The 116,153-nt window shown below is 49.9% G+C and overlaps 3 protein-coding genes and 1 pseudogene across 3 annotated transcripts; 3 read left to right on the top strand and 1 right to left on the bottom strand.

Annotated features, from left to right (window-relative positions):
- The first annotated feature begins 3,208 nt into the window (after positions 1–3,208).
- Positions 3,209–91,065, top strand: Armc9 (armadillo repeat containing 9). Its single transcript, XM_048344540.1, has 21 exons — positions 3,209–3,308; positions 5,670–5,756; positions 8,624–8,749; positions 9,822–9,992; positions 11,393–11,548; positions 18,946–19,038; positions 20,372–20,396; positions 23,293–23,450; positions 24,792–24,890; positions 32,546–32,580; positions 35,907–36,018; positions 38,724–38,816; positions 40,417–40,507; positions 42,635–42,758; positions 44,831–44,970; positions 46,495–46,571; positions 48,246–48,320; positions 54,396–54,486; positions 58,993–59,048; positions 87,034–87,138; positions 90,844–91,065. The coding sequence occupies exons 2-21, from the start codon at positions 5,706–5,708 to the stop codon at positions 90,961–90,963; spliced, it is 1,998 nt and encodes a 665-aa protein (XP_048200497.1). The 5' UTR covers positions 3,209–3,308; positions 5,670–5,705; the 3' UTR covers positions 90,964–91,065.
- Positions 15,088–15,601, top strand: LOC125350207 (adenosine 5'-monophosphoramidase HINT1-like). Its single transcript, XM_048344541.1, has one exon. The coding sequence runs from the start codon at positions 15,088–15,090 to the stop codon at positions 15,451–15,453; it is 366 nt and encodes a 121-aa protein (XP_048200498.1). The 3' UTR covers positions 15,454–15,601.
- LOC125350208 (alpha-ketoglutarate dehydrogenase component 4-like) lies at positions 28,491–28,845 on the bottom strand. Its single transcript, XM_048344542.1, has one exon. It carries the CDS (start codon positions 28,809–28,811, stop codon positions 28,506–28,508), a length of 306 nt encoding a protein of 101 aa, XP_048200499.1. The 5' UTR covers positions 28,812–28,845; the 3' UTR covers positions 28,491–28,505.
- Positions 76,043–78,004, top strand: LOC125350066 (annotated as a pseudogene).
- Positions 91,066–116,153: the final 25,088 nt, after the last annotated feature.

The following is a 116,153-nucleotide window of genomic DNA, read 5'->3' as shown; positions in this document are numbered from 1 at the left end:
TTAACCACTAAAAAACCAGAAGTGGAGCCGTGGCTTAAAGTGGTAGAGTGCTAAACTTGAGCAAAAGAGCTTAGGGACAGTGCTCAGGCCCTGAGTTCATGCCCTTATGACTGAAAATAAAAAAATAAGTCTGGGTCTGGCTTTGTCCACAGATTCAGGCAAAAAGGAAAAGGTTTCCACTTGTCCTTGTGGCAGGAAAATAAGAGGTTAGTTCATCTGCAAGTCTTCTGGGCTTTGTGAGGAGAGCAGGCAATGCAGTCCGAGGGTTTCTCAGGACACAGAGTGGGGGTTTGGAAAACAAGAGTGTGCGGACTTCGTTAACATGGCTGCTTTGCAGGAGCACAAGGTTCAGGTAAAGTGGAACACCGTCAGTCTGTAAAATGCTGGAGTTATTATCCATCCCATAGAGGTGAGGTGAGAATTCAAAACCATGATCGTGAGTTACTCAACATGATACTGGGTACAAATAAGGTTGCCTGTTTAGCAGATAAAAATATACAACGATATAATGGTTTTGTATATACAATAAAATGAGGCAATGTTTTGGGTATACCAAAAAGTCATCTAAATTATTTTTGTTTGCTTGGTTTTGTTGTTGTTTGTTTGGGTTTTGGTTTTTTTGGAGACGAAGTGGCTACTGGATCAGTGACTCGTGATACTCCGGGGAGAGGATCTTCAAAAGAGAGGAGACCTCAGGCCCTTGGGAACTGAGTTCTTAATGTTCTTGCCAAAAAGAATTTTGAGGACACTGAGGTAGAAACCAAGAAAGCTTATAAGTAGAGCAAAGTGAAGGAAAGACAGATCGTGTACAACGCAGACATCGTGGGGCACATGTTAGAATAGGTGTTATGAGGTTGTTTTTTGTTGTTGTTGTTGGCTTGAACTCAGAGCCTGGGCACTGTCCCTGAGCTCTTTTACTCAAGGCTAGCTCTCTACCACCTGAGCCACAGCTCCACTTCTGGCTCTTTTGGTAGTTAATTGGAGCTAAAAGTCCCACAGTTGTCCTGCCCAGGCAGGCTTTGAACTGCTATCTTCAGATCTCAGCCTCCTGAGTAGTTAGGATTGTATGTGTGAGCCACCTGTGCCTAGCTGCAATGAGTGTGTTAACATCACAGGTATTTATGCTGAAGAAAGTTGGTGCAGGGTGCTCATGGTTCAAACCTGTAATCCTAGCTACCGAGAAGGCTGAGATCAGAGGATCAGTTAGAAGTCAGACTGGGCAGAAAAACCTGTGAGACTCTTATGTCCTATTAGCCAGCAAAAAGCTATAAATGGAGCTATAGATCAAATGGTAGAGCGACAGCCTTGAGCAAAAAAGCTACGGTTGAGCACAAAACTCTATGATCAAGCTCCAGAGAAAAAAGAGACAGAAACACAGAGACATAGAGAAAGAGACAGGGAGAGAATGAATAGGTTGGAGGTTGGCTCAAATTTACTTTAGAGCCAGTGTTTATCAGTTGGCTAAATTTGAAGTTTAGCCTGCTAATCTTTGGCCACTGATACAGTTGGAATTCCCTCCCCCCCAAACTTGAGTCATTGATGCCTGAACTTTTCTCTAGACAAAGGTGGATTCTGTCACACACTGCTTTCAAGACATGTGTCCATCCCAGAAATAAATATTTCTCTTAGCAAATACCTTTTATGACCAAAGGAGTCATTTGCCCAGAATGTGTCTCTTTTTTTAAAATTTGTTTTGTCATGGGACTTGAACTCAGGGCCTAGGCACTGTCCCTGAGCTTTTGTGCTCTACCACTTTGAGCTACAGCACCACGTCCAGTTTTCTGGTGGTTAATTGGAGAGAAGAGTCTCATGGACTTTGCTGCACAGGTTGGCTTTGAACCATGATCCTCAGATCTCAGCCTCCTGAGTAGCTAGGATTATAGGTGTCAGTCACTGGTATACACTGTCTCTTTTCTTTACTCAGTCTTAGAGCATGCTAATCAACTGGATATTCAAGCAGATCAATGGATCTGTTCTATTTATTTTTCTTTTTACTAAATATGGAAGTTTATGAGAGAAGGCAAGACTTACGACAAAAATAGACCTTTTGTACCTTAAAGTTATTCAGTAATACAGTGTTTGTCTCTGAATCTCTGGCTGCTGTTTCCCATAACTCATTCTCCCTGATCTATTGTGCATCAGGGTCTTGCTATGTAGCCCAGGCAGGTCTTGAACTGGCAGTCCTGAGTGCCATGTAAACACTGGCCATAGTGTTTGGTACCACATGCAGTTGAAATTTAAATCTAACTGGGTTTCCTGTATTTTATCTCCCATCCCCTGCACACAGTTGTACTGACAGTGTCAACTAATATTATTATGCACAGAAAATTTAATTTTAAGCTCTATTTACTAGACAGGATGAGGTTTCTCTTTCCGCTAAATACAGCCTTCCTTTGAAGACAATCCCACTTGTCATAAAAGCACTAGCAGGGGAGTGGGTGTTGGTGGCTCACTCCTGTAATCTTCGCTACTCAAGAGGCTGAGATCTGAGAATCTCAGCCCAAAGCCAGCCCAGGCAGACAGATCCATGAGACTCGTGTCTTCAATGAACCAGCAAAAGGCTGAAGGGAAGATGTGGCTCACGCGTTAGAGCGCCAGCCTTGTGCAGAAAAAGACAAGGAATAGCCCTGAGGCCCTGAGTTCTAGCCTCCATGCTGGAACAACAACAACAAAAAGCACCAGCAGGGCAGAGGCCCAGAGAATGGTGGCCCTCGCCCATCTAAGGCAAGGTCACTGGTCCCTTCGCCCTGGAGTGGAAAACAGGGAGACTCCCATTGCAGAGCCTCAACCTCTGCAGGGGGAAGAAGGGTTTTCTCGCCCCCTCTCATGTCCCAATCTGAATGGGGCCCCCACTGCAGGTGCCTAGAGTGCTGTTTAATTGCAGTGTAAAGGCAAAATAAAAAGTTCAAAGAGCAGGCGCCACGTGGCCACCCAGGTCAGAGGCGGGCCTCGGCCTGCACGGAGGGTGGAGCCGCCCCAAGCCCCGCCCAGGGGCGGGCCCGACGCCGTGAGCGACGTGCGCGGGAACAAATGAAGGATTCGGAAGTCAGGGCGAGGGTGTCCAGACTCACCGAGGTCCCGCGCCCACCCGCATAGGAGCGCCGGGACAGGAAGCCTCACTTCCGCCGCTAGGGCCCGGCCGCCCTCCCTCCCAGGATGCTCCGCGCCCGGCCGCGCCGCGCGCTATTGGCCGCGCCGCCCCACGTGACCAGGGATGGCGGCTGCAGCGGTTGCCCCGGTGACCAGGCGAGAGGCGGCATCCCGACCGGGCGGGCGAGCGCGGCGGCGTCCGCGGGTGAGCGGAACGGGTAAGCGCTTCCGGGAACCGCGGTCCCGGAGCGGAGAGGCTGACTCCCACCCCCCCCCCGGACTCGAGAGAAACCACCACGGGGGCGTCCCCGCGTCACGTGTGTGGTCAGGGCCCGCGGCGCCGCCGGGACCCCGAGGCTGGTCCCCCGCTACTTACCTCATTACCTCAGTGGGTGACGTCCGGCTGCAGGGTGGACCGGAGCCGGTGGGCCCGACTTCTAGACTCCCCCGCGCCCCCCCCCCACGTCCTTCATCAGCGCCCCCCACCTCCTCGGGCCCCAGAGCAAGCCTAGACCCAATAAAGCTAAGGCGCCGGCGGTGCCAATTTGTTTACAGTCCAGATTCCTTATCCAGCCCCCTTGTGGGCCCTACATCTCTTCCCACCTAGAAATTCCCAAGTTGCCATCACAATCCGAAGCGTGTCTGAAAATTTCCCTACTTTCTACACATAGAAACCCTCCCCCCCACTCCCCCCCCCCCCCCGCCCAGGTTCTCAAACTGGAGTGTGGGTACACATTCAGAAAGCCCTTTGGATTTTACATTTCCGAACATCACCTCACCTTTGGTGCTCCCAAGTGGTGGTAAGGCGTTTCCGTTTGCTTCAGGCATCCCAGGTTAATTGTGAGTTGGGCGGTGTAAACTTTGTGTGTGTAGTCGTATGAACTCCTGCTTCTTCCCTAGCAGTGGCCGTGAGAGCCACTACATCTGTAGGGGAATGTAAATGACACTCGCCGCTCGGCTTTTAAAGAAAAAATGCGAAGCATCTTGGCACGTTGCTTGGCATAGAGAAAAATCCTCAATAAACTATTGCTTCATAATGGTTCAGAGACAGTTTTGTAATTTCTAAAAATGTGAGAAGTAATAGATTACCCAACAGTGGCCCATACTCATTGACAGTTGGTCATAACCAAATCTTATTTATGCTAGTCATGGAAGACTTCCCCAGAGAAGTGGCATGTATTCTACAGAGGGGTTAGCCAAGTGAAAAAGGGGAGAAGAAGTGTTCCAGGCAGAGAGAACAGTATGTACCAGGAGCCCTCCTTGGCATGGTCACCAGTTGGGTTCCCAGCTTCTCCTCAAACTGTCCACATGCTACATGTACATGTGCTTTCGCCTATGACCTTGATTCTTGCTTGACAAGCCTGGTACTTGATTTGACTTCTAATCCAGGCTCTGTCACAGGTACAAGCTGGAATCAGCTCATTAATATCAGTGTGATAGGTATGCTGTGGGTATCCTGTGTCCATGTTCGACTGGACTGCATGGTGATCAGCATGCTCAGGTCTGCAGAACAGATGGGAGAGGGTAGGAAGCCAAGCTGTGAAGGGCTTCGAGAACTGGGACCAAGGAGTCTGCCTTCACGTGGAGGGTCCTAAGCAAGAGGCAAGGAGGGTCAGTGTTCCTGGGGTAAATATCAGATTGAAGTGGAGGAGCAGGGGGTTGCTATTTCTGTGCCTTGGGAGAGATGAAGCCCCAAGACAGTGACAGTGAGCCAGAACATCAGGGATATTGTTGAGTTTAATCTTCTGACCTGTGTTCAGGTAATTCAAACTACATGTACTCTATGGTTCCAGACCTATATGCATCCTTAGAGGATCTGATCAGTTTTGTTTTATCTTTTTTTTCTTTTCTTCTTTTTTTTTTTTGCCAGTCCTGGGGCTTGAACTCAGGGCCTGGACACTGTCCTGAGCTTCTTTTGCTCAAAGGTAGCATTCTGCCATTTGAGTCACAGTGCCACTTCCAGCTTTTTCTGTTTATGTGGTTCTGAGGAATCGAACCCAGGGCTTCATATATGCTAGGCAAGCACTCTACCACTAAGCCACATTCCCAGCCCCTTCCTTTATCTTGTATATAAGATTACTCTGCATTCCAGATTTGCTCTGGGACTATGGGCAGCCAGTGGGGAGAGAACCACGGGCACGACTTGCTACACCCATGGATGCATCCTCGAATCTGGTCACTGTGGAGCAGATGCTAATGTTATGGTGTGCGGCTGGTCTGTTCCTAGCCTTTCCTCAATGTGGAGGCCATCTTCTCTTGCTCCATGACCCTTCTTCCGTTCAAAACCTGCTTAGTCTTTCTCGCATCCCCCAGCTCTGTCCCTGGCTCTCCCACCCTCTGTGATTGCCTGAGACCCACCTGCATAATCTGGGCTTACTTCTTGATTGAAAGCCAGCTGATCAACTATTGTAGAGCCAGCTGCCACCTAATTCCCCTCGCATGCAACACCCCCACACTCATAAGTTCTGGGATTAGCAAGGGGATGTCTTTGGAGGCCATTCTACTCACCATAGACTCCCTTTTGTAATTCCTCAAGTGACTGAAGTGAAATCTTTGTCTTGTGCTTTTGCTTTGTACAGATTTTTTGCTGTGAGAATTGCTGGAAGCAGTTCAGGATGGGAGATATTCTAGCCCATGAATCTGAATTACTTGGACTAGTGAAGGAGGTAGGTGTGTTGTACAAAACACACGTCACAGAAAATTCCATTTTTAAAAAACGGCAACAAGCTGAACATGGTGATACATGTAATACCAGCAGTTGGAGGCTGAGGCAGGAGGATCTTGATTTTGAAGCTAGGCTGTGCTATGCATCAAGATCCATAAATGAATGATGGGGCTGGGGATATAGCCTAGTGGCAAGAGTGCCTGCCTCGGATACACGAGGCCCTAGGTTCGATTCCCCAGCACCACATATACAGAAAACGGCCAGAAGCGGCGCTGTGGCTCAAGTGGCAGAGTGCTAGCCTTGAGCGGGAAGAAGCCAGGGACAGTGCTCAGGCCCTGAGTCCAAGGCCCAGGACTGGCCAAAAAAAAAAAAAAAAAAGATCCATAAATGAATGAAATGAATTCTCTTCTGTCTTCTATCATTTTATCATTTCTGTCATTTCTATCATTCTATCATTGCATCTTCTATCATTTTATCGGTTCTGTTAATATGTTTTCCACTATAATATTCCATGCTTCATACTTTATATAACTAAACTGAAATCTTACAGCCACTTATTTTTCTCTTTATTTTTTGTTATGCTTGTATTGGGGTTTGAACCTAGGGCATAGGTACTGTCCCTTAGCTTTTTTGTTGGAGATGGGTGCTCTACTACTTGAGCCACAGCTCTGCTTCCAGCTGTTGGTGGTTAGTTGGAGATAAGATTCTCATGGAATTTCCTTCCTGGACCTGCTTTGAACTGTGATCCTCAGATCTAAGCTTTCAAAGTAGCTAGGATTACAGGTGTGAGCCACTGTTGCCTGGCAATTAAAATTTTTTTAAAAAAGAAAATTATAGGGTTGGCATGTGGTTCAGTAGGAGAGTACTGGTCTATCATATGAGAGGTCCTGGTGCCACCCCCAACTCTACAGAAAGAAAATTATAAAGGCAACCCATATTCATGGTAGAGTCAAGCAAAACAGAGCTGTATCAAAAGATTTTTCCCATTTTCCTCCTACAGAGAGTATGGTTAATGGCTTAACATTTTATCTTTCCAGCCCTCATTTCTGAATGGTTGAAGTACTCTCACATTTATAGTTTCTTTGAGGCTATACCATAATAACACCTTTTGCACATTAACAAGACTGTAGCATGAATATCTTCCACTGGCCTGGGTACTGTAGATAGTTCACGCGAGGCTGTACTTTCACTCATTGCTTGTTAATAGACATCTAAGTTTCCTGAATCCAAAGCTATTTTTTTTTGAGAAGTTGAATGATTTTTTATTGTTTATTGAGATTAAGTACATATATTTCACAGTACACATTGTAACCTTCACAATGATGAAAATCATTCTAATCTACAAAGCTTATGAATTCTATGAACTTTAACAATAAAACGATTTCTTCCAGATCACGTGATAAGTACATTTCTTTCCTTTTGCTTAGTATCATCTGTTCCCTCTTTCTCTCTCATTCCCTCCCTCCCATCACCGCCCTTGGGTTTCTTTTTTTTTTTTTTGGCCAGTCCTGGGCCTTGGACTCAGGGCCTGAGCACTGTCCCTGGCTTCTTCCCGCTCAAGGCTAGCACTCTGCCACTTGAGCCACAGCGCCGCTTCTGGCCGTTTTCTGTATATGTGGTGCTGGGGAATCGAACCTAGGGCCTCGTGTATCCGAGGCAGGCACTCTTGCCACTAGGCTATATCCCCAGCCCAACCCTTGGGTTTCTTAATTCACTTTCATCAATGTCCAGTGTAGCTGGTGGGCCCCTCTGCTGTATTTTTTTACCTGCTTCACCCAAAGCTTTTGAGGAGTAGGACCCTCGGCCTGTGCATGTCAGTGCTGGCTAGCTGGTTGGCCCCAAGGGAGCAGGAGGAAGGAGGCTCCTGGCTTGGAAGTGCAGCTTTAGCATCTGTTGGCAAGATGGCAAATACATTTCTAGCACTGTCACAGCAGGGGCTTCTTCAGGCTCAAGGGGACATTTTTCATATTTGAATGGCTTTAGCAACAGGCCAACTTGTGATCCTCTGTTCAAGAGACACTAAAAGGTAAGCCTCAGGCCTTCAGACTGCTGTACGCGTCATTTTACTATTAATAATGATAATGTTACCACTCACATTTTTCTTTCTGAAATAACTACTTTATGAAAATAAGCATTTTCTATGATACTGTCTCTCTTGGCATTTAAAATACCTGTTAATAAATAAAATTTAAACTGGATTCCAAACTATTTCCTCCAGGCTTTTTTAAAAAACTGGTATCAGGGCCTTATGTTCTTACTTGGATTTCTTGTTCATGACTGATACTCTGTCATTGAGACACGCCTCCAGTCTGGTATTTTTACCCGTTAATTATATCTGTAGTCTCATGGATTTTTCTACTCAAGCTGGCTTTGAACAGCTACTTCCAAGTGTCGTCCTCCTTAGTAGCTGGGATTGTAGGTGTGAACCACCTACATTTAGATTCATTTTGTCTTGGTTTGTTGTTGTTGTTGTTGCCAGTCCTGGAGCTTTAACTCAAGGCCTGAGCGCTGTCCCTGGCTTCTTTTTGCTCAAGTCTGGCACTCTACCACTTGAGCCACAGTGCCACTTTCAGCTTTTTCTGTTCATGTGGTGCTGAGGAATCGAACCAGGGATTCATGCATGCTAGGCAAGCACTCTACCGCTGTGCCGTATTCCCAGCCCCTCATTTGTCTTTTTAATTATAGTAGTTTGATTTGAATTTCCCTAAGGACTTAATGGTTAGTGGTAATGAATACCTTTAAGTGTCCATGTAAATCTTTCATAAGTCTTTATTGGAGAAATGATTGTTTAGCACCTTTGCCCATTTACTGGATTGTTTTATTTTTGTTTGGATTTTTACTGCGGTTTAATTATGCTGTCTTTTATAGTATTTAGATTTTGCTGAATTTGAGGATACTCTGAAGACCTTTTCAAAGGAATGCAAAATGAAAGGAAAGCCACTATGCAAAACAACAGGTGGATCTTTAAAGGACTCCAAGGCCCTGTCAATTCAGGTTTTTGCTATTTTTCTTTCTGTGGGTAATCCAAGTGTTCCCAGTAGCACATGTTGCCATTGTAGAACACTGGGATCATTTCCAAGGACCTGCTCAGAGTTCCTTTAGACTGTGCCAGTGTTTATGGGTGATTTGAAAGGTGTGATCTTTAAATCTCTGCACCCTACCTTGGAGAAATGGTGACCACATAAGAGCTGTTATACTTTTGGAGGAGAAGAAAAAGAGGAAAACATGCAGTGTTTAAGAACTGAGACAGCTATGATCCTCATCCTAAGAGATCTGGGATTATTGATTCTAGGCAGTGGGGCTAGAGCAATAGACAGGTAAAACCAAAAGTCAGACCACGTCCCTCAGGGCACTTGCATTCATTTGGCAGGTGAGAGGGGCTGGGAGCATATGAGACATCATCCCTGACAGAGGAAGGGACCTAAGTCTTCAGTTCAGCCTTCTTTGGATGCTAGAGGCCCATTGGCAAGATTCTGAGCAGGTGATGGGTTCAGGGCATGCCATTTCCCAAGGAGGCAAACGTCTCCTTTGAGAGAGTCTATTACATTAGCACACTCATTTCTATATGTCTACTCCTGGAAGTAGACACTTGGTTTGGAATCCAAGCCTGAAGGCTGAGCTGGAGTTCAGGCTGCTTCTTACCCATCTTCTTTTAGTCCCTGACTGCCCCATGACCAGGTGTGGGCACTGTTGTGAAGGCCTCTGTTCCCATGAGTCGAGGTCAGTCTCCCAAGTTGTTTTCAGTGCATGCACGTGTCTGTGTCTGACTTCTCTGGCCTCCACTTTCTGTCTTCTGGATGATTCTAGCCATTTCAGAGATCTGAGTGTGTCGTCTGCTCCTAGTGGGTCTGGATTTGGTATGGCAAAATCTGGAAAATGGGCAGTAGTCACAGTAATCCCAGCGATCTCAGCCTAAGGAGCTGAGGCACTCGAGCCTCCACGATTCTCCCCTGCCTCTGGAAAGGAGTGCGTGCGTCTGGTGGTGGTGGGTGGTGGGAATTGTGGGTGTTGGTTTTAGAAGGAGCACCCTCGACAACTGCGGCTCAGTCCGATATCTTCTTGACAGAAGGATCTCCTGGCTGCCTTTGACAATGGGGACCAGAAGGTATTCTTTGATTTGTGGGAGGAGCATGTCCCCAGCACCATCCGAGAGAGTGACTCTCTTGCGCAGAAGCTGGAGTTCTACACTCACATCCACTTCGCCATCTTTCTCTTCAAGCACTCCTCCGGGAGGCCGGTAGGTGGATTTGGGGCATGGCCAGGTCCTCTTCCAAGAACTCTGATTCTGTGATGTGTTAGCTTACTGCTTTCAGGATGCAGGTATGCTGTGACCGGAGGAATGCTTTTGCATTTATTCCTGGGTCTTAGTTTTCTTATTTATGGGGAGATTTAATTATTTCTGAAGTTGAAGCTACATTAATTTTAAGTACATTTTCTACATAAAAAAATGTATTTGGAAACTTTGTATATACATTACCTATACATGTGTACATGTATATGTATACACACATATGTATATGTAAACACACACATATATATACACACATGGGTATGTTGGAACGTATAGGACTGAGAGAACACATTTTGGGTTGCACTGTAGACCACTTACTACCCATGAATGAAAGGGAAATAAAGGGAAATCGTATGGTATTTGGGAGAGCCCATGATTGCACAGTCTTCTTCCGCCTTTCCCCTGGTGGCGCACTGATCACGTGCTCCTGTGTGAACTGCTAGAAATGCCAGGGACCCCCGCGGGGAGCCGCCTAAGCTGTGACTGCCTCCAAATCTGACTAATGTGGGGAAAAGACAGGAGAGATTTTCTTTTTTCTTTTTGTTTTTTTCTTTGTGCTAGTCCTGGTGCTTGAACTCAGGGCCTGGGCTCTCTATCCCTGAGCTTTTTTTTTTTTTTCTTTACATTTTTTTCCCTGTTATTGTCAAAGTGGAGAAGGGTTACAGGTTCCTATGTAAGGCAGTGAGTACATTTCTTGTTCAACTTGTTACCTCCTCCCTCATGTTTCCCCTGCCTCCCCCCCTCCCTGAGCTTTTTTTGCTCAAGGCTAGTGCTCTTGAGCCACTTGAGCCACAACTCTATTTCTGGCTTTTTTTGTGTGTGTTTGTACTTCATTGGAGATGAGAGTCTCACAGTCTTTCCAGCCCAGGCTGGCCTTAGAGCTGAGCTTCCTGAGTAGGTAGGATTACAAGTGTGAGCCCCCCATAGCTGTTTTGTTTCTGTTTTGAGGTAAGATGAAAGTCAGGTAAGGTTAAATGAAGTTCACTGTTCTTTGGGGCGGTGCTCAGAAGAGGCCTCCTGGCCCAGGGGGAGAGGCGTGCTGGTGTGAGGGAGGCTGTGGGGGCTGCCCTCGCAGGCCTGGTGGTCAGGGAGGAGAGCAGGGAGCCCAGTGCCTCACTGGGCCCAGGAGAGAGGAGCGGGAGGCGGGAGCTGACCGGCGCTGGCTCCCAGTGCAGCAGTGGCTCCTTAGGGAGTAAGTCTGACCGATGGTAGATGCCCTGGGCACAGTGCTCCTGCCAGGCCACATGCTGCCACTGACAGCAGCGTGGCTGGGACCTACAGAGCCTCATGGGGTGGGTGACCGAGCATTGAAACTGAGCCCCAACCAAACGCCTGCCTTTCTCTAGGACAAGCAGGAGCTGGATGAGAGGATTTCTTACTTCAAAACCTACCTGGAGACGAAAGGGGCTGCGCTGAGCCAGACCACTGAGTTTCTTCAGTACTACGCCCTCCCCTTTGTGCTCAATCCGATGGTGCACCCCTCATTTAAAGAACTCTTCCAGGTAGGTGGTGATCTTTGACTCTAGTGTTAGTGTCTGGACAGCATTGTGCCTTTACCTTGTATGCACTGGTAGTTTCTGAAAAATGCCTTACAAAACTAAAATTTGCCCTCATTTTTTTATTTAATTGTAGACATAGTTTACTTGGTCATTCTCTTATTGGGTAGTGTTTGTGTTACTTTTTGGCTACCCTTTGCTAGCTATGGCTTGTGGGTGTTTTTTTTGCCAGTCCTGGGGCTTGAACTCAAGGCCTGGGCAACTGTCCATGAGCTTCTTTTGCTCAAGGCTAGCACTTTACCATTTGAGCCACAGTGCTAATTCTGGCCTTTTCTGTTTATGAGGTACTGAAGAATCGAACTAGGGCTTCGTGCATGCTAGGCAAACACTCTACCACTAAGCCACATTCCCAGCCCCTCATTTGTTTTCTTGAACACATAGATAAACCTGCAAGAGATAAGGAATTACTCATGTAGCAAAAGCAAGATGCAATCCAGTTATAAATCAGTAGGAACATGCATAAATAAGTTTTCTCAGTAGACACACAATGGAATACAATATGTCTATGAAAGTGTATGAACAGAACCATGCACCGACATAATTTTGATCATAGTGTAAGAGAGGACACACTTTATGTCTAGATTTTTGTATAATTTAGTTTGTCTAGGGATGATTTCTGTTTTTACTTGGCAGTGCTGGGATTTGAGCTCAAAGCTTTGTGCTTGTTAGGCCGGTACTCACCCACACCTCCAGCCTCTGTGAGTTCAGTTTACTTGGATCTAGAAGGGATTTTCTTGGTCTGGATGTAGTTTTGTTCTTCGGAGATGGTCTGCATTTGTATCACCCAATCACCTAGAGCATTATGTACTGGTCCTGGGGTTTGAACCCAGGGCTTGAGCACTGTCCCTGAGCATTTTTGCTCAAGGCTAGCACTCTTAACACTGAACTACAGCTCCATTTCCAGGTGTTTTTACTAGGTAATTGGAAATAAGAGTCTGGCTTCGCTTTGAACTGTGATCCTCAGATCTCAGCCTTTTGAGTAGCTAGAATCACAGGTGTGAGCCACTGGTACCCAGCTGATTTTTTAAAAATTGTATTGTATTTTGCTCTCAGGGTCTTGAGCTGTCCATCCCTGCCGGGCTCGGCTCGCCTCCCCTGGCGCGGGGCTTCAGGCTCTGCTATGCTTTAACAGCTCCCTTTCTCACCCTCTCCCCTGGTCACCCGACCCGCAGGTAAGGCCAGGGTGGAGTGGGGGGCTCAGGAAATACCTCAGGTGCACGGGGCCGTACGAGATCGCTTTACCCCCCTCCTTACCCGTGAAGAAAGCCAGGCGTACGTGGATCTCGGAGACGCTTCAAGAGCAAATCTGATTTAATGAGGGAGGGGCTAAGGCTGATATGGTAGGAGGTGACGAGAGAAGGGGTCATCGACCAGAGAGCTGACGATAGGCTGGGAGCTTGTCATAGGACCCCCTCATGAGCTAAAATCACTTGGATAGCGCCACGCCAGGGACGAAAACCCACGAGACTGGGGGGCACATGGGCTGGCGAGAAAGTTTGGGGGCTGTTCGCAAAGCAGGTTCTTCTGGTTCCGGACCCAGAGAATTGTGGCCTGCTTCCACATTCCCCCAGGGCTGGGGGAAGGGCGGCGTCTCAGGCGCGCTTTCCAATGCCCTTCCCCCTCAAGGCCAAAGCTGAACCCCAACACATCCCAACCCAGGACTATGCAACTCTTGGCTGCCGTTTCATCTTGGGATGATGACCCTCAAGTCTTTCCTCCTCTCACCTAGTGTGGAGGTCAGGACAGGTGCATTTTCTTTTCTTTTATTATTATTTTTTTTGCCAGTGGTGGAGCTTGAACTCAAGGCCTGAGTACTGTCCCTGTCTTCTCTTGGCTCGAGGCTAGCACTCTACCTCTTGAGCCACAGCGCCACTTCCTGCTTTTTCCATATATGTGGTGCTAAAGAATAGAACACCCAGGGCTTCATGTGTATGAGGCAAGCACTACCACTAGGCCACATTCTCAGCCCTGACAGGTGCATTTTCTTTTTCTTTTTTGCCAGTCCTGGGCCTTAGACTCAGGGCCTGCGCACTGTCCCTAGCTTCTGTTTTGCTCAAGGCTAGCACTCTGCCACTTGAGCCACAGTGCCACCTCTGGCCATTTTCTATCTATGTGGTGCTGGGCAATCGAACCTAGGACTTCATGTATAGGAGGCAAGCACTCTTGCCACTAGGCCATATTCCCAGCCCAGGTGCATATTCCTACTGTTCCTTTATGTACATTGGATTATTTGTCCTTAACCTTGAGCTGTTGGTGCAGCCCTTTGGAGTCCCAGGTTTGTTCTGGGATCTCCTGTTAGCTTGTGTAATGTGGATAGATCTCACTCTCTTCCATCATGTCTGTTCTTCACAGCCCCCAAAACTGAAGTTCGAGCTTTTTTTTTTTTTTGGCCAGTCCTGGGCCTTGGACTCAGGGCCCAAGCACCATCCCTGGCTTCTTCCCGCTCAAGGCTAGCACTCTGCCACTTGAGCCACAGCGCCGCTTCTGGCCGTTTTCTGTATATGTGGTGCTGGAGAATCGAACCTAGGGCCTCGTGTATCTGAGGCAGGCACTCTTGCCACTAGGCTATATCCCCAGCCCCAGAAGTTCGAGCTTTTAAAAAAGATTCTAAAGTTAGCACCAGGCACTGGTGGCTCATGCCTGTAATCCTAACTACTCAGGAGGCTGAGATCTGAGAATCACAGAAGCCAGCCGAGTGGGAAAGTCTGTTAAGCTAGTATTTCCAGGTAATAACCAAAAAGCTGAAAGTGGAGCTGTGGCTCAAGTGGTATAGCTGCAGCCTTGAGTGAAGAAAGGTAAGAGACGAAGCCCAGGCCCTGAGTTCAAGACCTAGTACTGGCATAAAACCCCAAAACAGTCTATAGTTATCTTGTTTATTTGAGAGAGACAGGGTCTTACTGTGTATCCTAGGCTGAACTGGAACTTGTTATGTGGACCAGGCTGGCCTTGAATTCGAAATTCCTTTGCCTTATCCTTCCAGTGCTAGGATTACAGGTGTCTGCCCCCATGCCTGTCCCACTAGATCCTATAGTGACCTTTAAGGCACTAGCTGTCTTTCGTGCTCCTGAACTGTTAGGGTTACTGCTTTTACTTCATAGTTGGTCTCTGCATTTCCTCTCAGGCTACTTGAATGAGTTTATTTTTTATTTTCTTATTTGTTTATGTATTTATTTTGCCAGTCCTGAGGCTTCAATTCATGGCCTGGCATTTGTCCTTGAGCTTCTTTTTGCTAGCATTCTACTACTTGAGCCACAGTGCCATTTCCAGCCTTTTCTGTTTCTGTGGCCTGAGGACTCAAACGCAGGGCTTCATGGATGCTAGGCAAGCACTCTACCACTAAGCCACATTCCCAGCCCTTGAGTAAGTTTATTAAGAAGAATAACTTGGTGCTCCCGCTCCCGCCGCGGCCGCCCGGGAATCCTCCGGGCTCTCAGCTTCCCCTCTGGCCGGCGTGCAGAGGGAAGGAGGGAAGGAGGGAGGCCGAGATGGCCAATGAGATCGCCAAGGCTCAGGTCGCCCGGCCTGGTGGCGACACGATCTTCGGGAAGATCATCCCCGCCAAAATCATTTTCGAGGATGACCGGTGTCTTGCTTTCCATGACATTTCCCCTCAAGCACCAACCCATTTTCTGGTGATCCCCAAGAAACATATATCCCAGATTTCTGTAGCTGAAGACGATGATGAAAGTCTTCTTGGACATTTGATGATTGTTGGCAAGAAATGTGCTGCCGATCTGGGCCTAAAGAAGGGCTACCGGATGGTGGTGAATGAAGGTGCAGATGGCGGGCAGTCCGTCTACCACGTTCATCTCCACGTTCTTGGGGGTCGGCAGATGCACTGGCCTGGGTAGGCAGGCTCCAGGGTAATTTTCCTTCCCTAGATGAACATTAGGCTTGCAAGTTCCAACATGTTAAATGCCAGGTATTTTTTTCCCTATATATGGAACCACTGAAGACATTTAAAAACCCATGCCTAATGAAAGACTTTGTTGCATGGTTGTTAAAAAAAAAAAAGAAGAAGAATAACTTGCATTTTACCCAGGTCTTTTAGTTGTCTTATTGCTTTTTCAGACTGTTCTATAATGTAATCAGAAAAGGAAATTATAGACTGTAATGAGTTCTTTTCTGCAGAAATACTTACGTATCCTGCAAAGTTATTTTATTTATTTGGTCATGAGACTTGAATTTAGGGCTTAGGTGCTGTCCCTGAGCTTTATTGCTTAAGGCTATTGTTCTACCACTTTGAGTTCTACTTTTGTGTTTGTTTGTTTGTTTGTTTCTAGTGGTCATTTGGAGATGCGTATCAGGAACTTTCATGTCTGGGCTGGCTTTGAACCATGATCCTCAGATCTCAGCCTTCTGAGTTGCTAGGATTACAGGCCTGAATCACCAGCAACTAGTTTTACAATTGATTATTTTTTGGAAAACTTTTGAACAGAACTGATGTGGCAAGAACTGAGAAAAGCTTAACTAGCGAAGAGCTGAAGACACTGAAGGGATTGTGGCATGCTCTGCTCTGCAGAAGAGAGGAGGCCCCAGGGAAGGCAAGGGAGGTGAGCCCTGGGCCTGCCCAGTGCCACAGAAATCCACCATCATTGTTCATGCATTGGGTTTCAAATGCAAGTTTGAATGATGGAAAGGAGCAGCCACTCATCTGCTTTAGAATCAGTGTTCCACAGGGAAGAAAGAGAAAGAGAGCAGTTCTTTCCTGACCATTCAGCAGAGCCAGCCCTGGACTTCTAGCTCTTCCACTTCCTCTCTGGGACCATTACACATCAGACATGGGACATGTTCTCAAAGCCAAAAGCACAGAAGAAATCAGAACACTTAAGGGAAAAATGGGGGATTCATGCCCAGAGAGGTTGTATTTCAGTTCTGTCCCTGTCATTAGCTGAGTCTCTTCATAGAAGCAATTAATTTGAAAAGATGTATTTATTTATTTTTTATTGTCAAGGTTTTGTACAGGGGGGTTACAGTTACATACATAAGGTAGTACATTTCTTTTGTTTGTTTTGTTTTGTTTTTGTTTTTGTTTTGCCAGTCCTGGGGCGTAGACTCAGGGCCTAAGCACTGTCCCTGGCTTCTTTTTGCTCAAGGCCAGCACTCTGCCTCTTGAGCCACAGCGCCACTTCTGGCTTTTTCTATATATGTGGTGCTGAGGAATCGAACCCAGGGCTTTATGTATACGAGGCGAGCACTTTACCACCAGGCCATATTCCCAGCCCAAGATGCATTTATTTTATTTATTTATTTATCTATTTTTTGGCCAGTCCTGGGCCTTGGACTCAGGGCCTGAGCACTGTCCCTGGCTTCTTTTTGCTCAAGGCTAGCACTCTGCCACTTGAGCCACAGCGCCCCTTCTGGCCGTTTTCTGTATATGTGGTGCTGGGGAATCGAACCCAGGGCCTCATGTATACGAGGCAAGCTCTCTCGCCACTAGGCCATATCCCCAGCCCACCAAGATGCATTTATTGATTAAACAAAATGATAACCAATATTAGAGCACTCTAATTGGAGATCCTTAGGTCCTACATGCATTATTTTTACTTTGAGGGTGTAGGGAAAGCCACACTTGCTTGGATTGTTTGCTCAGGTGGTCTCTAATACTTGATCCATGTCTCCAACCTGACTTTTTTTTTTGGCCAGTCCTGGGGCTTGGGTTCAGGGCCTGAGCACTGTCCCTGGCTTCTTCCCGCTCAAGGCTAGCACTCTGCCACTTGAGCCACAGCGCCGCTTCTGGCCATTTTCTGTATATGTGGTGCTGGGGAATTGAACCCAGGGCCTCATGTATACGAGGCAAGCACTCTTGCCACTAGGCCATATCCCCAGCCCCAACCTGACTTTTTGCTAGTTATTTTGGAGACAGAGGCTCACAGACTTTTCTGCCTAGGCTGGCCTCGAACTGTGGTTCTCTAGACATCAGCCTCCTTGATAGGTTAGGGTTACAGACGTGAACCACTGATGCCAGCATTTTTGCTGTTTTAAAGATGTCTTGCTTTCCATGGCCAGTTTAAGCAGAGCTCTCCTGAAGTTGTTTTCTAGATGGTAGAGTAGAGAGCCCTGGGCTCTGGCACACTGTGCTGCTGCCCCAACAGAACCACAGCTCTGCCAGCTGCAACAAGGGGTATTTGGTATGTCTTGTTTCAGGAGTCAGGTGCTTGAGACCAAGATGTGGGTGGGCCGCACGCCCTAGGAATGTGCCAGAGCTGTGTCCTTCCTTCCAGTTTCTAATGGCGCCACGTGGTCCTTGCATGTGGTGAATCACTCTGCCTCTTTTCCCAGGCCATCTTGTCTGTGTCTGAATTTCTTGTTTAAGGACACAGTGGCGTTGGCCTCAGGCTCACCCCCCTCAGGTGTGACCTCCTCTGTACGGCGGTCACATCTCCAATCACCTCACATCCTGTGCTTGGGAGTTAAAAAGTCTTTTAATCTGCTCATCTGGCAGCACCATTTCCAAACGCCAGGTAATGTGAAGGACACGGCGAGGGGGGAGTGGGAGGCGTGCACAGGGATCCGCAGCTGAGAGAGGAGGGAGTGCGGGAGGACGGGCTGGAAGGGAACTGCAACTTTTAGTAGGTTATCTGCTTTTGTAGAAGTCCATAGTTCAGATGGAAGGTGGTTATATGGCAAGTAGACAGGAAGTTGTCTTGAGAAAGATTGCACTAGGCCAGGCATGGGTGCTCCCAACTGTAATCCCACTCTCAGGAGGCTAAGGCAGAAGGACCTTGAGTTCAAAGTCAGCCTGGGTTCATAGTGAAAAGAAAAAAATCATCACTTCCCTCGCTTCTTTAGTTATTTCTGTCGTGTTTTTTTTCCTTCGTTATGAACATTATTTATGATAATTTATTTTCAAGGGACAAACCAAACTAAAACTATCATAAAGCTATCATAATCCACGAGGTACTTGTGACAGGTAGCAGCACCTGTCCTTTCTTCCTGTGTAGATAAAGTCTGTGGACACAACTCCCTTTCTTTGGGGTCTGTTGGTAACTTAGCAATAACTATGTTATGTCTGCCAGTGTTGTGCATGCTTAAACCATACTGAGTTATTTTGGTATTCAGCCTAATAGAGTGACTTGCCATGCTTGTTTAAATCCATGAAATAGTCAAATCATGTACCAGTTTCTTTCTCCACGCAGTGGGCACTTGGATCTAGAAATGGGTTCATTCAGTACGTGAATTGATCCTCTGTCCTGAAACCCGTCTCCGTGTATTGCAGCCTAGCCCGCCATCTTGCTTTGTTCTCAGCGAGTGGCAGGTCTGTTTCCCTACCAGCTGGACCTGGATGAGGGTGATGTTTAGGGAGTGTTTTCATTCATTCATTCATTCATTTTTTTTTTCAGGATTCCTGGACTCCAGAGTTAAAGATGAAACTGGAAAAGTTTCTAGCTTTAATTTTTAAAGCCAGTAACACACCCAGGCTTCTAACCATCTATGTATCCTTTTGAGGCACTCAGAGCCCACCTGGTATTGGGCAGTTCACTGGTCAGGGCGGCTCCAGGCCGGGTCACTGCTCTTGTGCTTACAGCGGGAAAGATGACCCAGTGGTGGTCATGCTAAGGCTGAGAGGGGCAGTGTCTGGGCTGTGGGCTCTCAGAGATGTGGCCAGGGTCTTACTTTCATGTCACAGGCCTGGAGCTGTCTTCTTAGAAAAGAACATGGGAGAATTTTTCCCTTGCAGAGGATCAGTCAATCAGTTTGGAGACTGAGAGCCATGGTATGTGGATTTAACTTGTGGATTTAACTTGTCATTCAGGTAGAGATTCCCCCTCCACCCCCCTTTTTTTCTTTTTTAGTGCTGAGGATCAACTTCCTTTTCCCTCAAATAGAAAAAAAGATATAAAGATAAAATTTGCTCTTAGTAATAGCTGTATAGTTCTGAATATAGCGAAAAATCACTGAACTATATACATTAAAAAAAAAAATGCCAGTCCTGGGACTTGAGCTCAAGTTCTGGACACTATCTCTGAGCTTTTTAGCTTCTGACTAGCACCCTACCACTTGAACCACAGCTCCATTTCTGGCTCTTTGGTGTTTAGTTGGAGTTAAGAGTCTTACAAACTTTCCTGCTTGGCTTGGCTTTGAACTGTGATCCTCAGATCCCAGCCTCTGAGTAGCTAGGATTACAAAGCCTAAACTCCCTTCACCCAGCCAATATACCATTTTTTAAATAATTTTTAAAACATCTATAAATTGTTGTACAAGGGTTAATGTATCCATTTATGTGCCCATTGCATGTTGATCTGAGTTGCCCCTTCCCACGTCCCCTCCCCCATTGAGCCGCATATTGTTTAATTAGGAGAATCATGCAGCATGTCAATAAAGCTGTCCCCAGAAAATTAAGAGAATAGTTAAGATGTGCTTTTGGCTAAGCATCCAGACGCATGAGAGCTGAGGATTGAAGCCATGCAGCTGGCTCCAGAGGCTGCGGCCTTAACCAATGGGCCTCGCTCAGCCCCAGTGACGCTTGAGTGCAGTTGCCGTGTTGGCAGGTAGGAGTTCAAATGGGCGTATTCAGAGTATTTGGAGGCAGGGGGAGGCCTTTGGAAACGGCTATGGGGATAATGAAGACCGATGCACACAAGTGACTGAGGTGGAAAAGGAGGGACGTCACCAGCTTCTGAGGAAATCCCTGTCCTGGCTGTCACAGCAGCTGTGGGAACTGTCCTGAGCGGCCTGCCTTTAATCAAGCTGCAGGGCCTTTGCTCTGGCCACACAATGTCTTGGTATCCTGAACACCTGTTTTTCTGAACTTCTTTCTCATCCCAGAAGGAGAATGGACAAAATAACAAAGGTAAGTCACTTATGCAACTTCTGTAGGAACAACTTTGCCAATTCAGGCTTTCCACTGTGAGGAAGGACAGAGAGAATTTTTGCACTTGGCAAAGGAAGTCTTTAGTAAGTCTGTGTATCACTTGGTGCCAGTGGTTCATGGCTTTAATCCTAAAGTAGGTGAGGAGCTGAGATCTGGAGGATCCTGGTTTGAGACCAATCCATGCAGAGAAGCTAATAGCATAGCTGGGCACAGTGGCACATGCTTGTTATCCTAAGCCATGTGGAAGGCTGAGATTGGACGGATCACAGCTCTAGGCCAGCTCAGGTAGAAAAATCCATGAGATTTCATCTTAACAGAGGAAAGCTGGACATGGCGGTGCATGCTTGCCATCCCAGCAATGACTGGAGCCCAAACCAGGTGGGTGGAAGTCTAGTATACCTCAGTATACACAGGCAGGAGATGGGACCTCCCCCCCATATCAAAAACCAGTGAAGCCTGGTAATGGGGGCTCAGGCCTGTAATCTTGTCTACTTAAGGGGCTGAGATCCAGATGATTTGAAGCCAGGCTGGGCAGTAAAATCCACGAGATGCCATTTGCAAAATAACCAGCAAAAATCTGGCTGGAGGTATGGCTTAAGTGGTAAAGGGCCACTGAGCACCAAGTTCAAAACTTTAGTACCAGCAAAACCAACCCACCAACCAAACAATGAAAAATAAGCTGGAAACATGGCTCCATGGTAAGAATACCTACCCAGAAAGTGATTTCAAACCCAGATAACAGCACCACCAACAAAAAAGCCTCAGGTATTTAGTTTTGCAGTCATGTTATCTGCATATCCGGGAGGCCCACTTTTCAGGACCATCAGTGTCACCTGGCAGATAGCGGAGGCGTGGAGCAGGAGATTCTGAGTAATGGCCCTGCATGCCATGACCCTGCAGCTCAGTGTCCTGACACCGGCGGCGAAGGGTCTACCTCCATTGTATACTCAAGTAGGAATTCCACTTTGGAGGTTTGTATTAAATGTTTTTTTCATGGCCAATGGTTTTTGCCAGAACTGCCCACTGTTTCGTAAAGAGAAAAAGGAGAAAAACTAATGACCACCTACTTGTACCCTCATTTGGGGCACTTTACTTCTGCTCTGTCCTTGATACTGCATTTTGAAAACCGCTTTGATTATTCTGTTAGAAGGGATATATGGGGTGCTTCATAATTTCATTTACATTTTTTTGTTACTGAGAACTGAAGTCAGGGTCTCTAGGTTGCTGAGCAAGTGCTCTAACACTCAAGCCACACCCATGGTCCTTTGGCTTTATAGTTTGTTTTTCAGATAGGATCTCACACCAAGTTTTTCTGGGTTTGCTTCAAACTTCGATCGTCACACTGCTTCCTCCTGATAGCTGAGGTTACAGGAATGCACCACCTGCTCGTTCTTCTTGCAAAAGCAAGAAGGACTAATGGCATAGTCCTCAGTTCTTCCCAGCAGTGAAAATTTTAGTCTGTGAAGTGCCCTATTTGCCCTTTCTAAAGAACAACATCAGAAATGATTTCAGAATTGCCTGTAGTAGTTTTTTTGCACTTCTTTTTAGAAAAGTAAACTTTGTGTGTCTGTATACCAGTCCTAGGGCTCTGTCCCTGAGCTGCTTTTGCTCAAGGCTAGTGCTCTACCACTTGAGTCATAGCCCCACTTCCAGTTTTTCTGGAGGTAGTTCAGTAGAGGTAAGAGTCTCACAGACTTTCCTGCCTAGGCTGCTGGGCTGTCTTGGAAGCACAGTTCTCTGATCTCAGTCTCCTGAGTGGCTAGGATTGCAGGCATAAACCATCAGCACCCACTGGATTTTTTTTCTTTTTTAAGAATTAGTAAGTTATTTAGCTCTGCTTATCAGGGATTGATAGATGAGTAGTAGTTTAGATTTGTCACTAAAGAGAGTTGGTTTGTAATGTCAGACAAAAAGGCTTGGATATTTGTTTTTACTCTTGGTGCCCTCATGCGTTAGTCAGCTTCCCATCACCATAATGAAATACCCCCGGCAGTTAATGTGGAAAGCAAAGATGTTTATTGAGCTCCCTGTTCCGGAGGTTCCAGTCCCAGATCTGCAGTCTCAGTGCTTTGGGCCCTGTGAGGGCCTCTGGTGGTGATGTTGGGAAGCACATGGCAGAGTAAACTGTATATCATGGTCCAGGAAACAGAAGAAAGACGGCTAGATGGACAGTTTTGAGCCAGCTCCGTTTGCTCCACCCTTGAGACCAAGCTTTTAGCATATGAATCTTTGGGGCCCATCATCCTAACCATGCTGCAGACAGGTGTGGATTTGCCCTCTTCTGTGACCAGTGGTTCAGCCACAGTGTCCAGGGCTGCTGTGCAGAGAACCCGCAACCTTCTAGTTGCTCCCTCCCCGGCCTGGCTGGAGTGGTTTCCTGCATCAACTAAATTGACCACGGAACCTCCTCCCACCCTGGATTCTTACCTTGCCCAGTACACCTTTCATTTTCTTTAAAATGAAGAAGTGCCTTGAAGACAGGGATTGTCCCAGACAACTTCAGTGCCAAATCAGAGGCAGACACAGACCTGGTTCCTGTGAGCTGAAAGTAGAAAGAAATAGCGATATCGTGTCTTAGCCATAGAAGATCTAAACAGAATTGTCTGTGGCTCCACCAAGGGAGGCAACCTTGTTAGGAAAGCCAGTGATGATGCAGCTGACCTAAGCCTGGGAAAAGGTTGTCCAGTGACTACAGGGCACTCTGTAAGTACATGCCGTATACTCAGAAGGGAAGAATTCAAACCTGGAGTGCCAAGTTCATTGTTACCACAGACTGCTTTGTGGTCTGTATGGAGCTTTGGGGATCTGCTGTTGTTGCATGGGTTTGCTGCTGCTGCTGCTCTTCTCACCCAGGGCTCTCGTGTAACCATCCCAGAAATGCTGCAGCAGCTGCACCAGCATCTGGTGGAAGCCGAGCGCCGGTCCATGACGTACCTGAAGCGGTACAATAAGATTCAGGCTGACTACCACAACCTCATCGGAGTCACAGCCGAGCTGGTGGACTCACTAGAAGCCACAGTTAGTGGCAAGATGGTAAGGAGCACCCCACTTGTTTATGTTTCTGTTGGAAGAAAGAAGTGCCAGGGGATGTCTGGCACTGCCCCACATTTCACAAAGCCAGTGTGCACAGAACGCCATATTGACTGACAGCTCGTGACCTCACTGTGCTGCTTGTAGCACTTTATCCACGGTCCTAACTCATCATCTACCATATGTGTGTCTTGTCTGCTTCACTGCCAGCTGGGAAATTATCTGGCAACAGGAATAAACATTTCATATCTGGGCGGCTCACACCTGTAATCCCAGCTACTCAGGAGACTAAGATCTGAAGATTGTAGTTCGAAGCCAACCCTGGCAGGAAAGCTTGTGAGATTCTTATCTCCATTCGACCAGCAAAAGGACAGAAGTGGAGGTGTGGTTTAAGTGGTAGAGTGACAGCCTTGAGCAAAAAACGCCAAATGAGAGTAAAAGGCCCAAATGAGAGTATTAAGCCCCATTACTGGCCCCCCCAAGAGAAAACAAGTTGTGGTGAACATTTCTGTATGTCACATACCTGTGAACGTACACCAGAAGTCAGGTTTGGACACCCAACATTTTGGTAAATGTTACCAAATTATTTTCCTAAACATCTTAATGTGTATCAGAGTGCCCATTTTCTCTACACAGCTAGCAACACTGGCCAGACTTTGAAGCTGGGCATGAGGGTGCACATGTGTAAACTCAGCGCTTGGAGAGGTGAGGCTGGAGACTTTGTGCTAGAGAGAGGACAGGAGGCATAAAGGAGAACGCCACGATGGATGGCCTTGATGGAGACACTCATCAAGCGCCTGACAGTGTTGATGTGACGGCTCTCATTTATTTGACAACATTTACAGCTGCCCCTTAGGTAATAGGCGTACTTGTGGTTTCATTCCCCCTCACTGTGACCCAGGCAGGTGGACAGCCAGGATCTCAGCAGGTCAGGAATGCAAGTGGCAAAAGTTTTGCCAGGACCCCTTTAGACCTTCAGATTTGAAGCCTGAGGTGCTTGGCTCTGTTCATCGTGCGATGGCCATCCGTGGACTTTATTTATTCCTCCACTTACAGAAGTGGTTTAAAATGTGTTACTCTCCTGACAGCACAGGTGTCCTCAAGTGGAGAGTGTTGTCTGAGGTACGATGATGGCCTGTGAGCACCCCTCTAGTAGGTTACAGATTTTCCCTGTCAGGTCAGTGTATTAATTCCTTGCCTGAGCTTCGAGGCCAAAGTCGAATGATGTCCAGCTCAGTCACCACCTGACCCCCCCATGCAGCAGGGCAGAGGCGCCAGCGGGCCTCAGAGCTAGCTCAGGAGCAGGTGCGCATGCCTCACCGCATGTCCTCCTTCTTCCTGCAGATCACTCCTGAGTACCTGCAGAGTGTCTGTGTCCGCCTCTTCAGCAACCAGATGCGGCAGAGCCTGGCACACAGCGTGGACTTCACCAGGCCTGGGACAGTAAGGCTCTGCTTGAACGGGGGGTGGGGGGGGCGGGGGGCAGGGTCTGTCCCCCCAAGTTTAATGTGCATAGCACTAAGGAAAGGGAAATTGCAAGAGAAAAATCACACTTGCGGCTGTTCTTCAGCTGGGCCTGGAGGTCTAGGAAATTAAGGGAGAGCAGGCTGTGTCAGGAGGGGCGCTGAGGACGGCCTCTTGGGGCGGTGGGGGTGTATGGCTGTGTGAGCTGCCAGGGACGGCCTGGGAAGCAGAAAGACAGAAGGAAGCCCTATTCTGGTGAGGGTGTGGCCTAAGATAGCCACTCTGACTTGTTTGGTCAGTTTGGTTTTTTTCCTTAACTTGAAATATTGGCAAACTCAGAAAAGTTACTAAAATAGCATGAGACACTGGTATTCCCTTCTTCCCTTTACTCAGACTCATAAACAGATACTTTTTAATGGGTACAAAAATTACATTTATACATATGGCTATCGTGTATTTCTTTGTCTATTTTTGCTCACCCTGGGGTTTGGATTCTGGGCCTAGACATTGTCCCTGGGCTTCTTTTACTTAAGGCCAGTGCTCTACTATTTGAGCCACAGCACCACTTCTGGCTTTCTTGAGTAGTTTGTTGGAGACTTTCCTGCCTGGGCTGGCTTCAGACTTCATTTCTCATATCTCAGCCTCCTGGGTAGCTAGGATTTCAGGCATGAGCCACTGGCCCCTGGCATGTATTTTTTTCTGATTAATAAGCATTTTCTCTGCAAGCTGTCAGTGGTTCTTGTCTACAATCCTGACACTTTAGAAGGCTGAGATCTGGAGGATTTCTATTTGAGCCTAGCTTGGGCAAAAAAGTTTGCTATCTCCCCAAATAACCAGCACAAAAGCAGGCCTGGAAGCATGGCTCAGATAGTAAAGTGCTTGCCTAGCAAGCTTGAACTCAAAGGAGTATTCTCTCATAAAGCATGTAATTAATTATCTGTGTTAGTAAATGTCACTTTGTGTCTTATCTAATCTCCTATCCATTTTCTGTCATTTGAACCACTAACTCCGGTTAGTACTTCCTGGTTCAGTGGCCTGGGGTTTGGTGCCACACTGAGAATCAGGGCTCATTTATTTATTTATTTATCAATCTATTTAAACTTTAATTTTTGCATTTGTGGTAATTTATGAATGCAAAATACTTTTTCTTAGAATGACATAAAGGTACATTTCATCTGGCTGCATAGTGTACCAATATAAAATATCCTAGTATCCTTTCAAAGTGCCAAGCAGTCACATACATGTATAGTAATGTCAAAATACATTTACATTCTTAAAAGTTTTTCAGTCTCACTAAAATATATATATATTTTTTAAAACTACAGAAAAATTAGTGCTTTCTTTAGCTTAATTGTGTGAATATCCCACCTTCTAATTTTTTTAGTGATTGACTTCAATTAAAAAATTTCTGGGGGCTGGGGATATGGCCTAGTGGCAAGAGAGCCTGCCTCATATACATGAGGCCCTGGGTTCGATTCCCCAGCACCACATATACAGAAAACGGCCGGAAGTGGCGATGTGGCTCAAGTGGCAGAGTGCTAGCCTTGAGCAAAAGGAAGCCAGGGACAGTGCTCAGGCCTTGAGTCCAAGGCCCAGGACTGGCCAAAAAAAAAAAAAATTTCTGTACATTGTGTAGTTACAAAATGCTGTCGGTTTTTAATGTTAAAAGTCCACATTAGAGGGGCTGGAGATATGGCATAATGGCAAGAGTGCCTGCCTCATATACATGAGGCCCTGGGTTCGATTCCCCAGCACCACATATACAGAAAACGGCCAGAAGTGGCGCTGTGGCTTAAGTGGCAGAGTGCTAGCCTTGAGCAAAAAGAAGCCAGGGACAGTGCTCAGACCCTGAGTCCAAGGTCCAGGACTGGTCCAAAAAAAAAAAGTCCACTTTAGACATTGCCTTGTATGCATATTTCAGAACCTGCAAGGTGAACAGACTGTACCTCAAAAGTATTTACTTAGTGTTTCATTTTAATTTGTATTAACACTGTTTAAATTAAAGCCAGATAATTACACTAAATTCCTTATTTATTATCTTTTCCAAGGAAATTAGCTGGCATTTAAAAATAACTTTAAACAACATATATTTTTATAAATTTGTCTCCCAAAGGATCTTAGATAATAATTTAGAAGGCAATATTTAGAAGGCAATTTTAATTGTTCTCGGAGCAGAGTAAAAACATGCCAATACAACCTAGAAAGATCAGGGCTCCTTTAATCTTGAGTGTTGCCCTAGTCTTCTCTTGACTTCCCTGACACTGTCATTTTGGACGAATATAATTTTTTTTTTTTTTTTTGCCAGTCCTGGGGTTTAACTCAGGGTCTGAGCACTGTCCCTGGCTTCATTTTGCTTGAGGCTAGCACTCTACCACTTGAGCCACAGCGCCACTTCTGGCTTTTTCTGTATATGTGGTGCTGAAGAATCGAACCCAGGGCCTCATGTATACGAGGCAAGCACTCTACCACTAGGCCATATTCCCAGCACCTCGAATATAATTTTTTAAAAACTATATTCCTTACGCCATTCCCTAGGGGCTGGTGGCACTGACCTCTGTGTGCCCTGGACAGCCAGCTGCCAGACAGGTGTGGGACAGTGTTTACCAGAAACGATGACTTCCCAGTGGCTACTCCCTTCTGTCCTTTCTGGACTTCATTAATTCCTCTTCTACTTCATGGTTTTCAAGTTTGTTGTAGAGCCCCATTAACCTTACACCCACAGGTGTCCTTTGTCTTCCATATTTTCTCTGTGTGTTGGAGGTTAAGGGACAGTTTCAAGGAGCCAGGGGTGCATTGCAGCCAAGGTTTTGTTCCATAGGCATTACTAGGATCATGGTCATGAGACTAGTCCAGCCATCCTTGCCTTTTTGCTGGCATTGAGATGCAGATTGTCTAAGCATTAGAAATAAAAACTTCAGCCAGCCAAAGCCATTGCTTTGCTTTTTTGTACTAGACTTGGGTCTAAACCCAAGGTTTGGGCACTGTCCTTGGCTTCTTTTGCTCAAGGCCAGCACTCTACCACTTGAGCCACAGCTCCACTTCTGGCTTTTTTTGAGTAGTTTATTGGAGATAAGAGTCTCACGGACTTTCCTGCCTGGGCTGGTCTTTTAACTGTGATCCTCAGCCTCTTTGAGTAACAAGGATTACAGGCATGAGCCACCAGCACCCAGCTTCCACAGCCATTTTCTTTCTACTGAGTCAGTGCCCAGGACTAGGCAGTAAAAGCTGCAAGTATTCTCTTATAATTGGTAGTGGACTTTTCTAGAAGCTGAGAAGGGGAGGAGCTGTCATGGTTAAAGTATAAGGCAGTAATGTTGCCAATCAAGCATGCCTAAAGCAGGTTTTCTACTCTTTTTTTTTAAACATTTTTAAATGTGTACTTTAATAAGTATGAAATACATAAACAAGTTGGTAAGCTTGTGGAGGAGCTGACCAAGTTACATAAATTAGGAGATAGAAGTATCCATCTATATTTTCTATATTTCATTCTCTCAGGATATTTATTAAGGTTGTTTAAATACAATTTGTATTTGTCATTTTGGAAGTTTTTTATTGTAAAGATAATTCTTTGATGTTAAGCAGCAGCCTCAATGATTATTCTGGCCCTCCACGCTGGATAAATTCCATTTCTTTCTGAGATATGAGTTTCCTTCTGTATTTCTGAGGTAATGTTTTTAATATTGCTGCCATGTCTGGTGGACCTTGGTGTATCGCGTCTGGTGATTTACTTCCCTTAGCATGCTGGGAGATCAAGGAAGAGTGAGGGGGGAGCCCTGCCGACCTCAAAGCTTCCGATGCACTAAGTTTAGGATTGTCTCTTCTGTTAGGGAATCTTATTAATGGAGCATGTGGCTTGACTACCTGGACGACCCTGCTGGCGGACGCCATCTTGCTGCCCATCCTGACCCCAGGCCGGCGGGGCTGCTTCTGGGCCCGAGCGAGCCGAGCTGCGGCACTCGGGCCTACTCTTTTTTTTAATCTGTTGTGGGGCTTGAACTCAGGGTCTGGGCGCTGTCCCTCTTTGTGCGCAAAGCTAGCCCTCTACCACTTGAGCCACAGTGTCACTTCAGATTTTTGAGTGGTTAACTCGAGATAAGAGTCTCATGGGGACTTTTCTACCCGGGCTGGGAGATGCTCAGGTTTCAGCCTCCTGAGTCGCTGGAATTACAGGCGTGAGCCACTGACGCCCAGTAGGTTCTCTACTCTAAACTAGAATTCCTGAAGCAAGCCCACCAGGCCTGGACCACTGCCACCACCACTGTGCCATGCATCACCTTTCCTCCAGAAACACTAGCAGAGGGAAGGAGGCACTCCCTATCCTTCCTTGTTTCCTGTGCCCTGGTGGAGCTGTTAGCAAGGGCTGCCAGCCTTATCAGAGCTGGTGGCCAGCCAGGGGCTGCCAGAAGGATTAGTCCTGCCGGGATTCAGGATTTCTGAGGGGAAGATCCTCCCAGGTGACCCCACATGGCCCTGGCCTTAACCCCAGGTTTACCCTTCCCTGTCTCTGACTTCTCAGGTTCTCAAACTGGGATCTAGAGAAATCAGACTGTTATCAGCAAGCAAGTGGGAAGTCAAGGCTTTCCTGTAGCACAGGAGATAAAGAAAGCAAGCAATTTTCTAAGATTACAGAAGTGCAGCTTGTCACACAATGACATTTCAATTGGGCCAACGACAGACTGCAAATGAGATTCTATTACCTAGTGACGCCAGAGCTGGAGTCTGTGGTAGTCGTGGATAACGCCTTTCTTGGACCTTTGCCATTTATTATGCAGCACGTAACCTAAATCATGCACTGCACATTTGTGGAGAGTCTGGTGTACCCTGTCCCTGGGTGACTACCCGGGACAGGCTTCCCATGCTCCACGCGTGGCAGAGAGGCTCCCCCGTCTCCATATATTGAGAGTCACTTTCCCAGGGGCTGGGCCTAGGCTACACACATCTGTTCCCTGAAACAGTGGCGGCCGTTTCAGGTCCCTCACTAAAGGACTGCTCACCCCAGGGCATGGAGCACCCCAGTCACAACGTTCTTTCACCTGCCACTTGTAAGGTTGGCCAGAAAGGAAACCGCCACATGGTTCAGGCAGAGGAGTTTATTGGGGGGAGAGCAAACTGTCAGCCCACACAAGATGGAGGCATGGGAGACAGAGGAGAAGGAAGAAGAGAAAGAGAGAGAAAAAGAAAGAGTGAGGACCATGTTGAGCCCGATTATATCGGAAAAGGTGGGAGATCGGGCCAGGTGGATTGGATGTGACCTCAGAGAAGGAGATAACTGCCTCCAGGTGTGCCTGTTAACCTAGGTAACTCAGGTACTGGGCACAGCAGGTGGAGGGCATCTGCATGGAGCCCTCTCGGGTGGACCTTACACTACTGAGCCCTCTGGGCAGCCTAACACTTGTGTCCTTAGCAAATGGCATGTCATCCTGTTAGCACCAGCAGCTGTCTTGGGTTTCACATGGCCCATTTGTTGGTGGTACTGGGGTTTGTTTTGTTTTTTGCCAGTCCTGGGCCTTGGACTCAGGGCCTGAGCACTGTCCCTGGCTTCTTTTTGCTCAAGGCTAGCACGCTGCCACTTGAGCCACAGTGCCACTTCTGGCCTTTCCTACATATGTGGTGCTCAGGAATCGAACCCAGGGCTTCATGTATATGAGGTAAGCACTCTTGCCACTAGGCCATACTCCCAGCCCTGGGACTGGGGTTTGAACTCAGTCTCACACTTGTTAGGCAGGCATTCCATCCTTTGAGCCACTTCCCAGCCCTTTTTGTTTAGGTATTTTTTCCAGTAAGAACTTACAGCTATGTTCTGGGCAGCCTGGACCGTGGGCCTCTTGCTTACGCCAATTGCGTAGCTAAGGTGACAGGCATCAGTCACCACACTGGGTGATTGACTGAGATGCAGTCTTGCTTTTGGTCTAGACTAGCCTCCAACCCCAAACACAGTTTTCCTGAGCTCTGCCTTCTAAGTAGCTGGGCTTAGTGGTAGATAGCCTTACTAGTTTAATCTTCATAACAATTAGTGTCTCTGTGCAGATGAGGAAACTGAGGCTCAGAGCTCTTTGGCCACATCCTTCTCCCCCCCCCCACTCCCGCCGTGCACACTGCCTGCCCCCTTCCCCCCCCCCCCCCCCGTTCTCATGGCTTTGTTACCTGTTTATTGCCAGCGCCCAGAGGAGGCCTGGCAGACAGAGGACAATCGGGAAGCGCTGGCCTGAATGAATGGCCACAACCCTGTGCCGCCCTCACCTCTTGCCTGTTTTCACTTGATTGGCTATGAAGTCTCATTAATGTTTGTCTGACTCATGAGAGGGCCACTGTTCTTGGAAAAAGGGAAGTGTTGAAGATGAATTAGCAATGTTAGTAATTCCTGAAACATTTCTATGTGCTGTGTGTATTATGCTAATATTTCTGTGTAGCTTGATTTGCCCCCGTTGGCTTGGTGGCTTACCTTCTTGGTCTCTTAGTGTGTGAAATGTGTCCTTTAGATGGTATGATGAGCTTACTTTCCGAATGGCAGAAATAGTTTAGTTTATTTGGAGCAAGTCAGGGCTAAAGACGAGCATGGTTGTGAGCCATGGGCCTGATGTGTTTGAGGTGGGAATCTGTGGGCTGGGAGCCTGGCAGAGGGAAGCAAGCAGAAACGGCCTGTGCTCGGGAATGACACTGGGTGACATTGTTGAATGTCTTCAGGCACCCGAGTGTTGATTGAGTGCCTCTCTGTACCCAGTGCCGGGGACACCAAGCGCCATTTTCGAGTGCCTCCTGGTAGAGGCACCCCTCTGCGCAGCCGCAGCAGTGAGTGGCATTTGACTGAGCCTTGTTCTCTTTCTCTCCTCTACTTAGATTTCCTGCCAAGAGTTATCGCGAGCCATTTCCAAACATATCATTTCACCAGGAAATAATTCAATATACATCTCCTCACAGATAAAGGTTTCTGAAACCAACAAACCCCACAAACACAATGCCAAATACAATAATAATACTAATCCTTAGTATCATTCCTCACCTGTCCAGCCCACACTCAGGTTTCCGTATGTCTCAAAATAGCACTTTACAGTTAGCTTTTTTGAGTTGGTCCGAGTAAGCCCCATACTTGAACTACATTTGGTTGTTTTTTTCTCAAATCTAGTGCATGTTTAATACAGCAAAAGGAAAAATACGTTGCATACATAGATGCCTGACCCACATCAGAACATCAGAAATGTCCACAAGGCAGGAATAACCTGGCCCAGAGAAGACTAAAAGAGATGGGTGGAAGGGGGTTGTTTGTTTTCTCTTTCTGACTTGGTACAAAGTGCATGTATTATTTTTATACCTAAAGAGAAGTGTGAATAAAGAAGAAACAAGGAGCAGGTAGCAGTTCATGTTGCATTTCTCCATGGTGTCTGATTAGCTTTCAGGTTCTGTGGGAGTCTGGGGTGGGATGAAGGGACCTGTGGTGTTGCATGGAGTTTGGCTTAAAAATGAAGCCTTAAAAAACCGAGGCCCGGTGGCTCGTGACAGGCATCATCACCAGGGCCTGCCTAGCTTTTCAATCGTACATGACTTTGGGTGGATACCCAAACCTAGTGCATCAAAAATGAATTTTATGCTTAATGCATTCCTATTAGTGACTAATACAATCTGTTTTCTCCTCTCAGGCCTCAACCATGTTACGAGCCTCCTTGGCCCCCGTGTAAGTAATCACTCTTTGGATTTTTTTTTTCGGTCGGTTGTGGGGCTTGAACTCTGGGCCTGGGTGCTGTCCCTGAGCTCTTCAGCTCAAGGCTAGGGTTCTGTCACTTTAGCCACAGCTCCACTTCTGGTTTTCTGGTTATTAATTGGAGATAAGAGTCTCACAAACTTTCCGGCTTGGGCTGGCTTTGAACCACAGTCCTCAGATCTCAGCCTCCTGAGTAGCTAGGATTACAGGCATGAATCATCGGCGCCCGGCTTTTTTTTTCCTTTGTCTTTGGAGTTTTTAGTAACAAGAATAGGTAGATGTAAAACTGGAATATAAATACCCAGCTACTTGTAGATGTGGAAGGAAATACCAGTGCTTACAAGTAAAGCTGTTAAACTAGATTCTTTTTTAACATTAATTGTTTCTTTTGGGTAATGTAGCATCAAGTGAGAAAACCTGTTCATATGGTAGTGTGTGGAAATGGCTTTAACCCCCATCACAGTGCAGTGTGCAGAGTGTTACAGGGTCTTGAGTGTTCTCTGCTGGCTCACACTGTGCCCTGGGCCTGAGCCGTATCAACTAGACTGTCACCGGGGGTGTCTAACATATGCATCTGATAAGTGTGTTGCGGGGAGAGACTGGCAGAAAGAGGCCTTGGACTTGAGGACTGGGATAGGTTCTGGGGAACTTTGGAACCAGCTTTCGGGGGAGGGACTGGAAGATGATTCCCCTGCCTCAGTCTGACACTCCCTCTGCATTGCTCCCTCCTGCCACTTGGTGGCAGCATAACATGCTGTCCAGCACAGTCTGTTGGTGAAAATTGCTTCTCCGCCCCTGGCTGGTGACCTTGAACCCTTATATAACTTCTCTGAGCCCCAGCTTCCTGTCTGGTAAAATGAGAAGAGCAGTAATTCCACTATAAGGTTATGAGAATTCCAGTGGGTCTGTGTGTGAGGCACATAGCATGGTGCCAGGATGATCAAGAACACTCTAGAAGTTTGATGATGCTGTCTCAGTGACTTAAGCAGGCTCTGCTTAGTTGGAGTCATTGTCATCATCGTTGTTGTCTTCCTCCTCCTCCTCCTTCTCCTCGTCCTCCTCTTCTTCCTTGTTCTCCTCCTCCTCCTTCTTTTTAGTGGGTTATGGGGCTTGAAGTCAGGACCTGGGCATTGTCTCTGAGCTTTTTCTCTCAAGGCTAATGCTCTACTATTGGAGCCACAGCACCACTTCCAATTTTCTAGTGGTTAATTGGAGATAAGAGTCTCACAGACTTTAATGCCCAGGCTGGCTTTGAACCATGATCCTTAGATCCCACCTCCTGAGTGGCTAGGATTATAGTGTGAACCACTAGTACCTGGCTGTTCTTACTCTTCTTGAAGTATTTATTCCTCAGTCTTAGTATTTCATGGCCTTTGCATTTTAAAAAATAATTATTTATTGTCAAAGTGATGTACAGAGGGATTACAGTTTCATACGTAAGGCCATGGTACATTTCTTGTACTATTTGTTACCTCCTCCATCATTCCCCCGGCCTTTGCATTTTTGAAGAACCATGGCCAGCGGTTGAATATTGAAGTTGCATAAGTAGCTCTGTTAACTTTTTACTCAAAATGGTATTTTCTTCCAGGAGCAAAAATAGCTCAGGCACAGCACTAAGGCCCTGAGTTCAAGCCCTTAGCACATATACAGAAAAAAAATCTTCCTGGGGGAAAAATTACATGGAAGCAACAAGCATGCCTGTGTCTTTGGGCTTCTGCTGAGGGAGCAAAAGAAGGTGCTGTCCTCAAGTGTGTACTGAAAGCTCATCTGCTGCCTTCTTCTCTGGTCCTTTCTTTTGCACCCTCTGTGAGAATCTCACTGTGTCGAATGGAAACAAGTTTGGTGACACACAACTGTAATCCCAGCATTAGGAAAGCTGAGGCAGGAGGATTGAGAGTTCAAGGCCAGCCTATGCTACAAACTAAAAAAAATTAAAATATAATCTTATTGTGTTCTACCCTTCAAATTAAATAAAACCCACCGGATACCAGTAGGTCATGCCTGTAATCCTAGCTACTCAGGAGGCTGAGATCTGAGGATTGAGGATCGAAGCCAAGCTGGGCAAGATCTCTAATAAACTACCAGAAAAAGCCAGAAATGGAGCTGTGGCTCAAGTGGTAGAGCACTAGCCTTGAGCTAAACAGAAGCTCAGGCCCTATGTTTAAGCACCAGGTTTGGCAAAAAAAAAAAAAAAAAAAAAAAAAATTCCCTATGTCTGTAATCTTTCCACTAGACTGTTCACAATTCACCATTGAATATTGTTCAGTGGCCTTTTTTCCTTGCTACTGGAAGGATTTTTGTTTTGCTTTGTTTTTTGGCTCGGGATTTTAGTTTTGGGCTTTGCAATCATCCCAGACTTACAGGAAGCTGAGTCCCACCACTTCCCCAGTGAGGACATCTGACACAATAGAGCACAGATGGTAGCGAGACCCGAGACCTCCCCCTGTCCACGCACACCAAGTTCCACTTATTCAGCAAGGCAGAAAAAAGAAAGTGAAGACCCTTGTTTTAGGAGTCTCAGATGACCCCCATTTTTTTCTGGCCAACCAAAGGCAGGTGTTGTGTTGGGCCGAGCTCAGTCAATCTCTAATTGGAGATGTTTCCATTGAGATGTGGCTTCTCTGGGCGCTTCCACTTTTCATGGGGAAGCTCTGTGGGTTGCCCCTCCCCCTTCCCACAGGTGTGTGTCCCCCAGGCTGCTCCCAGAGCATGCTCGCCGGCTCCCAGAGCATGCTCGCCGGCTCCCTGAGGCCTGTGTCTGGTGATGGGCTTTGCTCCAGTGCCTTCTTGCTCCTTCTAGGAGCCCAGGCCTAGGATGAACTCAGTGGTTTCTAAGCCTGTCTGGCAGAGTCCTTTTTTTTTCTTTTCTGGTCAGTCATGAAGCTTGAACTCTTGACCTGGGTGCTGTCCCTGAGCCCTTTTTGCTCAGGACTAGCCCGCTACCACTTTGAGCCATAGCCCCACTGGTATTTTTAGTGCTTAACTGTAGATGAGAGTCTCATGGGGACTTTCCTGCCCCCGCTGGCTTTGAATCATGAGCCTTGGATCTCAGCCTCCTGAGTAGTTAGGATTGCAGGCATGAGCCGCCAGTGCCTGGCCCAGGGAAAGTCTTGTTTTAGACAGAAAGTAATAGAAAACCTCAATCAATCCAGAGCAGGCTGAGCAGAGCTGGCTGGGGTGGGGTAGGTGGGTGGAGACCCCTGGTGACGGGCTGCATCTTAACATTGTCCTGACTCAGGCCATGTCATGATCGTCCTCTTTGCCCTTTTCTTTCTCTTTGAACTTGCCATGCGGAGTAGGAAACTGAAAGATGTTCCATTACTGCCCTCCCTGGACTATGAGAAACTGAAGAAGGATTTGATCTGGGGGAGTGACCGGCTAAAAGCCTTCTTGTTGCAGGCTCTGCGCTGGGTAGGTACCTTCCCTTGAATCTGGCTCCTTGCTTGTTTTCTTGTAACCTCCTTCTTAAAATCTTCCTTCTGCTGCCTACCGCTACCAAGAACTGAAGTGAAAAGCAGCTCCTGAACATAGCCTTGCGTCTTCCTGAAGAGCCCCGTGTGGACCGTGCTGGTCATTGTGGCTGTCCCACGGTCCTGCGACCTCAGCAGTAGTCTCCAGGCCCCGGAGCAGCCCTGCTATTGGTGCTTCCCTGAGGGGCAGCCACACTCGGCCCAGGGGTCCAGGCATCTGTGTGTGCAGCTGGCCCTGGGCTCGCCACAGGGACCCCAGCATGCAGGTGTTGTCCGGTGCTCCCACCGCCGTTTCTAGAGCAATGGACCCTCGAATGGCGCTTCCGTCCCATGCCCATGCCCACAGCGCGGCTTCCAGCACTGTCCAGGGATGCTCAAAGATGACTGAGGACTCCAAAGAGCTTTGCTTGTGTGAATTTTATCCAACAGTGCTTTCTTTATTTGAAATTAAAACTGAGGAGACTTAAATGTTTATGTACCCCCCCCCTTTTTTTGTCAGTCCTGGGGCTTGAACTCAGGGCTTGAGCACTGTCCCTGGCTTCTTTTTGCTCAAGCCTAGCACTCTGCCAACTCGAGCCACAGCATCACTTCTGGCCTTTTCTATTTATGTGGTGCTGAGGAATCAAACCTAGGGCTTCATGTATACAAGGCAAGCACTTGCCACTAGGCCATATTCCCAGCCCTGTTTATGTATCTTTTAACTCACAGAAATTATAGAAAATGACACATTAACATAAGTAGTCTTTTTTGTTGTTGTTTTGGTCCTGGGACTTGAACTTGGGGCCTGGGTACTGTCCCTGAGCTTTTTGCGGCTCAAGGCTAGTACCATATGAGCTATGGCTTTACTTTTAGCCTTTTGGTGGTTAATTGGAGATGAGTCTCATATGGACTTTCCTGCCCAGGTTGGCTTCAAACTGGGATCCTCAGATCTCAGCCTCCTGAGTAGCTAGGATGACAGGTTTGAGACACCAGTGCCCAGCTAAGTAGCCTTATTTACATGATAAATAACTGTTTATATAAATAACTATTTATTTATATGATGAATAACTGGTTTTCAAACCACAGACACAATCAGAAGAGTGATACTGTTTTACACTTTGCAGATTTTACTGTCTGGCTTAGAGGGACAGCTGGATTCTCAAGTCTTCTTTTCAGCTTGATTTGCCATTAGTGTTTCACACCTCAGAGATAGATCTGGAAATCACCCATCATGCCTTAGTGTTACTATGAAAATGATCACCTTGTAGATGCCTTGGAAAGGTTTCGAAACCTTTGGGTTCCCTAGACTACACTTTGAGAACTACTGGTTGGCCTGCCCACTGAATAATCCATTCTAACCTATGCTGCTTTATGTCAGACCCTCATGGATCCTAAGTATTAGTGACCTGGTATCAAAATCCTTTGAGCAGAAACAGCCTTTAGGGGACCCTCTGGCATCTGCTTGGAATCTGGCATGAGGAATACTCCAAGGACGCCCCAGGAACAGTGGCGAGAGCCCTGTGCTGGGCGCTTGCTCTGGCTTTCTTGGGGCCATTTGAACGGGGTGGGGCTGCCCTACTCTGGCAGCTTCCTGTGCCCATGATGGCAGGCCCACCTCCCTGTCTGCCACATGGCATGGCTGCGGTGCATGCCCCTTGCAGCGACAGCACTGCTTTGCTGAAGCAAGGGAGCCAGGAAAACCGAGCGGACTCACCCCGGATTTGCCCGTCTCCCTCCAGTGCCTCTCCCCAGCCCGTGGCCCCACCTCTACTCTGAGCAGAGCTGAAGGCAGCAGGCACGCTATGCTCCTGTAGCCCTGTAGCAGAGCCCCTCTTCTCTCGGAAGCCTCTGGGTGCCCCCAGCTGCTCCGCCCCTGCTGCTCTGCCTGACCTTGGTCCTCACTGGAACTAGGATGTCCCTTGAACACCTGGCTTCTTTGGAGCCAGAAGCAGGGCCCGTTTACCTAGTAAGATTTGGTTGGAAAAGCAAATGATGTATATGCATTTGCTTGCATCAGATACCTAGTTCCCTTGTGCCCCAACTCACCTATGCACACCATGTGTGTACACATTTCACACACTTCTCATACTGAAGTTTCTTCTGCCCTCTAGACATTATATAAATTCTCACAGCATCATGACAGATGAATTGGCTTCCCAACGTGTCCTGATTTTCAGACACACACACACACACACACACACAGATCTTGCTATGAGTTAAAGCCTAATCAGTTGCCCCGGCATGCATTCCAAGCCCTGTGTGGTCTGCCATGAGCCCTACTTATGGAGACATTCAGACTTGCACCACGCGTGCGGTATGGGCCAGCTCTTGCCTGTCGATGTGTTGGTGAGCACTGGCACATGCACACTGATAATGACAGGCATTGTGCCCTTTACGGCTCTGTAGACTATGTTCCCCCAGTTCCCTATAGCAAGCCCAGCCTCCTAAGTTCCTATTAATCATCTGGTTGGCTGGTGACTAGCCCTCTGCACTGGATGGTATCAGTCCTTTTGTTTGGCTCACTGGACAGTTACCAGTACTGTTCCAGTTCAAGGCCAGCATAGGCTTCCATAGTAAGACTGTGTCAGTGAGCAAAACCGTCCCTGCCATGTGGAAAATCTACCCCACCGTGAGTCTCAGGTCCTGTTTTGTGTTTTGTTCCTCCAGCGCCTGACCACATCTTATCCTGGTGAGCAGAGGGAGACAGTACTGCAAGCCTACATCAGCAATGACCTGTTGGACTGTCACAGCCACGGCCAGGTTGGTAGAAGTGCCAGGGCCAGCAGGGCCTTCGTTCCCAGGGAAGGAGCCTAGCCTGCTCCTGGCATGGTGCTGTGCCCCAGCCTTGCTGCTCTCTGCGTCAGAAAACCCCATGCTGACTCACACGGAAAGAGGGAAAGCCCTGGGAATTGGAGAAAAGGAGAAATGGCAGAAAATCTCCAGAGAAAGGAATCAAGTAGCATTTCTAACCTTGCTGAAGTGAGGACACTTACTAGAAGAGAGGGAATAGACTTTTTGAGTCGTTGATGCCTGGACTTCTCTCTAGACAAAGATGGATTCTGTCCCACACTGCTTTCAAGACATGTGTCCATCCCAGAAATAAATATTTCTCTTAGCAAACACCTTTTATGACTAAAGGAGTCCTTTCCCCAGAATGTGTCTCTTTTCTTTGGGCTTGAACTCAGGGCCTGGGTGCTATCCTTGAGCACTCTAACACTCAAACCACAGTCCTACTTCCAGCCTTTCCTGGTGGTTAATTGGAGATGAGAGTCTCAAAGGCTTTCAGGGGACAAAGCCACATTGCCAGTATCCTGGAACAGAGTTGGCGTGGCTCAGTGCTTACCTCTCATTTTACAGTCAGACTGCTTTCCCCTGCCTTTGATAGAACTCTGCCCACCTGGGCCCCAAAGCAGAGAGCCTCCCGTGAGCGTTTGCCTGCCCAGCCCTGGGCCAGGAGGCTGTGGGGCAGGCCGTGGGCCCAGCTGCTTCCATGCCTCAGTTATTTGGCCTTTGAGGAGAAAGGGATGGAACCTGGCTGATTTCTCATTGCCCAGTACTGTCTTGACATTTGGTCTTCAGGGACCATTATCCTAGGCCAGCGTCCCCCTTCTAGAACTTTGTTGTTGTCATTTCTTATACTGTTGAGAATTTATGTGGTGGTTTTGTTTGGGGTTTTGCTGTTTCTAGAGTTCGAGCACAAGGCCTTGCTTGGCTTGCTTGCCTGGCCAGTGCTCACCACGTGAGCCATGCCTCCAGCCCGCTTTTTTTGCTGGTAATTTTAGAAATGGAATCTCACGGACTTTTCTGACTAGGCTGGCTTCAAACTACGATCCTCTGGATATCAGCCAGTTGAGTAGGTAGAGTTGTCGGTGTGAGCACCAGCACCATCAAAAACTTTAACTCTTAGTGGCGCTGTGACCCAAGTGGTAGAGTGCTAGCCTTGAGCACCAAGAGGCTCAGGGACAGTGCCCAGGCTGTGAGTTCAAGCCCCCAAACCAACAACAACAAAACAAAACAAAAACCTTGTTTAACAAAAGGCCTATTTGCCGGAGTTCTGTGGTGTTTGGAGGAAGCATCATGAGCTGTGTTTTGGCCCTGCCCCTGTAACTAGAAAAGCCCAGCACCCAGTTCAGCCGACTGCTGGCTTCCTATGAGTGTAATGGGCTGCATAACGCATTTAATTAGAAGTCTCGATAAGTTCTTTGTGCCAAGTCTCAGCAAATATCAGTTGGAAGTCAAGACTTCAGGTGAAGTGTTTGGCTTTAGACTGTTTATGAAAATGAGTTCAGTCCAGAGCAGCCAAGGCGGCTGCTGAGCTGTCCTGTCCTCTCCTGACGCGGCTCCCATGCTTGCCCCGCAGAGGAGCGTGCTGCAGCTGCTGCACTCCAAGAGCGAGGTGGTGCGCCAGTACATGGCCAGGCTCATCAACGCGCTGGCGTCCCTGGCAGAAGGTGAGACCGGCGGGCTCCCCACGCCCTCCCCACGCCGTCCCGCCTCCCCAAACCATCCCAGGCTCATTCCCCTCGTCCCCTGTGCACATTGTTCTTGTCATGTTGTTTTAGTTCTGTCAGAGCAAATTGTTGTGACCTTTGGAGTTTATTTTTTAACTTTTCTGGCTCTATAACTACGATTCATATTGCTTTGAAATACATTACATGTAACTCTTTTTTTCCTTTTTTATTTCTTTTTTGGTGGTGCTGGAGTTTGAACTTGGCTAGGCTGGTGCTCTGTGCCTGCACCACGCCTCCAGCCCCCCCTTTTCTGTAACTTTCTACCTGAAGGCTGATCTTTCAATAGCCTGCAATAACTTAAAAGAACTTGAACATTCCCCAAATAAAATGCCACCGTAACCAAATTTAAAATGATTTTTACCAAGTGCCTTTATCTTTCATACATTCTTAGTTTGAGCTTTTGTTGTGACTGTGTGCCAGTACTAGGGCTTGAACTAAGGGCCTCACCTTCTCACTTGGCTTTTTTGCTCAAGGCTGGCGCCCTACCACTCGAGCCACACCTATATTTCTGTCTTCTTGGTGGATAATTGAAAATAAGAGTCTCACAGACTTCCCTGCCCAGTCTAGCTTTGAGTCTCCATCCTCACCTGAGATTATAAGCATGAGCTCTTTTTTAATGTGAATAAAGGAGTTTTCAAGTGATGAATAATACAAGATACTCCAAAAGTTTATTTCTTGACTCTTTAATTTTTCCATCCAAGTGACTGGCATTTATTATCAGCCAGGGTATATGCAGTGAGGACCATTTTCTAATAACCCTGCTAAAATTTAGGTCCTGAATGAACATCTCTGTATCAGTATAGGAGTGCACTGCAGGCTCATGACCACGCTGGGCTCATTAGAGGGCCTCGGCGAGGGCTCCCACCTTCCTCAGCCCTGGGCATGCCCTGAACCTCTCTAGAGGCCCAGGAAACATGGCCATAGGACTCCTTGTCTGCCTCTGTTGAAAAGGCCAATGGACTCCTCATGCACAGAAGCTCCCACTTCTCCTCAGAGCCACTGAAGACTGCTCCCACGCACTGTGCCATGACTTGTGTTAGCTTTGCGGAAGTGAAGTTTTCTTTTCTTTTCTTTTTTTTCTTTTTTTTTTTTTTGGCCAGTCCTGGGCCTTGGACTCAGGGCCTGAGCACTGTCCCTGGCTTTCTTTTGCTCAAGGCTAGCACTCTGCCACTTGAGCCACAGCGCCACTTCTGGCCATTTTCTATATATGTGGTGCTGGGGAATTGAACCCAGGGCTTCATGTATATGAGTCAAGCACTCTTGCCACTAGGCCATATCCCCAGCCCCTTTTCTTTTCTTTTCTTTTCTTTTCTTTTCTTTTCTTGGGCTTGAAGTCAGGGTCTGGGCACTGTTCTGAGTCTTTTTGTACTCAAGGCTAGCGCCCTACCACTTGAGCCACAGCACCACTTCTGACTTTTTCTGAGTAGTGTATTGGAGATAAGAGTTTCATAGACTTTTCTGCCCTGGCTGTCTTCAAACTGCAATTCTCAGATCTCAGCCTCCTGAGTAGCTAGGATTACAGGTGTGAGCCCCCAGCACCCTGCTAGGAAATGAAGTTGTCTATTCATTTACATAATTAGTTGGATAAAACCAACTATCAGAAAAAATACATTCTTTTTTAGAAGACAGGGTTTACTTAGGTAGCCAAGGCTGGAATTACAGGCATATACCACCACATCGGGCTCAGAAGAAATATACTTTAATGCTTTCTTTTTTTTTTTTTTTTTTTTTTTGGCAGTCCTGGGGCTTGGACTCAGGGCCTGAGCACTGTCCCTGGCTTCTTTTTGTTTGCTCAAGGCTAGCACTCTGCCACTTGAGCCACAGCGCCACTTCTGGCCGTTTTCTATATATGTGGTGCTGGGGAATCAAACCCAGGGCTTCATGTATAGGAGGCAAGCACTCTAGCCACTAGGCCATATCCCCAGCCCCCTTAATGCTTTCTTGTAGAAGATAAAATTACCCAAACTGCTGGGTTACAGGCAAAGAAAGTTCTCATAGAAGGTGTTTTTGGAACATACCATATTAATTCTTTCTCTCTCTCCTGTCTCACCTCTGGCGTACTGCTAGGTCGCCTCTACCTTGCCCAGAATACAAAGGTGCTCCGGATGCTGGAGGGAAGGCTGAAGGAGGACGACAAGGATGTCATCACCCGGGAGAATGTTCTCGGGGCCCTGCAGAAGTTCAGCCTCAGGTGACGACCCCACGGTGGCTCTCGGTAGCTTCTGTGAAGTCAGCTTGGGAGTATTAAAGCCATGCTTTAGCTCCTATGTAACTCCCGTAATAAGCCAGCAAGCGGACGATACTTTGCTGCGGGCACTGAGGGGAGGCTGTGTGACAGCTCCTCTCTAAGCCTGTCCTGCTCCGGGCCTCTGTGCTGAAGAGACATTGCCTGAAAGCACTGTTCATTGTCCCCATGCGTTAGGTCAGTGGTACCAGCTGGGGCCTGCTTTGCGTCTCCGCCGTGAGGCAAGTTTGAGAGAAACACATGGATAGTTTTCAACTTGCTCCCAGCCCCTGTGGAACCGAGGTGGCGGTCGGTCCTGCGGGGGTCGGGGTTAGGGTGTCCTGCTCCTCGGGTTCATCCCAGCAGCTCACCCCTAATCTTGGCCTGCACCTTTTAGGGCTTCGAATCTGTGCATCAGACATCCAGAATTCAGATGCTAGAACCATATCTGGTGTCCACCTGTAGCTCTTTTTTGTTCTTGTTAGAGATCAGAACTCGAACTCAGTGTCTGATGTTCTACTGCCAGCCCAAGGGTTGGTTGGTTCTTTTTTTTCACCTATAGCTTTTTACAAATCAGTGACTTACTGAAGTGTATTTTACCAGCCATACAGTTCACCAGCCTAAGTGGCAAACCAGTGATCTTTAGCAGATTGCAATTGAACAGCCGTAACCATGACTTAGTTTAGAATATTTCCATCCCCACTAGACACCTCAGCCCCATAACAGTGCCTCCTCGTCCCCACCCCAGGCAGCCGCCACGGTGCACTGCGTGGTGCGCTCGTCCGGTGCATGTCTGCAATGGCGTGGGCATGAGTTCTCTTTGACGTGTCGGTACTTTTTGTTTTTCCTTTTTCTGGTACTGATAATGGACCTCGTGCTCTTACTTGGCTTTTGTGCTCAAGGCTGGTGCTCTGCCACTCTAGGCACACACCTTCACTTCTGGCTTTTTGCTGAGTAATGGGAGACTCTTAGCTCCAGTGAACAGATTTTCTTTCCCAGGCTAACTTCAGGTCTGACCCTCCTGAGGCTTGGACTCAGGGCCTGACCACTGTCCCTGGCTTCTCTTTGCTTGCAGCTAGCACTCTACCACTTGAGCCACAGCCCCCTTTCATGGCTTTTTCTATATATGTGGTGCTGAGGAATCAAACCCAAGGCTTCATGTATATGAGGCAAGCACTCTTGCCACTAGGCCATATTCCCAGCCCCTCAGCATTTTGATTCATCTTTCTCTGAACACACCTTCTCCCCATCAAATGTGTTGGTATTGGGCCTAATGACCCAGAAGCCTAGGAAGTTGAAGTGCTCTTAAGTGTGTACAGGCTTCAGGGACAGGTTCAAGCTGCTGTTTGCAGCTTGTGCTGGCTGTGTAGACTAAAAAGAGCTTCCGGGGTCTCAAGTTGCCCTTCCATAGAGCTCTGGACTCTGTAAGGAGAGAGTAGCTCACTTGAAGACACGATACTTTCATGGTAACTCAGATATTTACTGCCAATTTATTTTTTTCCTCTGAACTGTCATTTAAGCTTTTCTGTTCTGCCATGCAGTCTCCATTGATCAGACCAGTTGAGGGCTTAAAGATGGCAAGTGCAGACTGGTTCTCCTGCCCTGAGTGGTTATTTTACCCCCAATATATTGACCAGGGTAGGCATGTGCTGGCCCCTCAGGTGTTCAGATGTTCAGGTAATTCAAGTGGTTTCTTGTGACCACTCGCGTCATGTCACACAATGACATTCACCATTATACATTTGAAGGAGGCTTTGGATTTTCTAGGATTTTTCTTTTCTGGTACTGGGGATTGAGCCCAGGGCCTTACGCTTACTGGGTTAAGTGCTCTACCACTTGAACCATGCCTCCAACCTGGCCTTGGTGCGATATTACATCAGACTTTAAATAGAAAATTCCTTGTCATCTGTCATTAACCATCTCCATCTATAGAGTTGACTCAGTGTGTCTTCTGCACACCCTGACTGCGGCAGTGCCCTCTGTCCCTTCCTCCCACAAGTCCCGTGTGAGCTCATTCACCTGAGGCTATTTCATGCCAGGCGCCCGCTGCAGACGGCGATGATTCGAGATGGCCTCATCTTCTGGCTGATCGACATTCTGAAGGAGCCCGACTGCCTGTCTGACTACACTCTGGAATACTCGGTGGCCTTGCTCATGAACCTCTGCCTCCGCAGCGCAGGTGTGGCAGCCCCTCCCCACGAGTGCACCCTGCTTCTGAGTTCTGGGTGGGGCACGGGGAGGGAGCGTCCTGACCAGGAATCCGGACTCCAGGGGGACCATTAGGGCGCACTGCTGCTTTCCCTTGTGGAGAGACAAGGACCATGAAAGCATTTCCAGCTAGGTAAGAAGCTAGTCTGTCCCTGAAGCCATAATGCCATTCTGACCTTGGAAAGAATGTTTTATTTATATGGTCATGTCTGCATGAAGAGGAAATTAAATTCATTTTCCCTCATCTTAATGCATTATTCAAAGGTGTGGGAGGTTAGGAAGGAGGATCTCTTCTCTGGAGACAGAGGACAGGGTTCCCAGCACTGCCCAGGATTAAGTTGGTGGCAGACATAGTGACATTGTCAGGTTTCTTGCTCACCGCTGTCTTCCCACCCAGGCCTGAAGGTGGAGGTTGATGTGAGCTGAGAGCTGTTTGCATCTATACTCAGCGAAGGTGTGGATTCACCTCTGTGCACGTAACCAGCTCGTTCTAGCTGCTCTGTTAGCTGAGATGCCAGAAACTTGTTTAGAATAGACGCCAGGTCCAGGCTGGAGTCGCCTGTGTCTAACCAGGTAGAGAGGAAAGTGGCCTGGACCAGGGCTGGCTCACGGGTGCTGGTTAGAAAGGCTTCACCTTTGGTGCAGTGTACTCTAAGCCACTTACCTGTGTTGTTGACAGGGAATGACTGTTACATCCGGGTTCTCCCAAAATGCCTGTGCAGAAGGCCTTGTCTTTTAATATTCCTGTCACATTCTGATGACTTTCTTAATGAGCTTGGCTTTCTCTGCAGTATGCTCATGACATTGGCCCGCAGGACATGGCTCATCCCGGTTATCCACTTTCTTTTTTTTTTACCCTGTGTCTCTCAATTTTGGTATTCCCTTTCAATTTCCTAGTTCTAATACCAGTATACACGGTTTCCAATATGCTCAGATAAGATTACAGAGATAGTGTAGATACAATCACAAGAAGGTGATACACTAATCATTTTTCTTGAATAAAGAGCTCCAGAGCTGTCATTCTTTTTTTTTTTTTTTTTTATGGCCAGTCCTGGGGCTTGAACTCAGGGCCTGAGCACTGTCCCTGGCTTCTTTTTGCTCAAGGCTAGCACTCTGCCACTTGAGCCACAGCGCCACTTCTGGCTGTTTTCTGTATATGTGGTGCTGGGGAATTGAACCCAGGGCTTCATGTATACGAGGCGAGCACTCTTGCCACTAGGCCATCTCCCCAGCCCCCCGGTTATCCACTTTCCCCACAAGGCCCCAGCAACAGCCATCCATGAGCTCCTGAGTCCCAGGGTGCATGTGTTGGGGCCCTGCCTGGACGCTGGCTTACTTCATTCTACTGGCCCTTTGAACCAGGTGTTAAAAGGGGAGGAAACTGAGGCCTGGAGTGGTTAGACCACTTGCTCCTATGCAGAGAAGCCAAGCTTTGTCCTGAGAATGCCTGGCATGGGCAGCCATGTCACCTTGTGCTTTTCCTTGTTTTCCACAGGGAAGAACATGTGTGCCAAGGTGGCGGGGCTGGTGCTCAAAGTGCTTTCGGATCTCCTTGGCCATGAAAACCACGAGGTACTCAGTCAGCACTGCTGGCCACGGGCTGCAGGGTGGTGATGGGGTCCCCAGTGCTGGGGCCCTCACAGGCTGGAGTCGGGCTAGACAAGTATGTGAATATGGCCTCTTTTGGGTGCTTCCATAAGTGATCAAATAGTTTCTGATTTGGCCCACAGAGGCAGTAGTTGTCCCTCACGCTGCTTCTCTGGCCGACTGCCCTTGCTGGTGTGGCCAGTTCCCTGTTCATTTTCCTCATCGCCTGTCCTGCTTCATCCCCACGCCCACACTCCCCTGTGTGTTAGTATCTGTGTGTGGCCATGCGTGGGGCCTCGGAATAGACATGACACTGGTCTTGTGTGCTTCATTTGCATAAGTGGTAATGAGTCTAGAGCTCATCCAGATCATAACTCATCCCAGTGCTTGAGGCCTTTCTGGGGTACTTTGCACACCTTATTTGTTAAGTCTCATTACTGATGACACTCCCTGGCCTACGGCCCACCATGTTACCTGCCATGTGGAGGGCGGACATTTCAGTGGCCTCTACTCTACTACCGCGGCCTGGCTCATGCTGTGGTCTGCAGTGACCAGGGTCACGCCACCGGCAACCTCCGCATGGAAGTTCCACTGCACAGGACTGTCTCATGTTCCTACAAGGAAAATGCTTCTCTTAAGTTTATAAGTAGAATCAAACAACCTAGCAGAACAAAAATAAGAGTAAAGGGGGAAAAAAAGACAGTTGGCAGCATAGTACATTTTGTGATGGCCTATAACATGAAAAGATGCTCAGCATCGCTAGCTGTCAGGGAGATGACAGTGGTAAGATTGGCCAGCAGGAACAGTGTGGTCCAGAGGTGCTGAGTGGCGAGGACACCGACCGTGGAGGCCTTGCTCATCACACGCAGCCATGTGCCATCCTGCCCTTGCTGCATGTTGGGTTCGTCTGGAGAGATAAAGAAGGGTCTGTCCTCAGAGCTCCAAATACAGGAGCACTCAGTAGCATAGGGAAAGGCCATGGAAGCACAGAAGTAGAGGAAGGTTCAGGAAATGGGGGTGCGCATGGGACAGCTCAGGAATGGCTTCCAAGGAGACCTGCCTTGAGATCCGGGTCTAATCTGGGTTTAAAAGGCCGAAACGGCTGTCACATAAAAAACCAAGGAGGAAGAGCTTTTCCAGCCAGGGGAGCTTCAGACACCAAAACTGTCAGGTACATATGGGAGCTCCTTCCAGGTAGGCTCTAGAGGTTGTTTCCTAGGTGGGAGGGGGTGACTTATTTGGCCTGTGTTGCAGACTTTTGGCAGTGATACAAACAGCGAGTGTCAAAGGTAGTGTAGGGATTTGCTTTACTCTCAGTCATGGCTGGCGATGGCCAAGCAAGGACAGCAGCTGAAGTCGGTGTAGGGACCAAACGTGAAGAGGAAGCAGAGAGGAGTCAGCGGAGACTACAGATGACTGTCCTAGAGTGATGAAGTGTCGCAGGAGGATGCTCTGGAGAGAGCGATGGGTTTGGCTTTGAACTCTCATTGTAGCTGTCACACACAAATGAAGATTCTGTCATTTGAAAGGATCCTGAGTTCTCAAGGCCTGGGGATACCCACTCGTCCCTAGCCAGATTGTCCTCGAATGTGCTATCTGATAAAATTGTGTTGGTGTTTAAAAACTTGAAAATGACTGTTTTCTTCCCTCCCCTTATAGATACAGCCCTATGTGAACGGAGCTCTGTACAGCATCCTTTCCATCCCGTCCATTCGTGAGGAGGCCCGAGCAATGGTAAGGACAGGCCTGACACTGCAGGGGCTCCTGCCAGCTCAGCAGGTCACGGCCGCCTCCAGGGCACTCCTGGGAGGGCTGCACGCAGCCTACAGACCCCGGAGAGCACATTCAAAAGGATCCCTAAAATCCTCAGTAGTTGGAAAAATCACAGAAAATTTCTAGCAGGTTTGTTTCCTCAAGGTTGGTAGCATTCTGAGGGTAGCCACGTGGATTATAAAACTGGCCAGTCCTTGGGCATTTGTTCTGATAGTTGAAGTAAAAGAACAGCAGCCAGGTGATTAGGATCGTATTTTGAGAGGGCAAACGTTTTTGCCTCCAGCGATAAAAGCTGCTAAAGCTTTTTCCTTCTTCATTATACCATGTGAAATCAAGGTAACCATGTGCCAGGCGAATGTGTGGCGAAGGGATTAAAGGCATTTCTTCCTAACCACAGACTGGATTCTGTCTGAGCCTCCGGGAACATTCCTCAGTGCTTTTACTTACTTAGAAGAATTGCACTGACAGTCATCTAGTTGGTCATCAAAATCATGTGCACACTGACACAAGAGATGAAGATTTTCTTAAGAACTGTTCTAGATGATCACACAAAACAACAGAACTTAATTACTTCCTGTTTTGTTCTGTTGGGGCCAGTTCTGAGCTTGAACTCAGATCCCATAGCTTTTTAGCTTAAGGCTAGCACTCTACCACTTGAGCCACAGATCTACTTCTGGCTTTTTAGCAGTTAGAAATAAGAGTCTCATTGACTTTCCTGCCTGATATGGCTTTGAATCTTGATCCTCAGATCCCAGCCTCCTGAGTTGCTAGGATTCCAGGTGTGAGCCACCAATCCCTGGCTTTGCCTCCTACTTTTAAATGTAAGAATCCTACTTTTTTCATTATGGAACAGAGAAAATAAACTTAAATTCTGAATTACAGCCATGTAGGTAAAAGGACAGGACAAAAAAGCTACATAGGCCTAAGAGGAAGAAAGAAGGGAGGTGACATAGTCTCCAAGAGGAAGGGGCGCAGGGGGTTCAGCTCACTAGCAGGGCGCTTATGAGAGAGAACCACACATGCAGAGAACAGGCAGGGTGGAAGGCAGAAGGAGGGGCAGGACAGAGTCCCCAGGAACAGACCGTCAAGTTGTCCCTACGACCTGGGAGAAAACACAGAGCAGGAGTTGTAACATCTAAAAGGAGCCCCAGAGGGAGCAGCTCAAATCAGAGAGAGTGGTGCAGAAGAAAGCTTGAATAGTAATGAAGACATTTGTGGGAATGTTCACATTTGGTATGGTTCAACTGCAGTGGGTTTTAATGGTTTTTGTTTTGTTTGTGGGGAGAGAACAGTACTGGGGTTTGAACTCAAGGCCTCATACTCGTTAGGCGGGCACTCTACTGGCTGAGCCATGCCCCTAGCCCCTTTTTGCTTTGGTTAATTTTAATACAAGGTCTCACATTTTTGTCCTTACTGTCCAGGATCCTAATCCTCCTACTTACACTTCCTGCATAGCTGGGATGACAGGTGCCTGCCACCATGCCCAGCTGGTTTTGTTGAGCTGAGTTCTCCCTTTTACTCAGGCTGGCCTCAAACTGGGCTCCTCCTGGTCTCCACTTCCCAAGTAACTAGGATTAAAATCTGAGTCAGAGTGCCGTGCCTGGTGCACAACAGGTTTTGACCTTGAAAAAAAAACTTGGAGCCTTACTAGTGGTTCACACCTATAATCCTAGCTACTCAGGAGGCTGAGACCAGAGGTTCAAAGCCAGCCCAGACAGAAAAGTCCAGGAGACTCTTATCTCCAACTGACTACCAGAAAACCAGAAATAGCACTGTAGCTCAAAGTGGTAGAGTGCTATCCTTGAGTGAAAAAGTTTAGGGACCGTGCCCAAGCCCTGAGTTCAAGCCCCATGACTGACCTGACTGAAACTAAAGAAAAGAAAACTTGGATCACTCAGATAAAAGTATAAGCTTCCCTCTGGTATATGACCAGATTTCAAAGAGAGCTGAGACTGCTGGCCTGAGTGCAGCGGCCCATAGGACACATCCTCTATTAACGACTTAAAGGAGCGGTCTCAGGAGAATGCTTTCAGAAAAACCCGGATCATGTTTTTCTAAATCCCTGAGATTTTTCTTTCTTCCCTTTTTGTTTGTTTGTTTTGTTTTGTTTTTTTTATGGTTCTGTTACTGGAGCTTGAAGTCAGGACCTGGGTACTGTCCCTGGGCTTTTTGCTCAAGGATAGTGCTCTACCATTTGATCCACAGTTCTACTTTTGGCTTTTAGTTGGTTAGTTTGAGATAAGAGTCTCTCAGATTTTTCTGCCTGGGCTGGCTACAAACTGTGTTCCTCAGATCTCAGTCTCCTGAGTAGCTAGGATTACAGGGGTGTGCCACCAGCACCCAGCCAAAACTTAAAACCTTTCTGAGCATAGACATGAGTCAAAGATGGAAAAGTATATGTCATGGGGTTGGGAGTTTAGCTTAATGGAAGAGTGCCTCACTTTGGTCCTCAGGTCAGTCATCAGCTTCACAAGAAAAGAAGAGAGAAAGAAAAAGAAAATTGTACATTGTTTCATGTACAGAATTGGAAATATTATGTAGCTAGGCATAGTAGCACTTACCTGTAATCCTAGCAGTCAGAAGCAGAGGCAGGAGTATCACAAGTTCAAGGCCAGAAATACCCTGAAAAAGAAACAACCAAGTTCTAGGCATAGTTTTACATGCCACTAACCCCACTGCGTGGGAGACTGAGGCAGGAGGATAATGAATTTGAGGCAAACCTGAGTTACGTAGTGAGACCCTGCCTTAAAAAAGAACCCTCTCAGGCTGGGGATAAGGCCTAGTGGCAAGAGTGCTTGCCTCATATACATGAAGCCCCTGGGTTCGATTCCCAGCACCACATATATAGAAAACGGCCAGAAGTGGCGCTGTGGCTCAAGTAGCAGAGTGCTAGCCTTGAGCGGGAAGAAGCCAGGGACAGTGCTCGGGCCCTGAGTCCAAGCCCCAGGACTGGCAAAAATAATAAGTAAATAGAAATAAATAAAATCCTCTTGAATCTCTATAAGATATATATAAAATATAAATGAATTTTGTGTTTGGAGTTGGATCCCCTCATTCATTTGCAGATTTGCAATATCCGAACCACTGGCATAACAGGCATTCCTGAGAAGGGACACCCCTCCTGTGTCTTGTCGGTGGTCTCTAACCACAGCTGCTTGTCCAGGCGTGAGTTCCTTATTCTCTCCTGTGGGCACACTGTTCTCATGTTGAGTCCCAGTCAGTATCCTCCCTGTCTCCCTGGGCATATTTTATTTGACCAGAATTACCTCGAGTCACAAGTTACTATTTTCAGAATAATATAGCATTGTTGTTTGTTTGAGACAGGGTCTCACTTTATATCCAGGCTGGCCTTGAACTTGGGTCTTCCTCACCCCAAGCCTTCCAAGTGCCAGAAATGAGCCACCACACCCAGTAAAGGCTGTGTATGTGCTCTTTGAGTTGCCATTTCTGTAATTTAGATTAAACATTACCTAATATATGTGGCTTTTAAATAAGTGGAATTTCTTATTGGAGTGTTTTCTGTTAAAAGAAAAAGTATATCCAAATACTCCTCCTAACTATGAAAGTTTATTGTTTGTCTAAGAAACAGCAGAGCTAGAGCTCTCTAGAAGAGAGCAAATGAGAATAGAATAAAAAGATCTATAAAGATACAAGCAGATAAGTGCATAGGACCATATAAAACGAAGTCTATGAACTCTTAAGAATTGGAAACAGGAGGTTCTTATTATGCCCCATATGCAGTTATTTCTTTTTTTTTCTTTCTGTACCCTTTGTCTTTTTTTTTTTTTTTCTTTCTTGCCAGTTCTAGGGCTTGAACTTAGGGCCTGAGCACTGTCCCTGGCTTCTTTTTGCTCAAGGCTAGCACTGTGCCATTTGAGCCACAGCACCACTTCTGGCCTTTTTTATATATGTGGTGCTGCGGAATCGAACCCAGGGCTTCATGTATATGAGGCAAGCACTACCTCTACCACTAGGCCATATTCACAGCCCTACCCTTTGTCTTTTATATAAGCTTATCTGATCCGTGGAAGGGAAAGGGAATCACAGAAATAGCAGGACAAAGAATGAACTAATACAACTAGATACTATGTTGGAAATGAACATTACAACCTGGGGGGAGGGAAGGGGGAATGGTAAGCAGGAGAAAATGAAGGAGTGGGTTAACAGTGCTTTAAAAGAAATGTACTTATTACCAGGCTGGGAATATGGCAAGAGTGCTCACCTCATATACACGTAGCCCTAGGTTCGATTCCCCAGCACCACATATATAGAAAACGGCCAGAAGTGGCGCTGTGGCTCAAGTGGCAGAGTGCTAGCCTTGAGCAAAAAGAAGCCAGGGACAGTGCTCAGGCCCTGAGTCCAAGGCCCAGGACTGGCAAAAAAGAAAAGAGAAATATACTCATTACCTTACTTACATAACTGTAATGGGGAGAGGGGTGTCACCACCTTTACAATAAATTAAAAAAAAAAACTTTACCGTGAACATTTAAAAAAAGATACAAGCAAATGATTACATGCAGATGTAAACTCTGGAGGAAAAGCTGGGAGAGAGGCTGCATGAATTCTGTGTTGTATTCCTCTGGTGAAAGTGCTGGAGACGTGGACGTTGCCACGTGGCTCCAGTGATCCTTATCTTTAGCACGTGGAGATTGGTCACCTCACGTTTGCTTGACAGTGTTCTCCCCTTCAGGCCCTTACCTGTGGAGACAGAATGCAGGGAGACCCATTTCTAAGACAGAAAGGACAAGTGCAGCTCTCTGAGCAGCCAAGGGCCATGGCGGATTTGGTTAGTGATTGTGTCTTTGTTAGGACAAACTGGTCCCTAAGTGCCGGGCATTGCAACCCATTTCTCTTTGAAACTCTCTGCTCTTAACTTACTTATTCTTACCCTTTCTCCCTCCCAGATTGTTCCTTCAAGGGCTGCTCTGTGAGCTCACCTGTCTCTGCCTTGCAGTGCAGTGTCATTGTTGTGTCAGGTTCTGTCCAAAGGCTGTCTGTCACTAAGGAGCCTTGCCTATCCCCTTAGCTCAGATGCCACAACCCAAGCTACATCCCTGCCAGACCAGCAAGTAGAGTCTCACCATTTACTGAGCATCTACACTGTGTGGCCATTGGACCAGATATTACATTTTTAGATATAATATGCAAACGATGATACAAGGTTTCCGTGTACAGTTCAGTGCATCTTGACAAATGTATATGTCTAGGTAACCAATGCCAATTATATACATTAGCTTTTTAAAGCTCTTGTCAACTCAAGGGCTGGTCGTCGCTTTAGTTTATTTTTTGTGTATGTGTCAGTACTAGGGCTTAAACACAGGACCCTCATGCTCATGGTTGGCTTTTTCATCTAAGACTGGTGCTCTACCAAGGGAGTCACACCTCTACTTGTAGCTTTTTGCTGATTAATTAGAGGTAAGAGTTTCACACACTTTTCTGCCTGGGATGGCAGTGAACCTGGGACCTCAGATTTCAGCCTCCTGAGTAGCTAGGATTTTGGGCAGATATAAGCCTACAGCACCCACCTTCATCATTATGTAGTTGAGGAAGCTTGCTGGGAGAAGTCAAGTGATAATGAGGGCAAGAGGAGTGGCTCAAGTGGTAAAGGCGCCTGCCTAGGACTTGTGAAGCTCTGAGTTCAAATCCCAGCTACATACTACATACCACCACATGCACACAAGTTGATTTGAGCTGGGCACCAGTGGCTCACACCTGTAATCCTAGCTACTCAGGAGGCTGAGATCTGAGGATTGCAATGCAAAGCCAACCCGGGCAAGAAAGCCTGTGAGACTCTTATCTCCAATTAGCCACCAGAAAATGGGGATTGAGCTATAGCTCAAGTGGGAGATCGCTATCCTTGAGCCAGAAAAGTTCAGAGATAGTGCCCAAGACCAACACACACAGAGTATGTAATACCAAGAAGCATACTCTCTTTAATTATACATATCCCCCCAAAAAAGAAAGAAAGATGAATCTGTCCCCCTGAAAAGTGGCCAGTCCCTCTGAAAAGGTGTTAATGGCTTCCTCTTGCTGCAGGGAATAGAAGACATACTTCGCTGCTTCATCAAAGTAGGCAATGCAGAGATGGTCCGCCAGATAGAATTTATCATCAAGCAGCTCAATTCTGGTGAGTGCAATCAAGAATGTGATATGGGGCTAGGGATATGGCCTAGTGGCAAGAGTGCTTGTCTCATATACATGAGGACCTGGGTTCAATTCCCCAGCACCACATATGCAGAAAATGGCCAGAAGTGGCGCTGTGGCTCAAGTGGCAGAGTGCTAGCCTTGAGCAAAAAGAAGCCAGGGACAGTGCTCAGGCTCCCTGAGTCCAAGCCCCAGGACTGGCCAAAAAAAGAAAAAGAATGTGATATGCCTTTCTGATGACTCTCATGCTCATGTTAGAAAGACGCCTGGCCTTCCCAGAGGGCTCAGGCTGCCCCAGTCAGTCCAGAGGCAGGCCCAGGAGAACTCCTGACCAAGAGTCGAGCCAGGGCTCAAGTCCAGAGTGTCCAAACATTAATAATGTCTTATCACACTGTACATCTGTTACCACGCTGGAGGTGGGTGTGCAGTCAACAAAAAGGAGTTTAAAGCAGTCACTGACGCCTTCCCTGCCTTGTAAGTTCTCTTTATAGGCTCCTCCCTTCCTCCTCCAAAGTCCTCACCAGCCCAGAAGGTGACTTCGCAGGTCCTGGGGCCAGATGTCCATCTTTGTAGCACCAACTGTAGAAAATGCCGTTGACCTGGTCCCTTACCCCGCCAGACAGCAAGGGAGGAGGTAGTGTGTCCCCCTTTCTAGCCACCTGCCTTCAGTACCATGACACACATTCCATCATAAGCAGGAGAGGACCTGGGACGCCTCAGGGAAGGGGAGTGGGGCCCTGCCCCTTCCATCCTCTGGGGGCCACGTCTGTCACCTCCACCTGTCTCCATCCCCTTCCCATGCCCAGCAGGGCATATGCACAGAGCTGACCTGACGGAAGGTTCGTCTTCATCTTGCCTTGCAAGTCAGTCACGGGGCCAGTGCCAAGCCAGAAAATGCCAGGAGCCCACCAGCCTTTGTTGAATGCATGAGGCCCGGCTTGGGCTGCCCCGCAACCACTAATGGAGTCTCTCCTGCTGCAGGAGAGAGCTCTGAAGTTCCCAGAGGGTCCAGCAGGCAGCGAGCAGGGCACCATCTGAGCCACAGGGAAGAGGAGCTGCCGGGGAGGAGCTGCTGCAGGAGGCAGCAGGGACGATCGGCCAGGGAGCTGCCTGTTAGCCAGCTTGCTGCCTTTGAGGCTGCCTGGCCCTTCCACTTGAACGTCCTCCTTCTTTCCTATGGAGCAAGTGTAACACTCCCCCAAGTTCACATGGGCAGAGAATAGAACTTTATTTTCTATAGCTTTAGTTATGACTCAAAGTAAGCAAACAGAATGAGATGGCAGCCGGCACGCGGGCCTGGCTGGGTCTCTCTGCGCTCTGTGGGTGTACCACAGCTAGGGACAGTTGTGCCATAGCCATGAGGGTTCCTCTGCAGCCCAGGTCCCATTTCACTTGGAATCTTCCCCAAGGCTGCCTCTGTGTGTTCCAGTTCATTGAGAACACCTACACCCAGCTCCTTGCCATTTCCCCTGCCCGCAGCCAAGATGCAGGATGCAGCCCATCGGCGCTCTGACCTGCACATCATACCTAACCTGCCCCTGGAACAGCACTCTTGTAGGGGATCTACTTGGGCAGGGAGTTGTCATAGATAGAGCTCTGTATCTCGGGGTGTTCTGGAAGGTGGGAGAAATACCTACTTCCTATTTATTGATTTGTTCATTTATGCCTGTATTAGAGCCTGACCTCAGGGCCAAGGTACTCTCCCTAGCTTTTGTACTCAAGACTGGTACTCTGTTGTTTGAGCCACACCTGGTTAATAAGCTTCCTGCATTGGCTGGCTTCAAATTGCAATCCTCTGGACCTCGGCCTCCTGAGTGGCTAGGATTACAGGCGTGAGCCACTGGCACCCAGTGTGAGATCCTTTTTCAATAACAGGCCAAGAGTATTTCTTTTTCATCTCAAGTCCCCATTTTCTATAGGACCCCAGAATGGGCTATCCTAGAATGTGCTGCTTGAAAACAGGATTTGGGAGTTACACTCCCCTTAGGGTATGTGTCACCCTCACGGCTAAGTGGAGCTGGTAAAGACCCTGTGTTCCATCTTCATCGTCACTTGGAGACTGTGAGCAGGTGTACACTGGCACCATTAGCTTAAGATGCATGATATGGCTCGCTACCATCTTTGGTGAAGGACTGTCTTTGTTGCTTCCTTCTTTCCTTCCTTTCTTTTTTTTTTTTTTTGTCATGAGTTTCAAACAGGGCCTGGTTTTCACTCTACCACTTTGAGCCATGGCTCTACTTCCTTTTTCTTTCTTTTTTTCCTCGTGGTTAATTGGAGCTTAATGTCCCATGGACTTTCCTGCCCGGGCTGGCTTCAAACCATAATCCTCAGCTCTCAGCTTCCTGAGTAGCTAGGCTTACAGGCTAGGCCCAGCAGGATTGGCTTGTTTCATTTGAGTGGACATCCAAACTGAATGTCAGTGCCCACAACTATTTTCCAGTGAAGTTTGAAGATCTCTTTAGTACAACATTACAGGGATATTTTTGGGTTCTAGCCCCAAAGGCAGGGTGGGAATGGGTAGCTGGTGAAGCCTTCGGGGAAGTTCCAGTCCGGTATCAGGGACCTCCAGTGACAGCAGTGTTGGCAGGAAGGTTTGACCCTGGCTCTGGCCCAGGCTGTACCTCCAGTCCTCAGCGAGGGGGACCGGCACACTCTAGCCGGGCACGTGCCGGCCTGGGCACGCCGTGGAGGCAGCTGTCCCAGGGAAGGGAGCTGAGGCAAGACTGGACTGTCCTGGCAGTGTGAAGACTGGGAGCAGGTGGAGGGATTATGGTATCAGGTGATGGGAGGGTGGGTGAGGCAGCGAGGGGCACCGGACATGGCCCCTCCACGCAAGGGGTGCCAGACATGAGGGGTTATCACTGGTGACCTTGGCAGGGCGTTTTCAGGAGGCTGACTGGAGTGTGCTATTCGTGGCAAAGAGGACATATTAAAATAATGAAACCTCAGCCAAAAGGCAGATGCCACATTGGCTTTGTGTCTGCAGAGTCGCTGTGGACCAGCTGGCATATGGCAGCTGTGTGGGCCAGGATGGGCGTGAAGGCAGGTGAGCCCGTGGAGTGGGGATCGGCTCCCCCATGCACGGGCCTGGCACAGTGGAGTCCGTGGCGTCCTTCCCTATAGGGTGAAGCTGTGACTCCCTCCCCTCGGGCTCAGCCTGTGCCCCCTAGCTGAGCGTCCCGATGAGTCTTCACTCAGGCTTTCTGACCTTCATGCCTTGTGTTCAAGAAATGCATGCTAAAAACCAGACGTGAAGGTGTGGCTTAAGTAGTAGAGCGCCAACCTTGGGTGGACAAGCCAAGTGAGAATACAAGGCCCTAAGTTCAAGCTCTGGTACTGGAGAGAAACGGGGAGGAGAGAGAGAGAGAGAGAGAGAGAGAGAGAGAGAGAGAGAGAGAGAGAGAGAACCGCTTGCTAGTAAGGAGACACAGTGGGGACATAGGGAGGAGAAAGTCTGGTGCTCTGTGTCCGGGGATGCAGGAGAGTCTGGGGGGCCAGGGCAGGGTTCCTGGAGGTCGCTAGCCATTCTCCCATTGATGCACAAGGGACCGTGCTATGGAGCTGGAGGTGAGGTGCTGAGCGTGTTTGGAGAGATGATGGAGGTGATGGCTTTGGGGGAAGCTCCAGAAGAGATAGTAACCCACATCTGGGTAATAGCTGCTGTGCGCCTAGGCTAGCCACTGCATCTCTGTTGAGTTATATACATTCAGCAACCCCAAGAAGTAAGTAGTATTAGTTCCATGTGACAGGTGAGTGTACATGTATGTGCTACGAAGAACTTATGCTCATGTATAAGTTCCAAAGATGTCATGATGTGGATGAGAGCCTTCAAGACCCCTTCTTGCCATGACCACGCCCCTGCCACCACTCAGAAGTCATGGAGTTGAGAAACAGACCTGGCTTTAATCTCAGCTTTGCCACACACATGCAGTAGAACCGCAAACAAGTCACTTATCCACCCTGGGCCTCCATTGTTACCTATAAAATGGGGATGACAGGAAATAAGGCCGTTCGTAAGGACTGATCAAGAGAAATTAGTAAGTACCCGAGCAAGTATCCAGCATGATGTCCAGGAGTGAAAATTAATCTACTTCCCTTCTCTGAAGGGCCCTCAGATATCTGTGTCTGCCTGCCCGTTTTCTAAGTGAGCCTTTTACATTTCCCCATACGTCTATAAATCTGCCCTGATAAAAAAGATTAATTTAACATTGCTAAGGTAGATAGCATACTGTGGCTGAAATGGCCATGATTAGGAATGGTTACGAGTGTTAGCGCTGGGTATAGTAGCACAGTCCTTTAATCCCAGCACTTGGAGGATCTCAAGTTCAAGATCAACCTTGAAGTTAAAGAAAAAGTGTGCAGTGGTCATGATCAGGAGTGGTCGAAGTGTGACCATCTTGATGTCACTTCACTTGGTGTCTCAGTAGCTGACAGCGCGAGGGCACGGCTGCCGCTTTGTGGGAATTCACTGCCCTCCTCTTCTTCACAGAAGAGCTGCTGGATGGCGTTCTGGAGTCTGATGATGATGAAGATGAAGAAGATGAGGTAAGTTGGGGGCTCTGCCCCTTCTCTTCTCTACCGGGAGCGGTGAGTCAGCGGTGCAGGGGGTGCATCTTCCACTCTGTTCCTCACTGTTCTTCACTGCTCGGGGGCCGCTGAGGCTCGGCTGGCTGGTGGCACTTCTGGGATTCCTGCATGGGGTCCCAGGTGGGTGGCCGCCTCCTCCAGGGCCTCTCCAGTGCCTGTTGTCATCGGATGCTCTAACCTGGATCGAAGGCTGGGTTCCCAAGTGGAGGAGGTGGAAGCTTCTAGCATCTGTGGACTCAGCAGCCTTAGAACTTGTGCTACGTGCTGCTCACAGCACCTCAGAGCCCAGTCCTGATGGGGGGGAACGAGGCGCTCCCTGCCCTGGAAGGAGCAGTGGGAAGTGCAGGGGTGGCCGGATGGGCTGCCCGAGTCCCGGCCTCTGCCACTCCTGCAGACAGCAGAGGTGCGGCAGCCCCCAGCGGAGGGAAGCTCTCTCCACCAGTGGATGAGGCCAGCTCTGGGGTCCTAGGGTTGACTCAGAGCTGGCAGAACCAACCACCTTACTGCGCTGCTGCTTTCCCTCTGTTAGCCTTTTGATACGGATTTGGTCAGGGAAAAACGTTTCTCTCACGGGCGCTCAGACCGAGGTTCCAAAGTTATTGGAGTCTCAGAGTGGTGTGCGGGCAGCAGGTGTGTTCCCAGCTGCCAGCATGCACCGCCTCTCCGCAGACACCCTGTCCTCATCACGCGTGCCTTGCCTTCCCTCTAAAAGAGGCTTCTTCTTCCTTTCTGGTCCTGGGGTTTGAACTCAGAACTGGGGCACTCTCTCTGAGCCTTTGTGCTTAAGGCTGGTGCTCTACCACTTGCGTCACAGCTTCACTTCTGGCTTTTTGAGAGTGGTTAATTGGAGATCAGAGTTTCACAGGCTTTCCTGCCTGGGCTGGCTTCAAAATGCAATCCTCAGATCTGTCTCCGGAGTAGCTAGGATTCTAGGCGTGAGCCCCTGGCGACCAGCTAGAAGGGGCTTCTCTTATTTGGATGTGAAAGGTGTGTTTTGTTTGTATTTGCAGTCTGTCTGCTATGCCTGAATGTGGGGCTCCCTGCTGGCATCAGATGGGGAAGCATTCATCTAAGAGCCCCCCCCAGCAACACTGTGCTGGCTCTGAGGTGGGCTACCATTTCCTTCCTGGGCTGTAGGTGGCAGCCGTGGGCGCCCCAGTGTGGTGGGACTGGCCGACCTTGACCTCCAGCCTTGATCTTCCTGGGACACAGAGCCCACTGGGTCACGAGAGGCAGAGAGCGAGGTGGGCCAGCCGCCTGAGAACCGCGCAGACTCTTCTGTAAAGGGGAATTGGAGGTTTTTAGGCTGGGCAGGTCACATGGTCTGTTTCAACACAGAATAGCTGTTGGGAAATCTGGCTGTGTTCCCCTAAAACTATTTGTGGACACAAGAAATTAGTGTCATATAATTTTCAGATGTCATTAAGTTGTTGGGGTTTTCTTTTTTTTTCAAATAGTAAGAACATAAAACTCATTGTTAGCCCGTAGGCCAAACAAAAATGCATTTGTGCCCAGAGGTCAGCGCTGCCCAGCCCTTAAGATAGAAACAGCCAGTCTGCTCTTGACTGCAGAAGACACCACTTCTTTTTTTTGTTGTTGGGGGGGGGGGGGCAGTCCTGGGGCTTGGACTCAGGGCCTGAGCACTGTCCCTGGCTTCTTTTTGCTCAAGGCTAGCACTCTGCCCCTTGAGCTGTCACAGCGCCACTTCTGGCCATTTTCTGTATATGTGGTGCTGGGGAATTGAACCCAGGGCCTCATGTATACAAGGCAAGCACTCTTACCACTAGGCCATATCCCCAGCCCAGAAGATACCACTTCTATGCCTCGCTCTTCAACACTGTTCTGAATTATATGTAAATATTTTAATTATTTGCCTCCAGTAACTTCTTGTCCAAAAGTTCCTCTCAAGAGCCTCCTTCTCCCCTGTCCCATGTAATTCTTTGGGAATTTTTACTTGGCTTCGGTTTGGTTTGACTTTTTTTTTTTTTTTTTTTGGTCAGTTGTGGGGCTTGAACTCAGGGCCTGGGCGCTGTCCCTGAGCCCCCTTGCTCAAAGCTAGCGCTCTACCACTTGAGCCACATTGCTACTTCCTCCCTTTAATGATGGGAATTCAGCATGTGGCAGTGTTTCTTTGGAAGCAACTACAGGCCTTTCAGTTCTCTGGAATTGCGGCTTCTCGATGCAGAAATTTGAAACGTTTGCTGTGAAACCAATTTTGAGGGAATTACTGGAAGAGGTTGAGTGGGAAGATAGAAGGGAAGGACAAACTGACCCTGACACACGCAGGTCATGGGGCTGTACAGCCCTCACCATGCAGAACTCGCGCGCCAGGCACCGGGGATGTGCTTTTGCTAAGGGCAGGCATTACTTTTATAACCACCTGTTAAAAATTGATAAATGCTAAAGGAAAATCAACATGAGCCTTTGGGGCAGTAGTACTCTTGTCATCTCTTAAAGTGACCCTTCTGAAATAGACAGCAAGACTACTTGTCAGGGCCTTTTTCCCCCCAGTCCTGGGGCTTGCACTCAGGGCCTGAGCGCTGTCCCTGGCTTCCTTTTGCTCAAGGCTAGCACTCTGCCACTTGAGCCACAGCGCCACTTCCGGCTTTTTCTGTTTTTGTGGTGCTGAGGAACCGAACCTTGAACTCGGGGCGTTGGCTTTTTCACTCATGGCTGGTGTTCTACCACTTGAGTTACATCTCCACTCTGGCTTTTTGCTGGCTAAGTAGAGATAAGAGTCTCACACACTTAGTGCCTGAACCTCAATCTTCAGATCTCAGCCTCCTGAGCAGGTAGGATTGATTACAGGTGTCAGCCACTGATGCACAGTTAATTTCCAAAAAATGTTTAGATACAAAGCAAATCACCATTCTCAGCTTAGTGACCTGGCTCTGCAGCGTGAGCCAGAGACCAGAGGGCCTTGTGCTCCCCTCGCCCCACACTGGGCGACGGTGCCCCCCCTCGCCCCACACTGGGCGACGGTGCCCCCCTCGCCCCACACTGGGCGACTGTGCTCCCCTCGCCCCACACTGGACGACTGTGCTCCCCTCACCCCACACTGGGCGACGGTGCTCCCCTTGCCCCACACTGGGGCCTCGTGCTCCCCTCACCCCACACTGGGCGACTGTGCTCCCCTCACCCCACACTGGGCGACTGTGCCCCCCTCGCCCCACACTGGGGCCTCGTGCTCCCCTCGCCCCACACTGGGCGACTGTGCTCCCCTCACCCCACACTGGGCGACTGTGCCCCCCTCGCCCCACACTGGGGCCTCGTGCTCCCCTCACCCCACACTGGGCGACTGTGCTCCCCTCGCCCCACACTGGGCGACTGTGCCCCCCTCGCCCCACACTGGGGCCTCGTGCTCCCCTCGCCCCACACTGGGCGACTGTGCTCCCCTCACCCTACACTGGGCGACTGTGCTCCCCTCACCCCACACTGGGCGACTGTGCTCCCCTCACCCTACACTGGGCGACTGTGCTCCCCTCGCCCCACACTGGGCGACTGTGCTCCCCTCACCCCACACTGGGCGACTGTGCTCCCCTCACCCTACACTGGGCGACTGTGCTCCCCTCGCCCCACACTGGGCGACTGTGCTCCCCTCACCCTACACTGGGCGACTGTGCTCCCCTCACCCCACACTGGGCGACTGTGCTCCCCTCACCCTACACTGGGCGACTGTGCTCCCCTCGCCCCACACTGGGCGACTGTGCTCCCCTCACCCCACACTGGGCGACTGTGCTCCCCTCGCCCCACACTGGGCTGAAGTTTGCACTCACAAGCCCACTGCCCCCACCCTGGAAACTCTCCAGAGGACCCCACATGCAAGATCTAGTTTTTCTTTCTTGTTTCTGAAAGTGCAATGACTTTATGTGTTAAAAAGCCAGTTGTATCTGAACCCACTTATATACTAAAATTTAAAAAATGGCAGAGCTCAGCAGGGTGAAGTGGTAATAGCAGCACTCGGGGCTGATGCAAGAGGATCGTGATGGGTTTGAGACGAGCCTGGGCTACAGCGAGATCTTTTTTTTTTTTTTTTTTTTTTGGTCAGTCATGGGTTTGAACTCTGGTCCTGGGCACTGTCCCTGAGCATTTCAGCCCAAGGCTAGCACTTTACCACTTCTAACCACAACACCACTTCCGGTTTTCTGATGGTTAATAGGAGATGAGTTTCCTGCCTAGGCTGGCTTTGAACCACAATTCTCAGATCTCAGCCTCCTGAGTAGCTAGGATTGCAGGCACGAGCCACCGGCGCCTCGTGGAGATCTTGTTTTGTTTTTGCCAGTCCTGGGGCTTGGACTCAGGGCCTGAGCACTGTCCCTGGCTTCTTTTTGCTCAAGGCTAGCACTCTACCACTTGAGCCACAGCGCCACTTCCGGCTTTTTCTATATATGTGGTACTGAGGAATTGAACCCAGGGCTTCATGTATGCGAGGCAAGCATTCTACCACTAAGCCACATTCCCAGCCCCAAGATCTTGTTTTTTTGGTTTTTTTTTTTGGCCAGTCCTGGGCCTTGGACTCAGGGCCTGAGCACTGTCCCTGGCTTCTTCCCGCTCAAGGCTAGCACTCTGCCACTTGAACCACAGCGCCGCTTCTGGCCGTTTTCTGTATATGTGGTGCTGGGGAATCGAACCTAGGGCCTCGTGTATCCGAGGCAGGCACTCTTGCCACTAGGCTATATCCCCAGCCCAAGATCTTGTTTTTTAATGTATGGGTGAAGTGAGGCTGAATGAAATGGAGGAGGACAATAGAAGGGGTGAGTTTGATCAAGATGCATTGTACTCACAAACTGACATGTTGGATTCAAACCCCTTTGCACAACAATTTAAGGCTATATAAGGCTGGGAAAATGGCCTAGTGGCAAGAAAGCTTGCCTCGTATACATGAAGCCCTGGGTTCAATTCCCCTAGCACCACATATACAGAAAATGGCTAGAAGTGGCGCTGTGGCTCAAGTGGTAGAGTGCTAGCCTTGAGCAAAAAGAAGCCGGGGACAGTGCTCAGGCCCTGAGTCCAAGCCCCAGGACTGGCAAAAAAAAAAAAAAAAAAAGATATTATATATATGCCATATTCCCAGCCCCTTAAAGATAATTTTTAACAAAAAATACACAGCTAAAAATGTATCTTCTGATTTATAGGCCTCCTAGGGTGTAATTTACACTGAAAAAGAAAATGGTAAAGTTAATGTGAACAAGATTTTAAGCAGAGCAAACAGAAGGGCGCTGGCCTGTGCAGATGTGCGCGAGTGGGCACAGCTGAGAGGTGAGGAGGGCGACGCCCTCGGTGTTGACTTTGGGAGCCCAAAGTGGGGAGTCAGAATGAGGAAGTGCGAGTAGGAAGAGTGCAGGCAAGCCGGGTCCACCTCGTGAGAACTGCACGCAGGGCGGCCACTGCGGGGGCGTGGAGAGCAACTGACGCTCCACTTTGTGCCCTGATGGAGTTAAAGTCACACTGGGTGAACACGGCAGGGGGGACGTAGGAAAGAGGCACTGGTAAGATACACCCCTACCCGCCGTGCAGGACAGGAGGCGTGCAGGGGTGCGAAAGTTGGACTTTTCTTTGGCTTAAGGCAGGTCATTCGGGATGCCAGGGGCTGGCGCCTGTCATCCCAGCTTCTCAGGAGGCTGAGGTCTGAGGATTTCTATTTCTGTTTTCCAGCCCGGGCAGGGAAATCCATGAGACTCCTATCTCCAGATAACTAGCAAAAAGCCAGAAGTGGGCGTATGGTGTAAGCGGTAATGCACCAGCTTTGAGTATAAAAGCTAAGGAACAGCACCTAGGCCCAAGTTCAAGTCCTAGTACTGGCTCTGTGCACGCATGCGCGCACACACACACACACACACACAGAGACAAAACAGATGTGAGCATATCAAATGCTGCTGGAAAGTCTGGGCAGTGGGGCAGTAATACTGGATTGTCGAGGGGAGGGGAAGGGAGGGTGAGGGAGAGAGGATGGCCTGGGAAGGACAGTAGCTTCATTAGTTTCTTTGTGTGTTTGTTTTTGCCAGTCCTGGGGCTTGAACTCAGGGCCTGAGCACTGTCCCTGGCTTCTCTTTGCTCAAGGCTAGTACTCTGCCACTTGAGCCACAGCACCACCTCTGGCCGTTTTCTATATATGTGGTGCTGGGGAATCGAACCCAGGGCTTCATGTATACGAGGCAAGCACACTTGTCCCTAGGCCATATTCCCAGCTTTATGAGTTTCTGAATTGCTTCTCCTCTCTTGGCCCGCAGCGTCCAGACCCACTTAAACACTGCGCTGGTGCGGGCGCAGTGCGTGTCAGCTCGTGCTGTGAAGAAATTGTTTCCTCGTGTAGTTTCTTTTTATGATGAACGGACGAGTCCAGGCTCAGGAGCCTGGCTCCAGTGTTTTCACCCCAAGTGGCTCGGGTTTCCTTATTACATGGGAAGGTGAGGCTCCTTGTGTCCCTCTCCCAATTGGCTTTCCGTGGAGATGAAAGGCCCCTCTGTGCTCTTCAAGAAAACCGATTTCAAGACAAACATTCTCCCTTTTTAACAAAACAGGTTTCAGTGCCAGGGCAAGTCAGCCATGGACAATTAACTTGTTGGTGCCATGTGAGTGACAATCGTATGATCAGCAGTTTCCTTCTCTTCAGACTTCTCAAATCCAGGTCAGTTATTAAGTGGACAGATATTTAAGGGCCGTGAACAAAAACAGTGTTCTAGGAAAGGACCAGGAAGAGAAGGGAAAACAAAGCGTCTCTGGGCGTATCTGTGGTTCACAGTACCTCCACAACTTCTGATAATCCTGAGACCCAGAACTGCCACCGTGTGGCATCACTGTGTGTCTGACACTGTTCTAGCACCTTCCCTCAGTTCCCAAGTGGTAGATATCTCATTATTTCTGTTCCGTAGAAGGGGAAACACAGAGAAAAGAGGAGGCATGTCATGTTCACAAAGCTACTGAACGAGTGGTGATAGGATCGCAGGCAGGTAGCGGGCAGCGCATGCCCTTAGCCTTGTGCTTGGTTGTCAGTCATCTAGAGACCAGCAGCAAAGACGAGAGAGGATACAAGCACTTAGGTGCGTGAAGGAAGAAGAAACAGAAGCCTGCAAAGTATTTATCCTAATACTGGCAGCTAGTTGGTAGGTACCTGGAATGAAAGCTAGGGTATGGCTCAAGGTAGAGCACCTACCTAACAAGTATGAGGCCCTGAGTTCAAAGATGCATATGGTCGGGGAGGCAGGAGAGGTGTCTCCAGGGGACACAAGTTCACCACCTCCTGTGTGCATGCCTTTTTCCTTCTGATACTTGACTTATGCCCCTAGCCCTCGGGATTTTATTTGCTGAGGTAGGGTCTCACAGCTTTTTCCTGGGGTGACCTCGAATTCCTGGTCCTGTCAAATATTTGGTGGGATGACAGTTGTGCATCTGGCTTCTAGATTGCTTTAAAGTTTTTTTGTGTTCTTTTTTCCTACTGGGTGCCAGTAGCTCCTCCTACTACCCAGGAGGCTGAGGTCTGAGGATTGTAGTTCAAAGCCAGCCCAGGCAGGAAAGTCCATGAGACTCTTTATCTCCAATTAACCACCAAAAAGCTGGAAGTGGAGATGCGGCTCAAGTGGTAGAGCGCTAGCCTTAAGCACAAACACTCAGGGACAGTGCCCAAGACCTGAGTTCTAGCTGCAGGACTGGCCAAAAAGAAAATAAATTCCTGTTAGTACTAGAAAAGTCTGTTAATCAGATCTCTTGCAAAGCATGAAGGTGTTTTTCTGTATCTCTACCAGCAATAAGTACTTTCTTAATTTCATATTTTTCCCAGTCTGATAGTAGTAACGTGCTAACTCTAGGGTTTTTGTTGTTGTTTTATGCCATTGCTGGGGTTTGAACTCGGGGCCTTGTGCTCTCATTTGGCTTTTTTGCTCCCTTGAGTCACACCTCCACTCCCCAGTGTTTCATGAAACTTTCCTTTCTCTGACAGGTAGTGAGTCTGAGCCTCTTTGTGTTTCTTCGCGGGGCTTGAGGTGGGACCAGCGAGAGAGGAGTGGCCCTTGGGGGCTGTCTTCCAGAAGTGGTCCTTGGGGGCTGTCTTCCGGGGGACGATGAGCGCAGCCATGCTCTCTCCCACCCCATAGCCCAGAAACACCTGGGAACCGGGAGCTGAAGTGGCTTTCCTCCTCAAGTATTCTGTCACAGCAGTGAAAAGCTGACCAATACACCCAATACTGTTGGCTACAAATCTTTAAAAATAAAAGCCCAGAACTTCTAAGCCAGGTGCTGGTGGCTCACACCTGTATTCTTATCTATTCTGAAGGACCGAGGTTCCCAGCCAGCCCAGGAAAAGTCCATGAGACTCCATTTCCAAAATAACTAGCATGAAGCCAGGCTGGAAGCATGGCTCAAGTGGTAAAGTGACAGCTGAACAAGCAAGCCCAGCAAGCACAAGGTCCTGAATTCAAACCAAGAACAAGCATTAAAAAAAAAAAAAATTAGGGGCTGGGAATATGGCCTAGTGGCAGGAGCGCTTGCCTCCTACACATGAAGGTCTCGGTTCGATTCCCCAGCACCACATATACAGAAAACGGCTAGAAGCGGCGCTGTGGCTCAGGTGGCAGAGTGCTAGCCTTGAGTGGGAAGAAGCCAGGGACAGTGCTCAGGCCCTGAGTCCAAGGCCCAGGACTGGCCAAAAATTAAAAAAAAAAAAAAATTAGGTCCAAGACCAGGACTTGAACTTGATACCTGAAGTTTCACTCATTGGCTGAGCCATGCCTTCAATCCCTAAAATAGTTTCTTTAAGATGTACTTTTAGAGCCACCCAGTTTGCTGTCCTGAATAAATCTTCCTTCTACTTCAATCTTATATGCCAAAAATAACAATAATGAAGCCTGCCTGGCACTAGTGACACAGCTATAATCCTAGATACTCAAGAGGCTAAGGACTGAGAATCCTGCAGAGCCAGGCCAATCAGACATATCTTCAAGACTGTGATCTCCAAATAGCAAAAAGCTGGGAGGAGAGGTGTGGCTCAAATAGTAAAGCATCAGCCTGGGCAAAAAGCTGAGCAAGAGTTCAAGGCCCTGCCGGGAATATGGCTTAGTGGTAGAATGCTAGCCTCGAGCAAAAAAAAGAAGCTAAGGACAGTGCTCAAGCCCTGAGTTCAGGCTCCAGGACTGGCAACAACAACAACAAAAAAAAGAGTTCAAGGCCCCAAATTCAAGTCCTAGTAATAATATTAACTAGTGTTATTAAATTATTATTGCTTCAAACCTATGGCAAATTAAAACAAATGATATATTCTTATGAAAAAAATTTTCCAAAACAAATAATTAAGAAGAGTAGCATTGGGGCTGGGGATATGACCTAGTGGCAAGAGTGCTAGCCTTGAGCAAAAAGAAGCCAGGGACAGTACTCAGGCCCTGAGTCCAAGCCCCAGGACTGGCAAAAAAAAAAAAAAGAGTAGCATTGTGTTTTATTTTTTGCAAATCTCTTTAAAAGTATGGGTTAGAAAAAGGCAGTTGGACTCTCAGGTATGCCTTTGGATTCTATTTGTTCTGATATTTTGTTGTGATTGAAACAAGATTTTTTTAATCCAGTCTCAAAAAATCCAGCCTCACACATTTGTGTAGTTGAAAGAAGGGATAAAGCATTTTACCCACCTTTTCTGATGAGTATTTTTCTTGGTAGTTCTTCAAAACCAGTAAAGTGGGAGTTTATTAAAGGCTAGTTGCAGTATGAAATCAGAAACCATAAATAAAAACTCCTCTGTTACTAAAATTTATTGGCCTATTTGTTAATTTTTGTGAATTTTATTTCCTGATTGTTCATTGCCAGAATATATTAATGTAGTGGTTTTTGCATGTTGACCTTGTGTCCTTCAACCTTCTGAACTCCCAAGAGTTGTTGGGTTGGTGGAGGGCTAGGGGAGGGCTTCCTATATTCAACACCGTGTTATCACTGGCTAGAGATGGTTTTACCCTTTCCATTCCAGTGTGGATGGTTTTTGTTGTTGTTCCTTTTCTTGCCTAACTTAGCTACAGAAGGCTTAGAATGAACATCTTTGTCTTGTTCCTGATCTTGATCTTACTGGTGTTTTCAGTCTTTCTTCTTTAGTATGGTGTTAGCTATGGGTCTTTGGTAAATGCTCATCTGTCAAGTTGAGAAAGTTCCTATCTAGTTCTAGTTTCTGAGAGTTGGACTTCATCAAATACTTGTTTTGCATCATTTGAGGTGATTATTTGTTTTTATTTCATATTTTTAATAGGTGATTTATTACACTATTTAATTTTCATATGGTAAGCCACCCTTGCATTAAATTCCACTTTATCATGATTTATAATTTTTATGTGTCACTGATTTGATTTGTTATATTTGTTAGTATTTTGTGCCTATATTCATGAGGAATATCAGCCTGTCATTCACGATGGCTTTGATTTTTCTATCAAGATAATACTGGCCTCACGGTGTGAGTGAGGAAGCATTCTTCCCTAGTTCAGAAGATTGTGAGGACTGTGCTAAGCATCTGCTGAACCTGGAATTTTTCTCTTTAAGAAATCTTTGATCTGGGGCTGCAAATGTGGCTGAGCGGTAGAGTGCTCGCCTAGCAAGCATGGCACCCTGGGTTCCATTTTTTAGTACCTCATACACAGAAAAAGCCAGAAGTGGCGCTGTGGCTCAAGTGGCAGAGTGCTAGCCTTGAGCAAAAAAGAAGCCAGGGACAGTGCTTAGGCCCTGAGTTCAAGCCCCAGGACTGGCCAAAACAAAAAGAAATCTTTGATCTCTTTATTTACCATAGGTCTGGCCATATTTTAAAATTCTTACACTTCCTCTTGAAATAGTCTCTGTATCCTTTTGGGGTCTAATTTTTCATTGCATTCCCTTGCTGTACATTTTGTTTCCTAGAAATTCCTGAGAAATGTCCCATGTCCTACTTTCATTCCTGATTTTAAATATTTGACATGTCTCTTGGTCTCTCTAGCTAAAGATTTGTTATTTTTGATGATCTTTTCTTAGAACCAGTTTTTGTGTTCTTTTGCATGTTTAAGCATTGTTAACATAGGACAAAGCCCTGGAGAGACGATTATAGACCCTGAACAAACTCTCAGGGCATGGTGGTATATTGCTATAATCGAACTACTCAGGCTGAGACAGGAATATCGCTTGGCCACTGAAGTGTGAGACCATCCTCCATAACAAGCTGGGGGAGACCCCATTTATTTAGATCCTGCCTCAAAGAAAGAAAGCAGGAAGTGGCACTGTGGCTCAAGTGATAGAGCCCTAGCCTTGAGCTGAAGAGCTCAGGGACAGTGCCCAGGCCCAGAGGACAAACTCCACAACTGACAAAAAAAAAAAAAAAAAGTGTCTGAAAGCAAGAGAGGAGGGAAGGGAGAGAAGGAGCAAAAGGTAGGGAGGGGGAAAGAGAATCCTGTGAGGATTTTCAAAATTTATCAGACAATCAAACAATGCTATTCCTGGGTAATGCTGCATGCAGAGAACAGAATGTGTTGTTGCCCTGGGTGACCGCTAGGCTCCCGGTGTTTCCCTTGGTGGCAGAGCTGTGGGCTTTCCTGGCTGCTGGGGAGCCTGGCGGGAGGGGAGGAAAGGGCAAGCTTAACTGCTGCGACATTCTCTGTTGTTACTGAGAGATGGCCATTTGGCTTGCATAAATACTGCTCAGATCACGGCAAACCTCGTAATTTACAGAGAAACTCGAAACTGAAGTTTCAGAATCAACAGAAACAAGCAGATTTTATCTGTATTAGCTCTGTTCTCCTTGCTTTTATGGAGGAGTGAATTTTCAGAAATTCTTTACAATTCCTCTTGGCTGCCTGCCCATTCTGTGCTTTCAGTAGTGCTTTTATTCATGCATGAGTTTGTATTACCATGAATTGGACATCAGAAAAGTATTAGTTTACCAGTGTAATGTTTCATTACACATTTCATTATACTTCATCAAAAAATTGCTTTAGTGCCCGACACTGGTGGTTTACACCTGTAATCCTAGCTACTAAGGCTGAGATCTGAGTATCATGGTTCAGAGCCAGTCCAAGCAGAAACATGTGAGATTCTTATATCCAATTAACCAGCAAAAAGGCCAGCGTGGAGCAATGACTCAAATGGTAGAGCACCAGCCCTTGAGTTAAAAAGCCAGTAGAGAATGCAAGTCCCTGAGTTCAAGTCCCAGTATCACACATGCACAAGTGCCCACATGCACGTGCCCACGTGCATGTGTGTGCACGCGCATACACACATACACACATAATTTGCAATAGTATCAGCGAGGCACCCATGGCTCACACCTCTAATTCTAGCTGCTTAGGAAGCTGAATCTGAGGATCACAGTTCAAAGCCAGCCTGGACCAGAAAGTCTGTGAGACTCATCTCCGATTAACCACCAAAAGGCTGGAAGTAGATCTGTGGCTCAAGTCGTAGAGTGCTGTTCTTGAGCATCAAAGTTCAGGGACAGGCCCTGTGCCAGGATTAGCACAAAAAACAATTGTATTAGTTAATATCACCACTAATTTCACGGAAAATTCTTTAGGTATTGAGAGGCTATATAGCACACACTGGCGAAAACAAGCCGTATTTTCTCTTGAAAGTTTAAATTTTATTATTACTAACAAGTAGTATAGGTTGTTTCCTTGAAATGGCAGGCTTACTGCAATAATTTCTGAGGAACTGCCTGCCCCATACCCAAGTCTAGCCAGTTTGTCTGTTGGTTTTTCCTTGAACATGGACTGGTTTGAGTTGCAGCCCACGTTATTTCCCAGTACTTCCCCTCAAGATAACCACATGGCAGAACGGCTTTATCTGAACATCCTACTTGCATACACAGAATATTGAAAAAGTGGTCCAAAAGGCTTGTTTAATGAGATCAAAAACATTCTTTTTCTTCTTGTGCCAGTCCTCAAGGGCCTGAGCGCTATCCCTGAGTTTTTTTGCTCAAAGCTAGCACTCTATCACTTGAGCCACAGCTCCACTCCCAGGTTGTTTTTTTTGTTTTTTGGGGTTTTTTTTTTGGTAGTTTGTTGGAGATAAGAGTCTCTCATAGACTTTCCTGCCCAAGCTGGCTTCCAACCACGATTCTCAGATCTCAGCCTCGTGAGTTGCAAGGATTAGAGGTGTGAGCCACTGGCACCTAGCTTGGGAAACGTTCTTAAATGAAACTCCGCTCACTTCCCTAACGTAAGTTATTATGGTTTGGATATGATTCCTCCCACCCAATAAAATAAAATAAAGCTTCCCTGTGTTGAAGGCTTGGTCCCCTGCTGGTGGCTGGCACCGTTGAATCCTGAGGCTGCTATTGATCAGTGAGTCCACTGATGAGTTCAAAGCTAAACAGGCTGATAGGCAGCATGGCTGAGAGGAAAGCAGGTCAGGAGGCTATGTCATGTACCTCAGAAGGGGACATTTTGTCCCTTTCTTCTCTGAAGTGACTGCTGCCACACCTTTTGGATACCATGCTTTTCTGCCTCACTTCAAACCCAGAGCAGAGGAGCCAGTCAACCATGGTTTGAAACCTCTGAAACCATGAGGAAAAAAAATCAAGTTTTCCTCTGTTAGCACTTCTGTTTGTGTGCAGGTATTCTGTCACTGTGACAAGTGACGGACACATCTGTGTATCTACTCCTCTATTTGTGTTATCTGTAGCCGCACCCGTCACTGCTTTTATCCCTTCTGTGCAATTGTCAGTACTCTAGGTGATCCAGGTTAAAGCATGGACGTCAGCAAAGGTGGCAGCACATTAAATATTTCACTGGGTTTTTGTTGCCAGGTATTTACAGAATGATTAGTCACTATTGATCCTGAATGAATACAGGCAAAGCAACAAGTCTAGGTGTCATTCTGCACTTGGGTTTGCAGCTTAGTCTTTAATTCAGCAAGCTGTTATTTCATTGGGAGGTGGCATAATGCCATTTTCTTTGCCACCTTGGCATCCGATGGGCATTCACTAGTGTCAGTCAGGCAAAGCCGTTGTGTGTGTTTTTCTAGCCATGGTGATAGGATTACTTCCCTGTGGTTTGTCAGTGCCTGGGTCTTTACATTTCTTGTGAGCATGGATAATTTTAGATTCACACACATACGCATACAAGGAAAATAGTACAAAGAATTCCTGTATATTCATCCCCACAGCTCAGGGACTTCTAAATTTCTAGTTTAAAAAATTATAACAAAATATCTGTCTTTTAGAGAATATATCACATTTTTTTTTTTTTTTTTTTTTTTTTGGCCAGTCCCGGGCCTTGGACTCAGGGCCTGAGCACTGTCCCTGGCTTCTTCCCGCTCAAGGCTAGCACTCTGCCACTTGAGCCACAGCGCCGCTTCTGGCCGTTTTCTGTATATGTGGTGCTGAGGAATCGAACCTAGGGCCTCGTGTATCCGAGGCAGGCACCCTTGCCACTAGGCTATATCCCCAGCCCTATATCACATTTTTTAAATATTCAAATCTTTTTCAGTTAAATTCTGAACCATTGGTTTCCAAATTATAGTCCAACTTAACTGATATTATAATACTGTTCAAATATGTCTTGTGGCATAGATAATAAGATAAACATTGATATCTGTAAAAATCGGAGAAAGATGGCATACTTTCATTTTCCTAGCCTACAGTAGTTATACAGAAGCATATTTTTATTTTTTTTAATTTACAGTTTTACCTAGATTCTTTAGAATAGCTTCCTTTTCCCTATGAGTCAAAGAATATTTTACTTTTCCCTCTTTTCCTTCTGCCCCTAAGTGATTCAGATTGCATTAAACCACAGATAAATTTGAAGAGAACTGATGCTTTTTCAGTGGGGTGTTCCATTCCATGAACATAGTATGTCTCCATTGTCTTCAGGACAATTAGTTTAAATACCCAATCCATGACTTGAGTCGCTACCTTTTATCTTCTTGGTACCCAAATCACTTGCAGGGTGATGAATTCACACATGAGCAAGTACAAATGTGACTCATGTGAAGAAACTAACAGATAGAGAGCTGGAACCATATGATAGATGACTTACCATCCTCCTTGGCACCAGCAGCAGCGGCGGCAGCACGAGCATGGAATCACCTCCAGGCCCCGTGCCCGGCTTTATGGCAGCAACATGAAATACAGTGGCTCTGTGTCTTACATCCTGTCATCCTCTGGCTCTGGGGGAAGCATGCATCGTTAGAGGATCCTTAGATGAGGGTTCCGCCTCCCGGGAGTTTAAAACAAGAGCTGTGGTAAGGCTGGCAGATGAGCAGAGACTGACGGGAAGGATGCTGTCACTCAGCAGTGCCCAAGAGTCAGGGACGTCTCGGGGTCCCCTGGAGAAGAGCAGGGATGGTGAGGAGGCAGAGGGAGAGGAGGAAAAGCAGCTAGAGCCTCTGTTGTTTTTGCTGTGGGAAACCGCAGGCAAGGCTGGGAAGGAGACGTTGGGTGGTCTCGTTTGGGTCATCTCATAGGTGCTGGGGTAGAGGCTGCTCCTGTTATGTGGCCTCTGGCTACTGGGTATGTGAGTCCAGTAACTAGGAGGTGCTTAGGGTATGAAGTCTGGATTGGCCAGTGTTTTAGAAAATCAGGCTGGAGGGTAGATTGTTTTCTGTCGAGAGGAACTGGCTGGCCTGGGAGGGACCAGCAAGTCCCCACCAGAGCCTCGGAACAGAGGACTTCTGCAGCCTGACCCCACTAAACATCCCAGCCTCATCTTCTCGTCGTGAAGGACTCGGAAGACCTTACCTGGTCTTTAGCCCTCCGCCCCCCCCCCCCCCCAGTTTTCCTGCTTCTTCACCGGCATTCCAGAGCTGAGACACTGACTGCCACCATGTCTGCTCATACCTTCACATCGGCCCACTTAGTTTTCACCCCAACTAATAAAGGAGAAACTGAAGGAAGAAACTTAGCAAACAGAAGAGTGTTAGAGCATATATCCAGATGTCCTTGGGAGAGGTGGGCGTGAGCCCCCCCCCCACGCAGATGTCCGTGGGAGAGTGGTGGGCGTGAGCACCCATGCAGATAGATGTCCGTGGAGAGCGGTGGGCGTGAGCACCCATGCAGATAGATGTCCGTGGAGAGCAGTGGGCGTGAGCACCCATGCAGATAGATGTCCGTGGAGAGCGGTGGGCGTGAGCACCCATGCAGATAGATGTCCGTGGAGAGCGGTGGGCGTGAGCACCCATGCAGATAGATGTCCGTGGAGAGCGGTGGGCGTGAGCACCCATGCAGATAGATGTCCGTGGAGAGTGGTGGGCGTGAGCACCCACCCAGATGTCCGTAGGAGAGTGGTGTCCCAGGCTGGAGCACCCAGCCACGAGCCAGCCAGCAGTTAGGTAAGTTGCAGCAACACCAGCAAGAACCAGGCCCCAGCGGGATCTGTGAGTTGAAGAGGGAGGAGAGCAAGCAGCGCAGTGCCTGTGAGACTCAGTTAACATCAGAGTTCAAGGTCACTGGAGACCCAGGAGGCCCAAAAGTGTGAGCACGCCGTGATAGGAGCTTTGCTTTCTCTCATGCCACCCTGCCGAGGAGGGCGTGTGTGAGTGTGTGTGTGTGTGTGTGTGTACATACGTGTGTACACAAAGTCTCACTGCATAGCCCAGGCTGGGCCTCAGAATTCACAGTCTCCTGCTGAACTTTCTTGAGTTCTGGGATTAAGGGCGTTTGTCACCAGAGTTTAAGTAGGGCTGTTCTTAATCCTGTTTTTTTGGATGCAGAGAGCAAGGTTTAGAGAACCTCAGAGGCCCAGGGCCGTTACTGATAGGAATGAGATTAAACTCAGGCTGGCGGGAGAGCCTGTGCACCCGGCGTGCCTCTCTGCAGGCTTGTGGGGAGCGGGCTGAACTTGCCTGAGCTAGAGAATGCCCCAGAGGTGGAGCCAGGAAGTGTGGGGAGCTAAAGGGGCGTCATCGGGAGCCAGGGCTGGGAACTTTGACTTTCAGTAGCTGGGAAAATGGGACTGGTGGGAAACGGTAGTTTTAGATTTTGGATGTGAGGTACATGAAAGGCCTGGCCAGCTTTTCCTGTGTCCCCTGCCCCTATGGAGGCCCGGGCCTCCTCTCCCCTCCTCACCTTCATACATGACCGGCAAGGCCAGAGGGCCTGCAGCTCGCTCCGTGCATCCCCTCCGCTGACGGCCTCCCCTCCTGGACAGCCAGCCGCTGGCCTTGGGGTGGGCAGACCGTTACCTCATTAGCAGAGAAATGTCTGTGTTATGTTGACATTACTTGCAAGGCTTTTCCATTATTCAACCAAGTCAGTAAGGAAACTAGGGTTTCCCAAGTGAGGCACTGGCATTTTTCTGGTACCTTTTCAGCTTCTCCCAGCACCAGACCATGTCTGGGTACACGGCCCCCAGGTGACTCATGGCTGCTGCCCTTAGGTCCACTCTGGTTTCTACGGAAACACACAGGAGATGCCTCAAAACAAGGTAATTCCTATGCAGTTACAAATCCTATTTGTCTAATATCTGTTTCCTTGGAGACATGCAGAAAAGATCAATCCATGGGTCTACAATAAACATTTTTCCTCCCTCACTTAATTTTTTTTTAAATTATGCTGAAGTAGTAAGTTTTACCTGTTACCACAAGTTGTTGGAATACTAGTACGTTCTATATAGTGAGATATATTAATAAGTTTATTTCAGTCTATCAAATCAAATCATTATCATTTGACATTTAAAAATGCAATACTAGCCGGGCACTGGTGGCTCCTGCCTGTAATCCTAGCTACACTGGAGGTGGAGATCTGAAGGTCATGGTTCAAAGTCAGACTAAACAGGAAAGTCTGTGAGACCCTTGGCTCTAGTTAACCACCAAAAAGCCAGAAGTGGAGCTATGGCTCAGAGTGCTAGCCTTGAGTAAAAAAAACTCAGGGACAGTGCCCAGGCCCTGAGCGCAAACTCCACAACCAGCACAAAACAAAAACAAACCCTCTTTGTCCCATGCTAAACGAACACATACTGGGGTGTGTTTTTTTCTTGTTTGGGTTTTCTGGGGTTTGTTTGTTTTTTGTTTTTTGTTTTGTGGTGATATTGGGGCTTGAACTCAGGGCCTTGTGCTCTTCCTTGGCTTTTTTGCTCAAGGTTGAGCCACGGACCTACTTCCTTAAACACATACTTTTAGTGCACTATTTTAATTTCTAGCTTTTTAGCTTTATTCGCTTTTTAAAAACATTGGTTCACTGGGCAGGGCGGTGACCCATGATGACACCAGTATTATAAGAACAAGCTGTACCCGTGGGCTGGCAATGCGGCTTAGTGGTGGAGGGCTCACCTAGCATACATGGAGCCCTAGGTTCGATTCCTCCGCAGCACATACACAGAAAAAGCCAGAAGTGGCGCTGTGGCTCAAGTGGTAGAGTGCTAGCCTTGAGCAAAAAGAAGCCAGGGACAGCGCTCAGGCCCTGAGTCCACGCCCCAGGACTGGCAAGAAAAAGAAAAAGCCGAACTCAAAGTCTCACTTTTGTCGAGGTGCCCCTGATGCCAAAATCTGCATCTTTGACCCAGGATGGAAGAAGGCAAAAGTGGATGAGTTCCCACTTTGTGGACACAAGGTGTCCCTGAAGCCCTGGAGGCTGCTCGTATTTGTGCTAACAAGTACATGGCAAAGATGGCCTTCATTTTCGAGTGTGACGGCCCCCTTCCCGTGTCATTCGCATCAGAAGATGTTGTCCTGTGCTGGGGCTGACAGGCTTCAGACAGCTCTGTGGGGCGCCTTCGGGAAGCCCCAGGGCACTGTACAGGCCAGGGCTCACATTGGCCAGGTAGTCATGTCCATACACACCAAGCTGCAGAATGAAGAACACGTGACTGAGGCCCTACGCAGGGCCAAGTTTAGGTCGTCAGGAGATCCACCTCTCCACAATGCGGGGCTTCACAAAGTTCAACGCGGATGAGCTTGAAGACATGGTAGCTGAGAAGCGCCTCATTCCTGATGGCCATGGAGTCAAATACATCCCGAATTGGGGTGCTCTGGCTAAGTGATGAGCCGTGCACTCATGAGGGCCCCCCTCACCAAGCCACGCACTCACCCCCACTTTAATCATGCTCCAGTAAAATCATGCACCAATAAAATGTGTATTGTGTCTTTAAAAAAAAAAAACAAAAACCAACATGGGTTCAAAAAAAACCAACATGCATCTTGTCATAATCTCCTTTGAGTTAATGCTGATTTTTTTTCTCAAAAAGCGTAAGAACTTCACATCTATTTGGCTCCATTTCTGTTCCTCTTTTGTACTCTGATTGCCATATATAGTGCATCTATACTTGCTGTCAGCTCAGCATTTTGTCTTAATCCTTGTAAAGAAACTAGGGGAAAGGGTATGTGTGTGTGTACATGTATAACTCTTCACTGATGCATTTCTCATTCCTAGTGTCTATAATACAGGTTCGTTACCAACAGATTTTCTCATTTTGTGTGTGTATGTTTGTTGTTGCTTTTTGTTTGTTTGTTTTGCTGTATTGTGGACTGAACCCATACCTTGCGTGTGCTAGGCAAGTGCTCTACCACTGAACTACATTCCCAGCTCTTGGTTTATTGAGACAGGGCCTCAGTGTGTAGCTCAGACTGCCCTTGAACTCACTGTGTAGCCCAGGCTGGGTTTAAACACCCAGTTTTCCTGCCTGTGGCCTCGTGGTCTGTTTTTAAAATCTGGGCTTATCTTTTTCATTTATCTTTTCTTTGAGACAGGATCCTCCTATGTAACCCTTGCTGGCCTGGAACTTCTGATCCTCAGGCCTCAGCCTCCCACATGCTGAAATTCCAGTGTCCTGACATTACTGGGTTTTATAAATGTGTCACATTCTGCACCTGATTTCTGTAGAGAAGAAATGCATGATCTACTTACGTTCCATCAGGCCCTATGGAGATAGAAGTAAACAAAATAAAGACATTCTGTGGAGAGAGAGCAAACCTTAGCCAGATAAGCAAATAGGAATGCAGTTATCACATGGAGAGAAGCGATTGGAAGACATCCGAAAAGACACAATTAGCCTCGTGATGGACAGGACAGAGTGCCATTCTTTTGGTTTACACTGAGAACTAAAGCTGCCAGGTAAGATCCATAAGTTGTTGCCTGAGCTTGGCCCTTTGGGGGACTTCAGCTGAGCCTCAAGGCCATCACCAGAGAGCTGTGTGGATCCCGTACAGAGGGGCCCATACATCCAGCTACCCTTCACCCTGTGTAGACTGCGACCTTACCTGGGGCCTGACCACTCTGTACAAACGCTGTGCTTTCTCTGAGTGGGCCATCTGGTGACTAATGCAAGCTGGGCAGCTTGTCCTGGCCTGCAGCCCCTGGACCTGGTATTCGGTGTGAGTGTACCCTAGTGAGCTTCGTGAGTGGCCTACCTGCCTTGAGCCCCAGGGCTCTCTCCTCTGCTATTCCTGTCACTGTCTTCCAGACGGTGACAAGATGCTGTGACTCATCTTGCCTGAAAGTCCCTTGCATCTTTCATTTCCTTCTCTTTCCATTGCAGCCTTAGCCTCATCTCTGCTCTCTCTGCAGACTGCCTACTTCCGGTCCTGGTGCCCTGTCCTGCACGTGGCCACCGGGCCATCTTCTTAGGGGGAGGGCATGGAGGGATATGATCACTTCGTTTTTGACCTAAGGAATCTTTTTATTGTTTTTTGTTTTTTGTTTTTTTGGCCAGTCCTGGGCCTTGGACTCAGGGCCTGACCACTGTCCCTGGCTTCTTTTTGCTCAAGGCTAGCACTCGGCCACTTGAGCCACAGCGCCACTTCTGGCCGTTTTCTATATATGTGGTGCTGGGGAATCAAACCCAGGGCTTCATATATACGAGGCAAGCACTCTTGCCACTAGGCCATATCCCCAGCCCCTAAGGAATCTTTTTAGACTTTCCAGAAACCACAGAAAATAATAGCCACCTTAAGATATATCCCTTCTCCTTCGCTTCCCGCCCCAGATTCCGGAAGTAGCTGTATGATTCTGTGCTTTCCAGATCCATCTGGATCTATGTGCATCGTGTTTATGGTTTGTTTGTTTTGCAGGGTTGGGGATTGAACCCAGGGCCTTGTACATCAGACAAGCACTTTCCCACTTAGCTTAGACCTCTAATTTTACATGTTATTTAATAGTATATGAATCATTTACCAACTTGTGTTTGTCACTCAGCAGTAAACATGAGCAGGTTATCCCTAGCACACTGCCTCGTCCATCGTGCAGCTGTAGCGCTACCGTAAGAACAAGCCACCCTGCGTTTCTTCCTCCTCTGAGGAGGGCAAAGTTCACCCGGGGCCATTGACTCACTCGTTAAGGGACACAAAGGTTTCCTCTAGATCCTGCCAAATTGTTCTCCAAAGAGGATTGAACCTTTTCGTCCTTAGGCATGATCCCTAACACATACCCCTTTTTGTGCCAGTAGAGAGGCAACAGAGTATCTTGCTCTCACTTAGCCTGCTCTCTTAAGGCACTCTACCACTTGAGCCACACCTGCAGATCTAGCTTTTTGGTGGCTAATTGGAGATAAGAGTCTCACGGGCTTTGCATGATCTTCAAGTGTCAGCCTCTTGAGTAGCTAAGATTACAGGTGTGAGCCACCAGCAGAAGAGAAAGATAATCAACTGACTTTTTTTTTCAGAAACATTTAAAACTCAAAAAAAGCCTGGTCATATTCTCTAATTACTGACATTAAGAAGGCCTTTTGGTTCCTACCATTAAATTCAATTCATAGATTTTGACAGATGATCCCCAACATAAGTTGGCCAAATAATGATATTTGAAACCATCGTTACACCTAGGGTGCCTGGATTGGCTTCAAACCTCAGTCCTGAGATCTTGCCTCTGGAGTAGCTAAGGATTACAGGTGTGAGCCACCAGGGCCCCGGCCACATGACCCCTTCTTAAACATTTCTTTGTTCAGCTTCACCTGATAAAGTCTGGAATTGTAGTCAGGCACTCCCAGACTTTCTAACGTGGACTTCAGCAAATTGGACAGCTGGGAGTCTGGTTAGGGTCTCTGGCTTTCACCCTGTGGGTATTTAATGAACTGGTCAAGTGGTTAAACCAGCTGGCATAGCTTGGGAAGCATTTTGTGAATGAGGAAGCAGATGTCCAGAGCCACCGGGCACCATGACTGAGTTGTCATCTCAGAGCCCGGGAGGTATCGGAGCTGGCTCACCTCCACAGCCTGAGCAGGGGGGCATGCCGACCGGACAGCGCCTGCCCACCAGGGAAATGGCCGCCTGTAGTGCCAGGCCTGGTCACCTCGGTCCACCCGGCTCTCCCATGAGGAAGACTTTCCTGGAGTTTTCCAAAGAATGAAGTTTCCAACTCAGTGCTGCAAGGAGCGTCTCAAGTTTACACCTCCAAGAAGTCCTAATTCTTTGGAGTGGCAGAGCACGCCGGCTGCTCTCACTGGGCCATGTGTGAGCCACTCCCGCCCAGTCTGCCCTCCGCATTCATCTGCAGGGATCGGAGTTTTTCCCGTGCATTTAGTGCTCAACCCCAGCCCCTCGGTTTGTATTCAGGCCAGTTGCTTTGAGTCGGTTGGCCGGGGTATTATGTATCGAAAGCCTCCAGTTAAGCATCTTGTAGTGTCATAAGATCGCACGCCACTCTGCAGAAGCCTCGCATTAGAACATCTAAAATGCGTCTCGTCTCCAGGGCCTTTCTCCGGACGCATATTTAATCTTGGAGCCTCAGTTCTCACTCTGCTTCCCCAGATTGGTAATCTGATGCATTCTGCCCAACTACATAAAGGCAGTAATTTTAGTAAATTCCTCCAACAATGGTATTTAAGACCCACCCTAGGAAGGCATTTATTCTCGAAGGCTTTTTGTATTCACCACTGCCTTGCTTCACAGAGTGGATTTTTAAGTGCTGTGCGTCCCGGGCGTTTGTGAGTGCCCCATCCGCCAGGCACGCCGTGCACCTGGCCGGCAGGCACCTCCCGTCCTCCCTGCTAGCACACCCGAGCCACTGTTCCCACCAAACCCCCTCACCTCCAGCTTGTTTGAGTTCACTCAGCACTCAAAAGTCGCAGCGGGCCTTACTCAGTTCTGGCAGGTCCTTATCGGGCCACCCCGGCCTCAGGCAGCCTTCTGGACCTTCCGTGTCCAAGCCCTGAGGATGCCTGCTTCCTGTCCACTCGTGACAGTGACTGCAGCGTGGAGCTGTCCTGATCTAGGGGATATAAGACGCTGCAGGTGATTCTGTTTATTAGAGACACTGAGTCATTGACAAGAGTCACATCTTCCTGAATGAGAACCTCAATACAAAACTTGTGGGGTGTCTGTGTGTGTGTATCAGTCCCTGGGCTTGAACTCAGCGTTTGTGCCCAAGGCTAGCAGTCTACCACTCTGAGCCACAGCTCCATTTATGGCTTTTTGGTGGTTTTGGTGTCCAGCTTCAATACAAAACTTTTTAAGTACTCTCCTCAGGTGATGATGTTCACACCCATTTTCTTACCACACTACATTTTAGACTGGTCTTGTGTTCTGGTTAGCACCGCATGTTTGCCTGTGTGTCACAGTAGAGAAACTGAAGCAGGAGAAGCAGTGTGCACATTGCGAGTTCATCAGTCAGCCCTAAGCCCCTGGCTCTTCCTGTTCTCTTTCTGCCAGCATTACTAAGCTGTAGCCCAGGTCCCTGGTATTAATGTCTCACATATACACAGTCCAAATGCAGGAACTGTAGTGTTTGAGGAGGTTAGAGAGGGCCTGTCAGTCCTAATGGGCATAATTATAAGGTACTTTTAATTAAAGAAATGTTTCAACTTTAAAAAACACATCTGAGCTAGGCACTGCTGGCTCAGGCCTGTAATCCTAGCTACTCAGGGAGGCTGAGGTCCGAGGATCATGGTTCAAAGCCTGCCCAGGCAGCAAAGTCCATGGACTCTTATCTCCATTTAAGTACAGAAAGCCAGAAGAAGTGGGGCTGTGGCTCAAAGTGGTAGAGCGCTAGCCTTGAGTGAAAGAACTCTGGGGCAATGGTCAGTCCAAGTTCAAGCCCCATGACCAACAAAAACCCACATTTCAGTAAATAAGTGAATCTGTATGTACTGGGATTTGAACTCAGAGCCATGTCCTCTCACTTGCCTTATTTTGCTCCCACACTTGAGGCATATGTCCACCTCTGGCTTTTTGCTGATTCATTGGAGATAAGAGTCTCATGGATTTGTCTGCCTGGGCTGGCTTCACACTGCATCCTCGGATCTCAGCCTCCTAAGCAGCTAGGATGACAGGCGTAAACCATTGTCTCCTGCTCTCAAGTATAAATCTCTTATTGCTTGCTTTAGCCGGCATGGGTATGTATAGGTTGATTTGCCCGTGAATGGGGCCTCACATATGTCCCGATTGTCCGGGTAAAGAAATAACCTGTGCTGGTAATGGCTGACGTCAGCCCTTGGCATCTTTCCCTTGGAAATGGAATGTGGACATTTGTTGTGTTTCTTCAGGGCTGTGTTTCCTCCTGGTAGGGAGAGTGGCTGTCACCAGTATCTCTGTGAAACTGTGATGCGCGGACCCGTTTCCAGCCGGCCCCCCTCTACCCCCCGGGGCTTGCTCCCTGGACAAGCGTGAAATGCCACACGGGTCCAGAGCCTGCCACTCGCCGCGCACAGAGCCCCCGCCCTGCGTCCCCACGAGCAGTCACTTTCCAAAAATAAATAAACCAGTGTGTACACGCTATCCGATCCCTACGATGTCGCTCTTGATCAAGTCAGCTCCAGCCAAGCTGGGGATCTTCCAGGGCCAGTGCCGAGGGGCCCGGGCAGGGGCCATGCGTACGTTACCCTTAGGGAACCCCTAGCAGGCCTCCAGGGTGGCAGGCCCGCTAGCCCTGGCCAGCTCCCCTCCCCGAAGAAGAGGACGGACAGGGCCTAGCGCAGCCATGGCCGTGAACGGAACTCTCCACCTGTGACTGGATCAGGAGGAGGGGCGGGGGGGATGCCTGAGGGGAGCCTGGCTGCAGCCCTAGTGAGCCTTCCCCTTCCTCCCCTCGCCATGTTGACTTCACCTGCAGCAAGCACCAGGGCTCCTTGAGGCTGAGCGCCCCGCAAAGCCTGGGCTGTCCTCAACTGAAGCCCCTCCCCCAAGGGCTGGGGTTACAGGAATGTGTCACTGCCCACCATGGAGTAGGTTGTCATCTTTTTCAAATGGTCTTAGCCTTTCTCGTTCCTTTGTCTTTCCATAGAAATTTTAGAATAATGATATATGTCTATTTAAAGAAGAAAAAAAAAAAACCTTGGGGTGGGAATGTGGCTTAAGGGTAAAGTGTTTGCCTCGCATGCATGAAGCCCTGGGTTCGATTCCTCAACACCACATACACAGAAAAAGCCGGAAGTGGCGCCGTGGCTCAAGTGGTAGAGTGCTAGCCTTGAGCAAAAAGAAGCCAGGGACAGTGCTCAGGCCCCAAGTTCAAGCCCCAGGACTGGCAAAAAAAAAAAAACAAAAACAAAACTCGCTTGGGCTTTGATACAAGTTGCACTGTATCTGGGCTGGGAATATGGCCCAGTGGTAAAGTGGTCGTCTCATATACATGAAGCCCTGGGTTCGATTCCTCAGCACCACATATATAGAAAAAGCCGGAAGTGGCACTGTGGCTCAAGTGGCAGAGTGCTAGCCTTGAGCAAAAGGAAGCCAGGGACAGTGCTCAGGCCCCGAGTCCACGCCCCAGGACAGGCAACAAAAACAAATAAACAAGCTGCACTGAATCTGTTTTAACACCTTGGGGAGCACTGGAATCTTAACAGTGATGAATATCGCAACTTACGAACAAGCCATGCTTCTCCATTCATTTAGATCCTCTGATTTCATCGCCACGCTTAAATACTCAGCATATATCTTATAACTTCTTTTTTCTTCTCTTTTCTTGTAATATTTTGTTAGAATTAGACCTAATCATCTCCCTGTCTGTGTGTGTACAAGCACTCATGCATGCATGCACACGTGTGTGCTAGTACTGGGGCTTGAACTTGAGGCCTGAGGTCTCAGTTTTCTCTTGGAGCTGGTGCTCTATCACTTGAGCCATGCCTCCAGTCCACTTTTTTCCATTCTTTTATTTTTTTTACATACAAAGGGATGCATGATATATTATGATCAAGTTCAACCCATTTTTAAAGGATTTCTTTGCTATATTCCTGAAGGATATTTGTTTTCTTTCTTCTTTTTTTTTTTATACAATCTCTGTGATTTTGGTACCAGAGTAACACTAACTTTAGAAAATGAATTAGGAAACATTCTTTCTCCTGTTTTCTGAATTGTTACTTCTTTAAAAGCACAGTAGAAACCACATGGTCTTGGAAGTTTGTTTTGTGAATTTTTAAGTTACAAATTTGTTTCCTCAATAATTGTGCGACTATTCACATTTTCTATTTCATGTTGAAGGCTTGTAATAATTTGTATTTTTCCTCTTAAGTGTGTGGGATGGCAGGTAATGAGCCCTTATTAGCAGTTGGATGTTGTAAGGTTGGTAGTGATGGTTCCTGCTGCCTCTTTCCTGTGTGTATTTGTGCATGTATATATGTGCACACGTGCGTGTGCCAGTACCAGGGCTTCAGCTCAGGTCCTGGTGTCCTCACTCAGCTTTTCCACCCACTGCTGGTGCTCTACCATTTGAGCCATGCCTCCAGCCAAGCATTTTGCAGGTTAATTAGAGATTCGCATCTCAGATTTGTCTGCCCAGCTGGCTGGGAATGGCGACCTCAGCCTCCTGAGTAGCTGGGGTGCAGTCGTGAGCCCCGGAGGCTTCCAGCTCTCTGTTTCCTTCCACTGTGGGAACCGTGTGTCTTTTTGTCAGTCAGGCTTACTGGAGGTCTGTCACTATCATCGCTCATCTCAAGGAACTTGCTCTTTATCTCACTAATTTTCTCTTTTTTTCCATTTTCATTTTCTTCCTTTTTTTTTTTTCTCCTCTCCTCTGTACTAGGGATTGAACCCAGGTCCTTGCGGCACTAGCAGGCAGACTCCCTACTTGAGCCCCGCCCCGCCCTTCCCTTCTTTTCATTTTCATCTTCTTGGCAGGTGTACTGGGTCTGAGCGTAGAGCCTTCCTCCCCCAGCCTCTCCTGCGCCCACTCAGGATTTCCGTGAGGTTCTCAGAGGAACCGTGTCTCGTGCACCTGTTTGCACTGATTGTGTTGAGATAGGGTCTCACTTTTTGTCCGGGCCTGCCTGCACCGCACTCCTATTTTATGCCTCCCACTGTAGCTGGGATAACAGGAGCCATTGTGCCAAGCTCCCTCTTAAGATGGAGTCTTGAGAATGTTTATGCCCAGGCTGGCCTGGAGGACGGTACAAGCCACTTCGCCTGGCCTTTATTCTGTCATTGAGATACTTTGCCTACCATGGCCTCAAACTCAGGATCCTCACGTCTCCAATTCCTTAGTAACAGATTAAAGAGGAGCGCCATCGTCCCCAGCTTATTTCCCTTTTCACTGATTCTGTTGCCACTTAGTTGCCCTGGCACATTTTCCCTCTTCTTTGGCTCTATTCTTGAAGCTTTCTCTTTCTGTAGTTTGCTTCATAACATGGGTGATTGCTCATTGGGAAACATGATGGCTGTTCTGACGTCTCTGTCAGATCTTGGCTTCTCCCAGGCATGGTGACGCGTGCCTGCGATACCAGCACTTAAGAGGCTGAGCTAGGAGGATCGTGAGTGTGATGTCAGCCTTTCCCACAGAGGCTCCCAGCCCCACGACGCCCGCACATGTGACTCTGGACTCTTGTCTGTTGACTGACTTGACTGACCATTCGCCCGGTCCCCTGACCTCAGAAATCCTAAGGACTGAGATTAAGAGAGGGTGCTCAGGTCACTGGACCTCTTCCTGCCTCAGCCACAGCCGTGGAAGGGCTGGTGGCGCATCACTTCCCAGGGGGCTCGTGGCCTTCTCTCCCTCTTCCTCGTGGGAAGGTTCCAGCAGGGCCGATGGCCCCGGAGGCCCTGTGAGATGCAAACCCATGTGTTGTGTTGGATGCCTTCCTGTTCGATGGCAGCTGCACCCCTGGGGCGCCGCCCCCTGGGGGCCTGTGGCAGTGTCCAGGGCACTGACCTTGTGTCTCCTTTGAAACAGGAGGACCACGACACCATGGAAGCCGACCTGGACAAGGACGAGCTGATCCAACCCAAGCTCGGGGAACTGTCTGGCGAGAAGCTTCTGACCACGGAGTACTTGGGAGTAAGTGCCCGTGGGGGCAAGTGTCTCCCGGGAAGCTCCTCATAATAGCGTGTTTATCAGAAGCCCTGTTAGAATTGGCCTTGGGCACTCACACCTGTAAGCCCAGCCAGGCAGGAAGTGGAAATAAGAGGATTGTGGTTGGAACCTGGCCCTGGCAAAAAGCACAAGACCATCTTGGAAATTAAAGCAAAAAGGGCTAGAGGCAGAGCTCAAGCTGCAGCCCTGTTACCTGGTTGGTCTTATCTTATCTCTAATTACACAGCTCCGAGTGGAGCTGTGCCTCAAAGAGGTAGAGCACTAGCCTTGAGTGAAAAGCTCAGGGACAGCGCCTAGGCCCTGAGTTCAAGCCCTGTGCCCAAACAACAACAACAAAAAGATGAAGGAAGAGAGAAGGGACCGGTAGCTAAAGGGGCGTGGGGGCAGACTGTTCCCACTGCCCTACGCCCACCCAGGTCTGCTGGGCAGGACCTGCTATCCTCAGAAGGCCTCTCCCACAGAGAAGCCCATCGGGCTGCGGAGGCTCATGTTAGCAGGTGCTCCCTCCAGAAAAGTCAGAGGGAGCCCCAGGGCCTTGGACGATGACTAGGTATGATGGTTCACAACTATCATCCCAGCTATGTGAGAACTGTCAATAGGAAAATCAGGCCCCAGGCCAGCCAGGGCGAAAAGCAAGACTCGATTCAAAACATAATGAAAGCAAAGAAGGCTGAGAGGCTCCAAACAAGCCCGAGGCCCTGAGGTGCACCCCACACAGCACACCATGTTCTTCCTGTATTTCTGGGCAATGCCCCTGGTCACCTTCCTTTGTGGCAGGTTTGTGGTGTCTTATAAACATAAAAACTGTGATCTCAAGTTCTCGGAACTTTGTGCCATACCTCTACCATACATGCCCCAGACATGGTAAAGAGCCAAAGCTTTCTTGGGCATGTTTAGTCCCTTTTAAGGGCTATTTACTACCGTCCCCTGCATCCAGCCTAGAGTCTCTAGAGGCCTGGATTGATCTGCCTGGAGGCAGGTCTCTACCACACTGAATCCTGTCCTATAGACACCCTTGGCAGGGATAACTCCCAAATCCCACCTGACTTCCCACCCCTGACCCCACCTGCATGTTTCGTTGACTCCTGACCATCATTTGCTCCCTGACTACAACAGTTCAAGTAATTTAGATGGTAATCCAAGCTACTCAGGAGGCTGAGATCCAGAGGATTGAGGTTCAGAGCTAGCCTAGGGCAGGCAAGTCTGCGAGACTTCATCTCTACAATAACCAGCAAAATAACCTGGGACTGGAGAGATGGCTCAAGTGGTAGAGCACCAGCCAAGCAAGCACAGTGCCCTGAGTGGAAATGCTGGTACCAGAAAAAACAGAACCAGCCGCTGGGACTATGGCCTAGTGGTAGAGTGCATACTTGAAGCCCTGGGCTCAATTCCTCAGCACCACATATATAGAAAAAGCCGGAAGTGGCGCTGTGGCTCAAGTGATAAGAGTGCTAGCCTTGAGCAAGAAGAAGCCATGGGCAGTGAGTGCTCAGGCCCTGTGCTCACTTATTCGTGGCCCAGAATTTGTTATCCTCGTTATTTTACACCGGCAAAACATAACTTTATTTTCATATATCTAGAGTGTAATACATTTTACTGAGAGAGGAAATGCAAGGCCTTTCAGCAAAGTGTTGTTACAGAATTCTCTTGGCTATAGCATGCCATTGAGGACTTGGCCGTTTTTCCTGGCATAGGGAAGGAGTCATTCACTTGAAAGTTTTGCTTTTTTGGTGGTACTGGGTTTATTTATTCATTTATTTTTTTCTGCTGCTACTGGAGCCTCGTGTTCTCACTTGGCTTTATGGGTTTTGCTTTTGTTTTTTGTTTGTTTTTCGCCAGTCCTGGGGCATGGACTCAGGGCCTGAGCACTGTCCCTGGCTTCTTTTTGCTCAAGGCTAGCACTCTGCCACTTGAGCCACAGCTCCACTTCCAGCTTTTTCTATATATGTGGTGCTGAGGAATGGAACCCAGGGCTTCATGTATACACAGTGAGCACTTTTACCACTAGGCCATATTCCTGCCCTCGCTTGGCTTTATGGATCAAGGCCAGCATTCTACCACTTGAGCCTCTCATCCAGTTCCTACTTTTTACTGGTTAATTGGAGATAAGATTCTCTCAGATTTGTCTGCCCAGAGAGGCCCCAAACCAGGATCCCCAGCCTTAAGCCTTCAGAGTAGCTAGAATTACAGGCCTGAGCTCCTAGCACCTGGAGGTGCTGGCATTTAAACTCAGGGCCTCACACCTGCTAGGCAGGCTCTTGACCGCTTGGACCATGCTCCCGGCCCTGGTGCCTTGATGTTTCCAAATACGGTCTTCTGTTTTTGCCCAGGCTGGCGTAGACTGAGGTCCTTCTGTTTACACTTCCTGCATGGCTCCAATAACGGCTAGGAACCACTATGCCCATCTTTTTTTTTTTTTTTTTCCAGTCCTGGGGCTTAGACTCAGGGCCTGAGCACTGTCCCTGGCTTCTTTTTGCTCAAGGCTAGCACTCTACCACTTGAGCCACAGCGCCACTTCTGGCTTTTTCTGTGTATGTGGTGCTGAGGAATCGAACCCAGGGCCTCATGCATGTAAGGCGACACTCTACCACTAAGCCACATCCCCAGCCCCTATGCCCATCTTTTTTATTAGTTGAGATGGAGTCTTGCAAACTACATGGGAATCTTGAAAATGTCTTGGTTTTGAAACCAGGATTTTAGGCCCAAGGCCCAAACCCCAGGAGTTGGACGTGTCAAGGGCAGCCACTCCCCTCCAGCCAAATAAAGAGGTGTGGGAAGGGGCGGAGAAGGTGGACTGTCAGAGGGCGGCGGCAGCCGGTGAGCCCCACCTTCAGCTCTCCTTGGGTGCAGACCCGAGCTTGAGGCTCACACAGACAAGGCATTGGGGTGGAGGCAAAGATGTGCAGCCACCGCACTCAGAACGTGTCCTGCCGACCGTCACCTCAGCCCTCGTCTGGGGACGACTCTGGAGAAGTTGGCTTCACGGGAACAGTCTGCTCTGGAGGAACCAGACCCGTGGCCGCGTGTGCGCGCGTGCGTGCGTGGTTTGTTCTCGAGCCCTGCCGGTCTTTCCTTGAGGACCGCTTCCTCCTTCATCCCTCCAGCCACTCAGCACTGAGAGCTGGGCCATGCCACCTGTGCGGAGAGCCGGACGTGGAGCTGTGGCTCACGCGGAAGCACCAGCCTAGAGCAGAAAAAGACAAAGAAGATTGCGAGTTCAAGCTCAAGCACTGGCTCTCACCCGAAAAATTATATATCATGTGAACACATTGCCAGGCCCCTTCTCTATGATAACGGGGGCTTGCTTCTTTCACGCACATGGCCCGCTGCCTCGTGTGTGTGTTGTGTGTGTGTGCACGCGCGCGTGTGTGCACACATGCTAGTTCTGGGCTTGAATTCAGGGACCAGGTGCTGTCCTGCATTGTTGTGCTCAAGGCTAGCTCTCTACAACTTGAGCCACAGCTCCACTTCCAGCCTTTTGGTGGTTCATTGGAGATAAGAGGCTTTTCTGCGCAGGCAGGCTTTGAACTGTGATCCCCAGATCTCAGCCTCCTGAGTAGCTAGGATGACAGGCGGGAGCCACTCGGGCCGGCCCCTCCAGAGCCTCTTGTGGGGAGAGCGGGGCCCGCGTCCAGGAAAGATGCCTCCAGCCGTTTCTCTGTTCCCCAGATCATGACCAACACAGCGAAGGCCCGGCGGAAGGGGACCGGCAGCGCGCAGCAGAGCGGGGACGAGCCCCTGCGCCGGCCCGTCACCCCCGGCGGCCACAGGAGCGGGTGCCCAGCGTAAGTCCGGGCTAAACCAGGCGGGAGTCTTTACGTTTTTAAACTTCCCCGTGGCTAACTGCTGTTGGAAGATGTGTGGGGTTTTGAAGATGCAAAATAAAGCATTTCTGTTGGAAAGCGCTGAGCCCTTCATTGTTCTTCCTTTGAGGGTTTGGGGGAGGGAGACACCCCGTTTCCCTCAGGAAGCCATGCTCAAGGCCAGCCCCATGGCGAACGCTGGCCAGGGCCCGGGCCACCCCACTGCGTGTTCTCTGCGGTACCAGGCCCTCAGCTGCCGATGGCGCGCCACAATTAAACACCCCAAACCTGTGCTAGGTGGTTCGGAGTTTTTGATTGTGTATATTTTTGTTCCAGTCTCGGGGCTTAAACTCAGGGTCTGGGTGCTCTCCCATAACTTTTCCACACAAATCTGGCACTCTCCCACTCGAACCACAGCTCCACTTCCGGCGTTTTGGTGGCTGCTTAGAGGTAAGGGTCTCATGATCTTTCTGGTGACACTGAACTTTAAACTCCAGTCTTCAGATCTCAGCCTCCTGAGTAGCTAGGATTACAGACGTGAATCACTGGCACCTGGCTAAATGATTTTTTTTTTTTTTTTTTTTTTTTTTGCCAGTCCTGGGGCTTGGACTCAGGGCCTGAGCACTGTCCCTGGCTTCCTTTTGCTCAAGGCTAGCACTCTACCACTTGAGCCACAGCTCACCCCAGCTCACCCCTAGAATGCTCCAGAGAAGCCGAGTTGCTTAGGAGGCTGGGATCTGAGGATCGGGTTCAAAGGCGGGAAAGACCATGAGACTCTTACCTTCCAGTTTTGTTTTTGTGTGTGGGTGCGTGCACGCGCGCATACGCGCGCGCCAGTACTGGGGCTTGAACTTAGGGCTCGGGTGCCATCCCTGAGGTTTTTGGCTCTGAACTGGGATCCGCAGATCTCAGCCCTGAATAGCTAGGGTTATAGATATAAGCCACTAGCACCCACTTTTTTTTTTTTCTGTCATGAGGCTTGAACTCAAGGCCTGGCACTATCCCTGAGCTCTTTTTACTCAAGGCTAGTGCTCTATCACTTGGAGCCATAGTGCCACTTCTGGTTTTCTAGTGGTTAATTGGAGATAAAAGTCATACAGACTTTCCTGTCTAGGCTGGCTTTGAACTCTGATCCTTAGATCTCAGCCTCCTGAGTAACTAGGATTACAGGCATGAGCTACCAGCACCTGCCTCTATTATTTTAATTTTCCTTCCTTCCACTTTTTCTTTCTTTTTTGCCAGTCCTGGGTCTTGAACTCAGGGCCTGAGCACTGTCCCTGGTTTCTTTGTGCTCAAGGCTAGCACTCTACCACTTGAGCCACAGCGCCACTTCTGGCTTTTCCTGTGTGTGTTGTTCTGAGGAATCGAACCCAGGGCTTCATGCGTGCTAGGCAAGCAAGCTACCGCAAAGCCACCTTCCCAGCCCTATTTTTTTTTCTTAATAGAAACCAAAAGAATAAGAAACATCATCTTGCCAGACATGGGGGAAAAGGAGACTGGCTTGTTTTACATTTTTTCGAACTCCAAAGCCCTGGCTTCACGGAAGCAGCAGAGCCGTGCAGACATTGTCCCGAGATGAGAACATGAGCGGAGCGTCCTGTTTCAGCTCTGGGCTGCCTGTCGCCCAGCCGCCGCCCCCCCCGCCCCCCCCCACCCCCCATGGAGGGAGGCTATCCCGTCCCCACGTGGTCCCAGGGTCCTCTCCAGCTCCCGCCATCACATCAGCTCAGCCTGCGCTTGGTCACCCTGATGGGGTGCTCAGCCCTGAGGCAATCTGTGACGTGATGGTACACGTGTAACATGTGCAAGAGACCCTCACAGAACACCGATCTCACGCCTCTCAGCCCACCTCCTGAACCCATTTCCAGAAAGTTCTCCTGCCTCACAGCCAGCAACCCTGGTAGCCCAATGTTGGTTCAGACAGATCTGGAGTCTTAGCACTCTTGGGAACACTGATGTGTGTTGCACACATTTAAGATAAAAGTACTTGGGCTGGGGATACGACCTAGTGGCAAGAGTGCTTGCCTCGTATACATGAAGCCCTGGGTTCGATTCCCCAGCACCACATATATAGAAAACGGCCAGAAGTGGCGCTGTGGCTCAAGTGGCAGAGTGCTAGCCTTGAGCAAAAAAGAGGCCAGGGACAGTGGTCAGGCCCTGAGTCCAAGGCCCAGGACTGGCAAAAAACAAAAAAAAGATAAAAGTACTTTTGAAGCTGGGTGCCAGTGATTCACACCTGTAATCCTAGAGACGCAGGAGGCTGAGATCTGAGGATCGCAGATGGATCGAAGCCAGCCCAGACAGGAAAGGCCCCTTGAGACTCTTATCTTCAATCAACTACTCAAAAACCGGAAGCGGAGCAATGGCTCAGAGTGGTAGAGCACTACTAGCCTTGGGCCAAACAGCTCAGAGACAGTGCCCAGGCCCTGAGTTCAAGTCCAGTTAAAAGGAAGCAAGTCCTCCCCAGTCTCCTTGACTTCCTGTGGCCACGCTGACATGATAGCAGGTCAGGTCTTCTCAGACTGGATTCATCCCTTCCCTCATCGGCCTCAGCCTTGAAAAGAACCTAAAGATTTGCGCCTCAAGCTGTTTAGTTGACATGTCACTGTGTCACTATTGTTAGAAATATACTAAGCCAGCCGGTGACTCACACCTGTCATCCTAGCTACTCAGGAGGCTGAGATCTGAGGATCATGGTTCAAAGTCAGGCCGAGCAGGAAAGTCTGTGAGACTCTTATCTCCCCTTAACTATCAGAAAACTGGAAGTGGCACTGTGGCTCAGGTGGTAGAGTGCTAGCCTTGAGCTGAAGAGCTCAAGAGCAGTGCCCAGGCTCAAGGTTCAAGCCCTACAACCGACAACAAAAAAAACATAGTGTATACTAAGCCTTTGCTGACTCACGCTTATAATCCTAGTGACTTGGGAGGTTGAGAGGGGGAGGATCAAGGTTCCAGGCCAGCCTGGGAAGAAAAGTTCATGAGACTCCATCTCCACAGAGGGACACCGAACCAGTAGCACATGCCTGTGACCCCAGCGACGCAGGACGTAGGGCCTGGCCCCAGTGGTAGCCTGGCAGTGCTGAGGCCACCGAAATACGTGTGTGAATCTATGTATATGTGTATATGTGTTTGTACTCAAACTTATACATACTAAGCCTTAAAAGAGGCTTTGTTGGGCTGGGAATGTGGCCTAGCGGTAGAGTGCTTGCCTTACATGCATGAAGCCCTGGGTTTGATTCCTCAGCACCACATATATAAAAAAAAAGCTAGAAGTGACGCTGTGGCTCAAGTGATAGAGTGCTAGCCTTGAGCAAAAAGAAGCCAGGGACAGTGCCCAGGCCCTGAGTTCAAGCCCCAGGACTGGGAAAAGAAAGCAAAAACAAAAAGAACAGGCTATGTTAATGAGCAGGTGCCAGAGAGGAAAAGCTATCAGAGATAGTAAAGATGTATGCATGTATGCAACAGAACAAGGAAACCTGTTGAAACTGTGATTTTTTTTTAATTTTTAACCTTTTAATGTTATTATAAAGGTGATATACAGAGGGGTTACAATTGTTTAGGTCAGGTAATGAGTACATTTCTTTTTGGACAATGTCACCCCTCTGCTCACCGTCTCCCAGTTTTCCCCTCCTATCCCCACCCAAAAGTTGTATAGTTCATTTTCAATATAAGATCCAGTGAGTACCACTGCTGCATTTGTTCACCCTTTGTCCCTCCATTGCTGTGCTCCCCGGACCCTCCCAAAAACAGAAAAAACAAACAGACAAGACAAAAAAAGAAAAGAAAAGAGGCCAGGAATGTGGCCTAGTGGTAGAGTGCTTGCCTAGCATGCATGAGCCTTGGGTTCGATTCCTTAGTACCACATACACAGGAAAAGCTGAAAATGGCGCTGTGGCTCAAGTGGTAGAGTGCTAGTCTTGAGCAAAAAGAGCTCAAGGACAGTGCATAGGCCCGAGTTCAAGCCCCAGGACTGGAGGGCTGAGGGGAGAGAGAGAGGAAAAAAAAAAAAAAAAAAAAAAAACTTGTTTGTACTTCCGGGTTCATTTTGATAAATATTATATGATCAGATGCACATAGTTATTGCCCCTTTCTGTTCCTCTCCTAAGAGCCTCCTTTGGTCTCACTGTGTGAATGCCTAGAGACGTGTATAATTTATCATGTCCCAGTGTATTTTCAATCTAGCTTCTAAATATGAGAGAAAACACGCGCTATTTGTCTCTCTGAGCTTGGCTGAAATGGTACGTTTGTGAGCTTCTTATCTCCTGTTAACCACCAATCAGCTGGAGATGGGGCTATGGCTCAAGCAGTAGAGCATCAGCCTTGAGAGGAAAAGCTGAAGGGCCCCGAGCTGAAGCCCTAGTACTAGTATTTTTAAAAAGTAATAGTTTTGAGGTCGTAAGATATCATAAGAAATGTACACACTGCCCTACTATGTAACTGCACCCTCTTTGCACAACACCTTGTAAAAAAATTTATGTCCAATTAATAAAAAAAAAAAGTAATAGTTTTGATTTTACCGGTTATTTTGGAGATGGAGTCTTGTAAACTTGTCTTGCCCAGGTTGGCTTCAAACCTGAGTAGCTAGGATTATGGGCATGAGCCACCACACATGTATAAAATAGCTGAACAAAAGGGTTTCAAGCACTGCCCACCTCCTAGCTTTGTGATGCTGTACACTCAGATACCTCCTAATTATCCACCCGTACTTAGGACTTTTTTTTTTTTTTCAGGCTGGGAGACCACCTCGTTTCTCAGAATACCCAAAAGAGCAGAAATGGCTGCCTGCCGTCCTCGCCAACCCCTCACCTGCCTGCCTACCAGGAGGGCGGGCCCGCCGTCGCCAAGGGCAGCCGGCCGCCTTCACGTAAGGATACAGAGCATGTGGCCCCAGTCCTGGGCTGGTAACATGCCGAGCCTGCCTGGCCTGGCCTCCGCCCCAGCTCCCATGGGCTCCCTGCCTGGTCTCGTGGGACCTGAGACTGGCTTCTCCTCCAGGTGGCCTTGATTTGGTTTTTTTAAGGTTTTTTTGTTGTTTTTTTTTGGCCAGTCCTGGGCCTTGGACTCAGGGCCTGAGCACTGTCCCTGGCTTCCTTTAGCTCAAGGCTAGCACTCTGCCACTTGAGCCACAGCGCCACTTCTGGCCATTTTCTGTATATGTGGTGCTGAGGAATCGAACCCAGGGCTTCATGTATAGGACGCAAGCACTCTTGCCGCTAGGCCATATTCCCAGCCCCTCCAGGTGGCCTTGAAATGAGGAGTCTGCTGCTCACCTCTGGAAGCCACTAGAGCAGGTTCCTCATCAGGGAAAGCCAGGTGTGATGTGAGATTTCAAAGTGGGGAACTCAGAATGTTGTATGTTTGGGTGGGGGTGGCATTTTCCATTGCTATAACAAAATGCCGGAGGCCTGGGAACTTTACAAGAAAGGACTGGGCTGGGGATATGGCCTAGTGGCAAGAGTGCTTGCCTCGTATACATAAAGCTCTGGGTTCGATTCCTCAGTACCACATATATGGAAAACAGCCAGAAGTGGCGCTGTGGCTCAAGTGGCAGAGTGCTAGCCTTGAGCAAAAAGAAGCCAGGGACAGTGCTCAGGCCCTGAGTTCAAGCCCCAGGACTGGCAGCCCAGGTCCCATCGTGTTTGGCATCCCGTGGAGTAGCTCAGAGGCTGAGGGTGGGATAGAAGTTTTCTTTAGAAGCCAGGGAAAGTAAGCATTTTCAATCAGAAATGTACAGACATATTTCTTTGTAGTTTTCAAAAGGAAATTAAAAGGATTGTGAGCAGGCCAGATAGAGCTCTAATCTCCATTCAAACAGGAAAGACAACACAGGAACCGGTCAGATTCCAGTATGAGAAACATCTGGGAAGCGGGAGAATCCGCTCACAGTTGGAGCCCGAGGCTTCCAGTCCAGGCTCAGAGTAACGAGCTAGCTGCTCAGAAGCCCCGTGATGTGGGGGGACGCGGAGGGACAGTCCCTTGGTTATGAACAGCTCCGGTGTGTGGCCAGCCTGTCTTCGGCTCCTCTGAGTTGTAAATATCAGCACCCCGAGAGGTCTGCCGTCCACTCAGAGTCCAAGGGGGTTAGTCCTTTCTGCCAGTTTGATGGAATGCCATTGAGTTAAGATGCCTACAAGCTGGGCACTGATGGCTCACACCTGTCATCCTGGCCACTCAGGGGGCTGAAATCTGAGGGTCGCCATCTGAAACCAGCCTAGGTAGGAAAGCTCATGAAGACTTTCATCTACAGTGAACTGCCAAAAAAGTCAGAAATGGAGCTGTGGCTCAAGTGGTAGAGCGCTTATCTTTGAGTGCACCCAGGCCCTGAGTTCAAGCCCCATCAGACACACCACAGAATTCTTTTACCTGACCACCAAGTTCTTCTTCCTTTGGAGAAGCCAGGCCTCCCAGTGGTCTCCTCAGTCCGTTCCAGGCCTCCGGTCCTGCCGGACACAAGTCTCCTGCCCCCCCGTCTCTTCAAGAGAGGGGCGGCATCCTGGCCTCCACATCTGCACGTGAGATGATGTACAGAGGCCAGTGCCCAGGCCACATCTGGGCTCCCAGATGTGAGGAGCAGGCGGGGGGGGGGGGGCGGGTGGCGGTCCCAACACGTTTTATTTTGCCGATAGTGATGAGTGTCTCTGGATAAATTCCTAACGATGTCCCGTTCGCGTCCCGTCTGCGGTGCCCCCTTTGCACTGCCCGGGCCTGGTGGCTCCCTCCGCCCTTTGCTGGTCACTTTGGAGATAGACTCTCACAAACTTTCCTGTCCGGGTCGGCTTTCGACCTTGCAAGCCAGACCCCAGCCTCCTAAACAGCTGGGATTACAGGCATCGGCCCCACCCCAGCCGGAAATGGATTTGGATTTGGATCTAAGGAGAGTTACCACGAGCACGATGCAGGATGCACGACGGCTCGGGGATGTCACCCTAGGGACTCGGCAGGCTGAGATCCGGGTGTCAGAGTTCAAAGCCAGCCTGGAGAGAAATACTTGTGAGACTCAGCTGTTAGCGAGCAAAAGAACCTAGTGGAGCTGTGGCTCAAAGTCGTAGACTTCCAGCCTTGAGCAGGAAAACAAAACGAAAGTGAGAGCCCCAGGCCCTGAGCTCAAGTCCCAGTCATGGCACAGAAACAAAGAGAATTAGCTAGCAGTGAAAGCCCCTTCCCTGGGTGAGAGGAAACCTGGAGGGAAGGCTCCTTCAGATGGAGGGGGAGGGGACCACGCGGCTCAGGACAGGAGGGGGAGGGGACCACGCAGCTCCGGGGACTCACACCTGTCATCCTAGCTACTCAGGGGGCTGAGACCTGAGGAGTGCGGTTTGAGGCCAGCCTGGGCAGGGAAGTCTGTGACACTCTTTTCTCCAATTAACCACCGAAAGCCAGAAGCGGGGCTGTGGCTCGCGTGGTAGAGCACTAGCCTTGAGCACAAACGCCCAGGAACCATGCCAGGCCCCGAGTTCAAGTCCTGGAACCCGCAAAAACAATTCTCAGACACTAGACCATCCCGAAGCCCCTCAACACGTTGTGAGCATCCCCCGTGCAGGTGGCGTGGGTGGCCCCGCGGCCTGCACCGCGGTCGTGGGGACTCCTCTCCACGCCGCCAGCATGCCTCAGGCCACAGAGGAGCAGAGGAGACGCAGGGTTGGGGACGCCCTCACCCCACAGCCCTGGGCCCCAAACTCCCAGGCTGCAGGGTCAAGCTGGTGATCGTCACAGGCCGGCACCAGGCACTGGGTTTTCCGCCAGCCTGAGGCCTCGGGGAAGATGGAAACTGAGCTCTGTCCCCCCTGCAGCCGCAGACACGGAGCCAGGAGCGCGGCGGCGGACGGGCCGGGAGGGAGGGCTCCGCGACGACGCCGGCAGCAGAGAGACCGCCAGGTAGGCTGGGGGAATCGGTGGGGGGGGGTCATCACACGGCCCGGGAGTCTGGGGTCGGCCCCCCCACCCCATGGGCAGGTGAACACCCCGGAACCCCGGGACCGGAGGGAGGGCGCTCACGGGGAGAGGGGGACAGAGCCACCACCTCCCTTGGCTCAGCTGCGCCCCGGGCCAGACAGAAGGCCTTGTGGTCCAGCCAGGCCAAACTTGCCCTTCCGGAGCCGAGGCCCCTGCTCTTTCCTTCCTGAAATGAATGCTGAGCTCACTTCTGCAGTTCACACGCTGGGAACTGCCCTTTTTCCCCAGAAAGAACTCATCTCACCCCCCGCCCCTGCAGCACCAATGCCCTGGAGGCCGTCTCCTCCCCCCCCACCCCCGCCTGCAGTATGGGTCCCGGTCCTCATTCAAGCTTTGGGGCTGGGGAGAGGAAAGGACCATGGGAAGGGAAACGAAGGCCTGAATCTGCCTGGAACAGTCTTTGTTCATCCCCAACCTCCTCTTCACTGGGCTGACATCGAACCCCCTCAGCCTCGGCCAGGCCCCCTTCCTCCCGTCACACCCCTGGCCACAGTCCCCTCAGCCACAGAGCAGCTGTGACTCGTCCCTACCCACCCCTGCGTCCTCACACCCGCGGGGTGAACGGGGTGAACAGGCTGAGCGCACAGGAAAAGGGGAGAAGGCGGCTCTCTGTGGCCTCCATGGAGAAATGCCATGGCTGTCTGTCTGTCTGTCTGTCTTCTGCATAAGGACAATACCTCATCCCAGAAGGGGAGTGGTCCAGGAGCCAGGAAACTCCAGCATCTTGCAGGATTGGAGCGAGGGGAGGCCAGATGGTCCCTAGGCCCAGAGCCCGGCCCTCGGGGGTTCGGAGAGCCTTGAGACTCAAGCTCCGTTCCAGTGGCTTTCGGCAGCTGCTCTTGCTAGAAATTCCTTTTCTGGGAACTGAAAATTAAAGTTCTGTGTCCCCTCCTCCATGGATCCCCGTTCCGCCCCCCCCACCCCTGTCTTTCTGTTTTTGTGGGTAGTGCTGGAGTTTGGACGTGGAGCCTTGTGTTGCCTGGCTCTACCATCAGCACTGGAGCCCAGCACTCTTCCTTTTCCTTCTTAAACCATCTTAGTGCTGAGTTACTGGAAAGATGCTGTGGACCAGGCTTTAAAAAGACGTTGATCTGCTATGAGGCAGATTGTAACCCCATTGGCCACCTGCGTGTGGCCTGGCGTGCGCTGTAAGTGTTGTAAGCTCATTGGCCACCAGTGTGTGGCACGCTTGGCCATGTGGTGTTTGCCTTTATAACCCGACCCCGAGTGTGGCCTGGGGTACGGGGTCCCAGCTCCCGAGCCTGGGCTGCAGCCCTGCCCGGCCAGCCTGCTTTTTACGGTTGTGGTTTCAGCTCCCGAGTCTGGGCCGTGACCCTAGCCGGTCAGTATACTTTTTACTTCCCCCATAAGCCCATCTTTTTACTTGAAAAAAAAAAATACATTGATCATCCGGGCATGTTGACACACAAAAATCCAGAAGTAGAGGGGCTGGGAATGTGGCTTAGCGGTAGAGTGCTTACCTAGCACGCATGAAGCCCTGGGTTCGATTCCTCAGCACCACATACACAGAAAAAGAAAAAAAGAAATCCAGAAGTAGAGCTCTGGGTTAAGTGGTAGAGCTCTAGCCTTGGGTACAAATGCTCAGGAATAGTACCCAAGCTCAAGCCTCAGGACCAGCACGCGCGTGCGTGTGGACACACACACACACACACACACACACACGATGAAACAATGGATTTTGTGCTTAGCCTTGGGATCTACCCCTAAGCACCTCATTATGCATATGCAGATGTTTCAGAATCCAAAAACATCTAAGATATAAAATACCTCTGAACCTGCGTAGAGGCACGGTGTGTGTGTGCGTGTGTACACGTACGTGTGTGCGTGCCTATGCCACTACTGAGGCTTAAACCGGGGCCTTGAGCTGCACCCGGCCTTTCCCACTCAAAGCTGGTACTCCACCGCTGGGGCCGGGCCTCCGCTTGCAGCGTTTTTTGCAGGTCAGCCTTCACCTGCCATCCTCCCGTCTCAGCCTCCTAGGATGACGGGCGTGAGCCATCCGCGTCCCGCCTGGTGGCTCTTGAGACAACGTTAGAAGACACTTTTTCCCTTTTTTTCAATCCCCCAACATGTCTGACACTTTGGGGGCAGGCTGTGGAAACTAGGCCCGCAGGACAGCAGACAAGCGGACTGCGCATGTGGGGCGGAGCCCCCCATCCGCTCTCCGGGCTTTGCTGTACCCAGCCGAGAGGCGCAGAGCCGCGGTGGAGAGCCGCTTCTGAACCCCCTGGGCAGAGACGGCTTGGGGGCCCCTGAGCCCCTCCTCCGGTGCCCTGTTGCGCCCGAAAGGGACACACACAGGAGCCTCTGCCCGCGGCGCTCCACAGCCGGTGACTCAGCGGCACTCCGGCCCGGGTGCCGCGGCACAAAGCCCCATTGATGAGCCCGGGCGTGGAAGTGGCGGGCGGCCAGGCCGGTCCGCACCCGCCTCCCCGCACCTCCCGGCCGCCACGGGGAGCGGGCGCGCCCCTTCCCGCCAGTGGGCGGGGCCGGCCAGAAGGAGCCCCGGACCCAGAGCAAAGGGAAGGATAGGGTGGCTTCTGCAGCAGGAGGTAGGCTTGGTTCTCCCGGCCTACGGCCCAGCCGTGTGTGTGTATCTATGGAGAAGGGCAGATTGGCCCCGAGACATCAACTGTGATGGTGGAGGCCCGGATGGTCCACGGGGCAGCGGGGGCAGCCAGCTGGCGCAACCCCCGCCAGTCCTGGGCTTTGGACTCAGGGCCTGAGCACTGTCCCTGGCTTCTTCTTGCTCAAGGCTAGCACTCTGCCACTTGAGCCACAGCACCACTTCTGGTCTTTTCTATATATGTGGTGCTGGGGAATCGAACCCAGGGCTTCCTGTATACGAAGCAAGCACTCTTGCCACTAGGCCATATTCCCAGCCCCCAGGTGATGGGTTTTATTAAAACCTCAATCTTAGCCACAGTCCAACTTCACAGAAACATTCAGAATAATGTCAGCCCACCCCCGGCCCAGTCACACTGACACAGGGCGATCCCGTCCCTCAGGACTTTGATACCCTTCCAAGTCACTGTCCGAGAGGCCATCCGGTTCCTGGTAATGCCGGAGCCGAGAGTACAGGCTCCTGGACTGTACTGCTCCATCCTTTCTCCCCGATGCTTCCTGGAAGGTCACCTGGGCCGACCTCATGGTCCACTTGGCTCTAGAGCACCGTGAGTAGAGGCTGCCCGACTCCCGGGCCCGTGCAGCCGGCGGCTCCTCTCACCCGCCCCATGCAGGGCCGGCTCGGACCTCCGGGGCCCAGTCCCGTGGCGGGCGATGGGCAGAGGCAGCCCAGGGCCGGCCCGCTGTGCACGCAGCACTTCTTACCGCCGCTCGGCCCTTCCTTCTCAAGGTGGGGTAGAGCGACACTGCAAAGAGACGAAGGCAGGTAGAGCCGATGTGCATTTTACCACAATTTTAAAAAATTAAGTGCTGTAACAATGGCGAGACAAAAATCAAAACAGCTAGACACGTGGTTTTCAATTTGAACAAATTGACATTGAAAGAAAACTAGCTGGGCTCTTACCTGTGATCCTAGCTACCCCGGAGGCCGAGATCTGAGGAGCTCAGTTCAAAGGCGGCCTGGGCAGATAAATCCAATAGACTTTGATTTCCTGCCAACCAGCGAAAAGCTGGAGGTGGAGAGGCCGCTCAGGTTGTAAAGTGCTGGCTTCAGTTAAAGCACGGGACCCTCTCACTACCAGCACCGAAAAAGACCACCTCACTTGATGATAAAAGAATAAGAAAGCATCCAAGTGTTTTTGTCAGCGTATGTGACTGAGCAACGAGGGAATCTCGTCTTGCCGACCTGCGGCCCGGCGGCCTGGCCCAGTCCCTGGCACCCGCGTGTTTCCCAGTGAGTGAACGCAAAGCAGGGCGTGGCCTGACCCACCAGCGTGGGGGAGTCAGGTGGAGCAGACGCTGCAGACCGTGGAGAGCGATGGCGCGCGTGGGCTGTCCCCTGGTGAAGATGTGCGCCCAGGTCAAAGGTAGAACCTGATACTCTCTATCAGTGACAGAAAGATGAATTTGATTTAATGTTGCAATAACAAAGGGGGGTAAGGCTAAATCCTCCCCATCTTTCAAACCTGATTGTGAAACTAGAGTTTCAGATTCCGGGAATTCCTGTGTCTTCCTGGCTGGAATGACAATAAAGAGATGTGCTGAAGGGCAGAAAGATTTTATTACAGGGCACGGGCAGCCCTGGGAAGACAGGACTTGAGTTCATCTCCACCTGTCTCCAGCCGTCTTGGGGTGAAAGGGGTACACACGTACAGGTGTGTCCAGGGTGGTCCCGTGGGGCACTGTTCCGGGACCGCTCAGGGGTCACTGACAGGGGGGCCTCCTCCTTCCTGCATGCCAAGATGGCAGGAGAGTAACTGTAGAGAGACTCACTCAGAACAGGCACAGAATGGAGGAGTCTGGATTGCCTGACCTCTATCCGGCTTCCTTTGTGAGACAATAAATCAAGTGTTTCTCAGCAAGAGAAATTTTATTTTGTTTCGAAAGCTATGTGCTGGTTACCTTATGCCTAGAATCCTAGCTATTCAGGCTGAGCTCTGAGGATCACAGTTCAAAGTCGGCCTGGGCAGGAAAATCCATGAGAGTCTTGTGGCTTAGCAATAGAGAGTCAGCCTTGACCAAGAAAAGCTAAGGAATACTGCCATGTCCTGAGTTCAAGCCCCAGCACTAGGCACCAAAAGGAGAAAGAAAAAGCTTGTAAGTACTGCTTACAGCCGGAAGACTCCGGGGCAATTTTTATTAAATCCACTCCTTTGTGTTTTGTTTTGGTTTTGGCCAGTCCTGGGGCTTGGACTCAGGGCCTGAGCACTGTCCCTGGCTTCCTTTTGCTCAAGGCTAGCACGCTGCCACCTGAGCCACAGCGCCACTTCTGGCCGTTCTCTGTACATGTGGTGCTGAGGAATCGAACCCAGGGCTTCACGTATACGAGGCGAGCACTCTTGCCACTAGGCCATATTCCCGGTCCACCCCCTTACATTTTCACAAGTGTCAGGAGACTTGAACTCAAGGCAGCCACCCGCTAAGGGATGGCGCCCCCAGCCCCACGGCAGGTGTCACCCAGACGTGGAGACCCGTGGGGAATGGGGAGCCTGGGCCAGGCGGGGTCCACGCGTCCCCTGCGGCTGCTCCGCCCCTCCGTGGGGCACCCACACGAGCTGGAAGGTGGCTCCGTGTGTGTGTGTGTGTGTGTGTGTGTGTCCCTGATCTTTGGACCTTCGCAGTTTTCACACATAGTAAATGAGGTGTAGCGCAGACTCCTTCCCGGGGAGCCACCCCGCCACCCCATCAGAAACTGACTCGCGCACCCCTCTACTGTCCAGGAGGTAGAAGCCTGTGCCTGTCCCCCTCAGCCAGCGGCCCTTCCTTCCCTCCCCTTCCCCCCCCCACCCCCGCTGCTGTCTTGCCTGTGAGCTGACCCTGACCCGCTCTGCACTCCACTCCTTAAAGGACAGATTCAGGTGATACCGCTGACACCTGCCATGCCGATGGACTTTGAAAACCACCAGTTTCACCGCGCATGTCTTAGCGTATAAACCCCCTTCTCCAGCCTCGCCTGTGCCCGCCTGGGACCTGCCCCTGCCCCCCCACCCCCAGCTTCCTGGGCTCCTGGCCCCTCCCACACGAGGACTGAGGGCAGTCTCTTTCCCTGGCGGTCCTGGGGTGCCTCGCGCCTGCAACACCGGCTGCTTGGGAGCCTGAGGCTTCAGGATGGAGGTTGGGAGGCGGCCTAGGCATCATCTCCACTTCACTCCCCAAAAGCTGGAAGGGAGCTGCGGCTCCAAGCGCCAAAGCATTAGCCTTTAGCAAAAAAAAAAAAAAAAAAAGCTCAGGGACAGCGCCCAGGCCCTGAGTGCAAGCCCCCAGTAACACACACACACACACACACACACACACACGCGCGCACACACATGCACGTTTCTCCGTATTGTAAAGCCGGGCCAATTCTGCAGCCCACTTTGTCAATCCAGGGGCTGCGATGGGATCTTGGGGGGCCTCGGTGGCTGTGCTTTCCCGTGGGGTGTACCATGCCGCCTTTCCCGGAGGCCTCTCCCAGGGCTGCTCTGCTTTCTTTCTCCGCAGGCCATAATTCTGGGACCCCACCCACCCCGGGGCCCTGCCCGGCCCCAGGCCTCTGCCACCTCCACCTGCCCGCCTGTCTGATCTCTTACCCTTCCATTTTCTTCTTTCTTTTCCCTGATCCTATGCTTCTTAACCCCTTGTTTACCAGCTGGGACTCTCCATTGCATTTTCCTCCCCTAGGGAATTCCCGTCCGCACCCACCTGCAAGCTGTGGGCTCCCCATGCTCCGGAGACCTTGGAGCCAAGCCCCCCCACGGCAAAGGCATCCGCTCCAGCGCCCCCCTTCTCCCCCTGCGGCCCCCAGCAGGCCAGCCGCCCCGGCTCGACGCGAGGCTTGCAGAGTAAGTCCGCGGGGCCTGGGAGGGCGGCAGGGTGGGGGAGGGCGCCGTTTCGCTGCTTTGTTTTTGTATTAATATTATAAAGGTGACGCACAGAGGTTACAGTTGCCTGTCGGGGACAGAGTGCGTTTCTCTCGCTCAGCGTCGGGGAGAGCCTCTTGTCCCCCTTTGGACCCTTGCACCCCACTCCACCGCCGCCGCCGCCGTCCACTCTTCCACTGCCCCCATCTCAGTAGCCCCCGCCCAGGCCGGCGGACCCGAGCCATACCCCGTAGACAGAGGACGTCCATTCAGTGCCAGCCTGTCTGGCGTGGGAGGCACCCCAGCAGCTGTGAACCCAAGGGGCCCCCGGCTGGCTCGGGCAGGCAGCCTGGAAGTCAAACAGAGAAGCAGATGCGGCCTGTGGGCCGGTGCCACCGGGAAGCCCGGGGCGCCCCTTGAGCTCACCCTCACGTCTCCATCTTTCTCAGTGCCCTCCCAGGCTCAGCCAGCTGGCTGCCTACCCCCCCCCCACCCCACCCCACCCCCGTTCTCCCACCCCATCAAAGCGCTAGACCTTTCCAGGGGGGCTGCAGGAGGAGTGAGAGCATCACGCACGGGACGCATGCGTTCCCAGGACCGCCGCAGCCCGCCCCTGAAAGCACGGTGACAGCATTGCTCTGGCCACACTCCCCCCCACCCCCCACCCCCAGCCAGCCAGGCCCAGAGGCAATGGCAGGGAAGTGTGGTCAGGGGGCAGGCGGTCAGGTCCCTCTGACCCAGCCTGCAGCTCCCTGGGGTGAGAGGAGCCTGGTGATAAGGGTCACAAGGGTGTCCCCGGGGCTGCAGGCGGCTGTGCGGGGGACATCACAGGACATCGCATGCCGGCCCAGAGCCTGATCCCGTGGGGCCCGCAGAGCCTGCTTCCTGTGGGCAGGGAGGACGGCGGCCCAGCCCGGCAGGCCGCTCGCCTGGGCTGCGGGAGACAGAGGCGCTCTGTGCCGCCCCGACCACTTGGCTTTTCTTCTGCAGGCAGCCAGTGTCACCGGAAGTGAGGACGGCGCCGGAGCCGGAGCCGGAGGCCTCCCCGCAGCTGCAGCTCACAGCTGGGAAGGACAGAGGAGGCCGGGAGCGCCTGCCCTGCCCGGAACAGAGCCTAGGCCTGGAGGGAGGAGCCAGGCAGGAGGGGAGCCCCGCCCACTGCCCACGGCCGGCGTCCCGGACCACCGCCCTCCCCGCTGCCAAGGGCACCAGCCAGGGCCTCAGCAGCACCGGGCTCTTTCCTCCTCCTCCACACTCCCAGAACGAACGCGGTGCGCCCCAGGGCCTTCCCCGCAGCCCCGACCCGCGGCGCTCTTAAAGGCCTTAGAAAGGTAACCAGGTTAGTCGGCATGGCCAGGCATGCCTGCAGTCCCAGCACTTGGGAGGCCGAGGGAGGAGGATCGCAAGGCGGAGGCCACCTCGAACGTCGTGAGTTCGAGGCCTGACCCCTCTAATGCCTGTTTCCCTCCCCCGGTTGAGCCCATAAAGGCCGCAGTTCCATCAGCAAAATAGCCACCCGCTGCCCTTTGCCAAGCATGGCGCCAGGCCCAAGCCTAAGACCCAAAACAGAAAACCACATTCAGAGCCAGCTTGGCACAGGTGCCTCGAGTTACCCAAACTGTCAACCTGAATAAGACGAGTCTTTAGATGCTATTGTGGTGGGAGGGGGGGGGGCTTCGGAAAGTGCCATCCCCCAGGGCAAGGGAGGAGATGCCCTTCAGTGGGGATATTTTGTGGCCCCCTGGTCCTGAATAAAGAACAAGCCCTGAATGTTCCAATAGCTTTGACCCTCGGGAGAGCAGGCCGCGGAGGCCAAGCCCAAGGTGTGCAGGCAAGAAGCAACCGCCGTGAGCGGATGGTACGCGCCGGGGGGCAGGCTAGGCGTTCTTGGCCGTGCCCCTGGGCTGGGCATGGTGTGGCCAGCCAAGAGCCAGGAGGAGGTAGTTTTATTTTGTCTGGGTGTCTATGGAAAGGGGGGTTTATGGAATAGAGGTGCCTAGGATCAGGGTAAATTAGCTGGTTGAGAAGGATTTGATCCCATTCACGTGTGTGTGTGTGTGTGTGTGTGTACATATATATGTAAATATATATTTAGGACTGGGAATGTGGCTTACTGGTAGAGGGCTTGCCTAGCATGCATGAAGCCCTGGGTTCAATTCCTCAGTACCACATACACAGAAAAAGCCAGAAGTGGTGCTGTGGCTCAAGTGGCAGAGTGCTAGCCTTGAGCACAAAGAGGCTCAGGAACAGTGCTCAGGCCCTGAGTCCAGGGCCCATAACTGACAGAGAGAGAGAGAGAGAGAGAGAGAGAGAAGCTGACAGGAGAATTGAGTTTGAGGCCAGCCTGGGCTTTGTAACAAGACCCAATCTAAAAAGAAAAATCTGTATGTATATAATTAACGCAAAAGAGGTAAAATATCAAACGCATTCATGAGAAATAAGCCCGACCCTGCGCTGTGGGCCTCAGACACCCTCTGAACCCCTGGCTTGGCCCGCAGAGGCCTCCAGTGTAAACACAACCCCGCCCGGCCTCTGGCTTGTGAACCCGCGAACCATGCTGGGGGAAGTGGAGGCCCGGGGTGGGGCCGCTGCCCCAGGAGTGAGGGCCTCCCTCCCCAAGGGAGCCCGCCCCCCAGATTCCTCAGGGCAGCTGCCTGGCACTTCCTTCCCCGGCCTGGTGTGTAGAGAAGACAAGCTCACCGAGGCGAGAGGTTGCGACACACTGACATCACCAGGGAGAGCTGGGTGGGTCTGCAGGGAAAGCAAACACCACCGGGGCCTCTCACCCCGCGCACACCCGGACCTTCGGAAGCCGGAGGCGAGGAACATCCTGGGGGCCGGGACGCCAGGGATGCGCCACCGCGCCTGCGGCCTTCGGCCCTTTGGACCGAGTCTACACATTGGGTCTGACTTTCAGAAAAACGTTGATTCGCTCCCTGACGGAACACAAATCTCTTCCTACCTGCTCTGCCTCCAGGATCGGGTTGTAAGCGGAGAAAGCACTCAGCACGCAGAAACTGAGGTGTAGGGCGCCCTTCAGAAGGCGGGCCTCCACCTCCTAGGCACCCGGGCACAGACAGGGGGCTCACCACTGTTCACAAGTCCCAAGACTCTGCCCCTGGCTCCCCTCGGTCCGTTCCGCCGGCAAATCGTAGGAGTCCAGTAATTAGATCTCCAGGTACTTTTTGTTTTTTTGTTACCGGGGTTTGAACTTAGGGCCTTTTGCTAATGCTGGCTCTTTGCCAAGCCTTTGGCTTTCATTGCTGAGGCTTGAACTCAGGGAAGGCTAGCACTCTACCACTTTGAGCCACACAGGGACTTTCCTGCCTAGGCTGGCTTTGAACCAAGCTCCTCAGATCTTAGCCTTCTGAGTAGCTAGGATTACAGATAGAAACCACTGGCACCCAGCCTAGCTTTCGTTACTTTTTGAAGTATGCCTCAAGTTTATGCCTGGGCCAGCTTGTACTTCAATCCTCCAGTTTATTCCTCCCAGTAGCTGGGGTGATGGGTGTATGCTACCAAGACCAGCTTTTGTTTGAAATAGGGTCTTGCTAACATTTTCCCCTGGGGTAGTCTTGACCTTGGTTCTCCACCTCCTCAGTAGCTGGTATTGTAGGTATGTGCCATTGGGGCTTGGCATGTTTTAATGTTTGGTTTATTCATGTATTTGACTTTTTCTTCTGTAGATTGGGTTCATTTCTAGCCTCAGTTTACTCGGGTGAGCCAGCAGATTGTTGGACTATTTATAAATAAGTTGTTGATATTTTTAAAGCATATTTCTACAGCACGTAGAAGGCAGAGACAGGAGGACCTCAAGTTTGAGAACAGCCTGGGCTACTGTATAAGAAGATTGACTCAGGGCTGGGAATGTGGCTTAGCGGTAGAGTGCTTGCCTTGCGTGCATGAAGCCCTGGGTTCGATTCCTCAGCACCACATAAACAGAAAAAGCCAGAAGTGGCGCTGTGACTCAAGTGGCAGAGTGCTAGCCTTGAGCAAAAAGAAGCTCAGGGACAGTGCTCAGGCCCTGAGTCCAAGCCCCAGGACTTGCAAAAAATAAAGAAAGAAAAGACTGACTCAAAAAATAAAATTAGAAAAAGAAAAGAGGGCTGGAGCTATGGCTCAGGTGACAGTGCAGCTATTTAGAAAGTGTGAAGACCCAAGTCCAAACCCTCGTACTGGAATAAGATTTATGCAAAACAAATGAGAAAATAGTAAACTTCTTAATGAAAAAGAAACCTGCATTTGCATGACACTATTTTGCCTAACCCTGGCCCTCGTTCCAATAAAACATTATTGGGGCTGGGGATATGGCCTAATGGCAACAGTGCCTGCCTCGTATACATGAGGCCCTGGGTTCGATTCCCCAGCACCACATATACAGAAAACGGCCAGAAGTGGCACTGTGGCTCAAGTGGCAGAGTGCTAGCCTTGAGCAAAAAGAAGCCAGGGACATTGCTCAGGCCCTGAGTCCAAAGCCCAGGACTGGCCAAAAAAAAAACAAACAAACCAATAAAACATTTATAAAATGAGCAGCTGGTGCAGGGGCCGGTTTGCTCACTGATTGTTTTTAAATACTATGTTCAAATATTCACCTCGATCACTGAGTTCTTGGTGCCCCCTTAAGTTGGCACGCCGGGTGGCTGCCCGCCCGCCCCCGCCCCCTCGCGGCTCGGGACCTGGGGGTGCTGCCTGGGCCCACCGGGGGGCCTGTCAGCCGTAGTGCACAGCAGACCTCCTCCAGAGCCTGCGGGCGCCACGCGGAGCCCGGCGGACACGGGCAGCCCCCGCCCCGGCTCGGTCCTCCAGCCAGCGAGCCGGACCTCAGGGCAGGAAGGGCCATTGCCACATTCAAGTTGCAGCAGCCATGGGGAGGGGGCTGCCCCGGGCCACCGCCGGGCACTGACCAGAGGTCGCCCTGCACCAGAAGGTGAGGCCGGGGCTTTGGAGGCCCCAGGTCCTGGGCAAAGAGCATGAGGGCGACCGTGCGCCCGCCAGCCTCCTCCCCGGCCCGGCAGGAAGCACCCACAGAGCTGAGCCTGACCGCACTGTCAGGAGTCCGGGGAGCCGGCTTTCAAGATGGCCACTGCCGGCCAAGTGTCCGTCGTCCTGCCTCGGTTCTTGGTTCAAGGCTATACTGGGCAGAAAAGCCCATGAGACTCCATCCCCGATTAACCACCGCGTGCCCTTCCCAACAGTCGGGCCCGGCAACTCCCCGGGGCCCTCCCGCCAGGCCGCGGCGCCCTGGGCGCTGGCACGGGGCCTGCCCTCGCGGGGACAGAAGCGCGCCCCGGGGCGCCCAGGGGCGGAGCTGCACTCGGCTACCGGGCTTCCAGGATGAGCCCTCGCTTCTCGGAATGCAGGGCCGCACCAGGCGGGGAGCCCAGGGAGGACTCCTGCGGTGCTCCCTGGCACTGGACGGGGCTCACCTGTCCAGGGCTGAGAAGGAGGCATGGGGGGGGGGTGCTGTCCAGACCAGCAGGCTCCCAAGAAGCCTGACCTGGGACAGCAGTGCAGGGGAAAGCGAGGCAGAGGCAGAGGGCCGGGGCTGGGGCAGACGTGGAAGACACAGAGCTGAGATGAAGAGCAGAGGCCTCAGAGCAGGAAGTCTCTGTCCCCCCAGCAGGAAGTGGGGTGATTGAATGCAGCACTGGGAGCCCGAGCACTGGAGCCTCCAGGGCACAAAGCTACACTGTGGAGAATGTGAAGGTGTTGTAACGCGTGTACACCAGTCCCCGGGCTTAAACTCAGGGCCAGGGTGCCGTGTCCCTGAGGTTTTTTGCTCAAGGCTAGCACTTCACTACTGGAGCCACAGCACCACTCCCGGCTGCTTCTGCGTGTTTAATTGGAGATCAGAGTCTCACAGACTTTCCTGCCCCAGCTGGCTTCAAACCACGATCATTATTAGATCTCAGCCTCCTGAGTAGCTGGGATGACAGGCGGGAGCCGCCGCACGCACCTGACTCCATCCAACTCTTCCCTGCAACAAACCACCCAAATGCTGGAAGTGGAGCCGTGGCCCAAGTGCTAGCGTGCTGCCTTTGGGAAAAAGAAGCTCGGGCACGGCGCCCAAGCTGAGTTCAAGCCTGAAGAGCGGCACCAGAATAACCAGATTGCAGGGAGAACCATGTGAAGACCAAGATGGAGGACGGGGGCTGGGAATATGGCCCAGTGGTAGAGTCCTCGCCTCATATACATGAAGCCCTGGGTTTGATTGCTCAGCACCACATATATAGAAAAAGCCAGAAGCGGCGCTGTGGCTCAAGTGGCAGAGTGCTAGCCTTGAGCAAAAAGAAGTCGGGGACAGTGCTCAGGCCCTGAGTTCAAGCCCCAGGACTGGCAAAAAAGAAAAGATGGAGTCTGGTGGACGGAGGCACCGTGTTTTCTGAACCCCTCTGAGGGTACTCTGATGTGAACAGTCAGAACTCGATGGTGCGCTGGGCAGTGGTAATGCCTGGACTTCCTTCCTTCACACGGGGCCAGCTCTTCCCCAACCCCCTCTCTCTGGGCCCAAACAGGAGCCTCCTCCCTCTTACATGACCCACCACGGGTAGGAGGTCCCGGGGCCTGGCGTGGGGAATTTGGACTGGAACTCGGGGCCTCCCTGCTTTCTCTTTCCACAGCAAATCTGAACTGGCAGCTGGAAATGGCCACAGCTGGAAATGGCCATGTGTTTCCACGTGCAAATGGCCACAAGAAGGAAACAGCCACTAATCAGGAAGAAGCAGAAACAGACCTTCACACTCTGGGCGAGGTTGCTGGTGCCCATTGTTTCTGACCACACCCCGCCCTGTTCTAAGCCAATAAATCCCTGCCTTTAAAATTCTTTTAATACGTAGTCACTTGTTGGACACCATGACCCTGGTCCCTTAGACTTGGGATTGCTGCTCAAGTGTCCTGTTCTTGCCAATCCCACCTTAAATGACAGCACCTGAGCCCCAGTCCTGGTAGCTTATACCTGTAATCCCGGCTACTCAGGAAACTAAGATCTGAGGATTGAGGTTCAAAGCCAGCTGGGCAGGAAAGCCCATGAGACTCTAATCTCCAATTAACCCCCGAAAAAGCTCTAAGCGGGAGCTCAAAGTGGTAAAGCATTAGCCTTGGGCAAAGAGAGCTCAGGGACAGTGCCTAGGCCCTGAGTTCAAGTCTCACAACCAAAATAAAAAGAAGTGGGGTAGGTTGGCCCTGCGCCCCCCCCCCCATGTTGTACCGGGGTACTTGGCTCTGTGCCTCTTCGGCCACACAGAGCTGGAAGTAGAGTGTCGGGAGGGCAGGTCAGTGAATTCACCAGGGGTTTCAAGGAGTCAGCTTTAGGGTTCCAGAACATTCTACTCCAGCGCCTGTGGCTTCATTCTTCCACGGCTCTGAGTCAAGGCCTGGGGGTGGCTGCCAACCGTGGACATCTTCTGGTGTCTCCGCCCCGGCCCGGCAGGTCCCGCCCTCCCCGCTCCGGGAGCAGGATGGGATGTCCACCTCCAATGCCCATCCTGACGAGCAGAAATGGGAGTGATGTCCAGGAAGGGTTTTATCTGCTTCCCAGCAGGGCAACGGCAGGGCTTCCCGGGAGTATGCATCACACTGCCTCTGGGTGGACACTTCCATGGGCAAAGTCCTCCCTGCTGGTTTGCTGCTCTGAACCAGGGTCCAGGCCCAGGCCCGAGCTGGCAGCCAGCTGGGGCTGGGAGAGGCCAAGCCCTGGGCTCACGCCTGGAACCCCAGCTGCTCAGGGGGCTGAACCCGGAGGGTCACAATTCAAAGCCAGCCTGGGCGGGAAAGTCTGGGACACTCTAATCACCAATGGAGTGGAGCTGAAGATTAGCCTTGAGCTCAAAGCTCAGTGGCAGCACCCAGGCCGAGCCCGCCCCCGGCCTGGGCCTCCCACCCGCCTGCCCTCCTCCTTTCTCTCCCTCATGCCCCCCCCCCAGCTGTCCCAGGTCAGTTGGTATCTGTGGCCCAGCGTGGACACACATAAAGCCCTTGCTAGTGAGCCCTCGAGGGCGGGAAGGGCCTGGTTCTAGGCCCCCAGGTGTTCCGCGGAGGCCCAGGGGCCCTGGCCTTGCCCACACTTGAACCTGCAGGAGTCCCCGGAGACGGGGCGGGGCCTCAGGCAGCTGTGTCACCGTCCCCACCGTCGCTCGCATTCAACCAGGGGCTCGTTCATTCACTCACGCTCAGAGTCACCGAAGCACAGGGGCTCCGGGGAGCCCCGCGCCGTCCACCCACACCTGAGGGCGCAGGGCCCAGGGCTTCACTGGGTGGCTGGGTCCCCCCGCGCCACACCCTGGGGGCACTCGGGGCCTGGGCCAGCACTGAAGTGGATTCTTCCTCCTCTGGAAACCTGCATTCCAGGAAGGCACCTGTGTACTCTGTGTGTGTGTGTGTGTGTGTGTGTGTGTGTGCGCGCGCGCGCGCGCGCAGTACTGGGGCCTGGATGCTGTCTGCACTTTTTCGCTCCAAGTCTTGTGAGCTTTCCTGCCCAGGCTGGCTTTGAACCACAATCTTCAGATCTCGGCCCCCTGAGTAGCTAGGATGACAGGCGTGAGCCCCTGGAGTCCAGCCAGCCCTGCTATTCGCTGGTTATATTAGAGATGGAGTTTGGTTTGGTTTTGGTTTTGTGTGCCGGTTCTGGGGTTTGAACTCAGGGCCTGGGCGCTGTCCCTGAGGTTTTTTGGTGTGTGTTTTTTTTTTTTGCTCGAGGCTGCCTTTCTACCACTTGAGCCACAGCACCACTTCCAGCTTTCAATGATTAATTGGAGGTAAGAGTTTCATGAACTTTCTTGTCTGGGCTGGCTTTGAACCACAATTTTCAGATCTCGAGGCCCCTGAGTAGCTAGGATATTGACATGAACCACGGGCATCTGGCTTTATTCTTGGTTTTTGGTCAACACACAGTAATTGTACATCTTTATGTTACAGCGTGACACTTCATTCGATACATGTGTATACCTTGTGTAATGGTCAGAGAGTAAGGGGTACATCCTTCACCTCAGAGATTGATCCCCTGTTGGTGCTGGGAACATACAAACCCTCTGCCAGCTGTTTTTGCACGGTTCAATTTTCATCACCCATAATCACCCGCTACACCATACACATTAGAAGTCATCCTTGTATCCATTAACCAACCTCTGCCTACCTCTCCACTGTTCTTATAAATAGCTTTATTGACATATAATTGGCAATAACCTACTCCATGTCATAAAGTACATAAAGTGTGATAAATTCTGGTATCTGCAAATGCGGTGAAGCCTTCACCACAATCATCTGGGGTAAACGTCACGCGTGGACCTTCCTGGGCCCTCCCTGGGCCTCCCTGCCTCTCCAGCCGCTCCACTTCCTGTCCTTATGGGTTTATTTGCACTTAATAGACTTGTGTCCATACAATAGAATCATATGGTATGCGGCCTCTTTTGTCTGCCGTCTGTCAGTCTCATAATTAGTGTAGGATTTCTCCTTGATATGTGTGTCATGTACTCCTTTTTATCATCTAGCATTCTGTGGCACAGGTGTATACAACTGGTGTGCTCTTCCCGGGCCACGCAAGGCAAGGGCTGCGTTCTGAGAAATGTTCACAAGGAAATGTTCCGCTTATGCCAACATCACCAAACTCGGCCTCGCGGGCGTCACTGGGCGATCTAATCTCATGGGACCTCTGTCTCACCCACGGTCCCCACCCACTGTCTCCAGAGCTGCAGGCCGCACGCACCGGAGCCCAGATAGCCTATCTTTTCATTGTTATCACATTTGAGGATTGTTTGTCTACTTGCTTTGTTTTTTCCTCTTTCCTTTTTTTCTACCTTCTTTCCTTCCTTCCCTCCTCCTCTCCTTTCTCTCTTTGCTTCTTCTTTTTGTTCAGTTGTGGGGCTTGAACTGAGAGCCTGAGCCTTGTCCCTGAACCTCTTTGTGCTCAAGGCTAGCCTTCTGTCCCTGGAGCCACAGCTTGTCTGATTTTTGAGTGGTGAATTGGAGATAAGAGTCTCATGGTGGGGCTGGGAATGTGGTTTTAGTGGTACGGTGCTTGTCCATGAAGCCCTGGGTTCAAGTCTTCAGTTCCACATAAACAGAAAAGGCCAGAAGTGGACACTGTGGCTCACGTGGCAGAGTGCTAGCCTTGAGCAAAAAGAAGCCGGGGACAGTGCTCGGGCCCTGAGTTCAAGCCCTACGACTGGGGGAATAAAAAGTCTCATGGGGACCTTTCTGCCCAGGCTGGCTTTGAACCATGATCTTCAGATCGCAGCCCCCTGGGTAGCTAGGAGTAGAGTCCTGAGCCCCTGTGGTAGTCCTCGCCCTGCGGGCCCGTCCACCCTCCCTGGGCCTCAGTCCTTCCTGAGCCAGGCCCGAGAGTGCGGGTCTCTTGGGAAAGGAGTCTCCCGGTGTGAAAGGCGGCCTGGCCCCGCGGGGGGGCATCTCTGGGTCCCCCTGGTGCGCCAGTCCCCACCCCGTGGCCGCGGGGCCGTGGGCAGGGGGAGTCGGTGGGCGCCGGTGGGAGCGGGGCCGCTCGCGGTGCACCTGGCCCGGGCCGTGGCGACGATGAGAAGGCGGCCATTCAGGGCCAGCTCGGCCAGGAGCCGAGTGATGAGAGACAGGGGGCCCTGTGCCGGGGGGAAGGCGGCCGGCGGGGGAAGACTGAGCCAGTGTCTGAGGCCGAGGGGCTGAAAGGCGGCTGTGTGTCCTGGCGGCGGGCGGGCGGGGAGGTGAGTCACGGGCCGGCCGGGGTGGGGGCCGCTGCTCACCCGAGGGGGGGACC

The sequence above is a fragment of the Perognathus longimembris genome, chromosome 4 (genome assembly GCF_023159225.1).
Source record: "Perognathus longimembris pacificus isolate PPM17 chromosome 4, ASM2315922v1, whole genome shotgun sequence".
Classification (NCBI taxonomy): Eukaryota; Metazoa; Chordata; class Mammalia; order Rodentia; family Heteromyidae; genus Perognathus; species Perognathus longimembris.
This window is presented reverse-complemented; position numbering and strand designations above follow the sequence as displayed.

Bases quoted from the DNA above. Each gene is read 5' to 3' on its own strand.
- Armc9 (XM_048344540.1), top strand. From the start codon at position 5,706: ATGGGAGATATTCTAGCCCATGAATCTGAATTACTTGGACTAGTGAAG. The intron at 8,750-9,821 runs GTTTTTGCTATT...TCTTCTTGACAG, and splicing joins CCAAGGCCCTGTCAATTCAG to AAGGATCTCCTGGCTGCCTT. The intron at 87,139-90,843 runs GTAAGTGCCCGT...TCTGTTCCCCAG, and splicing joins TGACCACGGAGTACTTGGGA to ATCATGACCAACACAGCGAA.
- LOC125350207 (XM_048344541.1), top strand. From the start codon at position 15,088: ATGGCCAATGAGATCGCCAAGGCTCAGGTCGCCCGGCCTGGTGGCGAC.
- LOC125350208 (XM_048344542.1), bottom strand. From the start codon at position 28,811: ATGGGCAGCAAGATGGCGTCCGCCAGCAGGGTCGTCCAGGTAGTCAAG.